The sequence below is a fragment of the Suncus etruscus genome, chromosome 19, assembly GCF_024139225.1.
Source record: "Suncus etruscus isolate mSunEtr1 chromosome 19, mSunEtr1.pri.cur, whole genome shotgun sequence".
NCBI lineage: Eukaryota > Metazoa > Chordata > Mammalia > Eulipotyphla > Soricidae > Suncus > Suncus etruscus.
The window spans coordinates 1,391,672-1,535,850 of NC_064866.1; the positions used below are offsets into that span (position 1 = coordinate 1,391,672).

At 44.8% G+C, this 144,179-nt stretch overlaps 3 protein-coding genes across 3 annotated transcripts; 2 read left to right on the forward strand and 1 right to left on the reverse strand.

The window, feature by feature from the left end:
• The first annotated feature begins 18,092 nt into the window (after positions 1–18,092).
• On the forward strand, positions 18,093–30,718 carry PSMB4 (proteasome 20S subunit beta 4). Its single transcript, XM_049765996.1, has 9 exons — positions 18,093–18,155; positions 28,346–28,425; positions 28,482–28,646; positions 28,786–28,985; positions 29,033–29,534; positions 29,683–29,829; positions 30,023–30,104; positions 30,343–30,459; positions 30,626–30,718. Exons 1-9 carry the CDS (start codon positions 18,093–18,095, stop codon positions 30,716–30,718), a joined length of 1,449 nt encoding a protein of 482 aa, XP_049621953.1.
• Positions 30,719–33,907: 3,189 nt separating this feature from the next.
• POGZ (pogo transposable element derived with ZNF domain) lies at positions 33,908–98,655 on the reverse strand. Its single transcript, XM_049765897.1, has 18 exons — positions 98,455–98,655; positions 81,625–81,749; positions 67,976–68,151; positions 66,738–66,846; positions 56,943–57,233; positions 56,646–56,864; positions 53,514–53,620; positions 52,024–52,361; positions 51,512–51,666; positions 40,689–40,789; positions 39,875–40,021; positions 38,250–38,384; positions 37,798–37,970; positions 37,538–37,678; positions 37,062–37,118; positions 36,197–36,309; positions 35,963–35,987; positions 33,908–35,640 (listed from the first exon to the last, which is right to left on the reverse strand). Exons 2-18 carry the CDS (start codon positions 81,746–81,748, stop codon positions 33,960–33,962), a joined length of 4,092 nt encoding a protein of 1,363 aa, XP_049621854.1. The 5' UTR covers position 81,749; positions 98,455–98,655; the 3' UTR covers positions 33,908–33,959.
• A 4,753-nt stretch (positions 98,656–103,408) lies between these two features.
• Positions 103,409–103,851, forward strand: LOC125997519 (60S ribosomal protein L34). Its single transcript, XM_049765959.1, has one exon. The coding sequence runs from the start codon at positions 103,444–103,446 to the stop codon at positions 103,795–103,797; it is 354 nt and encodes a 117-aa protein (XP_049621916.1). The 5' UTR covers positions 103,409–103,443; the 3' UTR covers positions 103,798–103,851.
• The last annotated feature ends 40,328 nt before the right edge of the window (positions 103,852–144,179 follow it).

Genomic DNA, 144,179 nt, shown 5'->3' on the forward strand with positions numbered 1-144,179 from the left:
CATCTGGGTTGTTTTCATATTCTGGCTATTGTAAATAATGCTGCGATGAACATAGGGGTGCAGAGGGTTTTTTTTTGTATTGTGTTTTTGTGACCCTAGTGTATATTCCTAGTAGTGGTATTAAATGGGAGCTCAATTTCCAGTCTTTTGAGGAATCTCCATATTGTTTTCCATAAAGGCTGGACTAGACAGCATTCCCACCAGCAGTGATTGAGAGCCCCTTTCTCCCCACATCTGTGCCAGCACTAGTTGTTCTTGTTCTTTGTGATGTGTGCCTGTCTCTGTGATGTGAGATGGTTCCTCATTGTTGTTTTGATCTGCATCTCCCTGATGATTAGTGATGTGGAGGATTTTTCCTGAGTTCAAAGCCAAAGGTAATTCCTAAGCATTGCTGGGAATGCCCCCCAAAATGGGTTAAAAGACATCAAGATTGGGGCCGGTGAGGTGGCACTAGAGGTGTCTTCCTTGCAAGCACTAGCCAAGGAAGGACCACGGTTCGATCCCCTGGCGTCCCATATGGTCCCCTCAAGCCAGGGGCAATTTCTGAGCGCTTAGCCAGGAGTAACCCCGGAGCATCAAATGGGTGTGGCCCGAAAAACCAAAAACCAAAACCAAAACCAAAACAAAACATCAGGATTATGGGGCTGGAGAGATAGCATGGAAGTAAGGTGTTTGCCTTGCATGCAGGACTGTGGTTTGAATCCCAGCATCCCATATGGTCCCCTGTGCCTGCCAGGAGCAATTTCTGAGCCTGGAGCCAGGAATAACCCCTGAGCACTGCCAGGTGTGACCCAAAAACCACACACACACACACAAAAAAAAGATCAGACCAGCATTTATCAAATACATGAATTTATGCTTTCCTTATATATATATTTGCTGCAAGGCGTTTTGTGCTAAGTGATATAAAGTCAGAGAGAGAAGGACAAATACTAAACAATGAAATGAAACAAGGGAAGAGACAAGAAATGATGACAAGCCTTTGGCCTTGAATGTCAAAACTAAGATTATCAAGCAGTGGTGGGGGTGGGAGAAAATGCCAAGCAGAAGGGACACAGGACAGAGGCGGCGGGGCTTGAGCACTTTGGAAGGAAGGTGCAGTAACTTTGTACATCAAAGTCAGGAACCCTGACAATATTATAGCCATATGACAATCACCTAAACTCTGTTTTAAAAATGTACTAGAGGGGCCAGAGCCATAGGACAGCACTTTAGAAATTCACCTTACCTTGCCATATTTAATCCCTGGCACCACATATGGTTCCCTGAGCCCCGCCAGGAGTGATTCCTGAATGCAGAGCTATGCCCTACATGCAGCTAACCTAGGTTGATCCCCAGCACTATATATGGTACCCCCAGCCCCATCCAGGAATAAGCCCTTCACACGGCTGGGTGTGGCCCCCAAACAAACACAATTTTAACTTGAAGGGATGTATAATGAAATATTAAATTAATATGATATATAGGCATTGCATTGAAAGGCTTAGAATGGGACCAGAGCAATAGTACAGAGGGAAGGCTTTTGCCTTGCATATGTGACCTGGGTTCAATCTCTGGTACCACATATGTCCTCTGATCCACTCAGGAGTAATTCCTGAGTGCAGAGACAGGAGTAAGCCCTGAGCACTGCTTGGTGTGGCCCAAAAACTGAAAAACTAAATTTTAAATAAATTAATAAAAAAAAAGCTTAGAATGGGACTGGAGATTTAATACAGAGGTTAAAACACTTGTCCCTGGTCCCTCAAACTCTGACAGGAGAGATCTTGAGATCAGAACTGGGAGGAAGTCTTGAGCATGTCCAGGGGTGCTGCTCTACAAAAAAGAAAAAAGAAGGCTGAAGGGGCCGGAGAGAGGGCATGGAGGTAAGGCGTTTGCTTTGCATGCAGAAGGACGGTGGCTCAAAACCCGGCATCCCATATAGTCCCCCGAGCCTGCAAGGAGTTATTTCTGAGCGTAGAGCCAGGAGGAACCCCTGAGTGCTGCTGGGTGTGACCCCCAAAACAAACAAAAACAAAACAAAAGACAGGTATTGTGTTTTTTAGTTGTTTAATATGACAAAGTCTTTGTGCTCCATTTGTTTTGCTTTGCAGACATACTTGGCAGTGCTCAGGGCCCCTACCTACTACGCTATCTCTCTGGCCCCCAGATCACAGCACCATCATGCATACACAATGAAGTCTTTACTTCATTAACTAGTAAGTGTTCAAATTTCCCCTATGCTTACACATTTTTGTTAGATGATTTATTTAAATCAAGATGTACAGTATCTTAATGTAACCAATACCTTTCTATGGTATTTCGCAATATCCCTGCAATCTCTAGGTGAGAGAGTAAAGTGCTTTGAAAACTGATTTTGTGGGGCTGGAGCAATAGCAGAGTGGTAGGGTGTTTGCCTTGCACAGGGCCAACCTGGGTTTGATCCCCAGTATCTCATATGGTCCCCCTAAGCCAGGAGCGATTCCTGAGCACAGAGTCAGGAGTAACCCCTGAGTGTCACCAGGTGTGGCCCCAAAACCAAAAAAATAAAATAAAAAGAAAGTTGATTTTGTGTGTTAGTGCAGAAATAACAGCAACAGCGTGTTTGGCAACCACTGATGGGGAAGATTTGCCTCAATTCCTCCCACCCTCAGCACAGACCTGCCCCTGGGCCAAGCCTGGGCCAAGCCTGTCTCCACTAGAGCTGAGTCAAACGCCATAAAACAGCCTTTATGTGATCCCCTTGTCTATGCAGAGGCCCACTTGGCCTGCACCTGCAGTGAAGAGCCCTGGGAAGAAAGAATTGCATCAGGCTTGGTTAAAGGCCCAAATGAAGCCATCAAAACCCTTCAAGCTTAGCTTCCATATTGGACGTGTCACAATACCATGAATTAAATATCCAAAGGGAAATGAAAGTTATTCTAGGAAGTTTCAAGGACCATTTGGCTCCTGTGATCATGGATCTGGGTCAATCTCTGCTGGGCTTGTGTGGTTATGAATTCCCTGCTTCCCTAGGGAGTCCCCAGTTCACCATTTTCTCACCTTGGCATGAAGATTCTGTCTGGGAAGAGGAGAACTTTCTTTTTCTCATTGCTCCAGAAAGATAGAAACCTCGGGGCTTGGAGACACTTGTCATAATAGTCTTATTACAAGGGAAGCCTGGGATAGAGCCCTGGCCTAGCTATAATTCTGTCTCTCTGCCCAGTCACAACACAGGTCTGAGTGCTAAGGGCTACCTGAAAAATGATTTTTATGGGGTGTCTGAATTGGAAGAGTGCTCAGAAATTCAAGTTTCAAAAGGCTTAAGTGGGAGGGGGTGGGCATAGAGATAGTTGGGGAAAGGTGCTTGCCTTGCTGACTCATTCGATCCTTGGCACCATGTAAGGGTCCCTGATTTCTCAAGGAGTGATCCCAGACCATCCACCGGGCATGGCAATCCTCTCTGCTTCCATAATTTCTTTTGTTTGTTTTTGGGCCACACCCGGTGGTGTTCAGGGGTTACTCCTGGCTCTGTGCTCAGAAATCGCTCCTGGCAGGCACAGGGGGACCATATGGGATGCTGGAAATCGAACCCAGGTCATCCCCAGTTGGCTGCGTGCAAGGCAAATGCCCTACTGCTGTGCTATCACTCCAGCCCTTCTACTATGTTTCTATATATGCTATATATAAGATTATTTTTGTCTCTCCTTCTCCTTCTGATCATTTCACTCAGTATGAAACTCTTCAGATCCATTGACAAGCATTGAATCGCATAATTTCATTTTCCTCCGATTGATTATATATATATTGGTTTTTGGGTCACACCCAGCAGTGCGCAGGGGTTACTTCTGGCTCTACGCTCAGAAATCTCTCCTGGCAAGCTCAGGGGACCCGATGGGATGCCGGGATTCGAACCACCATCTTTCTGCATGCGAGGCAAACACCTTACCTCCATGCTATCTCTCTGGCCCCCTCTTTTTTACTTTTACACCCTGTGGTTGCAATAGTGTTACTGGAGGGTTATAAGGCATATCACTTTATCTCCTCCCAGCACCCAGTTCCTGTCCTGGGTGATTATTTCCAGCTATTATTGTCATAGTGCTCCCTTCTCTGTCCTAACTGCACTGCCTCTCCTTGTAGTAAGCTTCTTGCCATGGACCAGTCCTCCTGGACCTCATTTCTATTGTCTTAGGGTATTATTCTCAAACTATCATTTAAATCCTGAAAATCACTTAATCATGCTATGTCTGTCCCTTTCCCTTTGAGTCATTTCACTCAGCATTATACTACTCATGTCCATCCATGCATAATTAAATTTCATGACTTTGTTTTCCCTAATAGCTACATGTAGTATTCCATTGTGTTGTTGTACCTATTTCTTTATCCACTCGCATGTTCTCAACAGTTGTGTTGTTTCCAGATCCTGGGCTTCGATAAATAATACTGCAATGAACAAAGGGGTGCAGGTACCTTTTTCTGCATTGTATTTTGGGCTCTTAGGAAATATTCCCAGGAGTGATATTGCTGGAAGAGAGTTGAATAAAAGTTCAATTTCTAGTGTTTTTGAGAAATGTCCAAAAAAATCTGGACTAGTTGACCTTCATACCAGCAGTAATTTGAGCCCTTTCTTTCAGCATCCATGCCAGCACTAGTTGTTCCTTTTTGTTGTTTGTTTGTGGGCCAAAATGGCAATGCTCAGGGATTACTTCTGGCAGTGCTTGGGGCATAATAATAAGATGTTGGAGATTGAACCTGTGTGGGCGACATATAAAGCAAGTGTCTTAATTCCTGTATTATTGCCCAAGCTCCAGCTCTAAGTTGTTGTTTTTTGAAAGGATATTCTCTTTTTTAGTTGGGGGAAGTTGAACCACAATCAGCTGTGCTCAGGGGTTATTCTTTCTTTAGGATTTTTTTTGGGTCACACCTGGCGGCTCTCAGGGGTTACTCCTGGCTTTGCACTCAGAAGTCACTCCTGGCAGGCTTGGGGGACCATATGGGATGGTGGAATTCGAACCGGGGTCTGTCCTGTCTTGGCCGAGTGCAAGGCGATTACCTTACCACTGTGCTATCGCTCCAGTCCCTCAGGGGTTATTCTTGGCTCTACACTCAGGGAGCACCACTGTACATGCTCAGTGAACATTCTGTGGTGCTGGTGATGGAACCAAAGTCAGCCACACACAAGGCAAATGACTTACCCTATTCCTGTCTCTCTAGTCCTCAATACCTTTTTATTAAAACAAAAAACAAAAAATAACTTCCTGTTGTCCTGGAAGTGAGTGAAGAAAGGAAGTTCTCCAATGAGCAAAACTTCAAATAGAACTTGCACTGATGGGCCAGAGAGATAACAGCGGTAGGGCATTTGCCTTGCACACAGCAGATCCAGGGCAGACAGTGGTTCCAATCCAGGCATCCCATATGGTCCCCTAGTCTTCCAGGAGAGATTTCTGAGCGCAGAGCCAGGAGTAAACCCAAGCACTGCCAGATGTGACCCCCCAAAAACAAAACAAAACAAAACAAAGAACCTGCACTGTACTGTGGTGGGGGGCAGAGATGGGGCCTTAATTGACTCATAGACAAGGCTGTGTTCTGAGGGAGGGGTGCATAGATTTGAACAGCAGGAAATTTGGCAGGAGAAGGAGGAGAAGAAGGAGGAGAGGGTGGAGAAGGAGGAGAAAAAGAAGAGGAGGAGGAGAAAAAGAAGAGGAGGAGGAGGAAGAGGAAGAGAAGGAGAGGGAGAAGAAAGAAGAAGAGGAAGAGAAGGAGAAGGTGGAGAAGGAGGAGAAGGAGGAGGAGGAGGACGAGGACGAGGAGGAGGGGAGGAGGAGGGGAAGGAGGAGGAGGTGGAGAAGGAGAAGGTGAAGAAGGAGGAGGAGGAGGAGGAGGAAGAAGAAGAAGAAGAAGAAGAAGAAGAAGAAGAAGAAGAAGAAGAAGAAGAAGATGTTTCTCTAATAATGCAGAAAAAACTAGGTTTGTAGGAGACGGAGAGATAGCATGGAAGTAAGGCCTTTCATGCAGAAGGTTGGTGGTTCGAATCCCGGCATCCCATATGGTCCCCTGAGCCTGCCAGGAGCGATTTCTGAGCGTAGAGCCAAGAGTAACCCCTGAGCGATTTCTGAGTGTAGAGCCAAGAGTAACCCCTGAGCGCTGCCGGGTGTGACCCCAAAACCCAACCCAACCAATCAACCAACCAAACAAAGAAAACAAACAAAAAAACCCAGGTTTGTTGTTAACATAAATGTCTTTGGGCCAGGTCCTAGAAGCGGTACCACCCAGGGGTACCCCCAGGTTGGCCTCTGGTTTTCACTGTCATGGAATCCACACCAGGTCATCAGGGCTGCTCCAGGGAGGTGGTGGAGGGGCCAATCCAGGGCCTCATGTGGGCAGGATATGTTTTCCACGCAAGCCACATTGTGGATCTGATTTCACTGTGTCCGATGGTCAGTCAGCCGAGACCCGAAGGAACAAAAGCCCAAAAGCCAAATATTTAAATTCTCAGAAGCAGACGTTCTATCTGCTTGACAGGGCAAGAATTTGGGCCACCTAAAGTTCTGGCTGGATAACGTGGTCTTAGAGGCCGAACTTCGGAGTAGCCTCTCCGGGGGATCAAGTAAGGTCCCCCCCATCTGCTACCATCTCCCCCCCCCCACCCCCCTTGCAGGGTGTGTTTCTCTCTCTGCCACAATTTCCACATCTTTTAATGTGGGTAATAAAATCCCAGGCTTCACATGCTTATTAAGAACATGAAGAGAATAATACTTGTAAAGTACCAGAACAAGGTCTGGCATGTAGAAAGGACTATAAACATTAACTATCATTAAGGCAAAGAAATGAGAAGAAATGGTGATGGCAAAGAAAGAACCGCACATATATAAATGATGTAAGATTCTTTTTTGTTTTGTTTTGTTTTGGTTTTGGTTTTTGGGCCACACCCGGCGGTGCTCAGGGGTTACTCCTGGCTGTCTGCTCAGAAATAGCTCCTGGCAGGCACTGGGGATCATATGGGACACCGGGATTCGAACCAACCACCTTGGGTCCTGGATCGGCTGCTTGCAAGGCAAACGCCACTGTGCTATCTCTCCAGGCCCTATTTGTTTTATTTATATATTTACTTTTGTTTTTGAGCCACGCCTGCTGATGCTCAGTGCTTACTCCTGGCTCTGCGACTGAAAATTGCTCCAAGTAAGTGGACTTACTTGGGGGACCACATAGGATGCTGGAAATCAAAGCTGAGTCAGCCATGGGCAAAAATAAGTTGCCCTCTATACTATCTCTCCTGAGTCTTTTTTTTTTTTTTAATTTTGGTTTTGGGGGCCATATCTGGCAGTGTTCAGGGTCGTGCTTAAAGGACTAGATGGGATCCCAGGGAATAGAACCCAGGTTAGCTATGTGCAAAGCAAATGCTCTATTTGCTGTACCATTGCTCCAGCCACCCAGCCTGGGTTTGATCCCGAGCACCACAGCCTGAGCACAGAGCTGGAGTGATGACTGAGCACTACTAGGAGGGATTTAACTCACCCTATCAAAAAACAAATAAATAGGGGGCCGGAGAGATAGCATGGAGGTAAGGTGTTTGCGTTTCATGCAGGAGGTCATCGGTTCGAATCCCGGTGTCTTATTTGGTCCCCCTGTGCCTGCCAGGAGCAATTTCTGAGCCTAGAGCCAGGAATAACCCCTGAGCACTGCCGGGTGTGACCCAAAAGCCACAATAAATAAATAAGTAAATAAATAAATAAATAAAAGAAAAACAAGATCTTGTTGGAGAAACAGTACATGTGAGTAGGGTGTTTGCCAAACTTGTTGTTTTTTTTTTTTTTTTTTGGACAACCCCAGCGGCGCTCAGGAATTATTACGGGCTCTGCGCTCAGAAATCGCTCCTGGCAGGCTCAGGGAACCATATAGGATGCCAGGATTCAAACCACCATCCATCCTGAATCAGCTGCGTGCAAGGCAAACACCCCACCTCTATGCTATTCTCCGGCCCCCAAACCTGGGTTTTGATGCCCAGGTTTGGGAGGCATACCAGTAATGTTCAGGGGTTACTGGCTTTGCACTCAAGAATCAATCCCATATGGTCCCCCAAGCTCAACTGGAGTGATTCCTAGGTGCAGAACCAGGAAAGCCCTGAGCACTGCTGGGTGTAGCCCGCCCACCACAGGATTGATTCCTTAGTGCAGAGCTAGGAGTAACCCCTGAACATTACTGGGTGTGCCCCTCAAAAAAGATATCTGGAACTCAAGAGATGCTTCAAGGGTTAAGGCACTTGCTTTGCACACAGCCAACCCTGGTTAGGTCCCGGCATCTCATGGTCTCCAGAGCCCTGCTGGCATGACCTGGATGTCTCTTGTCCTACAGGGTCCAAGCAACAAGACATCCTTGAGGGGTTGGAGAGATAACATGGAGTCAGGGCGTTTGCCTTGCTTGCAAAAGGACAGTGGTTCTAATCCCATATGGCATCCCATAAAGTCCCCCGAGCCTGTCAGGAGCGATTTCTGAGCTTATGTAGAGCCAGGAGGAACCCTTGAGTGCTGCCGGGTGTGACCCAAAAACAAAAACAAAAACAAAATGCCAGGGCTGGAGTGATAACACAGCAGTAGGGCATTTGCCTTGCATGAGGCTGACCTGAAATAGACTCGGGTTCGATCCTCAGCATCCCATATGGACCCCCAAGCCTGCTAGGAGTGATTTCTGAGCACAGAGACAGGAGTAATCCCTGAGTGCTGCTGGGTGTGGCCCCCAAACAAAAACAAAACAAAACAAAAAAGATGAAAATGCCATCCCAGCTGAGCTAGTTTTTGGCTGACATGACTGGGCTACTCTAGAACAGAAAGCAGAAACCCTTCTGGTTTGGTCCCAGCAGCCACCATATTAATGGGCTCACACCACAGCTACTGAAACAAATTATAAACTACTCCCAGTTCTACTTCCTATCATCCAGTGAGAGATAGGCAGAGAAGAGAAACAGCAACTCCCAAACTGCTTCCTCAGCATCTTCTAGGGTAAGTTTAACTACAAAGATTCATCCAATACAGAAAGACCACTAGAAATCCAATGGGGGAAAACATGGAGAAGTCCTCTAAGTTCAATGAGCAAAAAACAATATCACTGGTTGAGGCCAGATCAATAGTTGAGACACTTGTCTTGCATGCCAGCTCTGGTGGGGGGGGGGCCCACACCAGGCTGATACAAGGGTGGATAAGGGTGTCTTCCAGTCCATAGCCTCAGAGGTTGGACTCGGGAAAAGGAGGGAAGACTGCGAGCCACAGACCACTCACAGGGAAGCATTGTCAGAGCAATGGACTTCGTTTATTGAAGGGAGGGACAAGGCTTTTAGGGTGAACAGAATGTAGGTAATAAGAGTTTAGACATTACCGCAGCAAGTTGGTATGCAGAGACAGCGGTCACAAGGTACATGGTATCATTGATTTGGATGGTATGCAAAGATAGCGGTTACAATGCCATGGCATCACTAAATTGGGAAGCATGAAAAGATAGCATAGCAATGCTCATGGCATCATTAAATCAGGAAGTATGTAAAGCTAGCGGTTGCAAGGCTGTGGCACTATCAGCCTAGACAGGTTGTTTGACCTGGAGACTTTCTCCAGTACTCAAAACAGGCCAGCTTGCAAAAATCTCATTTCCTGGCCTCTCTCCCCACATGATTTTACTTTATAAGAACCGAGTGAGTTATGCAGGAAGGGTTGGGGACCTACGGGGTTTATGTCTGTCTTAGGTTGTCCTGGTGACACCTAAAAGATGTCCCAGAAGGGGCCGGCAAGGTGGCGCTAGAAGTAAGGTGTCTGCCTTGCAAGCACTAGCCAAGGAAGGACCGAGGTTCAATTCCCCGGTGTCCCATGTGGTCCCCCCAAGCCAGGGGCGATTTCTAAGCGCTTAGCCAGGAGTAACCCCTGAGCATCAAACAGGTGTGGTCAAAAAACAAACAAAAAATAAGATGTCCCAGAAACTTACCCATCATTGACTACCAAACCAGCCTATATGTATTTATGGGTTTCTGCTAACATAACATACGCGGCAGCCTCTCTGTTTCCAGTCTGCACTGTTAATTCATTTACTACAATAGCAAGCATTGCAACAGTGTGAAAACAGCTCTTAATCATGGCCACCAGATGTTTTAAAATACAAGGTCCAAAAGTAATGATGATCAAAAAAATAATTAACAGTCCTGCCAATGCAGATAAAAGGGGAGTAAGCCAAGGGGACCAATTAACCAACTTGGATACCAAGATGATCTCGCCTCCCACTTTTTTTTTCTTTGTTCAATTCCAGCCTGCAATTTATTAATAGAGTCCCCAGCCAGACCAGTATGCAGCACTCTTCACGAAGGGCAGCACCAAGGCCACCTTCCTTCAGGAACAGTCTGTCCAGGGTTGTTGAGTTTGCAACACTATCTTGGCCAGGGAACGTAGGGAAGTCTGCAGTTATGTGACAGAGTTGTTGATTTGAGCCAAATCTTCATCAATTTGTTGTCTCATTGCTGCAATACTTTGTGCTGGTTTCCAAGGGCTGCTGCGCCAGTGGCTGCTCCTGCAAGGCTTCAAAGGGGAACCACAGTGACAGCGGCCACAGTGGCTACATCCCACTTAATAGCGAGTCATGGTGGCAAAGGCGTACATAGCTGAAACTGAACACCAGGTAACTTTGGGAATTAACTGGACAATGGCACATACATCGGGTCATTGCTTAAAAATGCTGATCAACACATTGATCACAATAAAAAATTATTAAGAGAATGCTGATCCATATAGGCACTTGGTAAGGCTTATATTTTTCACAGCCATTGCCTGGTGGTTGGAACCGCCCAATCAGAAAAAGGAGAAGTCCAACTGGTAATATTGAGGCAATAAGGGGCACAATTGTACTGGCTTTCTTGTCCACTATATAGGCAAGAGCCTTGACCCTGGACCTGTCCAAATGTCAGACTCAGGGTGTCAGAGGTGGAGCACCATTGAGTTTTAGTTGTATTTAATATAAAAGAATGATTGATTAAGGGCAATGGCTTCATAAAAAAAGGGGGGACCGGGGCCGGAGAGATAGCATGGAGAAGGCATTTGCCTTTCATGCAGAAGGTCATCAGTTCGAATCCGGCTTCCCATCTGGTCCCCCGTGCCTGCCAGGAGCAATTTCTGAGCATGGAGCCAGGAATAATCCCTGAGCACTACCGGGTGTGACCCAAAAACCAAAAAAAAAAAAAAAAAAAAAGTAAAAGTGGGGGGCTGCATCAAAACAAAGCCAGCAAGCCTTAGTTAAATTAGTTTGGTATAGTTAAGCATAGCATGGGTGGAGTTCATAAGCTGCTAATGGGCTTATTTTAAATGCCCCAAAACAATGAGTATTTTTTTTAATTTATTTAAATCATATTTGAAAAGAAGATTTCAGTTAAAACATTAAACCAAATTAAATAAATTTAAAAGCTATGTCTCTGTGCTTATAAGTATTCCATGTTAAAATTCTATATGCCAAAAAAAAAAGTTCTATATGCCTTGGGGCTGGAGAGATAGCACAGTGGTAGGGCGTTTGTCTTGCAAGCAGCTGATCCAGGACAGATGGTGGTTCGAATCCCAGCATCCCATATGGTCCCCCAGGCCTGCCAGGAGCGATTTCTGAGTGCAGAGTCAGGAAATCCTGAGCATCACCTGACCAAAATAAATAAATAAATAAATAAATAAATAAAATAAAAATAGAATTCTATATCCAGATTAACAAAATACTTAGACCATTACAAAATATCAATTCTGTTAAAATATATTTCATAATGTCTTGCTGCTTCAATGTTTTAACTGATAACTGAACTGCTAAATTTTGTAAATGCAAATAGTTTAACATGTTATACTTATATAACATTATAAACCTTATATAAAAAGGTTGCTTCTGGCCCAAACAATATAAGAGGCTTTTATCTGCAATTACGTCTAACCAAGTAACCTGGCTTCAATCCCCAGCATTCCATATTGTTCCCTGAATGCTACCAAGAGTGATTCCTGAGTGCAGAGTCAAGAGTAACCCTGGAGAGGGCCCGGAAAGATAGCACAGCGGCGTTTGCCTTGCAAGCAGTCGATCCAGGACCAAAGGTGGTTGGTTCGAATCCCGGTGTCCCATATGGTCCCCTGTGCCTGCCAGGAGCTATTTCTGAGCAGACAGTCAGGAGTAACCCCTGAGCACCGCCGGGTGTGGCCCAAAAACCAAAAAAAAAAAAAAAAAAAAAAGAGTAACCCTGGAGAAAGGCTGGTGGGACATCCCCCACCAAAAAAAAAAAAAGTAAAAACAAAACAAAACAATATAACTAGAAAAACAAACACCAATAACTCAGTAAATGATCTGAAATAATTTTAGTGACACTAGGATGAGAATATTCAAGGAACTCAAAGAAACAATGGCACAGGCAGTCAGCGAAGCACAAGAAGTTATAAGCGTCAAAATGAGACTATTATTACAGAAGTGACAGAAATGAGGTTGAAGCAATAGCACAGCAATAGGGTGTTAGCCTTGCACCAGCTAGTCCATGGTGGACCTCAGTTTGATCCCAGAGCCAGGAGCGATTCTGAGCGAACAGCCAGGAATAACCCCTGAGCGTAACTGGGTGAGACCACAAAGCAAAACAAAACAAAACAAAACAAAAAATAAGTGACAGAAATGAAGAGCGTAGTAGAAGTTCTAAACAGTAACAGCTGAGTAAAAGACCCTAAAGCTCCAAGATGAGAAGGAAAACATTTCTAGAAAACAGCAGAAGGTGGAAATAGTATAATAACAAATGAACAGCACATCATAGAAGTTAAGGATGAGTTCAAGAGAAACAATATAAGAAACATCAGAGGTTTGGAGTGATAGGACAGTGTGTAGGGCACTTGCCTTCAACCCTGCCCACTCAGGTTTGATTCCTAGCACCATAGATGTATGGTACTCCAAGTCTGCCAGGAGTGATCCCTGAGTGCAGAGTCAGGAGTAAGACCTGAGCACCACCAGGGTGCTCCCCCTCAAAGATACAAATGATAAAAAATGGTACAAAACAATTAAAATTATACAAAGCATTATAAAAGCTCTAAAAAGCAGGATATATTTTCCGACATGTTGCATTGAGTATGACATTCTTGTTGCTTCTGGTTGCCCACTACTAGATTACGAAAGGTGGGCCAGAGTAGTGGCACAAGGGGTAAGGTGCCTGCCTTACCGGCGCTAGCCTAGGATGGACCTCAGTTTCATTCCCCCCGGTGTCCCAATATGGTCCCCCAAGCCAGGAGCGATTTCTGAGCACATAACCAGAAAAACCTGAGTACCACCGGGTGTGGCCAAAAAGGAAGGAAGGAAGGAAGGAAGGAAGGAAGGAAGGAAGGAAGGAAGGAAGGAAGGAAGGAAGGAAGAAGAAAGAAAGAAAGAATGAATGAAAGAAAGAAAGAAAGAAAGAGAGAGAAAAAAGAAGAAAGAAAGAAAAAGAAAGAGAAAAAAAGAAAGAAGAAAGAAAGATAGAAAGAAGAAAGAAAGAAAGAAAGAAGAAAGAAAGGAAAGAAAGAAAGAAAGAAAGAAGAAAGAAAGAAAGAAAGAAAGAAAGAAAGAAAGAAAGAAAGAAAGAAAGAAAGAAAGAAAGAAAGAAAGAAAGAAAGGAAGGAAGGTCTGTTCACTCCTAGCCTCCTAAGGGATTTTATACACTTTTTGGCTTTTTTAAATGTCTTTTTATTAAAACACCGTGATTACAAGCATGACTGTAGTTGGGTTTCAGCCATACAAAGAACACTCCTCCCCTTTACCAGTGTGACATTCCCATCACCAATGCCCCCCTCTCCCTCCTCCCCACCCCCTGCCTATATAGAGACAGGCATTCTACTTCTCTCACTCATTAACATTGTCATGGTAGTTGTTAGTGTAGTTATTTCTCTAACTGCACTCACCACTCTTTTTGGTGAGCTTCATATCATGAGCCAGTCCTTTCAGCCCTCATCTCTATTGTCTCTGGGCATTATTACAATATTGTCTTTTTTTCCCTTGAAACCCATAGATGACTGATACTATTCTGTGTCTATCTCTCTCCATCTGACTTATTTCACTCAGCATAATAGCTTCCATGAACATCCATGTATAGGAAAATTTCATGACTTCATCTCTTCTGACGACTGCATAATATTCCATTTTATATATGTACCACGATTTCTTTAGCCATTCATCTATTGAGGGGCATCTAGGCTGTTTTCAAAGTCTGGCTATTGTAAATAGCACGGCAATGAATATAGGTATGAGGAAGGGATTCTTGTATTGCGTTTTTGTGTTCCTAGGATATATTCCTAGAAGTGGTATAGCTGGATCATATGGGAGCACAATTTCCATTTTTTTGGAGAAATCTCCATATTGTTTTTCATACCTGCTGGACTAAATAGCACTTCCACCAGCAGTAAATAAGAGTTCCTTTCTCTCCACATCCCTGCCAACATTGCTTGTTCTCATTCTTTGTGATGTGTGCCAATCTCTGGGGTGTGAGGTGGTACCTCATTGTTGTTTTGATTTGCATCTCCCTGATGATTAGTGATGTGGAGCATTTTTTCATGTGTCTTTTGGCCATTTGTATTTCTTCTTTGACGAAGTGTCTGTTCATTTCTTCTCCTGATTTTTTGATGGGGAATTTTACAGTTTCAATAGTGAATGAATGTCTTACTGACTTTCATGCTCTATCTCCATCAGTCTTCTTTATATCTTGAGATTTTTCAGTCTTCTTAATGCATTTGTCTTCTGAGCAGCAAACCCAGGTTCAATTTCCAGGAATACATATGGTACCATGAGCCTGCCATGAGTGATTTCTTAGTACAGAGCCAGCAATAACCTCTGAACACTGCTTAGTGTGTAAAACAAAACAAAGTAAAAAAAAAAAAAAAGAATAGAAAATGCTGGTGTGGGGCCAAGCCCACCATGCTGATAAATGGAAAGATATAATCTTTCTTTTTCCTGGTAATCTATACCCCTAAGAGGATTAGGTTGTATGAGAGATATGAGAGACAGGGGACTGCCATCAAAGTAGGGCTTTAGCTTAGGTTAGGACTTGCACAATCTCCTTTCAAAGCATGCACAGATTACAGGTGGAAGCTAGATCGATCAGCAGGTAGGGCACTTGCCTTGCATGCATTTGACTCAAGCTTGATTCCTGGCATCCCACATGGTCACCTAAGCACTGTCAGGAGTGTCATATATCCATATGATTATTTTGCTGATTAAACCAAGGATAGAGGAAGTTTCATTTCCTCCTATCAACTCCCACAGAGTCCTTGGCAGAGAATTGTGGTTTATCCTCTTGAATTAAGAGGGAGTGGTGTGAGGCTTGATGTACTTTGCTATCTCAGAAAAATATTTAACAAAAATTAAGGGCTGGAGGCCAGAGCGATGGCACAAGCGGTAGGGCATCTGCCTCGTATGTGCTAACCTAGGATGGACCGCCCTTCGATCCCCCAGCATCCCATAGGGTTTCCCAACTCAGGAGCGATTTCTGAGCACATAACCAGAAGTAACTGCTGAGCATCTCTGGGTGTGTCCCAAAAAGCAAAAAAAAAAAAAAAAAAAAAAAAATGAGGGGCTGGAACAATAGCATAGCTGGTAGGGCGTTTGCCTTGCACTGGCCAACCTGGGTTTGCTCCTCAGCATTCCATATGGTCCCCCAGTCTGCCAGGAGCTATTTTTGAACATAGAGCCATAGAATAACTCCTGAGCACTGCCAGGTGTGACATCTCTCCCAAAATAAAGATTAAAAAAGAAAGAAAAATGGGGCCGGGCGGTGGCGCTGGAGGTAAGGTGCCTGCCTTGCCTGCGCTAACCTAGGACGGACCTCGGTTCGATCCCCTGGCGTCCCATATGGTCCCCCAAGCCAGGAGTGACTTCTGAGCGCATAGCCAGGAGTAACCCCTGAGCGTCACCGGGTGTGGCCCAAAAACCAAAAAAAAAAAAAAAAAAAAAAAAAAAAAAAAAAAAAAGAAAGAAAAATATCCAAATTCAAACCAGAGCTTAATCTGAATTTGTATTATTTCACATCACCACAAATGCAGGAAATTTTGTGGAGCCATTCTAACGTGGGGATTGACTGTAGAAATATGAAATATTAAGGATGACTTGGTTTAATGTTTTTTTGGGGGGCCACACTGGGAAGTGCTCAGGGGTTACTTCCCGGCTCAGCTCTCAGGAATCACTCTGACTTGGGGACCATATAGGAATCCAGGATCGAATCCAGTTCGGCCTTGTGCAAGACAGATGCCTTAACCACTGTGCTAACACTCCAGCCCCATTCCTTGGCTTTTAACTCTCTTACATCAGTAGTAGGTGTGAGGGAAACTATTTTCTTACAGACAATTCTTTCATCATATTTTTAGATAGCACCTTTAAATGATACATATACACTGATCTTAGAAATTATGTTAAGTTTTAAAAATGATAAGGATGATGCACATACATTCACTTTTTGAAATTTTAGCTTTTATTATTATGTTTTATTTTTAGTTTAGGCTCACACCGGGCAGCGCTCAGGGGTTCCTCCTGGTTCTGCAGCCAGAAGTCACTCCTGGCAGGCTCGGGGAACCATAGGGGACTTTGGGATTCGAACTGCAGTCTGTCCCGGGTCAGCCGCGTGCAAGGCCTTACCCATTAACCCAGCAGCAGTCTGATGAACTCTTAGCTTTTATTAACAAAACAGACCAGTCATTTATTTGTTTGTTTTAACTTGGGATCATACCTGGCTCCTCTCAGGGTTACTCCTGGTTCTGCACTTAGAAATCACTCCTGCCAGGCACAGGACCATATGGGCTGTTGGGGATTGAACCAGGCCAGTTTCATGCAGGCCAAACACCCTACCCACTATACTAACTCTTCAATCTCCGGAAAATTAATTAATCATTTTTTTATTTTGGGTCATGCCTAGCAATTGTCCTGGCTATGCATTCAGGAATCCCTTCTATTGGGTTTGGGGGACCATATGGAACTCTGGGATCTAAGCAGGCTGAGCTATATGCAAGGCAAGCACCTGACCCACTGTACTATCTTTCCAGCCATCCAGAAACAAAATTAAAAATAATACTTTTACTTTTGGACCACATCCAGTGGTATCCAGTGCTTACTCCTGGTTCTATATTTAGGAATTACTCCTGGTAGGCTCTGGCGACTAGTGGGATGTTAGGGATTGAATCCAGGTTAGCTACATGCAAGGCAGACGCTCTATCCACTGTGTTATCTCCAGCTCCCAGAAATAATAAAGTTAAAGACACAAGACTCATTTGCTTCTAAGTCATTATTAAACCACAGAAGCAAGCTGTCTTACCAGGAGCAAATCAGAGCTGAATAGTCTCCAAGTAGAAGGTCTAGAGGGAAGAGAGCCAATTTGCACTTTGCCAGTCTTATCTGTCATCTACAACCGTCTATACGCACATTACATTAGGTAAAAACAGTTCAACATAATTAGTCCTCAGTAATTACGTTGATATAATTATATTATATAATTAGGTCATCATAATTTTCCAAGATGTTAAAAGAAGAAAAGGAACTGGAAAGAGACTGCCTAGGGGCAGAGCGATAGCACAGCAGTAGGGCGTTTGCCTCGCAAGCTGCCAACACAGGACAGATCCCGGTTCCATCCCCTGGAGTTCCATATGGTTTCCCCTGCCTGCCAGGATTGATTTCTTTTTTTTTTTTTTTTTTTTTTCCCCACCCCCCCTTTTTTTTTTTTTTTGTTTTTTTTTGTTTTTTTTTTCAGGATTGATTTCTGAGTGCAGAGCCAGGGGTAACTCTTGAGCAACGCTGGGTGTGACCCAAAAAGGAGGAGGAGGAGGAGGAAGAGAAGGAGGAAAATAGCATTTTAAGGTTCACACTCAGCCTCCTTGTAACTGATTTCTTATAGCCCATTATAATATTTAACATTAAGGGGCCGGGAAGGTGGCGCTAGAGGTAAGGTGTCTGCCTTGCAAGCGCTAGCGTAGGACGGACCGCGGTTCGATCCCCTGGTGTCCCATATGGTCCCCCCAAGCCAGGGGCGATTTCTGAGCGCATAAGCGGGAGTAACTCCTGAGAGTCAAATGGGTGTGACCGAAAAACAAACAAAAAAAAATTTAACATTAATATGTAACTATGGATGTGTATACAGATGTTGGCTCTAAGGCCCCAGTAACATGACCTGTGTCCCTTCTATCAAGGAAAGTGATGTGGAGGCTGGAGGTCGTGCCGTGAATAAGGTGCTTATTATCTTGCGTCTGGCTCACTCCAGTTCAATCCCCAGCACCGCATTATTCCCTGAGGACCCCTGCGAGAGATACCCAGAGCTGGGAGCAACCCGTGAGCATTGCTTGGTTTGACCCAAGTCCTCCTTTCACCCAGAGGTTAATGCTTGCATTTGTGAATTTATTAATATGGTGTTGGCAATAATTATAATACATGCTGACTTTATTACTGGAATAGGATTCCATTGGTCAGATATGATTATTTTCTTTTAACCTTCCTTCCTTCCTCCCTTCCTTCCTTCCTTCCTTCCTTCCTTCCTTCCTTCCTTCCTTCCTTCCTTCCTTCCTTCCTTCCTCCCTCCTTCCCTTTCTTCCTTCCCCTCCCTCCCTCCCTTCTATCCTTCCTTCCTTTCCTCCTTCCTTCCTTCCTTCCTTCCTTCCTTCCTTCCTTCCTTCCTTCCTTCCTTCCTTCCTTCCTTCCTTCCCCTTCCTACCTTCCTTCCCCTTTCCTTCCTTCCCCTTTCTTCTTCCCTTCATTCCTTCTATCCTTCCTTCCTTCCTCCCCCTTCCTTCTTCCCTTCCTTCCTTTCCTCCATCCTTCCTCCTATCCCTCCTTCCTTCCTTTCCTCCATCCTTCCTTCCTTTCTTCCTTTCCCTTTCCTACCTTCCTTCCCCCTCCTTCCTTCCTTCCTTCCTTCCTCCCTTCATTCTATCCTTCCTTCCTTTCTTCCTTCCCTCCCCCTTAGTACCTTCCTTCCTCCTTTCCTTCCTTCTGTCCCCTTCCTCCCTCCCTCCCTTTTATCCTTCCTTCCCCCTTCCTACCTTCCTTCCCCCTTCCTCCCTTCCCCTTCCTTCTTCCATTTCTTCCTTCTATCCTTCCTTCCTTTCTTTCCTCCATCCTTCCTTCCCCTTTCCTACCTTCCTTCCCCTTTCTTCGTTCTATCCTTCCTTCCCCCTTCTTTCCTTCCTTCTTTCCTTCCCCTTCCTTCCTTCTCCTCCCTCCCTCCTTTCCTCCCTCCCTCCTTCCTTCCTTCCTTCTCCCTCCCTCTTTCTTTCTTTCTTTCTTTCTTTCTTTCTTTCTTTCTTTCTTTCTTTCTTTCTTTCTTTCTTTCTTTCTTTCTTTCTTTCTTTCTTTCTTTCTTTCTTTCTTTCTTTCTTCCTTCCTTTCTCTCTCTCTCTCTCTCTTTCTCTTTCTCTCTTTCTCTTTCTTCTTTCTTTCTTTCTTTCTTTCTTTCTTTCTTTCTTTCTTTCTTTCTTTCTTTCTTTCTTTCTTTCTTTCTTTCTTTCTTTCTCTCTTTCTCTCTTTCTCTCTTTCTCTCTTTCTCTCTCTCTCTCTCTCTCTCTCTCTCTTTCTCTCTTTCTCTCTTTCTTTCTTTCTTTCTTTCTTTCTTTCTTTCTTTCTTTCTTTCTTTCTTTCTTTCTTTCTTTCTTTCTTTCTTTCTTTCTTTCTTTCTTTCTTTCTTTCTTTCTTTCTTTCTTTCTTTCTTTCTTTCTTTCTCTTTCTCACACCCAGCAGTGTTCAGGGGATACTTCTGGCTCTGCACTCAGAAATAACTCCTGGCAGGCTTGGAGAATCATATGGGATCCTAGTATTCGAACCACCATCAGTTCTGGATTAGCTGCTTGCAAGGCAAAAGTCCTACTGCTGTGCTATCTCTCCGGCCCCAGGATTAACTCCTGAATGTAGAGCCAAGAGTAACCCTTAAGCATTGCTAGGTATGGGCCCAAAAACACACAAGAATTTTATGTTTAACATAACACGGTTAGGGAAATAGAGAACGTGATGAAAATGTAGAACATAAAGGTAGTTATTTAGCATTTAATCAGAGAACTAGAATCTATAGAAAGTCCAAATGGGGGAGTTAACTGGAACAATAGTGCACCTGACAGAGCATTTGCTTTACAAGTAACCCCAACCTGGCTTTGATCCCTGGCACCCCATTTGGTACCCTGAGCACTGCTAGGAGTGACTCCTGAGTACAGAGCCAGGAGTAACCCCTAAGCCTCTCTGGGTGTGGTCTAAAAACAAAAAAGGGAAGGCAGAGAGATAGTACAATGGGCAAGACATTTGCCTTCGGGGCTGGAGCGATAGCATGGCGGTAGGGCCTTTGCCTTGCACGTGGTTGCCCAGGATGGACCTGGATTCAATCCCAGCATCCCATATGGTCCCCCGACCTGGAGTGATTTCTGAGTGCATAGCCAAGAGTAACCCCTGAGTATCACGGGGTGTACCCAGGAGAGAGACAGACAGACAGACAGAGAGAGAGAGAGAGAGAGAGACAGAGACAGAGAGACAGAGAGAGACAGAAACATTTGCCTTGCACAAGGACAACCCAAATTCAATCCCAGTACTATATATGGTCCCCTAAGGCCCACAAGGAATGGTCCCTGAGCACAGCTGGGTGTGCTCTCCTTGGCCCCCCAAACAAACAAACAGTGTATTGTAAATACAAACAGAGAGGGCAGAGAGATGGTAAAATGAATAACGTATCTGCCTTGCATGTGGCCAACCACATAAGGTCCCCAGGAATGACCCCTGAACATGGCCAGGAGTAAGCCTCGAGCAGAGGCAGGTTTGGTTTCAAAACAAAACACAGACCTAGATCACTGGACTAAAACAGAGCTCCCAGAAATAAATGGTCACCCTCAGAGCAAGGATTGTAACAAGGTTCCAGGATGATTCAAAGAGGAAAATACAATTATTTCCACAGACATGCCTGGAAAACTCGGACGTCCGTCCAGATGGCCGGGAATCAAGTCACACCTTCATTGTATATCCTAGACAGAAATGAACTCAAAATGGACCAAAGATCTAAACATAAGAGTGAAAGCTATAAAACTCTCAGAAACCAGGCATTGGCGGTGACATAAAAATATTGGCAACAAATAAAGCATTCATCATACGTTCACATGGAAATTTAAAATTGCCTGTACATCAAAGGACACACTCCAAGGAAGATTTCAGGGTCCACCTTGGTGGAGTTTTCAGGTTAGTTCAGACAAGTGCAATCCATGTTGTGGGGAGCCTGTGGGAGAATTGAAATCTGGAGGCTGCAAAGATGCCAAACTCCTTAGGGGCAAACCACAGGGAGATGCAGCTACAGACTTGTTGGCCATGTTGTCTTTCATCTTTCTGTTATAGCCACTCGGTGCAGAAATGAGCCTTTTCACAGGCCAGGAAATAAATTGTAGGTCCTTTGGAGTTAAGATTTGAATTCCACTTTTCCTCAAAAGTAGAGGAATGTGGGGCCAGAGAGATTGCACAACGATAGAGCATTTGCCTTGCATGTGGCCAAACTGGGAGGGACCCAGTTCAATTCCCGGCATCCCATATCGTTCCCCCAGTCTGCCAGGAGATATTTCTGAGCGCAAAAACCAGGAGTGATCCCTGAACACCGCTGGATATGGCCCAAAAAACAACCAACCAACCATCCAACCAACCAACCAATCAATCAATAAACTTAAAAAAAAAAATAGTAGAGGAATGAGAGTGTTGGTGCAGTGATGGTGAGTGAGGATGGCTATTAATTCTAATTTTTTCCGCTAAGAAGTTTGGGACAGCCCCTATGAACAAGAATACAAATAAATTTATAAAATCAATGTGGGAATGATTAACTTAAAATCTTGAATTTTTTTTAAATCTTGAATTATGTTATGAGTTCTATGCTAACGTGGGATAACCACGTGTAAGAAATGAAAGCTGAATCCATATCTCACACCTTTTTTTTAATTTTTAATTTTTAATTATGGAAACAAAGATGCAAAGGAAGAGGACAAGGTAAAGTTACAGTGGAAGGACAATCACCCATAACATAATTCTCAGAAGAAGTCCCCTTGCTGATATCTTAACTTTGAACTTTCAGCCAAAGAACATTAAGATAAATAAAACAGAATTCATGTACAATTACTTTTTCCCTCAAGTCCCCAGATTGTAGCACATTATAACATTTCTTAACAGCACACAAGGCAATCTAAAGCCATAAAACTTATGTAACTCCTGAAACATTAGAGGCATAGTATTTTTTACATTTCCATGTACTTGCAGATTAGCTTAAGTTAACCTCAAATTTTAAGTGTTTTTTTTTTTTTTAAGGATTAGAGTCAAAGGAACACAGTAAAAACGGTGTTAGAGTGGCAATTGTTGTTTGCATAGGCCCACCAAAATACGAGGGGCATGGAAAGAAATAACCTTGGCCTAAATACAAAGAGACCCTACCTCTGAAGTTTCCTGGCCCAAGACCATCTCTAGGCTCCAGGCAAGCTAGATTGTCCAATCCAAGACATTGTCTGTAGTGCCAACACACTTTTATTTTTCACACAAGTCTCTGTTGTTGGTATCATGCATATCTCACACCTTACACAAAAGTCCGTTCAAAGTGGATTAAGGACATTGAGAGCAGAGCTGAATCCACAAAGTTCACTGAGGAAAACTTAGGCAGAACACTCCAAGACGTAGACCTCAAAGAAGTCTTCCATGATAGGATGCCAATGGCAAGGACGATAGGATCAAATCTGAATAAATGGAACTACATCAGACTAAAAAGTTTTGCATGGCAAAAGAAACATGGGTGAAAACTAGACGATAGCTAACTGAATAGGAGAAAATTTTGCACTCAACATCAGATAAAGGGTTGATATCTAGGATATACAAAGTACTCACAAAGGGTAACTCCACAAAACCTAAAATAAAAAAATCAAAAAGTGGGGAGAGGAAATGAACAAACACTTCTCTGAGGAAGACCAACAGAGGGATGGCCAACAGACACATGAAAAAAATGCTCATCTTCACTTATCATTAGAAAAATCCAAATCGGACAGGAGAGATAGCCTGGAGGTAAGGTGTTTGCCTTGCATGCAGAAGGATGATGGTTCCTGGCATCCCATATGGCCTCCCCGAGGCTGCCAGGAGCGATTTCTGGGCGTGAAGCCAGGAGGAACCCCTGAGCACTGCCGGGTGTGACCCAAAAACCAAAACAAAAAAATCAAGACAATTTTTGTAATACACCTGTAAAATCACTTTATTTATTCCTTTCATCTTTTCTGCATTAATTAGCACAAGTAACCTTAATGACATCAATCCTGACCCTCAGGTGATTTATGTAAACTTTGGCTAATAAACGTCGCAGGGGAAAACAGAAGAAACAAGAAACTTGACGCGGGGGCTGGATTGGTAACACAGCTGTAGGGTGCTTGCCTTGTACATGACAGATCTGGGTTCTATCTCCGGCATCCCCTATGGTCCCCCTAGCTTCGCAGGGGGTTGTTTCTGAGTGTAGAGCCAAGAGTAATCCCTGAGCACTTCAGGATGTGGTCCAGAAACCAAAAATTAAAAAAAAAGAAGTTTGGCTAGTTCAGTAAGATCCAAAAAGCTGCACAACAGCCTCTGGCCGGAATGCACCTTTTCCTGTTGCTCTGTCTGATTTCTTGTGGGAAACTTCAAGCGGAGACTCCACAATGAGATCTCATTTTACACCAGTGAGGATGGCACACGACAGAGGAGAGAGGGAGAGAGACAGAGAGAGAGAGTTTAACTCATAAATAAAATTTAAAGTTGGTGCCCTCCAGGAATGAGGAATGAAGAACTAAGGGTTGAGCTTGGGGTCCTCTATCTAACGGGGCTCCCTTGGCAACTGAAGTTTTGGTTCAGAGTGTCCCTGGATGACCAAAGTTGAGCCAGAAAAATCAGTGATGAGTTAAGACAACTATGTAATGAAATGATTGTTCTGTTAATGCTTGTGATTTCTATTTAAACTGCTTGAAGATTTGACTTGGGGTCCTTGTCAAGACTCCCCCCCCTGGTTGGATGAGACTTGAACCTCGGCTAGCCGAATAAGCTCTCCTTTGATGTGGTACATATATAATGGAATACTTCATAGCTGTAAGGCATGCAATCATGCAATTTGCTGCAAGGTGGATAAAACTGGAATATATTATGTTAGATGAAGTAAGCCAGAAGAAGAATGGGGAGCCAGAGAGATAGCATGGAGGTAGGGTGTTGGCCTTGCATGCAGGACAGTGGTTCAAATCCCAGCATCCCATATGGTCCCCCAAGCCTACCAAGGGCGATTTTTGAGTGTAGAGGCAGAAATAACCGCTGAGCATTGCTGGGTGTGACCCCAAAACCAAAACCAATAAATAAATAAATAAATAAATAAATAAATAAATAAAAGAAGGAGGATGCGAGCTTAGGAGTCGGCTATGGGTGGGTACTCAGAAACCAAACCCACTCAAGGGCGGTTGGAATTGAGTCCGTCCATTCAAAAATTTCAGCCACATTTTAGCAGAAAATTATCAATAGCAGGTACTTATGGTATGTTAAGCATTCCAGAGATTATAGCCACAGGGTTAAACATTATGAATCAACACTGGTCCAGAATTACCACCTGCACATTCTGAACATTTCAGTACTTTTTATAAACTCTTTGTTCTATAGTCATTAGTTTCACAACCCTACACAGAAATCACAGAAATCACTCTTTAATATATTCGCTAATACCCCGTTAAGACTTACTAATACTCAAAAAAATCATCTACTGAAATTTAACTAAGCATTGCCACAAAAGCACCTAAAAAACCAAAACATTCCCATGGTGCTACCTCCATGGATTAGTGGCTGTTATTACGTGAATACTTTCCGCATGAATACTTTCCGCATATTACAAGCAGGGTGTGATTCAATGTTCTTTAACTATAGGAGGCAAGGACAGTAAATTTTCCATAAAAACATCTTGGTGAGATAAAGAATAATTCACTTTGTCGCAACCTTAGTCCATGACATTGGAAATAAGTATTTCTAGATATCAATTATCTTTTTTCAGAGTTGGACAATTTCCTTTGTGAAATTAAGTGCTATCGTATTTGTCAACTCTACGTCTTTATATACTAGATATGTCAACTCTATGACTTTTGCAAATGAAGAAATATAGTTGTTTTATTAAATATATAAAAAAACATCTTGGGGACTGGAGCGATGGTGCAAGTGGTAAGGTGTTTGCCTTGCATGCGGTAAGCTAGGATGGACTGCTGTTTGATCCCCTGGCGTCCTATAAGGTCCCCCAAGCCAGGAGTGATTTTTGAGTGTGTAGCCAGGAGTAAGCCCTGAGTGTCACCAGGTGTGGCCCAAAAAGAGAGATAGAGAGAAAAAAAAACATCTTGAACAACCAAATGTCCTTGTCCATACACGTAATTAAGTGGTGGGCCAAATAATATATTATAAATTCTTCCAATCTTGGGAAAGGCAGCTTAGCAGCTTGGGGTATGGAAGGTGTGTTGTAACAATACTTGTCTAACTGGAAGGGACATAGGCACACCGTTTTTCATCTACTGTCCTCAGCATTTTTAAAAGTTATTAGACATTAATTTAGTTTTAGTAAGCTCATTGTTGCTTTCCTGCCAAGTGCTAACCTAGGGCACAACTGGCTTTTTCTCAGTAGTGTCTGCCAGGATCGCACCCACTTTTAATGGGGGAGGCAAGACATGCATCACAGCAGTGCTACTGGTATTCAGCCATCATGCCATAGGCTGAGGGCTATGACAACTTATATATGATATTTAGAATAGCTCCATGAATAAACGCAATGGTCTAAATGGGAATTTGTCTCAAACACCCTTGGCCCCAGAGAAGGAAAGAAAGTGGGTGGAGGAGGAGGAACACAAATATGGAAGGATGAGGGCTAGGTGCAAAGATGTCTCAGGTACATGGGTGGAGATTAAAAAAAAAAAAAAAAAAAAAGGACAGAACTAAATATCCAAGAAAGAGCAATGTAATCAAGAGATCCAAAAATCTAACAACCTAAACTTTAGATGTCAGAAGTCTAACATAAAGGATTTTATAAATCACAATGGTTTCAATAAAACATTTAAAAAAAGAAAAAGGAAAGAAAATTTCTAAATTTCCCTTCCTTGAGTTCCACCTACACTTTGGTTTTACCTTAGAACAAAACCTTGAAGGGAGGGAGGGAGCATAGTACAGTGAGTAGGAATGTATCTAGCATGTGAATGATTTATGTTTGATCCCTAGCACTTCATATGGTCCCCGGACATTGCAGGACTGCTCTCTGAGCGCAAAAAACTAGGGGTAAACCTTGAACACGGCTGATTGTGGCCCATAAAACAAGACCAAAACCAAAATCCTTAAATGTTGTTGGTTGTCCTTTTTTTCTATTGACCGTTGAATCACTAAAATGTTAGTGATTTGCCTTTCCTGTCATCTAAGCACTGAATGGCTGTACCTTTGCTTCATGCATGGCCTGTGGAACTGCTGCCCTAGCTGAGTTTTGAGCCAGGAATTTAACAAAGCAAAAACAAAACAATGATATAATAATCACTGTCAGCAAGGGTATGGTCCATTTATTGCTGATTGATTTAAAGTCTATCTGATCATGACTCTGGGGTCCATCCTAAGGCTTTGGAAGAATTCCAAGTAGGTCATCTTCATCACATCTGAAGGTGTAGAATTTGCCCCCCAAAAGCTCTGAATGGCTCCAGAATGATCTAGAACAGGGGAATGAGGAAGAGGTGGCTATTAACTCCAAGGGTGAAGTGAAACCTTTTCAAGATCACAAAGTAATACAAAGAATGTTAATTGAGTGCCTCTTATAAACCAAAATCTTGACCCTCTCCCTCTTCCCGGGATTTAGGTTGTAAAAAAATGCTGTTATTTAATCAGCTAGAAATTTCTGGCATTGCTTGGGCTAGATTAACATATGGATATTTTTATTTTTAATCTTGGGGGGGCCACCTCTGGCGACGCCTAGGACTTACTCCTGACTCTGTGCTCAGGGATTGCTCCTAACAGTGTTGCGGAAGGACCATATGGGGTATGCCAGCCACTGAGTAAAATATTTAAGTTAAGGACATCCAGCGAAGCTCAGGAGTTACTCCTGGCTCTGTACTCAGAAATTGTTCCTGGCAGGCTCAGGGGACCATATGGGGTGGCAGGGATTGAACCTGACTCCATCCTGGGTCATCTGTGTGCAAGGCAAATGCCCCCCCCCTCTCTGTCTCTTTCTCTGTCTCTCTCTGTCTCTCTTTCTCTCTCTGTCTCTTTCTCTCACTCTCCCTCTCTCTCTCATATCAAGGGATTTTTTTTTTTTGCTTGTTAGAGGCAGGCAAAGAAATGTAGTTTTCATACTTGTTCTACCTGATATTCACTACAACTCAGAGTATGCACAATTATTATCTTATCTTTAAATGACAGATTTTTAGGGTGAAAGCGATAGGATAAGTGGGTAGGCCATTTGCCTTGCACACAGTGAACTAACTCAGCTTCCACTGTTGGCATCCCATATGGTTCCCCCCAAGCTCTCCAGCAGTGCTCCTTGAGCACCGGGCCAGGAGTACTGTCCAGGGTGCCCCTTCAAGACAAAACCAAACAAAGGGCGATGACAACAACTACACATACAGGTTGGAAGACTCAGCCATGACAGGCCCAACATGACTCGGTGGCTGTGAACAGTCCTGGTGTTGCCAGTTTCGTGTCAGTCTTTTTGATAAAGGTCCCAAAAGCTTGCATGATTTTATTCTTAAGTTTAATTTTAATCAAAGTTATTTTTAATTTTTTAATTTTACTATTTTGAGGGAGTGGAGAGGGAGGGTGTCGGTCTTTTGGATAAGGCTCCAAAAAGCACTCCAGACAATTTTTACTTTAATTAAAATCATTTAAAATTTTTTAATTTTAACTTTAAACTTTTTAAGGGAGTGGAGAGGGAGGGTGCCAGTCTTTTTTGAAAATCTCCATGAAGCATCCAAGATTTTTTTTTTAATGTTTTGAGGGAGTGGGGAGAGTGTCAGTTTTTTGGACAAGGCTCCAAAAGAACTAAATATATTAAAATATTTATATATAAATACAGATTTCTATATAATTTATAAATTCATATAAAATCATAATATATAAAATTATAAATCATATATAGTATTTTATTAATTAAATAAACATATATTAAAAATCTAATGAATACATAGATACACAAAATAAATTTAATTAAAACATATTAAACAAATTCACATTAAATAAATATATATAAATATATATTCATTTTTAGATATTTGTATTTATAGGTATTTCTTTAATTTTGGGGGTGCAAGGGGAATGCTCCTGGGTCACTCCTGGCAGATGTGGGGCTTCATACAAAATGCCACAAGAATTTATAAATCAAAACACTTCGGAATAAATCCGCAGTCATGCCCCAATTGTGCACTTGCAGTACTGGATTGACCTCACCAACATGGCACCGGATGCTGCCGACCGGAAGTCAGAAGCGTGCCAGGGGCATTTCCGCTTTCGGTAGATGTACGTCACGTCACGTCACGTCACGCCCTACTCTAGGGCCACGCACGCAGGAGGAGCGAGCGCCGCGGGGCAGAACAGGTCCGGGAGATGACCTCATCAAGATGGCCGCCCGGAAGCCAGAAGTGTGGCACGTTGCACGAATGGGCGGGACTTAGGACACCACCCTCTCGGGCTCCGCAGTTCCTGGACGATGACCTCCTCAAAATGGCCGCGTGGTGGGGTAGGCGGGACTTAGGTCCACTTCCGGCAGCGCTAGCTGAACACCACCCGCTCCAATGACCTTCTCAACATGGCCGTCGAACGCGGCCGACCGGAAGCCGGAAGTGTGTCTTGTTGGGGGTGGGCGGGACTCAGGACACCACCCTCTCGGGCCACGCGGTTCCTGGGCGATGACCTCCTCAAAATGGCCGCCGGGCGGATCCGACCGGAAACCGGAAGCGTGTCTTGGCGGGCGGGGCTTAGGTCCACTTCCGGCATCGGTAGTCGAACACCACCCGCTCCAAACAATGACCTTCTCAACATGGCCGCCGAACGCGGCCGACCGGAAACCGAAAGTGTGTCTTGGTTGGGGGTAGGCGGGACTTAGGTCCACTTCCGGCAGCGCTAGCCCGACCCTCTCAACATGGCCGCCGAGCGCGGCCGCCCGGAAGCCGGAAGAGCGGCGCGCACGGAGAGGGCGGGACTTCCGCCGCGGCCCCGTCCCCCGCCGTCCGCGCAGGCGCGCCGGGCACTTCCGGCGTGACTGCGATGGAGGCGATGGAGGCGATGGATGCGGTGGCTGCGGTGGCTGCGGTGGCGGAGGCTCGCCGCGCCGGGCCGTGGCCGGGGCTGCCGGCGCCGGGCCAGTTCTACCGCGTGCCGTGGGCCTCGGCCTCGGGCCCGGCGCGGCGCACGCTGAGCCCGATGGTGACGGGCACGTCGGTGCTGGGCGTGCGGTTCGAGGGCGGCGCGGTGCTGGCGGCCGACACGCTGGGCTCGTACGGCTCGCTGGCGCGCTTCCGCCACGTCCCGCGCCTGGTGCGCGTCAACGGCAGCACCGCGCTCGGCGCCTCCGGGGACTTCGCCGACTTCCAGCACCTGCAGCAGGTGCTCGGCCAGATGGTGTAGGTTCTTGGTGGCGGCTGCAGCGGGGCGCGAGAGGGCGGCCTTTGCTCGGGGGCCACGCAAGGGCCCGGGGAAGCCCAGTTGCACGCACCGAGCCCCCCGAGCTTCGTCTCCTCCCCCCGACCCCCATCCGCGCTCCTCTTCCAGCATCGACGAGGAGCTGCTGGGCGACGGCCACAGCTACAGCCCCAGGGCCATCCACTCGTGGCTCACGCGCGCCATGTACAGCCGCCGCTCCAAGATGAACCCCCTGTGGAACACCATGGTCATCGGGGGCTACGCCGGCGGCGAGAGGTGGGTGGGTCGGCGGGGCGGAGGCACGCCCGGCCTCGCGTCTACGCCCCCGCGTCTCTCCCTCTCCTCGCACCCCGGGAGCTGGCTCGCCCTGCCCCGCGTCCCACTCCCGGCACCCCGCGACTGTCCTACGTCTCGCACCCCGGGAGCCCACGGTGCCGTGTTTCTGACCCAGCTTGTTGCGCCCCCTTAGCTTCCTAGGCTACGTGGACATGCTCGGCGTCGCCTACGAAGCCCCTTCCTTGGCCACTGGCTACGGGGCGTACTTGGCTCAGGTAAGCGGGCGTGTGAGGTCCAGGGAGGAGTGGGCTGGCCACCAGAGAGCTTCCTTCACGATGCAGCTCTAAGCGGGGGCTACAGCCTGAGGGGGCGTCCAGGAACTGGCTAGTGGGCCCCGGACCCGAGGAAGCGGATCCTGCGGATCTCTACTCACGTGTGCTTTAGTTTCTCTTCGGGATCTGGGACCGAGAGCTTGTGCGGTGCCACGTCCCCCTTCTGCTCCCATCTCCTCAGCCCCTGATGCGAGAGGCTCTGGAGAAGAAGCCGGTGCTGAGCCAGGCTGAGGCCCGAGAGCTGGTGGAACGCTGCATGCGGGTGCTGTACTACAGAGACGCCCGTGCCTTCAACCGGGTGAGGAGGGCCGGGGGGGAACTGGGTGCCTGACTTGGGGTACCTACCGACCGCCTTTAGTGTGGAAGGAAAGACCAGGAAACCCGCCGAACCTTGTGTTGAGCGGGAGCGGTCCGCGGACCCCAAGTCACGCTCAGATCCCCCCTGGAATTGTGCTTCCTTTCAGTACCAAATCGCCACCATCACCGAAAAAGGTGTGGAGATCGAGGGGCCGCTGTCCGCCAAGACCAACTGGGATATCGCGCACATGATTAGGTGAGTGCGAGGAGGCGGCAGGGCAAACCGGTTGTAGAACTGAATTCGCCCACCCCACAACTTGCACCAAGTTGGGTCCTTGTCAGGGTCTTCCTGTTTGGGGGGACCAAACCTTACATGGCTTGATTGACTGTTCTGTGACCAAGGCTGATTCCTGGTGGTGCTCCTAACGTGCAGTGCCAGGACTTGAGCTAGGCTTGGCCAAGGCAAGTGCCTCGATCCACACTTGTACTCCCTCTGGCTCCTCTCACCACACTGATTTACAACCAAAAGCATTTTCTTCCTTTTCAGTGGCTTCGAATGAGATGCAGGTGTGCTATCCAGAACCAACTTAGAAAGCCGCCTTCTAAAACTTGGACCCCAACTCATCTAAGGAACACTTTTGTAAAATAAATCCTTTGAAACAGTTACCTACTGAGTGCTTGTTTCTGTTGCATGATTGCCATGTGCTGGTTTGGCAGAGGACCATTTTAGTGGTCCTCAAACTTTTTAAGCGGGGCCAGTTCACTGTCCCTCGGACTGCTGGAGGGCCGGACTACAGTGGAAACAAAAACTGAACAAATGCTGTATGTGGCCCACGAGCCAGAGTTTACGGACCACTGATTCAGTTCTTGGTTCAGCTAGCAGATACAGAGTTCTCTGCATGACACTAAATAAAAGTCCCACTGCTGGTTTTCACTCGTTCAAGTAGAAACCTTGAATAACTGAATATATTCTAGTAGAAAACTGAAATAAGAATGATGTGCAAACAATGGTTTCCAACTATGTGGCAGGCTCTAAAGATTTCGGGGTGATACAGGCTCTGAATACGGTCATCTAGTGTAGGTAAGGCTCCTAAATGATCACAATCTACCATCAAACCTCACCATGAAAGGGGCACCGATTTTAATTTTCGCCTACATGTTTTCCCAAACCACTTAATTTCTGAAGTTTTGTTCATTCCATCTTATTACTGTACAGTAACCAGTCTTCAGCGTAGTAGCTAACGCATTAGCCAAACTTCACGGGTTGGTTCTTAAAGCCCACCACAGACACAGTATCCCTCCAACTGATATTCATGATTACAACAGATGAAGCAACAAGAAACCATGAGTTGTCAATGCGATCTTCCACATACTCAAATGTCAACACAGGAAAGTCAATAAATACTTGTTTATTGATTAAACGGAATTATATATATTAAAAAAACAAAAACAACAAAAAAGAGACCTTTCTACTACTAAGCCATGCAGGCAGAATCCACAAAGGTCATTTTCTGGCCAAAACCCAGCTAGCTGGTCCACTGTTGGGACTTAGGATCTTCAAAAAATTAAAAAACCGCCCATCAAAGAAGTCCTCCACGATGCAGAAGCTTGGAGAGAGCCCAGCTCTGCCAAGGCTGAGACTGCTACAGAGACCAGCAAGGAGGACTAGACTAGATTGCTGTCAAGTTGACCGCCGGTGCTTGAACGTTCTCCGAGACAAGGGGTCTGACTTGAAAAGTTCATATTCTGTCAGAACGGCATAGGACAAAAAAGCAAAACAAAACCGAAACCTGGGGCAGAGATGCCCGAAGCAGAATCAAATTTCCTTTCATTTCCTGATGCCGTGGTTTGAGTTTGAAACTTGGCCAGGCTAGTTCAGAGAGGGGCCATTCCAGCTCACTATATTATAGTGTGCTGGGGTGGGAGCCTTAAAGAAAAAAAAAAAAAAAAAAGGGGGGAGAGGGGATGATGACGACGACAAAAATTGGGTGAAAAGAAACAGGTGGTGACAAACTTCACACCTGTACGAGGCCCGTCACAACGTGAGCTTCTCCCAGACTGGAAGCAAGCCTATTAAAATCCGGTCACCTAGAAAATAACCACATTGTTTATAAATCCGTTTTCCCCTCATTTTATTAAATGTTCCACGTATGTACATTTTCAAAGACGAACCATTTACAAGCCTGTGCGGGTGGCCTCCTTGGTTCACAGGAGGGGGAACGTTGCTGAAAGCGTCAGGATGGACGGACGGACGGACGGATGGGAGAGGTGAAGCTGTGGGCAAGGCGGGCTGGGGCTTTCGCTCCTTGCTCTGTAAGAACACGTTTTCAGTTTAGAACCGGGAGTACGTACATAGTACAATCTTAAAAAAAGGTCATGCAAACTGTAGAAAAAATCGTCTTCCCTTGAAGCTGGCAGTGAAAAATAAAGATTCATGTCTTGCTCTTTGCTTTTGTGCACACCCCGTGCTTCTTCCTCAGGTGAGTCTCTTCTCTGGGCAGGAAAAAGGATTGGGTGGGGAACAGGAAGCAGGATTTGAACAAGTGGTCTCTTCTCGACGTGGCTGCGGGACACGTGGTCTGTCGTGAACAGGCACCACCGGGGCCTTCCACAAAGCGAGAACAACGCTAGGGCGCTGGCACGAAGACCCACGCACGGAGGGCTTCCCCTGGAACCACTCGCTCGCTAGTGGCACAAGGACGATCCTTTGTCCGGAGATGGTGTGAGAATGGGGAACGAACGGGCCAACGTTTGCAAGTGCAAATAATACCGGTTTTGTGTTTTTTGCTGGAGGGAGAAGTGTGAAGAACGCGTATATTCATCTTTCTGAATGACTAAAGGTGGTTCCATGCATTTTTAAAGCCACAAATTTATATCAGAGTTGCTGTGGAAGCCAACATCTCTGGAGAGGGAGGGAAAGAAAGGAGGAGGAGTTCGTGGGATATTTTTTTTCATTTTCATTTTTATATAAAAGACTTAAGACCACAATGAAAAAAAGTTTCTTTTGATCCATATATATAATAAACCAGTTTGTGAGCGACATAATTGTTGTCTTTCCCGTCTTCAGAAATGTTCTCACACTGACAATGATTGGAATAGTATCATGCCAAAGACATTGGCCACACAGTCAAACAAACAACCCAGATGCACTATGATACAAGTGAGGTAAGAAAGGGGAAAAAAACCTAACGTTCGCCCACAAATAATTTTTTTCTTTTTTTGGATTTTGTCAGAAAAATACCAAACACAACGATTTAAAAAAAAAGTCACAAAAACCTGCTTTTCGCAGAAGTGAAGGACCAACAGGGCTCTTGGGCTCAGATGCGATCGCGACTGGTTCTCCTAATAACCACCCCATCCGCAGGGTGGAAGGGTGGCATCAAAGTAAAACGTAGAAACCAAATAACCCCACCTGGCGACCCTTCCCTTCCCCTGGCGCCCTCTACCCACCCTCCTCTTGTACTTCCCCACCCCCATTCCGACCCTTCCGAGCTGGGCCGCTCAAATCTCCATCGGCGCCAGGTCGGCCTCGTCGAAGCCATAGAACGACTCGGTCTCGCTTTCCCCCTCGAAGAGCTGGTGCAGGCTCTCGGGCTCGAGCGCCTCTTCGGGAGAGGACCTGCGGCGAGGTGTGGACGCGGAGGCTTCCTCGGACTGTTCCCCGCTGAGCTTCAGTTGCTCTTCCAGGGAGGAAATGAGCTCCTCCTGCATGTCGGCATTTCTGGAAGGCGAGCTGACGTTGCCGTCGGGACCGGGCAGCACGCTGGCCACGAGGAAAGACCGCTGGACCAGCTCCGGACAGTCCCGGATGACGCCCAGGACCTCGGCCAGCCAGGTCAGCACTAGCTGCAGCAGGAGGCTGGCATCGCAGGTCGTGTCTGCCATGGCCCGAGCCTGTTCTTTCCACTTTTTGTGCAGGAAGTTCTTGACAGTCCGTTTGATACAGACGTCCAGGGGCTGGATCTTGGAGCTACAGCCCGCCGGCACCACCGCGGGCAAAGTGCTCGAGGCGCTGAGAAGGGCCAGCACCTCCTCCGACATGTGGGCACGGTGACAGTCCATCACGAGCATGCCTTTGCTCCGCCTGCACGCGGTGTGCTTCCGCCACACTCGGCTGGACCACAGCTCCATGATCTCGTCGTCGCTGTAGCCAGTCTCCTTGGCCTCCAGCAAGATGGACTCCGGCATGTCGGTGGGCCTCTCCATTTGTCCGCGGCAGAGAACCAGCGTGGGCAGCACGGCGCCATCTGCCAGAATGGCCAGCACCACGTCACACCAGGGCTCCCCTGTGCCGACTGTCTGTAGGGCGTTCTCTTTACGGTCGTCGCTGCTCAGCACTTCCGTGTCCAGGAACAAGGAGATCTCGTCCACGGCCACGATCATGGACAGGGCCAAGTCCTGGTTGTGAATCTGCCGCTGGACAAACTCAATGAAGAGTTCCGCGTTGTCGGCCACGTCCTTGGGGAGGGTGTGGGCCACAGCGCGCCGGGCGTGGGGCGCGAGGTGGTGCCGCAGCATGAAGCGCACCGCCCACTCGTAGGAGATCTTAAAGCCCCCTTCCAGGGACCGACCTATTTTGGTGGCCTTCTGGAACAAGGTCTCCTCGTTGACGGGCAGCTGCTGCTCCCGCTGGGTCAGCACCCACTCGGCCAGCTTCTCTTCCGCCTCCAGGCTCAGGTACTTGCCCTCGAGGCTCTCGCCCTGGGAGGCCTGGAAGCGCCGCAGCCAGCGCCGGATTCGCCGCTGGGGGTTTCGGAAGTGTTCGGCGGCCTGCTCGGTGTTGCAGCACAGGGCGAAGAGCACCACGCGGAGCTTCTTCACGGACAGCTGCTCCTTCTTGCCGACGCCGACGCCGCTCCCACCGCCCGAGGCTGGCTCAGCTTCCTGGGCAATGGGGCTCTCCTCCTCCACGTTCAGACAGGGCACCTCCTCTGCGGCCGAGGGCGGGAGGGCTGAAGGGGGCGCAGAGGCAGGCGTTGGAGTCAGGGGAGGGGTTGTCGTCGAGGCTGGTGACGGGAGTGTCTGAGCCGTGCGAGCGGGGAGCTCTTCGGGCTCAGGCTCGGCTGGGGGGGTGGTCCCCGCAGATTTCACAGTGGCAGCATTGTTAGAGGGCAAGGGAGGAGGGGGGGACATATTCTTCAAGTTCCGGTCGTGTACTCGGTGGTCTTGAGTCTGGCCGTGCCTACAGGAACAGCGAAAGGGGAATGAATAGTGGGGCCAGAGCAGTAATAGGACAGTGGGTTAGGCACTTGCCTGGTACTCAGCCAACCCGAATTTGATCCCCATATGGTCCCCTGATCCTGCCAGGAATAATTTCCTGGGTGCAGAACCATGAGTAACACCCGAGCACTTTGTGACCCCCAATCCAAGTAAATAATAATTTAAAAAAGAGGAATAGAGAGCTCAACTTGAAAATACAGTGAAGCGAAGTGGTGCTACTACTATTCAGGAAACACAAACATGTTGCAAAATAGAAACTCAAACCATGACAGGAAATGTGTTACCTTGAGTGAGACATCCAAGTCAGTCCTAAGGAAAAGGAGACAATACCAAAGTGTTAGTGTGACTCAGCAAAGACACGAGTCCTCCAAAGACTACTTTGGGTTTCAGCCAAAAACACAAACCTACTCTTTCTCAATCTTATATCATCTTCAGGTTAGAATGCATTTCTAGACAGCGAATGTGCTGGGCTGCTAGACTCATTCCTTCTGCATGGATCCTCCTCCCTTTCTACTTACCACGTTGCAGGATGCTGCTGGAGCGGTGAGAGGGGTTGAATACCAAATGTTTGGCCATGGCATCTCCCATGAAAGTAATGAAGGGACAGGACGTGCATGCCAGCTTGACTCCACTGAGAGAGAGGGCAGAGGGTCAAGATAACACAAGATAAAAAATAAAACAGTAGTGAGTTTGAGACTTACTCTAGAAAACCAACACTACCCCCCCCTTCTTTTCCTTTCTCTGATAGCTTCCAATCCCCTCCCCCCAACCAAAAGTATTTATGTTTCTGGGTCACACCCGGCAGTGCTCAGGAGTTACTCCTGGCTCTATGCTCAGAAATTGCTCCTGGAAAGCTTGGGGGACCACTTGGATTGGCTGCATGCCAATCAAACACCCTACAGCTATGCTATCTCTCCGGCCCCCCAAAATCAAAAGTATTTAATATAAAAATCTTTAAAAGATATGGAGATATTCTATAGCCTATGACTTGCATGCAGTCATGTAATTCAACCATTATCATCACATAATCCCGAAGAATCACCAGATGAAGCCCTAGAGTCCCTAGCACTGCTCGCACTGCTGCTGTTGTGGTCCAGGTAAGGCCCAATACCACAGGGACTGAGCACTGAACTGTTGGCCCTGTTGGCTAAGAAATGCCAGAAGGGGGTCCTGGGTCTCTTGAGCACTGCTTGGGAGACCAAAAGATAAACAAAAAGCAAAGAACACCTTGAAATATTTGGGCTGAGGAAATAGTTCAAAAGCTGGAGCACATCCCTTGCAGCTGGAGCTCCCGGGTCAATCCCGAGTCTCACTGGGACTAACCTGAAGCATCAAGTCCCTTTCCTAGGCAAAACCTGAGATCATAAATATGTTTTTCCTTACCTTACAGCATTCCTAAACAAAGCCAAATACTTGGGGCTCTTCCGTGGGACATGATTGCTGAGAAAGACAAAATGGAATGAGTTCCAAGGCTCTGCTGGTCCAACTAGACAGCACTGGCCATTTCACAATGGCCCAGCAAAGAGCTGCCTCTTTAAATCCAGCCCCCCTTCAACCCAACCCACCCCCCCATCCTATTAGAATGCACGCATCACCGCAGATCATTTAAAACGAACACCAGACCAAAGTCCTTTCCTAAAGCTCCCACTATGGCGGCTGACTTTTAGATCCCACTGTAAGCAGCAGATTAGAGAGGGCAAAGGCCATCGGCTGAAAGAGGCCCGGCCTCCTCTTCCTCGGCTAGGAGATGGACACACGGCACTGAGAGAGGAAAGCAGCGTGGCGGGGCTCTGAGTTGCAGAGGCAGGAAGCTGTCAAGGTGGGCAAGCACCATCTCCGCCATTGCCGCCAGGACTTACTTGATCATGTGGTTGGCGTAGGCGCGAGAGCAGCAGGTGCTGTAGCGGCACAGAGAGCAGTGCACATAGGTAGGGAAATGGTTGGGGAAATCGGGGATCTCGAAGCTGCACTCCAGGCAGGTTTGGCGGCCCATGACGCTCCTGGTCAACACAAGGAAAGTTCCAATCACTGCCTTCGGGCCGAGCACCGGGGGATTCATTTAATACATAGGTTTCGGTAGCTGAGAATCAGGGATGAGCAGGAGAGGGAAGCTACTGACATTTTCCGGACGGCTCTCTTCTGGACAGTGCGCTGCACGGGAGGGTAGAGGAAGACGGGCAGAGGGTCTGTGCAGGAGGCCAAGGGTGTCGTCTCCTGCAGGGCGCTGGGAGGTACATCGTTGGAAGAGACGGGGACATTCCGTGGCTGCCCTCGGGATGCCCGGATCGTCACCTGTGAATCACAGAAGCATCGTGAGACAGGTGTTGGTGTACGTAGCTGAGACTACTGATGGGACCCCTCGGAACACTAAGAAGAGCTACTCCTTTTGCTTGTTTTTGGGCCAGAACCAGCAGTGATCATTGCTTATTCCCGGCTCTGCCCTCTGGGATCACTCTGGGAGTAGATGGGCACATCACATGCAAGGCAAGTGCCCTGTCCATTCTAGCACAGCTCCAGCCTCGAGAGTAACGACTTTTCTAGCGGAGCTGGACAGGACGAGCAGTTCTTTACCTTAGTGCCTGGCTTCAAGCCTTCTAGCTGCTTCGGTTTGCGGAAGGTTTTATGGTGCTGAAGCTTGTGCTCGATCTTGTCCTTGGCAAAGAGAAACTGCAGCCGGCATTTGTTGCAGTGATAAACATTCCTCTTCTGAAAAGGAAGCGAAACTGTTCAGAGGGCTCCACAGAAAACTCTCTCTCGAAAGGGAAGACCAGTGCCAGCACCAACACCATCACTCTGCTGGTATTAATTGCCAGCCTTTACGCTCGCCTGAGGAACTCAAAGCTAGCTGGAAGTCCTGGCCCCATCTGGAGGGAAGCTCCGCTTTACCTACTTCATCTTCAGACTGCAGTCAGTGATGCCACTTTGGACATACTCCTCCCACCAGATTTTGGGTCTTTGGTCCCGGCGGTGCTCAGGGGTCATTCCAAGCAGTGCTCAATGGAGACTTTATGAGATGTCAGGGATTGAACCCAAGTTGGTCGCATGCAAGGCAACCAAACGCTCTATCTGCTGTGCTATCACTCCGACCCCTCCTTCCCAATTCTTATTTAGTACAATAATCCTTTTTTTTTTGTTTTTTTGTTTTTTGGGCCACACCCAGCGGTGCTCAGGGGTTACTCCTAGCTGTCTGCTCAGAAATAGCTCCTGGCAGGCACGGGGGACCATATGGGACACCGGGATTCGAACCAACCACCTTTGGTCCTGAATCGGCTGTTTGCAAGGCAAACACCGCTGTGCTATCTCTCCGGGCCCTAGTACAATAATTCTATGGTACAGGGTAAAAACAGAAACCAGATTTTCATTTTGCACTCCTTGATCTCTTTCCATGAAAAGTCTATTTACCTCATTTCATTTCTTAATTTTTGTTTTGAGGCCACACCCAACAGTGCTCAGGGCTTATTCCTGGCTCTCAGCTTCGTCATCATTCCTGGAGATCCTTGGGGGACGACATGGGTGCCAGGCATTGAACCCAAATCAGCTATGTGCAAGGCAAGCGCCCTACTCGCTGTTCTGTCCCTCCAACCCCAGTTTTTCCCATTTTCTTAGGCCTTCTTTCATAGATAGTTTTGCAGTTTTTTCTTAAGCACAGATGGTAGTAACTTCTACAACTTGGGGTTTTTTTCTTTCTTATATACAATGACATACTTGACTTCAGAACCCTTGAGGCTAAGGCAACATACAGCAGGTAAGGAGTTTCCCTTGTCCATGGTCGACTGGGTTCATCCCTGGCACCAGACTGCCCCGATTCCAGACAAGAGTGACTCCTGAGCATTGAGCTAGAAGTAAGTTCTGAGCATGGCCAAGGGGTCCATCTGACATTCTTCCCTTGGGAAGGCAGGGCTCTATTATAACCTGAGTATTAAACAAATGAAATTCTTGTGCTACTGGGACAGACACTGACTCGAGTTCTTAGCAGCCCTGTTTTGACCCACACTGCTTGCCTGTCTGCCTGCTGTTGGTGGAGGTTCCTAAACCTGTTTTATCTCCCTAGCCTGTGTGTGGAACATTTCCTGTACTGGCATTGCTTCCAGACCCACATTCACCTGGGAATGAGGCTTGCACTACACAGAATCCATAGACCTTAAAAAAACAAACAAACAAACAGAAGAATATTGGAACTGCCTGGTCTCTGGTACCTGGTGCCGCATGTAGTGCTGCTGGAATGCATTTCCGTTCTTGAAGACCTTCAAACAGTAAGGGCAGAGGAGATGCCGGGTATCTTCATGAATCATCCGGAAATGGACGTCGACCTCAGAGTAGAGCGAGGAGCGGTACTGACAGACCTGAAGGACACGAAGGGGGGTAAGCTCGACACAGAGTGAACCACTGTTGCCACAGAGAATAGGAAGCAACAGAAATGTGAAAGAGGGAAAGAATTTTCCTAGATGTACAGAAATTCAGGTATTTTTCTCATCTTGTAACTCAGTCTATGATAAATTCAGCAATAAATCAAGAACACTGGGGATAGACAGGCAATCTAAGAATAGTCTATGTTCCTTATGGTATGTTCAGGACATCGATTCTCCTGTAGAACTTGTGTGGGGTGGGCTGGGGGCTGGGTGCATGCCTATGTTTATGTTCCCTTCTGTTCTTCTCCTGCTAAAAAAAATACTCCTGAATACAGAAACTGTTACTATTTCTTTTTTTTGTTTTTGGGCCACACCCAGCGATGCTCAGGGGTTGGTTACTCCTGGCTGGCAAGGGGGACCATATGGGACACCGGGATTCGAACCAACCACCTTTGGTCCTGGATCGGCTGCTTGCAAGGCAAACGCCGCTGTGCTATCTCTCCGGGCCCACTGTTACTATTTCTTCTGCATCTCTTCAATGTTTCTAAAACTGAAACTGAGCATGTGTGGTATGTATTCAGCAGTGCTCAAGAATGGATTTTTGTATTCATCATAGGAACAAAATGGCTGAAGATCCCTAGAGGAGAAGGCAGAAACATACCTGGCAGACATAAGGCATCTCTCCAGGTTTATGAGTGTCCTTCATATGTTGGAGAAACAGTGGCTCACTTTCAAATGCCCACTCGCAGATCTTGCACTTGGCTGTAAGAAACAAGAGAAACAAATTCATTGAAGAAACTAAGACCAAAGATTATGCTGACTAACCTTATTTTTTCTCTGACTCCTCAATATTCATTTTCAAGTCAACACGTTCAAGTCTCATATAAAAACAAAAAACAGAGGGGCTGGCGAGGTGGTGCTAGAGGTAAGGTGTCTGCCTTGCAAGTGCTAGCCAAGGAAAGATCGCGACCGCGGTTTGATCCCCAGCGTCCCATATGGTCCCCCCAAGCCAGGGGCAATTTCTGAGCGCTTAGCCAGGAGTAACCCCTGAGTATCTAACGGGTATGGCCCGAAAAACAAAAAACAAAAACAAAAAAGAAACCAAAAAAAAAAACCCAGAAATGATTGTTCCACCTAATGGTCTTGTTGACAACAACCAACCATCAGTCTCCTACTCCTATGTCTCAGACAAAGGCCCATTCTAGATTTCAAGCCATTTATAAGCACTGTAAAGTGTATTCTAAAACCAACTCATGACTTTCTCAGATCTTTCTGCTTTCCACTGTTTTTTTTTCCCTCTCACTTTCCCACTTTATCCTAGGCACTTTGTCTAACTCCGAATGCCCGCTTTCTCCTATCTATGCATCTAAGAATTGCCATGTTTCCATGTTCATAGGCAAAAACCTAGGCAGAATTCCATGTTTTTCTATTGCTTGTTAGCTGCCTTTCAATATCCATTTTTCCAATAAAGGATCTATTCATTTTTTGGGGGGTGGCATACCCAGCTCAGGGTTTATTCTTGGCTCTGTGCTCAGGACTCACTCCTGGTCATCTTTGGGGGCCATATGGAATGCCAGGGATTGAATCTAAGCCAGCCATGTATATGGCAAAGGTCCTACCTGTTGTGCTATTGCTTCAGCCCCAATTCTTTATAACATCTGCTTATAAAAAGCTACCGACTGCAATTAATCCAACATTTACCACAAATCTACTAAATGAGTACAATTATGAATTTGTCCTAGGCCAGAGAGAAAGGCTGAGTGCATAATTTCTGGAACAGCAAGGTCCTGACCCTGCAGGGTTGGCCCAAACACGGAAGAACAAAATAAGAAAAAAAGGAAGAAAAAAAAAAAAAAGGAAAGAAAAGCTGTTTTTAAAGAAGTGAGAATCACAAAGAGAAATTTTTACTGTACAAGTTTTTGTTAGCTCAGTATTAATAAATTTGAGATAATTCAATCCGAAATAGTGATCTATCATGTTTATAGGCTGCAACACTGAATTTCCAGCAAAACTCTAGATTTGCTATGTATTTTAAATTATTCAGGCAAAATGAATAAGTTATATTTATTTGCTTTTTACTTCAAAATGAATTTTCAAGGTTTTATCAACATAAAATTACAAATTTGAGGTTTTAAGCATTTATTGGGCAAATCTGACCCCCGAAACCTTCCTCACCCATGATGTGTGAGGCTTAGTACTTAAAAGTCGGTTCTTAGGGGCCAGAGTGGTGGCGTAAATGGTAAAGCATTTGCCTTGCCGGCGTTAGCCTAGGATGGATGGACCACGGTTCGATCCCCCGGTGACCATATGGTCCCCCGAGCCAGGAGCGATTTCTGAGCACATAGCCAGGAGTAACCCGAGTGGCACCAGATGTGGCCCCCAAAAAACAAACAAAAAGAAAGCCGGTGATTAGCCTGGGATCAGGGGAAAGGTCTCAGGCATCCTGCTCCCTTCCTAAAATTATTTCTAAGAGAGTAAACTGTCTACTTTTTGGAGAAAAGAGTTTATAGCTTTGGTGTTTATTTTAAGGGGGCCACACACAGCGGTGCTCAGGGGTTACTCTTAGCTCTGCACTCAGGAATCACTCCTGGCAGTGCCTGGGCACCATATGGAATGTTGGGGATCAAACCCAAACTTCTCTGCTGTGTCCAAAGCAAGCATTTTACCTGCCATCTCTCTCTAGCCCCATTCCCTTCTTTTATAGAACATCTTTAAATACTGATGTTTCCCAATTCTGCCCAAGCTTTTCTTACTAACTTACTATACAATCTCATTCATCCCTAAATGCTTCTACATGTTACCAATAAGCTGTACTGATTGTATAATCACAAAACATTAATATCAACATTTACTAAATGAATACTTATATATAAACATCAAGTTAAGATTTACATTAGTGTCTCATATCAAGAAAATCCATGAAACAGGATCTCAAAACATTAGTGGATGTAAGAGATCAACAGTACTCCTCTTTCCTGCATCTGTCTGTAGCAGGGGTCTCAAACTCGTGGCCCTCGGGCCGTTTGTGGCCCTCCGTACAACATTTTGGGGCCCTGCCGTAAAGGAATCTTTTTTTGTTTTGTTTTAGTTGTTTGGGTCACACCCCCCAGTGTTCAAGGCTTACTTACTACTGACTTTGCACTCAAGGATCACCCCGACTTTGCCTCCTGCGGCCCCCAGGTAAATTGAGTTTGAGACCCCTGGTCTGTAGGGAAAAGAGCTAGTGTGGAGAAAGACTCCGAAGGGAGAATAGGGGCCGGAGTGATACAGCACAGAGGAAGGATGTTTGCCTTGCAGGCTGCTGATCTGGGACAGACCCTGTTTCAATCCCCATTAACCCCTATGGTCTCGAGCCTGCCAGGAGTAACCCCTAGGTTAACCGCCAGGTGTGGCCCAAAAACCAAAAGAACAAACAAACAAACTACAACAACAACAACAAAAAGGAAGAATAATTGCTTTCCCAAGTTGGCTATCTTAACTGCAGTCCCTTCTAGTACGTACCATGACCCTTAACTTCAATAAGTCTCACAGTCTCTTACTGTGAGGAAACATATGTGAACTACAAGTGTCTGCTTCTTGATTTCTGGATCATAGGAGCTTGGGCCTTTATCTTTTCTAAGACTCATTCAATTTCATCATCATTTCTCTGGCAAGCACTTACTTTTCTTTATATATTTTCCCCTAACAAGATATTCCCCAATATCTAAACATGGATCAATTCCCTAAAGCATCCCTCTCCTTTAATTCTACCTCTTGCCTCTACATAAATCTGAAGAAAAATATTAAAGCAATTAAAATCAAACTATTCCCATAATGAAATCTAAGTATGTATCCCTCTTTATATATCCATGCAAATCAAATACCAATTATTGTTTGAGGAATATTTCAGAGAATATGAAAGTCGACTAGCTATTAGATGTTAAGAAGTCATGATTGATTTTGTTATGTCTTTACAGAGGTACTCTGGTTTTACAAAAAACATTTAGGGGTGAAATTTCACTCTCCAATTTAATTTAAGACATTTTGCATACTCAACAATACTGAAAATATGAGATCTAAATTGCAACCACAGAATTCTGTATTGTTCCTGTTAAAGTGGCAGGTGGGGAGGGGAAGCGGAGCATGGAAACACTGGAGAAAGAAAGTTGACACTGTTGGTGGGACTAGTGTCAAAATACATGCCTAAAACTCAACTATCAATCAAGTTAACTTGGTAAACCATGGTTCTTTAGTTAATTAAAAATAGTTAAAAACGGGGCTGGAGAGATAGCATGGAGGTAAGGCGTTTGCCTTTCATGCAGGAGGTCATCGGTTCGAATCCCAGCGCCCCATATGGTCCCCTGTGCCTGCCAGGAGCAATTTCTGAGCCTGGAGCCAGGAATAACCCCTGAGCACTGCCAGGTGTGACCCAAAAACCAAAAAAAAAAAAAAAAATAGTTAAAAACAAAACAAAACAAAACAAAAAAACTAGTAGTGGTAACTTAGACCTGAATTGTTATCTCATAATTTTATCAATCTTACAAAACAAAACAAAACAAAAAAACAAAAAAACTTCAGGGCTACATAGTATAAGTTTTAATACGAATAATTACTAAGTACCATAGGTAACATGTACTTAAAGCACTATATATTATCATATTTTATCATATTGTTACATGTAAAATATACTGGACAGGGTCCTTGCCATGCAGTGCCCAACCTGGGTTCAATCCTCAGCATCCTGTATGATCCTCTCAGCACAGCCATGAGTGATTCCTGAGTGCAAAGGCAGGAAAAGACCCCGAGCATTGCCAAGTGGGGCCTCAAAACAAAACTTGAGCAACGAGGGGTTGGGGGGGGACGGACACGGGACAGGTTTGGAATACACAGATAGGGCGTTTGCTTTGAACAGGACTATTCTGAATGCGATTTCTGGTACCCTCTCTATCCAAGCCCTACAAGGACACGGGGCAAGGTCCAAAAACCAAAAAAGAAACCACAAAAGGATGAATGGATCCCCAGTGTTAACATTAGACAATAAACTACTGGAGCTGAGACATGGCTCTCTTGGTCCACACGTGTCTTGATGGGCAAGGCTCGAGGTTTAATTCCCAACATCGCGTGGCCTCTGAGCACCCACCCATAGCAGCACTATGGGGGCATGGGTGGACCCTAACCAACGATTTCAACATTATCATAAACTTTGATAGTATGATTTCACTGTTTGGGATCCCCAGTGACGTAGGGGCGGGAGAAGGGTTACTCAAGTTGGCTAAGTTACAAAAAAAGGATCCAAAGATAAAAATCGGTTTTTGTAAAAGACTTTTCTTAGGGGTAGAGAGGTGCATTGAAGACACACATCCAACTTTGCTCAGGGGCTTGCTTGGTGCTAGAGGTCACTTCCTGGCATGGTGCTCGGAGGACCCCTGATTGTCAGAGGTGAAACTGAAGCAGGGCTTCTGGCACAGTGTCCTCCAGCACTTACAGCCATCTTCAAAGTCCCTTAGAGGGGAGTTTTTAAATTGTAAATGATTAATAGGGGCTGGAGATGCCTTTAGGTTCAATCTCTGGTAACACCACCAGCAAACAGTCACTGAAAATAGTGGTAAAAACAAAGATTCTATAATGTGATATATGTTGTTTTTATTTTTCCAAAGGAGAAACTTATTTCCTATGTACACTCTATATAAAAAAGAAATGATTCATCCCAAGAAACTGAGGTAGACAAAGAATTCTCTGGGTGATTCAGAAAAGCCAGTTTCACTGGGGTCAGTGAGCCCCAGACAAGTGCAGCCTCAGAGTGAAGTGGTCACACATTTCTTCCAGTCAGCGAACACATGGCAACACATAAAAATACCACCCACACTTGCTAATAAGCAAGAAAAAAAAATCAAGGGCATCCAGACAGGAAAGGAAGTCAAGCTGTCCATGTGTGGATGATGTCATACATTCAGAAAATCCTATGGAGCCAAAGCAATAGCAGAGCGGGCAGGGTGTTTGTCTTGCCCGTGGCTGACCCACGTCCAATCCTGTCATCCCATATGGATCCCCAAGCTTGTTAGGAATAATTTCTGGGGGCGGATAGCATGGAGGTATGGCGTTTGCCTTTCATGCAGAAGGTCGGTGGTTCGACCGGCATCCCATATGGTCCCCCGAGCCTACCAGGAGTGATTTCTGAGCACAGAGCCAGGAGTAACCCCTGAGCGTTGCTGGGTGTGACCCAAAAACAAAACAAACAAACAAAAAGGAATAATTTCTGAGCACAGAGCCAGGTTGCAACCCGAGTACCGCCAAGTGTGGCCCAAATACAAACAAACAAAAAAAACCTTACACACACACACACACACACACACACACACAAAACATTAGACTACAAAAAACTTCTAGAAAAATTTTAAAAAAAACTCCCATTCACAATTGTGCCTCAAAAAATCAAGCACCTTGTAATCAACTTAATGAAAGAAGCGAAGGACCTAAACAAAGAAAACTGCAAAACACTGCTTTAAGAACTAAGAGGATTAACATTAAAATGGCAACACTTTCCAAAGTACTGTACAGAGTCGATGCAGCCCCTAGAAGGACACCATGTCATTTTTTCAAAGAAATCGATCAAACATTCCTGAAATTCACATGCAACCTTAACACCCCACAATGGCCAAATGGGAAAATGAATATTGGAGGCATCCCTTTCCTCACCTTCAAACCGTAGTACAATGTGTAATAAGTAAAACAGCCAGAGAGATAGCACAGCGGTAGGGCATTTGCCTTGCACGTACCGTATTGGACCTGGGATGGGCCTGGGATCAATTCCTGGCATCCCATATGGTCTCTCGAGCCTGCCAGGAGTAACCTGAATGCTGGCAGATATGGCCCAAAGCCCTCCACCAATAAATAAATAAAACAGCATGGTATTGTAATAAAGACAGACCTCAAAAGGGACAAAAATATAAAGTGGAGCAAGGAAAATCTCTTCAACACGTGGTGTTGGTAAAAAGGGTCAGCTATGGGGCTGGAGAGATAGCATGGAGGTAAGGCATTTGCCTTGCATGCAGAAGAACAGTGGTTTGAGTCTGGCATCCCATATGGTCCCCCGAGCCTGCCAGGAGCGATTTCTGAGTATAGAGCCAGGAGGAACCCCTGAGCACTGCCGGGTGTGACCCAAAAACCAAAAAAAAAAAAAAAAAAAAAAAGAAAGGTCAGCTACATGCAAATAAAAAAAATTAACTCAGGGGGTGGAGAGATAGCATGGAGGTAAGGCGTTTGCCTTTCATGCAGGAGGTCATCGGTTCGAATCCCGGCGTCCCATATGGTCCCCCGTGCCTGCCAGGAACAATTTCTGAGCCTGGAGCCAGGAATAATCCCTGAGCACTGCCGGGTGTGACCCAAAAACCACAAAAAAAAAAAAAAAAAATTAACTCAGACTTCTTTCTAATGTCATGCACAAAAGTCAAATCAAAATGGATCAAAGATCTCAACATTCGATTGGAATCCTAAAGATACAGAGAGGGAAATGTAGGCAGGACTCTTGAGTCTAAAGGCATCTTTTTCCAGGCTGAACACCACTGACCATGCAAGTGGAAGCAAATATGAACAGATGGGACCCATTAAAGTGAGAAGCTTCTGCACCTCAAAGGAAATGATAACCCAGGATATAAAGACTGTCCAGGAACGAGAGATTGCTTACCCATTACCTACTCTGATAAGGGGTACTATTAAAGATCTACAAGGCACTGGTAGAATTTAACAAGACAAAAACATCTAAGAACATCAAAAAATGGGGAGAAGAGATAAACAGAAACCTCCTCCAACAAGAAATAAACAGCCAACAGGCACTTGAAGGACACTATAGTCATTAATTGTCAGGGAGATGCAAATCAAAACAACAACGAGGTATCATCTCACATCAGAGACTGGCACACATCAAAAGAACAGGAACAGGGACGGATAACAAGTAGTAGGGCATTTGCCTTGCATGCGGCCAACCTCCGGCCTCAAGCTGGTCACTCTCCCAGTAAACCAATGTTTTAAGTGACTGTCCATTTCACTCTCAAACAACTAATCCAAAACTGTACCATTTGATGTGGGAATCACTTAAAATAGGGTGAGCTAAAATTGAAGTTTGCTGTCAGTGTAGCATACGTATCAAATATCAACAGAATTATGTATTAATGGAGAATTGCTAGATATCTCACTATTTAAATATTTCTACTAATCCAAAAGTATTGAGTATACAGAATGAAAATATACTATTAATTTCACCTTTATCAAAAAGTTACTAAACAATTAAACTATATATGTAGTTAGCCTTATATTTATTTAAACAAATCTAGTCTTAAGATACCTATGGCAGGGGCTGGGCGGTGGCGCTAAAGGTAAGGTGCCTGCCTTGCCTGCGCTAGCCTTGGACGGAAGGCGGTTCGACCCCCCGGTGTCCCATATGGTCCCCCAAGCCAGGAGCAACTTCTGAGCACATAGCCAGGAGTAACCCCTGAGCGTTACCGGGTGTGGCCCAAAACAAAACAAAACAAAACAAAACCAAAAAAAAAAAAAAAAAGATACTTATGGCAATCCGAAACCCTTTTCTCTATGACCAATGACTAGGAGACATAAAATAAAACAATTCTGGGGTAGAACAATAGTAGGTAAGGCATTTGCCTTGCATATGGCTCACATGGATTTGATCCCTAATACCCAATATGGTGGCCCACCTTACTAAGAATGACTTCTGAGTGCAGAGGCAGGAATAATCCCTGCGTGTTGCCCGATGTGATCCCCAAGCAAACAAAAACAAGTAAAGCAATTATTCTTCGTACAGTACAACTTAAAAAAAATAGAAGTTCTCGGGGCTGGAGAGATAGCACAGTCGTAGGGTGTATGCCTTGTTCGAGGTTGACCCAGGACAGAGCTGGGTTCGATTTCCCACATCCCATATGGTCCCTGGAGGCTGCTAGGAGCAATTTCTGAGCACAGAGCCAGGAGGAACCCCTGAGCGCTGCCGGTGTGGGTCAAAAATAAAACCAGAAAAAGTTCTCTTACATCTGCACAATTCTGTAACCTGAATAAAATATCCAAGACAGTCACCAAACCGTTGTGAACTACAGACAAGAGAACTTTTTAGGGCCGGGCGGTGGCGCTGGAGGTAAGGTGCCTGCCTTACCTGCGCTAGCCTAGGACGGACCGCGGTTCGATCCCCCGGCGTCCCATATGGTCCCCCAAGCCAGGAGCGACTTCTGAGCGCATAGCCAGGAGTAACCCCTGAGCGTCACCGGGTGTGGCCCAAAAACCAAAAAAAAAAAAAAAAAAAAAAAAAAAGAGAACTTTTTAGAAATAACTTGAATTCTGGGGCTGGAGAGATAGCATGGTGGTAAGGTGTTTGCCTTTCATGCAGAAGGTCATTGGTTCGAATCCCTGCATCTCATATGGTCCCCTGTGCCTGCCAGGAACAATTTCTGAGCATGGAGCCAGGAGTATCCCCTGAGCACTGCCGGGTGTGACCCAAAAACCACCCCCACACCCACCCACCCACACCCACACACCCCCCCCCCACACACAGAACAACAACAAAAACTTGAATTCACACACACATACACACACACACACAGAACAACAACAAAAACTTGAATTCACACACACACACACACACACACACACACACACACACACACACACACACAGAACAACAACAAAAACTTGAATTCTGAGCTGGAACCTTGCTCTCCTGTAAGTCCTCTTTGTTTAATTCTTTGCCAGTCAAGGACCTTTTTTGTTTGTTTTGGGGCCACACCCGGCACACTCAGGGGTTATTCTTGGTGGTGCTTGGGGGAATCCTATGGGATGCCAGGGATTAAATCTGGGTTGGCAGAGTGCATGCCCTATCTGCTCTACAATCGCTCTGGCCCCCAGAGTCAAGAATTCTTTTTTTGGGGGGTGGTTTTGGGCCACACCTGGCGGTGCTCCTGGCTGTCTGCTCAGAAATAGCTCCTGGCAGGCACGGGGGACCCTATGGGACACCGGGATCCGAACCAACCACCTTTGGTCCTGGATCGGCTGCTTGCAAGGCAAACGCCACTGTGCTATCTCTCCGGGCCCTCAGAGTCAAGAATTCTTAACTGTAGCACAAGCATTCAGACAATATTCACATTTCTATCTAGATGTGTTTACCCAGACTGTTTCCTACAACATGTTTTACACACAACATCAAAAAATTTTTTTTCTTCAGTTCTTGCGCCCATCAGAGCTTCCTGATGCTTCCTGAGTGATGCTCAGAGTTCACTCCTGGCACGGTTTGGGGGAACAGATGCAGTGTCAGGGATCCAACCGCAGTCAGCTACATGCAAGGAAAGCGCCCTGCCCACTGTACTCCAGCCCCATTAAATTCTTCTTTTATTTATTTTATTTTTTAATTTTAATTTTGGCTATTGAGTCATACCCGGTGACGCTCAGGGGTTACTCTTGGCTATGCACTCAGAAATTGGCTTGGGGGACCATATGGGACTCCAGGGGATTGAACCGTGGTCTATCCTAGGTTAGCGGGTGGGTGCAAGGAAAAACTCTACCTCTGGAGCCACCGCTGCGCCCCTAAATTATTCTTTGATTTAAAGACTAAAAATTTCACTTTCTGTGAAATACGGCCCAAAGGATCTTTTCCCTTCTTAGAAGATTTTTGCCTATTACTGGTATCACACAATGCCTGTGTTTATAATATACTTACTCATCATTCTCATATTATTTCCTTCTATTTGCATAGTTCCTATCTGTTTACCAAAACAGAAACTTTTTTTTTTTTTTTTTTGGTTTTTGGGCCACACCCGGTGACGCTCAGGGGTTACTCCTGGCTATGCGCTCAGAAGTCGCTCCTGGCTTGGGGGACCATATGGGACGCCGGGGGATCGAACCGCGGTCCGTCCTGGGCTAGCGCAGGCAAGGCAGGCACCTTACCTCCAGCGCCACCGCCCGGCCCCTAAAACAGAAACTTTTTTAAAGGACACATGAAATCATCTGAAAACTGGGCTCAAATTCTCACAATGTTACCTGTCTTAGATCGATCACCTTTCTCTTAAGCAAAATGGCTAAACTTTTCTGAGCTCATGTTTAGACTTTCTTCATCTTTAAATGTACAGCGAATAGCCCGATTTATATTTTTGAGAGCATTTTAATGGCAAAGTACTTATAATATCATTTTTAATTCTACCTAAAAGCTAACAGGATGCCACTTAAAGCAGAGATTTGACTATAAAAGACTGTGCCTTCTATAAAAGGACTCAGGTAATAAATTCATCATATTAATCTCTTTCAGTGGTGCTAAACCAAAGGCCCACACAACTCGGGCTCTAGGACTGAACTCAATCCATATTTGAACAGGAGTTCGGTTTGAAAGAAAACAAGCCAGGAAATGACCACTCATATATCAACCCCTTTATGAATGAGTCTAATGGGCTCCCTGTAGTGCCGTTCAGTGAATGAAGAGCAAAGTATACCTCTAGAGTTAAGATTTTCCAAACTTACTAGTTGATTCATAGGGACTATGAACATTTTCCAAGTGGCACTGGAGCTGGAAGGGAGTGGAAAACTGGCGGTAACAGTGTTGGCAGATAGTATGACCATCCACCTCACCGTTCTGCTGATCGAGCTCTACGTGGTGTTTCATGTGATTCATGAATCTGTAAGCACAGCACAAAGGGAAAGTACGGAGAACATAAACAATCAGTAGCCTTGGAGAAATAAAACAGCAGAATCACAGAACAGACATTACCTGCTCTTCCACCTTCCTAGTTCAGGACAGTTTCTCTGAGCCCAGAAAAGGGTCTTGGAAACTAAGAGGGTTCTGAGATCCACTTATCTTCCAAGCATTATCCAGTCACTTTTTATTGACTACATATGGTCTTACCTCTATCCATACTCCTCGTTACTGATTCAATGTTAATCCTAACAAGACTGGAAAACAGGCCCGTTTTCAAAGAGCAGGACTTAACTGCTAAGACACGCTTTCTCTCGTCCTCGACAGCCTATCAACTTACCGAATGTTGTTTTTCAGTCTCTTGGTACAGTGTGGGCATCGGAACGACGTCGCGACCTTAGGGAAGCTCGTGAGCTGCGCCACCTTGCCACCATCCCGTCCATAGTAGAAGTCATCGACTAGCATGATGAGCTTGGTCTGGACAGTGTCACCCACGTTCTCATTTGGCTCTGGTACTTTGGTCGGTGGGGAGAGAGCGGGAATAGGAGTAGACGAAGGTGTGGAAGCCACAGGAGCAGATTTCTCAGGCGATGGGGGCTTCGCTGTGGATGGAACGCTAGATTCGGAATCCAGAGGCTTTCCTTTCTTCTGGTACTCAACCATTTCTGGGCAACAATACTATGAAGAGATAATGGAGTTGATTATGCTGCTTTTAATAGCACACAACAATTTCTCATTCTACTAGTGTTCTAATTTGGCTCTAAGTGTTTCCACTGAGGATTTACCCTTAAGTTTTCACAACTTTCTGGGCTTTGTTTTTCCTATTGCCATATGCTGCTCCATACCTTATCATACTTCATCATGCCTCAGAATCCTTTTTGTTTGTTTTTTTGGGCCACACCCATTTGATGCTCAGGGGTTACTCCTGGCTAAGCGCTCAGAAATCGCCCCTGGCTTGGGGGGACCACATGGGACGACGGGGGATCGAACCGTGGTCCTCCCTTGGCTAGCGCTTGCAAGGCAGGCACCTTACCTCTAGCGGCACCTCTCCGGCCCCAGTGCCTCAGATTCTTTAACCACTCATTAACATCAACTTGCTCTCTGAAATGCTTAAGAGAAATGCCAAAACTTCCATTTAAATAAAAGACTAGGGCCTGGAGAGATAGCACAGCGGCGTTTGCCTTGCAAGCAGCCGATCCAGGACCAAAGGTAGTTGGTTTGAATCCCGGTGTCCCATATGGTCCCCCGTGCCTGCCAGGAGCTATTTCTGAGCAGACAGACAGCCAGGAGTAACCCCTGAGCAATGCTGAGTGTGGCCCCAAAAAATAAATAAATAAATAAATAAAGACTAAAAAATAAAAAGGTTAGAAGTGGGTAAACCGAGGGGCCGAAGAGACAGCATGGATGTAGGGCGTTTGCCTTGCATGTAGAAGGGCGGTGGTTCGAATCCCGGCATCTCATATGGTCCCCCAAGCCTGCCATGAGCGATTTCTGTGTGTAGAGTTAGAACTAACCCCTGAGCACTGCTGGTTGTGACCCAAACACCAAAAAACAAAAACAAAAACAAAAGTAAACTGAGGTCAGCTTGGTCTGCATTCCGATTACTAACAAACCTATCCTCCTGTGCAGTCTCTAGATCTACCACAATTAGCGAATATTAGTTGATGTATTCCAATCTATCTGAAGAGCTCTGAATCTGATTATTTCTACTGCTAAAACAAGCCCATCTTCCAAAGTCATTTTAGAGGCCCCATTTCATAAACTCCTGCTGCTACAAGAAGCATGTAATGGTCTTTTATCTGGATCCCCATTACAGGTATTATTACTTACACACATGTGACCTCTCAAAGCTTCAGTGACACGGAATTGAGCATTACACCGAGGACATATTTTCCGTCCACCATCTTGAAGGTCAAACACTGGGACAGAAGAGGTCACTAGAAAAAGTGAGATAAGATTGACAAAATGAGGGGCTGGAAAGACAGCTTGCAGAACTGGTGTGCATAGTTTGCATACAGCAAACCTGGAGTAGTTTCCTGGTATCACATGGTTCCCTGATCATGACTGGGTGTAGCCCAGGAAAAGAAAAAACCCTGGAAATATATGACTAGTCTTTGGGGGAGAGGGGGAAAGTTAAGCAATGCCTAAGGGTTAGTAAGCAAACATGAGAGATCATTATGAAGTATATTCCTTTTACTATTCTTTTAACTTTAGGCTAGAGGTAAATAAATCATAGCTCATAAGACAAATCCTGCCAGGCGCCAGTTTCTGTTTGATCCAAATGCTAATGGCTTTTTTGGGGGAGATATGTCTTTATATCGTGATAACATGTGCATCATTAATAATGTGCCTCTGAACTATTATTTCTTTATTGGAGGAGGCTACTATAAGAAGTTATGTTTGTGGGGGCAGGAGAGATAGCACAGCGGTAGAGCATTTGCCTTGCAAGCCAACTCAGGACCTATCGTGGTTCGAATCCTGGCATCCCATATGGTCCCCCGTGTGCCTGCCAGGAGCGATTTCTGAGAGTAATTGCTGAGCGCTGCCGGGTGTGGGGCCCCCCCCCCCCAAAAAAAAAAGTGATGTTTGTGGCCATTCATGCAGTTTCTGGCTCAAGTCAGGGCCTCTTAACTATTTTTTTTTTTTTGTGTGTGTGTGTGTTTGTGTTTGGGCCACACCCGGCGGTGCTCAGGGGTTACTCCTGACTTTCTACTCAGAAATAGGTCCTGGCAGGCATGGGGGACCATATGGGACACCAGGATTCGAACCAACCACCTTTGGTCCTGGATCAGCCGCTTGCAAGGCAAATGCCGCTGTGCTATCTCCCCGGGCCCATAAGACGACTTTTGAAACAAAAAAAAAAAAAGTCAGCCGAAAATCGGGGGTCGTCTTATACACCGAGTGTATCCCGAAAAATGTTTCAATGTGCCACTAAACGAAAACTGTCTGAATATTGCCACAAAACGAATTTTCCAACCTGATCCTGCATCAATCACTGTCAGGCTGCTCGGACCAGCTCTGACTCAGCCAATCCAAGCAGGCTTTTTACGCATGCAAATTAGACAGGGTTCTGGACCCGAATCTACACTGTCAAAAGCCTGCTCAGCTTGGCCAGAGTCAGAGAGGAAGTCTATGACAGGATAAGCTTTGGACCTTTGCTTATTGTGATGGGCTCACTGTGGGACATACAGTTGCAGCACAGGAAGGTTCTGTCTGATACAGCGAATATAGGCCTAAACCTATGTTTTAATTGCAAAATGGGGGGGTCGTCTTATACGCCGGCAAATACGGTATATCTATATACACACACAATATACATATACATATACAACTTCTTCCCATTTCCTCCATCCTTCTAGTACCTGGCAACAGCCACCCTACTTTCTGTCCTTATGAACCTGATTGCTCTTGATACTCATACAAGTAAGATCATAAAGGACTTATCCTTTTGTGGCTATTTTACATATAAAACATAACTTCCTTAGATAATTGAAAATTACAGCATAAACTGTATTTTGTCTTCATTTTGCTATAATCATATCATTTCTTTATTTTGTTTTTGAGCCACACCAAATAGTGTTCAGGGGCTACTACCAGATCTGTGCCATAGGCTACACTGTGGTGATGCTAGTGATCTAACCCAAGCCTACGTCTTCTCATACAAAGCACATCACATGTTGGTGATGAACCATCTTTCCATTTAGTTCTTTCCTTTTATCCTTTCGGGCCACACTCAGAGGTGCTCAGGGTTTATGCCTGGCTATGCTCAGGGGCCCAAATGTGATACTGCAGGTAGAAATTGGATCTACAATGGGCAAGGCAAGTGCCTTTCTTACTGTACTAACTCTGCGAACCTCAAGTTTTATAGATTTAGTTATTATAAGTCTGATTCATTAATTTTTGTATGTGGTAAAAAAACATTTTTTGGTATGCTGACATCCAATTATTCCAATAGGATTTGATAAATGGTTGTACATTTTTTAAATAAACAAAGGAAAGTAAAAAGATGACATTCTGATACACAAAAATGGAATAAAATTGTAAATTCAGTCTCAGTAATTTTAATAGTGGAGTCAAACTCTGATATATATACTGTGTGTGGCTACGTTTTTACCACCATGTCTGCAGAATTCAATAGCTGTGATAGTGATTACTGGCAGAGTAATCGTTTACTTTCTGGTCCATTACCAAAAATTTGCAGATTTCTGCTCTAGATAGCTGAAAACCCTCTTGCATAACTGTATACAGGAAATCAATGCTAAACCTCAACTTTAAAAATGTTATTAAAAAAAACCCCAAAAAACCTTATTCAGAAATCCTCCATAAAACTACTTGGCTTTGTGTTTTTGGGTTACACCTGGTGCTCCTGGCTCTGCACTCAGAAATTGCTCTTAGCAGGCTCAGGGGACCATATGGGATGCTAGGTACTGTACATGGGTCCATCCCTGGTCGGCCGCATGCAAAGCAAACGCCCTACCCGCTGTGCTATCACTGTAGCCCCATAAAACTACTTTATAAATCATCCCTCCTACCCCCTAGCCCATCTGTCATCAATCAATCCATTTCACTAAGCTTCCAAAACACAATTATGCACAGAATGCCTTAGAATGGAATTGGTGACTTTCTCCACTATTAAAGTACATTTGCCAGGAGAACAAGTTGTACAGTTTTTTTCTCCATCTCAGAATATTCAGTCCTGGGGCCAAAGCAATAGTTTAGCAGGTAGGGAGATTGCCTTGCATACAGCTAACCTGGGTTTGATCCCTGGAAACCCATATGGTACCCTAGCCCCGGCTAGAGTGATCCCTAAGAACAGAGAAAGGTTTAAGCCTGAGCCTGCCAGGTATGGCCCCCAAACCAAAACCAAAATAAACCACAACAAAATCAGCATAGAGAATCCTGATACACAAATACTTCCTGAGGGTGAGTGACTGGGTGCTGCAATCTTTCAGGTTACTGTACCTTTCAAGGGAGGTTCGGGTCCACTGGTTCTTTGAGAGCCATGGGCAGAGTTGTTGTTGGATACCACCATCGGCCCAGGACTCTGGCCCAAGGAAGGAATGGTGTTAAGGGTATTCACCAGCTTGGCCACTTCGTTGCTGTTTTCCCCTGTAACACCAGGTCGCTTCACGGTGACAAAGCTGGCGATGCTCACTGCAGGCGGAGAGGGGAAGGAGGGAGCTATGTCGGCCAATGACAATCATCTGTTCTCCACCCACCCCCGTCCCGATCCTGTCATTTCCTCTTTCCCAGCCTCACCGAGTTTGGGATTTGGGGTCTGGTTGGACTGGCCCGGAGGCGGGACAGCCAGCTGCCCCAAGGAAGTCGGCTGTGTGGCCGTGGGGGTAGTGGAGGTGCTGGGGGTGGACTTGGTCTGCTGGGACTGGGACTGGGGGACGGTGCTTCGGATGGTGAGCGTGGCCGGGATGACGGTGGTGAAGGTGTTGGTGGTGGGGCGCACAGGCATGGTGGAGCCCGGCCTCACCGGGGTCATCTGAGAGAACACTTGTGGGACTCCGACTGTCGGCTTAACAAACTGAGTACCTGGGGCTTCAGGAGAGAGACAAAGAAAAGTGCCAAACTTTGGTCAGTGAGCTCACCTAGAATACTGTCCCTGTCTTTACAGAACATGCTAGAAAAGGAAAAGATCATTTCCCCAAGCTGATTGATAAGCAACCAGAGGCTATCAAAAGTAGCGAAGATTCTAATGTTTAAGAAAGAAGCTGGTAGCCATGATGATTAAAAAAAAAATGTGTTTTTTTTTTTTTAACCTAGGCAACCAGTCCTAAAACCATTTCATTCAAGAAAGTCAAGTCCCACCAACTCTCTCCAAACCCCTCTCACTATACTATCTTTTCAAGAATCAAATCAGTGTAGGGTGACCCTGCTGTTACAAAGAAAAAAAATGGGTGCAGAGTGGGAAGCGGTTATGTGTTTACAGAGGCCAAAGAGGAGACCTGGGCCTGCAAAGGCAACCTTTCCTCAACGATAAAGGTGACTGCCATTGTTATCTAAATTCCAACAGAAGACCAACTACGCCCTTCTAGCAGGATGTCCCAAAGATCAGCTACAGATGACCCAATGACAAATAAGTTCGTATCAGAACTAGATGGGAAAAGCACATTAAGACTGATAGCCAAAAAGACTGTGGGCTCTGAGAACAACAAAAAGGAACACAAATCATAACCTTACAACTAATTTGACCTTACAGTTCAAGTCTCCCTTGTTGCCTGATTTGTATTACTGATATTAAATAAAGAAGTGGGGGAGGGGGGAGTTACAAGATTTTCAAAAATTATCTTAATTCAGTTTAAAAAACCAAACAACTAATTAGTCATTATCAATATTTACCCTCAAATGGTATGCCATTCACTCAATGAATACCCAAAATCTATGCTTTAATAGTAAGGCTTTTAAAATAAAGCCTATAATTCCATCCTGTAATAAGTAGATTCCTAAGGACTATAGAACTGAGAGAATGCATTAGTGGAATCCTTTAAGGAAACCAAACTCAACAGTTGACTTAAATACCAGGAACAGAAAAATGACAACATAAACCCATTTAATACCTCATGAAAGGTGGTAAAGTTAAAAAGTAAAAATGAAACTACCACCCTGGCCAAAGGTTAGAAGCAGCTTTTAAAAAATCGGGCTTACAGCAATGATTACCGCATATACTCGAATATAAGCCGAGCCTCCTATTTTTACCCTAAAAAACTGGGAAAAGTTAGTGACTCGAGTATAAGCTGAGGTGGAAAATGCAGCAGCCAAAGATAATTTTCAAAATTTTCAAAAATAAAAATATATATCCAAAACAATTACAATAATTGAGGAATCAGTAGGTTAAATGTTTTTCAGCATTTATTCCTAACGAAAAACTGTAAACTAGCAACAATCACTTTAAAACTTCAAATAAAGTGCAGAAAACTAACTGAAGCTTAACAGCTTCAAGCTAAGTCACAAAGGTTAAAATCCTTCAAAAATGGATTCCTCCTCCTCCACATCTGTATGTCCAAAAAGAGCTTTAGCTGTATCTGATGTGAGGGGATCAGCATAGACATTGTCATCATCACTGATTCGCAGATACCATCATCACTGCTGTTGGTCTCGTACAGAGCGCAGTCTTCACTGCCATCCATCGCATTACTAATGCCGCACTTCTTGAAGGCGCCTTGTACCATTTCCTCTGGAATCTCCTCCCATGCATCACGAACCCACTCTGCTATCAGTTCTACGTCGGGCTTCTTTAGATTTTCGCCTTCTGTCAGTTGGGCTTGACCAGATGACAGCCATTCATGCCACGTATGTTGCACACGGTCTTTAAAGGGTTTATTCAGACACACATCTAGGGGCTGCAATACAGATGTAAGCCCACCAGGAATAAGGGCCAAAGTAACCTGAGATGACTTTGCCAGTTTTTTTATGTCATCAGATGTGTGAGCTCTGAACATTCTGGTATCCCAAACCAGCAATGATGGCTTTTTCTTCAAGGCTGCTCCTGGTCGTGTGTTCCAAATTTCTTTCAGCCATTTTTTGGTACCGACCTCATCCATCCAGCCTTTTTCATGTGCGCGCACTGTAATTCCTGGTGGGAATTTGACCTTTTTAGGCAAGGTCTTCCTTTTAAAAATAATGACAGGCCTCAGCTTAGTTCCATTAGCCAAACATGAAAGAACGACAGTGAAATGGTCTATTTCGGTTCCTGTGGTTCTCCGTAAAATACCGGTAGTTTTCTCTCCCAAACTTGCCACAGTTCTGTTGTTTGGAAGATCAAAGGTCAGAGGTGTTTCACCCATATTCCCAATATCTCCCAGGTCATAGTTATGGATCCTTCTTTGTTTTATGATAAATGAATGGAATGACATCACTTTTTCAGTCTGGTCTTTGGGCAACTTCTGTGAAATCTCTGTTCTTTGCCGTAAACAGAGGCCGTACCTATTCATGAAGCGGGTACACCATCCTGCTGACGCAACAAAATTTTCAATGCCCGGCGCTTTTAATTTTTCATCTTTGGCCATCTGAAGTGCGCGTGAGCGAATTCCCATCCGTGTGACACAGTGACCGCTCCGACGACACTCCAGAACCCATTTGTGCAGTTCAGTCTCTAGAGCCCCATATGAAGTTGTCAAACCACGTTGCGCTTTTTTGGCCTTTGGAATCTTTTCCAAGTCGGCTTTCCTTTTCCGCCATTCCCTCACTTGTTTTTCGTCAACACAAAATTCTCTACTTGCAATAGTGTTACTGCTTTCTTCTGCTCTTAACACAACCTTGAGTTTAAAACCAGCTTCATATGACTTGCGTTTTTGTTTTGACCCAGGATTAAAAGTAGAGGGATTCTTTTCTAACATGATAAAAAAAAAAGCCTTTAAAAAGAATGCCATAGCGATTGAATTCTCAAAATATATTGTAAAGCCTTACTCCAAAAATAAGCCCTAGTCATAGTTATCATATTAAAAGCATATACCGTAGTTTGTACCGTAACGCATAGTATACACACTGCATTGCGTTTGCACTATTACTACATATGTAGCCTTAGGTAGTCATCGGTAGGTGTGGACTGATGAGGATAATCGGCCACCTAGCAAGCCAATGACTGATACCAAATGGCCAATATTCCTGTATATTTAAAATGGGCATTTTTATTTTTTGTATATTTAAAAAGATTTCTGTATGTAAAAGACTTTATTTTTAATGACAGGACCTCTTTAGATCAGATTTGGGGTCTAAAGACCACAAGTGTGTCTAGGGACCTAAAATGGGTGGTGGCTGTGTAAGAGGAAGTGTTTGTGTAACTACGATAACTGCGATAACTGTTTATTACGGTAAACTTCCTTTTTTTTTTTTTTTTTTTTTTTTGTGGTTTTTGGGTCACACCCGGCAGTGCTCAGGGGTTATTCCTGGCTCCAGGCTCAGAAATTGCTCCTGGCAGGCACAGGGGACCATATGGGGCTCCGGGATTCGAACCGATGACCTCCTGCATGAAAGGCAAATGCCTTACCTCCATGCTATCTTTCCCGCCCCTAAACTTCATATTTTTATACATTTAGATACATGATTACATTAACAATATATGATTGCTTGATACACTGTATACCATTAACATGCCACATTAACCCATAGTATTCAATGCAACTTTAATCAAGTGAATGAACCATTTAAGAATAAACCATTTGGGGCCGGGCGGTGGTGCTGGAGGTAAGGTGCCTGCCTTGCCTGCGCTAGCCTAGGACGGACCGCGGTTCGATCCCCCGGCATCCCATATGGTCCCCCAAGAAGCCAGGAGCAACTTCTGAGCGCATAGCCAGGAGTAACCCCTGAGCCTCACAGGGTGTGGCCCCCCCCCCCAAAAAAAAAGAGAATAAACCATTTAAGCATTGTAAATAAATGGTCAAAAATCATGAATCCTTATACCCCAAAACCCCTAATTATAAGGATTCAGGATTTATAAACATTTATTTACAGGACTTTACTGCCTTTAATGGATTTTTCACTTAATTAAATGTGCCATTGAATATTGTGGGTTAAATAGTTCAGTGGCATCCCCTTCAGTTTAGCTGCCTCCTATCTCTTCAGCTCAGCTGCGGACTGAGCTGAAGCACGGGGGTGAGTTGGGGGGGGTGGGCATGTCTTCCACCAGACTGGAGGAAGACGACGACTGGAGAAGACTGCACTGGATTTGGTGCATGTGCACTGGATCAAATAACCTGTATGGTCCAAGTATAAGCCGAGTTCGGGTTTTTCGGCATGATTTTTGTGCCGAATTTTTTTTTAAACAGAGTAATGGTGAAATCAAAGTCTGCCTTTCCAAGTTGAACAACTAGGGTTGCCAACCAGGGTTGACTGGCAAATATGTCCTCAGCCATGTGAAGGGATCTTCACGATGGGAGAAATTAACATGCCAACAGATGTAGGTTTTGGATAGAACTGCCAATGCTCAGGGCTTCCTCTTCCTGGCTTGGCACTTAGGAATCACTCTTGGCTATGCTCAGGTGACCATCAGGATTGCGAGAATTGATCCTGACCAAGCATGTGCAAAATAAGTGCTTTACACTGTTGAAAGCAGCTAATTGTCCCAACTAATTGCCAAGCCAACTCAGTCTCTATCAAGATTGTAAAGAATTTCTAGTGTTGATTTTTTTCTTTTTCTCAGCAACAGTGTAGGTATGCACTTTTGGTATACAACCATGGCTCACAAATCGCCTAATCAATGAATCCTACCACAACATGTAGAAAACACCACACTACAGCATTACAACGGGGAAACAATACAGGCCTCCACCATGCATAGAGAATGAAGTGGCAGATCTGATGACTTGCAAAGTGCCGTCCACATATTTAGCCTCTTAGGTAACGAACAAGGAGGATCCTCAGAACTCAAAGAAACCATGGAATGAGAACTGAACGAACCACAAATAAGAATCAATAGGACATGAAAATAGTAATGAGAAAAATCAAAACAAAAATAACAGGACTTAAGAACTTGGTAGGCTAAAATGAAAACCTCACTAAATGAGGCTAAATGAAAGCCTCCCCAGAGTAATAGCAGCTGAAGACAGAATCAATGAACTCGAAGATAAGATGCATAACAACTCCATACAACAGAAGAGAATGGAAAAGAGCCTTTAAACAAGTGACCGGACAATGGGGAAAAAAAATCCTCAAAGAATGTGAACAGACAAAATAGAAGTCAGTGATAAACTCAAAAAAAAAAAAAAAAAAAAAGTAGAATCGTTGAAGTCTCTGAAACTCAGGAAGAAAATCCCCATGCAGTATCAACAGTCAAGGACATCATTGTAGGGGCCGGCGAGGTGGCGCTAGAGATAAGGTGTCTGCCTTGCAAGCGCTAGCCAAGGAAAGGACCACGGTTCGATCCCCCGGCGTCCCATATGGTCCCCCCAAGCCAGGGGCAATTTCTGAGCGCGTAGCCAGGAGTAACCCCTGAGCATCTAACGGGTGTGGCCCGAAAAACCAAAAAAAAAAAAAAAAAAAAAAAAAAAGGACATCATTGTAGAGAAACTCCCAGTGCTAAAGAGTATATGCAACCAAATTCCTGCATGCTCAAAGAGTACCAGCAAAAAGAGTCTCAAAGAAAAGCACCCCAAGATACATCCTAATCACAAAGACATACCCCATAAGATAGGGATAGAATACTGAAAAAAAAATAACTTAATAGAAAGTGATCAACAAAATGAACCAAAGTTAGGTAGGCAGAAGGAAATAACAAAGCTTAGAGTAGAAATTAATGAAGTAGAAATCCAAAATATAATCAGAAGTATCCATGAAAGCAAAAGTGGGTTTTTTTTTTTTTTGAAAAATTAAACAAGATCGACAAAACATTAGCAAAACTCACAAAGGGAGAGAAACTTAATAAACTGAAGTAGAAATGGAAAGGAGCTAACTACAGATACTACAGAAATTCAAAGGGAAATCAGAGACTACTTTGAGAAACTACATGCCACAAAACAAGAGAAGCTGGAAATAAGGCTATATTCTTGGACTTGGCTGTTGGGAGGGCAGATTACAGTAAAAACAAAAATTATGAACAAATTTCTATGCACACTGCATATATCTTATTTAGAAGTGAAGAAACAAAATGGGAATAAATACAATATGTGGCCCGCAGGCCGTAGTTTGAGGACCATTGAAGCATATTAAACAGACCATTAAGGAAATTAAAATAGTAATCAACAGTATTCCAAAAACAGAGTTTAGGACCAGATGGATTCACTAATAAATTCTTTCTAACCTTTCAAGAGAACCTAATACCAATCATCCTTTTCAGGCTTTTCCAAGAAATTGAAGAAACAGAAATACTTCCAAATAGTTTTTACAAAGCTAACATTACGCTGATATTATAAGTAGATGCTGCAAAACAAATAATATAGTCCAATATCCCTGATGAACATAGATGCAAAGACCCTCCAAAAATCCTAGCAAATAGGATCCAACACCTCATCTAGAAGGTCATGCACATGACCAAGTAGGATTCAGTCCAGAGATGCAAGGATGGTTTAACATACAGTCAATCAACATAACATACCATATTAATAAAATAAAAATATGATTATATCAATAGATACAAGAAAGCATATGATAAGGTCCAATGTCCATTTATGATAAAAAAAAAACCTCTAAAGATGGAAATGTAAGGGACTTTTTTCAACATAGACAAGGCCCTTTACCAGAAGCCTGTTGCAAATACTGTACTCAAAGGAGATAAACTAAAAAAGGCTTTCCTCTAAAATCTGGTACAAGATAAAGCTGCTACCTCTCAACACTATTTACCATAGTACCAGAAGTACTTGCCATAGCAGTAAGGCAAGAAAAAGATATAAAGGGTATCAAGATAGGAAAGGAAGAAGTCAAGCTCTCACTGCCTTGCAGATGACAAGGTACCAACCATATTTAGAAAACCCGAAAGACTCTATCAAAAACCTTCTGGAAGCAATAGATTTGCATAGCAAAGTGGCTGGCTATAAAATTAACACACAAGTCAATGACCTTCTTATACACAAATAATGATAAAGAAGAAATGGCACAATTGTGCCACAAGAAGTTAAATAGCTTGGAGTTAACTAAAGAGGCAAAGGACCTATACAAAGAAAACTACAAAACACTGCTTCAAGAAATAAAAGAGGACCGAAGGAAATGGAGACACATATCCTGTTCATGAACTGGGAAGATTAAATAATTAAAATGGCAATATTCCTGGGGCTGGAGAGATAGCATGGAGGTAAGGCGTTTGCCTTTCATGCAGAAGGTCATTGGTTTGAATCTCAGCATCCCATATGGTCCCCCGAGCCTGCCAGGAGCGATTTCTGAGCATGGAGCCAGGAGTGACTGGCTATAAAATTAACACACAAAAGTCAATGACCTTCTTATACACAAATAATGATAAAGAAATGGCACCTGAGCGCTGCCAGGTGTGACTCCAAAACCAAAAACCAAAAAAAAAAAAAAAGAGGCAATATTCCCTAAAGCATTACACAGATATAATGCATACCCATGACATTCTTTAAAGAAGTGGATCAAACACTCCTGAAATTCATATGGAACAATGAACGCTTACAAATAGTTAAATCAATCCTTAGGAAAAAAGAAAATGTGAAGCATTACTTTCCCTAAATTTAAATTGTATTACAAAGCAATAGTCATGAAAACAGTATGGTATTGGAGTAAAGACAGACCCTCAGCTCAATGAAATAGACTTGAGTATTCAGAGAATGTTCCCTAGACATACAATCAATTTTTGATAAAGGGGCAAGAAAAGCAACATGGAGCAAGGAAAGCCTTTTCAAGACATGGTGTTGGGACAACCCGTCAGCTACATGCAAAAAAGTGATCTTGGATCCCCATCTAACACTGTGCACAAAGTTTAAATCAAAATGGCTCACAGACCTTGATATCAAAACCAAAACCATAGGTATAGAGAAGATGATGTAGGTAAAATGCTCCATGACAATGCGACTAAAAGCATGTTCAAGGAGGAAACATCACTGTCCGAACAAGTGGAAACAGCAATTAACAATTGGGACTACATGAGCACTCTTCTGCACCTCAAAGGAAATAGTGACAAGGATACAAAGACAACTCACAGAATGGGAGAAACTATTTACCTAATACCCATCAGATAGGGGCTAACATCTAAGATATACAAGGTACTGGACAGAACAAGAAAAAAACATCTAACCCCATAAAAAAAATGAACAGACATTTCCTCAAAAAAGAAATACAAATGGCCAAAAAGCACATGAAAAAATGTTCCACATCACTAATCATCAGGGAGATGCAAATCAAAACAATAATGAGGTACCATGTTATGCCACAGAGACTGGCACACATCACAAAAAACAAGAACAATCAGTGCTGGTGGGGATGTGGAGAGAAAGGAATTCTCATTCACTGCTGGTGGGAATGCCATCTATTACAGTCTTTCTGGAAAACAATATGGAAATTCCTCAAAAAACTAGAAATTGAGTTGCCATTTGACCCAGCAATACTACTCCTAGAGATATACCCTAGGAATACAAAAACACAAAATAAAAATGCCTTCTGCACACCTATATTTATTGCAGTGCTATATAGCCCGAATCTGGAAACAACCCAGATGCCGGACAATAGATGAGTGGCTAAAGAAATTGTGTACATGGGGCCAGAGAGATAGCACAGCGGTAAGGCGTTTGCCTTGCATGGAAAAGGATGGTGGTTCGAATCCTGGCATCCCATATGGTCCCCCGAGCCTGCCAGGGGTGATTTCTGAGCATGGAGCCAGGAGTAACCCCTGAGTGCTGCTGGGTGTGACCCAAAAACAAAAACAAAAAAAGAAATTGTGTAGCACATGGAATACTATGGAGTCGTCAGGAAAAAAAGAAGTCATGAAATTTTCCTATACCTAGATGGACATGGAAACTATATGCTGATTGAAATAAGTCAGAGGGGGAGAGATAGACACAGAATAGTCTCACTCATTTGTGTGATATAATAATACCCAGAGAGAACAGAGATGAGGGCTGGAAGGACCAGCTCACGATATGAAGTTTACCACAGAGTGGTGAGTACAATTAGAGAAATAACTCCACTAACAGCGGCAGTGAATGAGTGAAATAGAATTCCTTTCCAATACTGTCAGGGGCCCGGGGAGGAGGGAGATGGGAGGCATTGGTGGTGGGAAGGTTGCACTGGTGATGTGGGATGTACTTTATATGATTGAGACTGAACTACAAACGTGTTTGTAACCCTGATGCTTAAATAAAGTTATTAGGAAAAACTTTTTAAAAAATGTATTTTTGTGCCGGAAAAACTCGGCTTATACTCAACTATATACGGTATATAAATCCCATTTATTACCTCATGAAGGGTGGTCAAGTTAAAAAGTAAAAATGAAACTACCACCCTGGCCAAAGGTTAGAAGCCGTTTTATTTAAAAAAATTGGGCTTACAGCAATGATCAAGTCTTTTTATCCTTCAGCACATTTTTAATGGCCACGGGTACTTTGAGACCATCAGAGCAATCTTTGGGTGCCGTTATTCCAAGCGGGTCGACATTTTCCTTACCTGGGACTAGTGTAATTGGTCTAACCGTTTGGCCTTGCTGTACGTTCAGCACAATCCCAACCTGATTCACGGCATTTTGTACAGGCCGCACATTTCTCACAGGAAATCCCTGCATTAAAAAGCAAAACGATCTTTAACACGGAGTAACTGGCACTGGCAGAGACCGCAGTAAGACCTACATTCAAAAAATCTCCCCTACTTGACCGGAGAGGGTCACAGTGCTCTCGAACTAGTGACCTTAAATACTGGAGATGGAAAGATTTAGACATCTTGGCAGATCTCTGAGACAAAACTATCAGAACTGAAAAGTAAGTATATATCTGCATAAAGGGGAAACCTGCTTCCCCTCTCACGAAAACCACGGTTGGGGGACGTGGCCCGTGGTACAGTGAATGCCACCCTCACCTTGCATCAATGCCCTGGGCTTGATCCTTGACACTGAGGTGGTCGGGAAGAGGAAGCGAACCTAAACCTAAAAGGTCGTCCATTGACTGGCCCTGGAACTGCTAAAGGAGTGGGGCAGGAGGGGGAAAAAGTAGCATTCACTGGAGTGATTCAACACAGGATAAGAAATTGTTCCCAAGTCCACTTTAAAGGCCATAAACCTCTGGCAAATTTAGGACAAGAACTTGTAACTTAGGAAGCTGCAGGCAAAGAAACATTTGACTTTTTAATCCACATTATCAATTCACATAATAAAGCGAATACGTTATCTTTCCTCTCTTCCAAAGATCTCCCTGCATTTTGTTAATGTAACACACAGATTTCTAAAACTCAACTTACCCATTTTAAGAAAAATGACCCAAACAAAGGGGGAGAAGCACTGAGAACCAAGTGCTTAGACTTTCTAATTCTGGGGCCAGAGCGATAGCATGACAGGCAGGTAGGGTGCTTGTCTTGAACAGAGCTGACCCAGGTTTGATGCCCAGCCTCCCAGGTCCCCTGAGCCCACCAGGAGTGATTCCTGAGCAGAGCTAGGAGTAACCCCTGAGAGCTGCCAAGTGTGGCCCAAAAACAAAAATGACTTCTTAATTCTAGTTTTCTAAATTGTTTAATAACCCTCTAAGGGGTACAAAGAGAAAATTATCCAATGAGTGACACTATAGGATTTCTATTACAAAAATAATCAAATTACCAAACAGCAAAGGGGGAAAGCCAAGTCAAAAGAACCTGGAATCATTTCTTGACTGTCTTACTCTCCTTCCCTACCAAATCCCAGAATTCAAAGTCATACTCACCTGCGTGGTGATGAATATTGGTTGTGAGGCCACAGGGGAACTAGTGACGTGGTTGGCATTTTGCATGACCTGGACAGGCCTCAATACTGGCTGAGTAACCATTGTGCCCAGACCTGGGGCTGGATTCTGGGTTAAGATGAGAGGCTGTCCACCTTGTTGGACCAAAGAATTGCCAGCTAGAGGGTAAGAGAATAAAAGAAAACGTAAGTGAAAAACTATTACCTTATATGAAGTACTAAGTAGCATCCCAGATATTAAAAGCTGTTACTCACCTCAGGCTCGGTAACCAAACTCGCCAAAAATTTAAGGGACACTTGAAATTCTACAACAGAAAAAAATAGTCCATAGGGGAGGTCCACTAATCCCTCTCCACACTTTAACTATGAATGCCTGAACACATTCAGACCTCCAGGAGAGGGAAAGTTCAAAAAGCTGAATCCATGAGAAGTGACCCCCCAAAAAAAGTAAATACATAAAATTCAACAAATTCTCAAACCAAGGTCTTCAACTCTCAACCCATCGGAGCCAGAGATATAGTACAATGGGTAAGGTACTTGCCTTGCATGCAGCTGACCCAGGTTTTAATCCCAAGCATTGTTATGGGGTCCCTCAAGCACTTCCAGGAGTAATTCTTGAACACAAAACTGGGAGTCACTCCTGGTGTGGTCCAAAAACAAAAATAAAGCCTAAAAAGACCTCAATCCCCTATTTGATTTATTCTGCGATTTTTTTTTGGGGGGGGGAGTGGAGGGGGCAAATCAAATAGTGCTCAGAACTTACTCCTGGCTCTGTGCTCCTAGCTCTAGCACTCCTGAAGGTGCTGGGGGACATGAGATACCAGAGTTCAAAACACGGTTGTCGTGTGCAAGGCTTATCTCTGGCCCTCTTGAGCCCATTTTGCTCAAGTAAAGTTTTACACATGTAAAATTTTTTACTTGGGTATATTAAAACCGACTATATACATCAAACATTCACTGATAATAAAACAAGGATTTATATTTAAAAAAGTAAACAAAACAATTTTTTTAAATTCATCAAGGAGGGTCATCACAACCCTCAGTTTAAGAAACAAAAGTAGGCTTTGAATCACTTTTGGAGATGGGAAGCCAGAAACTGACTGGCTATCTCTCTCTTTATGCCATTCAACCTATACAGGACATAACCATCAACCTAAAAACTGGCCAACACTAAAGAAAACTATTATGACTTCAGAAGATAATTTCTTTCTTTTTTTTTTTTTTGGTTTTTGGGCCACACCCAGCAGTGCTCAGGGGTTACTCCTGGCTGTCTGCTTAGAAATAGCTCCTGGCAGGCACCGGGGACCATATGGGACACCGGGATTCGAACCAACCACCTTTGGTCCTGGATCAGCTGCTTGCAAGGCAAACACCTCTGTGCTATCTCTCCGGGCCCGGCATTTGCTCTCTTGATTGGCTTTACCACTTTTTTCCATCTAGACACTTTCTAAAACTGAGTGGTCCAACATGTACAGTATTTAATAAATAGGCCCCACTCACTTCTCAGGCAACAAAAAATATATATACCTTTGTCTTCTTGTTTACTATTCATAGGTGCCTCTCTCTCTGGCAATCTGAGTACAATTCACAATGATGATTTATTATACTAAAGGTTACAAAAGGCATTTTATTAAAAATTATATTTAACGGATTGGGCTATTGCTGGGATATTTTGATTTCTTCATCTGTGAGAAAAAATAATTTTGTACGTTAAAGACCTCTACTGTATTTGGTCAACAAACATTAAACAAAGTTTCTCTTTGTTTACAAAGAATACTCCAAAACTGAATCGAAAACTTCAAAGAACCAAGAACCTAAACACCAGATTCAAACAAAATACTACCCCAACTTTTTTTTTTTGGGGGGGGGGGGGTCCAAACCCGGCAGTACTCAGGGGTTACTCCTGGCTCTGCTCAGAAATCGCTCCTGGCAGGCTCAGGGGACCATATGGGATGCCGGGAATTGAACCACCATCAGTCCTAAATTGGCCGCGTGCAAGGCAAACGCCTACCACTGTGCTCTCTCTGGTCCACTACCTCAACTTTTTGCCTCAAATCAACCAGAATGCGAGTTTTCACTGAATTGGTCTAGACCCGCAGTATGGCCAGAAGATGTTGACTGATAAAAACTTCCAAGAAGTAGGACTGGAGAGAAAAGTATTGCTGATAAGGCACTCGCCTTGCATGCAACTGCCCTGGGTTCGATCCTCTGCATTCCATATGGTCCACTGAACCCTAGCAGCTGTGATTTCTGAGTGTAGAATCAAGAGTAATAGTCTAAACATTGCCAGGTGTGGCCCCAAAACAAAACAAACCAAAAAAATTCCAACAAGTACTAACCATGCTGCAATTCAAAAATTTCATATGAATATTTAAATATGTAAAATATTCAAATATGTAAAAATAGATACTATAAAGAATCCCAACATGTATTCATCAACCATTTATCAATATCAATTTATGGCCAGGTCTACTTCACCTACAACTCTCACTGTCTCTTCATTAAACAATTTTGGATCACAAATTTCATATATCAATAGTTTAATATGTATCTAAGCAGTAAGAACTTTTTCTGGGGCCCGGAGAGATAGCATAGCGGCGTATGACTTGCAAGTAGCTGATCCAGGACCAAAGGTGGTTGGTTCAAATCCCGGTGTCCCATATGGTCCCCGGTGCCTGCCAGGAGCTATTTCTGAGCAGACAGCCAGGAGTAACCCCTGAGCACCGCCGGGTGTGACCCAAAAACAAAAACAAAAAAAAAACAACTTTTTCTGGATTGTCTTTGTTTTGGGGGGTCACAACTGGCATGTTCCAGGTTCTGATCTCAGGTTACTTCTGGTGAAAATTGGTGGAACCAAATATGGTGTCGGAGATACACGCTGGGGACAGCATGTGCAAGGTAAGTCCCCAATGCCCTGTACTCTCTCTCCAACTCCAAAGAACAAACTTAAAAAAAGACAGTACCAGGGGCTGGAGAAATAAAATGTATGCAAGGCGTACAACTGACCTGGGTTGGATCCCCGGCTTGGGTCTAGTCCCTTTCAAGAGTGATCCCTGAGTAAGAGCTGAAAGTAAGCCCTGAACACGACTGTGTGCTCTCCCTGCCCCCGAAACAACCATAACAAGAGAACAATATATAACATCATCATCATTCCTAAAAGTATAATTCAAAATATGTGCTAGAACATAGCACAGGTATGTGCTAGCGGAGTGGAACTTAATGTTCCCGTGAAACAAGCTCCCATCAACTTATGAATTGATACATATGCTAATTACTACTTAGATCATGGGAATTCTTTCACAAGACAATTTCAAGTTTCTTCAACTTATAATGGGCTGGTTGGTATGTCCTCTAAGTCAAAGGAGATCTCTACCTGATAAGGGACATGTTCCTAGAATATATAAAATAATTACTGTATGGGGCCCAAGAGAGCACAGTGGTAGGGCATTTGCCTTGCATGCAGCCAATCCAGGACCAGATGGTGGTTTGAATCCCGACATCCAATATGGTCCCCCATGCCTGTCAGGAGTGATTCTGAGCACAGAGCCAAGAGTAACCCTTGAGTGTAGCTGGGTGTGACCCCAAAACAAAACAAAACAAAAATCTTACTGTACACTAATAATAAAAGATAATTAGCTGATTAGGCTGATCTTATTATTATTATTATACTTTGCATGGGGAAGGATTGAACTGAATTGAATCCCCAGCACCTGAATGGTCATGCACAGAGCCCAATATCCCCCACCCCCCACAAAATGAAAATTTTGTGTACCCAGAATTACTGGATGTGGCCCCAAAGCCATGTTGACTTTTTTTTTTTCTGGCTCTGAACTCAGAAATTGCTCCCAGCAGGCTCAGGGGACCACATGAGATGCTGGGATTCGAACCGCCATCCATCCTGGGTTGGCTGCGTGCAAGGCAAACGCCCTACCACTGTGCTCTCTCTCGGGCCTCAAAGTTGACATATTTTTTTTGTTTGTTTTGTTTTTTTGTTTTGTTTTTGGGTCACACCCGGCAGTGCTCAGGGGTTACTCCTGGCTGTCTGCTCAGAAATAGCTCCTGGCAGGCACGGGGGACCATATGGGACACCAGGATTCGAACCCACCACCTTTGGTCTGGGATCGGCTGCTTGCAAGGCAAACGCCGCTGTGCTATCTCTCCGGGCCCAAAGTTGACATATTTTTTAATAGCTCATGGATATGAAGAGATATTTCTACAGAGAAGCATATAAAGTCAATAAAAAAATGATTTTAAGATAATGTAAAAAAAGGAGTCCAGCATCACTAGTTGTTACGGAAATGAACATTCAAACCACAGTAAGATTCCATTCCACGTTCATGAGCATGACTAATAATAATTGGTTTTTGTTGTTGTTGTTGTTGTTTGGCCACATTCAGCATTCTCAGGGCTTACTCTTGACGAGATAAAAACGCATGATTTTTTTTTTGCCACACCCAGCAATCCCCAGGGGTTAGTACTGGCTCTACACTTAGTAGCGATGCTGGGGGATCATTTGAGATGCTGATAAATTAAAACCCCCAGCTTATTTAGGTATTTATTTATTTTTGGATTTTGGTACATACCCGGCAGTGCTCAGAGGTTATTCTTGGCTCTGCGCTCAGGATCACTCCTGGTGGGCTTGAGGGACCACATGGGATGCTGGGGATCAAACCTGGGCTGGCCGCATGCAAGGCAAGCACCATACCTGCTGTGCTATCGGCCTGAGCCCATGAAGCCCCAATTTTGTTTTTGTTTTTTGGGGGGGCCACACCCAGTGACGCTCAGGGGTTACTCCTAGCTATGAGCTCAGAAATCGTTCCTGGCTTGGGGGACTCTATGGGACGCCAGGGGATCGAACCTAAGTCCGTCCTAGGCTAGCGCAGGCAAGGGAGGCACCTTACCTCTAGCACCATAACGCAGGCCCCGAAGCCCCAATTTTTTAACCCCTGTTCTAAATCTCTCCTGAGAACCACCATGGTATATGTGATCACTCTGACCAGAACCAGGAGTAGCCCTGTGCAGCCTCAATTCCTCAAAACCCCCCAAAAATTTGGTGTAGAAAATAATAATTTGTTTTTCTTTTGGGGTCACACCTGATGAAGCTCAGGGCTAACTCCTAGGTCTGCACTCATAAACTGCTTCTAGTGGTGCATAGGGGACCATTTGGGGTAACATGTTTAAGCTAGGTCAGGCAATGACCCTCAACTTTTAAAACTTTCTAAAAAACCTAGTAAGCAGAACAATCCTGGAGTATGTTCCTAACTAGAAGTAATTCTCACTGCTGTGCTCTTAATGATTACGTGGACAGACAATACATCAGGACAGCTGCTGGATCTGAAGGCATATGAGAGTTTCTTGGATTAAGAGGGGATATATTTTATTTTATTCACTCTTCTGAAGTTCTGCCTTACAATTAACTAGGCTAGCATTTCAAGAATGAAAAATTATGCTTAAGACAAATGTTACAGAATTACATGTATTAAAGGGAAAAAATAAAAGCTACATACATTAGATCTACTGGGATGTATACCTACTTACGCATGAATATATTTTGGATTATATAAGAAATATGTAATGGGGGGCCGGGAAGGTGGCGCTAGAGGTAAGGTGTCTGCCTTGCCAGCACTAGCGTAGGACGGACCGCGGTTCGATCCCCCGGTGTCCCATATGGTCCCCCCCAAGCCAGGGCCAATTTCTGAGCGCATAGCCAGGAGTAAACCCTGAGCGTCAAATGGGTGTGGCCCAAAAAACAAAACGACAACAACAAAAAGAAATATGTAATGGGTACCAGTGGCTATAAATTTTTAGTGTGACTAGGGATTAATATAAATATACAAAATAAACTTATTTTAAAATAATATCATAGAACCAGGAGGATAAGTCCAAGGGGCTGAAGCACCTCTGAAAGCAGGAGGCCTAGATTCGACACCTGCCACCTGACATCCCGAGCAACAAGCAACAAGCAGTCACACCTGGCCGCCAAACTAGGATTTGCACAAAGGTCTAGATCGGGTTTTCGAATCAAGGAGCCCATGATTCAAGAAGACCAAGTATTATCAGTAAGTCAGGAGCCAGAGAACTCTGGGACCCCAAAAACATTTAGCTAGTGATAGGACGGTGACAGATCATTTGAAGAAAAGTAAGAGAAGCAGGGTATAGTGGAAAGACTGGAAAACTTGAAATCTGGATCATTCAAATCCAGTTTAGTCACTTACCAACTATGTGACCTTAAGACAATTAAGTCTAAGTCTTGGTTTCCTCATCTGTAAAATGAGAGAATTCTCTGATTAAGCGGCTCCTCGTCTTTGTATATACCCCTATTTAAGTTCTTAAAGATTCTAAACCCCCAGCACCCCATGTGGTTCCCTGACAGCTGCATGCAGAGACCTGAGCGTCACCAGGTAGAGTCCCAAGACCAAAACAAAATAGGCTGATTAAAAATTTAAAAAAGTTCAAAGGTTTCCTATATTTTCAATATTGGGGCAGAAAAACCAGAAGGCATAAAGATTTAAGTCTGATAATACTTGGGGCTGGCAATAATAAAGTGGAAGCTACTGGTAAACCCCGTTTAGTGCACCCTTTGAAGGTGATCTGACACTATCCATGAGACTGGGAATGCCTGCCACAGCAACCTCACTTTCTACCGCAGGTGCTTACACAGTGGCCTCATATCAATAGCTGAGAGCATGCACATCTTAGACACAGATTAATGCATTTTCTACATGGGATAATGAGAAAATGTCTTTATTACAATCCTTAACAATGAGGATGACAGACAGCAGATTCCCATCAGCCAGCACCAAAAACTCATCCAACTCCCGAGAGAGGCGACAATTAGCAGTAAAAGCAGATACAGGATCTTCCCAACTGTACTGGGGGCCCTGGGGAAGGGAAAGGGGCCAGTCTGGCACACCGCTGAAACTTGGCAGCTGCGAACACACCAATGGCCTGGCTCCACCGCTTTTCCGCTAATCTCTGCAGGCGCCTAACTGCCCAAAACTACAAGGCATGATCAAGTCGGAGCTGACATCTCCAGCGACTTTTTGGATCCAGGGCAGGATACTTCCCCCACCCCTGCCCCCCACTTCCAGAAGCCCCGACAAACAGGCCCACGAACCACTGCACTTGTCATCTGAGCTCACTGGCCCAGCTTCACAGACCCTTGGAGGCCAGGACTTGGTGGTGGGTCATCTGCTTATCATCTCTTATGCATAAGTTTGTTTTATTTGATCTTTATGGTTTTTTGGGCCACACCAGCAGTGCTCAGGGGTTACTCCTGGCTCTGCGCTCAGAAATCGCCCCTGGCAGGCTTGGGGAACCATATGGGATGCCGGGGATCGAACCTAGGTTTGCCAAGTGCAAGGCAAACACTCTACCCACTGTGCTATCGCTCTGGCCCCACTCCTGCAAGATTTTAATACTGACTTCCCGGTAAAAATACACCGAAGTAGGTATAAGAGGCACTAGCTTCACAGGCAGCCAACTGGACTGGATCCCCGCATCTTAATATGGTCCCTGGAGCCTGCCAGGAGTATTCTTTGAGTGCAGAGCCAGGAATAACACAAGCACTGCCAAGTGTGGCCCAAAAACAAACAAAAAATATACCAAATTAGATGTGAAATTATCGTAGAAGCCACAGAAGCCAAGAAACAAAACCAGCAAGGAATGCTCGATGAGCAATCAACGGCTTATTAAATCTTCAGACAATGACATAATAACCCCATTGCAAGGTCTGACAATTTTGCAGAATCTTTTAATGAAATCCTAATGGATCATTCCATTACCATTTAGTTGTACTAAGCAATATTAAGCCAAAGATAGGCTTCAGGGAGGTTGGAAACTGGAGGGATGCTGAAGGGAATGTTACACTGGAGGTGGGAATGGTGTTGGAACATGGAATACTAGGAATGACTATATTATGAGCAACTGTGTAAACCACGGTGTTTAAAGAAATTAATTTTAAGAATTATGATCTCTGGGGCTAGACAGACAGAGAGGTAGCACAGTGGCAGGGTATTTGCCTTGCATGCGGTCGACCCGGGAGGGACTGGGTTTGATTCCTGGCATCCCATATGGTCCCCCAGCCTGCAGGAGCGATTTCTGAGTAGAGCCAGAGTAACCCCTGAGCAGCGCTGGGTGTGGCTCAGAGACCAATCAATCAATCAATCAATCACTCATGTTTAAAAAATCATTATTTCAGGGGTAGACATAGCACAGTGGGTATGATGCTTGCCTTGCACATGGCCAACCCTGGTTCTATCACTGGCATTCCACATGGTCCCACTAGCACTGCCTGAGTAGTAACTCAGGAGTGACTCCTGAACATCACTGGATCTGGCCCCCCAAAATAGAACAAAATCTATGCTGACTTCTTAGGATAGGAGCAATAGTGCTGCAAGTAGGCCCTTGCCTTGCACATGGCCAACCCAGGTGAGACCCTGAGAGCAGAAACAGAATCAAGTCCTGAGCACTACAGGGTCTGACCCCAAAACAAAACAACACAAAAACCCTAATGACCTTTTTTGGTTTCAGACCAAAATCTGGCACTTAGAAAAGAAATGCAGCTGGGCCAAAGAGAAAAGACAGTTTAAGGTGTTTGCCTTACATGCAGATGACCTCTCACAGGGTCCCCAGAGCACCACCAGGAATGGTCCCCGTGTGCAGAGCCAGGAGTGACTCCTGGACACAGCTGGGTACTCAGCACCACCGCTCTGGTGTGGCCCAGAACCAAAGAAAAGAATCACATAAAGAGAGAGTCTAGGCGCTAGGCACTGCGCCTGCACGTAGCTGGGCTGGGCTAGAACTTCAGCAGTGCGTAGCATGCCCCTAGCACTGCCAGAGTGATTACAGGAGCAAGCCCTGAGTACTGCTGGATGTGGCCCCTCCACACACACACAAATTGATAAATAAATAAATGCGCAAGTTGATCCCTGGCTTCCTGCAAGGTCCCCCCAAACCGCCAGGGGAAATTCCTGAATGCTGAGCTACGATACAAGTAATCCCTGATGATAGCCAGATGCGGCTCCACAGCAAAACAAAACAAAATAAAAACAAACAAAAGGACCCACCACACACACTGGAGTGAAAGCACAGTGGATAAAATGCTTGCCTTGCAGGAGGGCAACCCATTAGATCCCTGGCAGCCCATATGGTCCCCTGAGCACCACCAGGAGTGATTTCAGAGTGCAGAGCCAAGAGTCACTCCTGAGCGCCGCTATCTATAGCCTAAAAACAAAAATTAAAAACAAAACAGAGACAAAAAGAAATAAAATATACTCTCAGAACTAAATGTGAGGAAAAGGGAGAGGCCATATTTATAGTTCTTGAAATAAGAGCAAAATAGGTAAGAGAAACAACACAGGGGGCCAGAGTGATAGCACAGAGGAGTAGGGGATTTGCCTGGCACATGCTGACTCAGGTTGGATCCCCAGCATTCTATATGCTCCCCTCCAGCCTACCAGGAGTAATTTCTGGGTGCAGAGCAGGAAGTACCCCAAGAACACAGGATTTGCCCCCCGCCCAAAGTACAGGGATTGAGACACTTACTTGCCTTCCAGGCAACCAAGCCCAGTTTGACCCCTGGCACCAGCGATACTCCCCCAAAGCAACTTCAGGAGTGATTTCCAAGGCAGTCAGGAGGAAGCCTTGAGTACTACTGGTTGTGACTGAACCCATCCCCTCCCTAAATAAACAATATAGGGGCTTTCAAAGAGTAAAATATATCCTCTGTGGGCCCGGAGAGATAGCACAGCTTGCAAGGCAAACGCCGATCCAGGACCAAAGGTGGTTGGTTCGAATCCCGGTGTCCCATATGGTCCCCCGTGCCTGCCAGGAGCTATTTCTGAGCAGACAGCCAGGAGTCACCCTTGAGCACTGCCGGGTGTGGCCCCCCCAAAAAAAAATAAATAAAAAAAATAAAATAAAATAAAAAAATATATATATACCCTCTGCATACAAGATATGGGTTTAATTCCTGACACCTCAAAAGCAAAAAACAAACAAACAAAAAACCCACACCAAAAAGCCCAGTAATATATCTCATAATTAGGACCAGTTGATCAGTGGCTGGAGAGAGAGTACAGTGGGAAGGGCGCTTGTATTACATGTGACCAACCGGGGTTCAATCTCTTTCATCCTACACTGTCCTAAGCACCATTAGGAGTAATTCCCTAGTGCAGAGCCAAGAGCCAAAAAGAAGTGTTACCCAAATATTGTGGTCATCAAAATTGCTACAAGTATAAAATCCAGGGGCCAGAGTGATAGCACAGTGTATAGCAGGGGTCCTCAAACTTTTTAAACAGGGGGCCAGTTCACTGTCCTTCAGACTGTTGGAGGGCCAGATTATAGTAAAAACAAAAATTATGAACAAATTTCTATGCACACTGCATAGATCTTATTTAGAAGTGAAGAAACAAAATGGGAATAAATACAATATGTGGCCCTCGGGCCATAGTTTGAAGACCCCTGGTGTATAGGGTATTTGCCTTGCACATGGCTGACCTGGGTTCAATACCTGGCATCCTATACGATCCTGAGACTGCCAGGAGTAATTTCTGAGCTCAGAAAAAGAACCACCACCACCACAAAAAATAAACACCTTTTTGGGCTGGAGTGATGATAGCACAGTGGTAGGGCATTTGCCTTGAGTGCCACTGACCCAGGATGAACCTAGGTTCAATCCTCAGGATCCCATATGGTCCCCTGAGTCTGGCAAGAGTGGCCTCTGAGAACAGAGCCAGAAATAACTCCTGAGTGCTGGGAGGGGGGGGGACAGGGAGGGGATGGAAGGAGACAGAAGGAAAGGGGGGAAGGAGGATAAAGAAAAGGAAGGAAGGAAGGAAGGAAGGGAGGGAAGGAGAAAGAAGAGAAAGACAAGACAAAAAAAAAAGAAAGAAAGAAAAGAAAAGCAGGGCCCAGAGAGATAGCACAGCGGCATTTGTCTTGCAAGCGGCCGATCCAGGACCAAAGGTGGTTGGTTCAAATCCCGGTGTCCCATATGGTCCCCTGTGCCTGCCAGGAGCTATTTCTGAGCAGACAGCCAGGAGTAACCCCTGAGCACCGCAGGGGGTGGCCCAAAAACCAAAAAAAAAAAAAAAAAAAAAGAGAGAGAGCTGGGTTCAATTCCTTAAAAGAGGGTTTTGGGGCTGAGAAGGGAAAAGAGGAAGAGAGGGAAAGGGAAAGGAAGAAGAGAGGAGAAAGGAAAGAGCCAGCAAGGAAGAAAGGTACAGAAAGGAGAGGAATGGGAGAAAATAGTCACTGGACATTAAGGAAGAAAAGAAGGCAAAGAGACTTTGTAAGATTCCTTTTTGTAAACAATAAACCAATTCATGAGTTGGGGAAATAGCGAAGAATTGAGTGCACTTTTACATGTGGGAGGTCAATTTTGGTCCCCGGCCCCACAACACCCTTCTTAGGGTTCCCTAAGCACTGTTAGAAGCAACTCTGAAGTACAGAGACAGAAAGAAGTATACCCCAAGCACTGCTGCATAAGGTCCAAAAAAAACACAACACAATGATTACATACAGCATATGAAAAGTCTATGGAAGTACTGACACGTACAGGGTAAGAGTTGGAAATGGTAGCTTTATTTTTCTGTATACTTTCTCTACAATGCACATGTTTTTAATTATATTAAAAACTATTATAGTAAGATCCTCTGAAGCAAGGCAATGTTTCTATGAAGGTGTTTATTACTCTATAAAATTTGATAAACAAAATTGCCAATAACTTCTCTCAGGGAACAGTCGTCAGACAAGAAATAGAAACCATGACCACAAAACCCCTCTAGCCAATAAATACACTAAAACCAGTACTTTCACCATTTCCTTCAGAAACAACCTCTCTTTCCAATTTTCCATACTCAAGAACCAAAAACCAAACATAGACACATGGGAAATACAAAACAAAGTTGCCTTAGGAGAAGTGTTAGCCAAACAAGCGGAACTCTTCATTAAAAAAAAAAACAGTGGGGCCGGCGAGGTGGCGCTAGAGGTAAGGTGTCTGCCTTGCAAGCGCTAGCCAAGGAACGGACCACGGTTCGATCCCCCGGCGTCCCATATGGTCCCCCCAAGCCAGGGGCAATTTCTGAGCGCATAGCCAGGAGTAACCCCTGAGCATCACCGGGTGTGGCCCAAAAACCAAAAATAAAAAAAATAAAATAAAAAAAAAAAAAAAAAAAAAAAAAAAAAAAAAAAAAAAAAAACAGGGGCCGGAGAGATAGCATGGAGGTAAGGCGTTTGCCTCTCATGCAAAAGGTTATCAGTTCGAATCCCGGCGTCCCATATGGTCCCCTGTGCTTGCCAGGAGCGATTTCTGAGTATGGAGCCAGGAGTAACTCCTGAGCACTGCTGGGTGAGACCCCAAAACAAAAACAAAAAAAAACAAAAAACAAAACAAAAACAAACAAACAAACAAGCATCACTAGCAAAAACTCTCTACTAGGAATCTTTATCAGCAGCAAGAAGAAAGAGCTGCTCCATGACTCCAAACGGCATAAACTAGGCGCTAATTCAGAACAGCAGCACTTCAGCACCTAAACAACTGTATTTGTTCTAAGACCCAGCTTTATGCTTTCACCCCTCTAGTCCATGAACGACTGAGTCCCAATAATCCCACTTACCATTGTTGGCAACTAGTGTGACCAGAGTCTTCTTTGAACTGTGGCTGCTACTAACGGTGGCAGATGTAGCGAGGTGCCCAGCAAGAGAAGCATGGGCAGTGAAGGGCTCTGGAGCCGACACTGGCTGCTGGCTCACAGAAACTGTGGGGAAGGGGAGGCACAGTCACTCGGAGCAGGGACAAATGGCATTACTGGACACTGCTCTCAATCCTCCCGTTTTAGATGGCGGTGGGTCCCAAAAGCCAACGAGCTGTCCACTTCATTCAATAACACAACTGAGGATCTTCTCTTGCATGTCCCTCAGCCCACTAGTTCAACAGACACAATGCTGTTCTCATTTTCTTGACCTTCTGGTTCATAAAGGAGACCAGCACTCACTACTAATACTCAGAACCACACACTTCCTCGAGCCCGTGAACCAAATCCGGCTTCAGTTCAGACCGATGTCAATGCTAAATTCCAGTCTCCAAGCAAGAAGTTAAGTGCAAGAGCAGAGCATGCACTGGGTACAATTCAGAGGGGAAAGGAACTACCACCCACTTGGTGCATTCAGGGCAATCTCACCTTTTTGAAAGAGAAACGAACAATTCCAAGTCTGTAAACTGTCTGTGAAAGCAACCACCAAGCCAGGACTGCTCAAAAACAGGAGAAATCAAGTCCAAGAAAAAAAAACAAACAAGACCCTGGGAACCTGCATTTGACTAAGCACATAAATAAGCACTGACAGGTACTATCAACCTGCACTCTTATTCTCATTCATGTATTATCTGGTCAAATGACTGCTGGAAGTCCGCTAAGCACTGCTCAATTCAACTCTCAACGTTTTTACGAGTTTAATACAATACTTCTAGCTTCATGTCTCCTTAGACATTTCTAGACTAGAGCATGTGGGAAAAAAAGGTAGCACCCATGCCACAAAGAATCCTACAAATCTGAAAGTCTGTCTCCACCTCACTTTTTTTTAAAAATGCCAATTTTATCAATACACTCTAAAATAGTAAATTTTTCTTACCTGTAGTTGTTTTATCCACTGAATTATAATCTTCAACTACAGAATCCTCGATGACATCACTAATCTTCTGCCACGGCTCCAGCTCCTCCTCCTCACATTCCATAAACAGGTCGGTGTCCGCCATGCTACAAGAGATGAAAATACTGACCTCAGAATGTGAGTTTCACACAAAATACAGAGCTAGTACAAAGTGATAATGCAATAGGTAAGGCACTTGCCTACCACAAGACCAACCCAGGTTTGATCCCCAGCATCACAGATTCCCCGAGAGATCCTTGAGTGACTGAACTCAAGGTGTAGCAAAACGAAATAGAGAATTCTAATTTTTTAGCAAGAAGGGACTCCTCAGCTCTCCTTCCACATCTGGGAGCCATTCCCAGCAATGCTAACCCAGATCCAGGATAGCTGGTTAGGAGCTCAGCTAGGCACTGCGGTCCAGCCATGAAGTGTGTTGGTCCAGCTGGTATTTAGGGGCCACCAGAGCTATGTCAAGTGGTGCTAAGGGGTCACAGTGTCAGTGTGTGTTCGAACAATCTCTTGCCCAGATTCAGAGACTTGAATCCACTAGTTTGCTTAGCACAGAGGCACTCCCTCAACCATTTCCCTAAACGATTCCCGCCATTTCTAAGGGTTCAGAATTACAATGTTTATACTTGAAATCCATTTTATTTAGTCAGGAAGAACCATGATTTTGAGAATAACTATCATAGCATCTGGTACTGTTGACTAAAATACAAATGCATTGCCCTCTAGCTAAACATATGCAATTCCAGCTTCTGGGAGTGAGGCAGGCAGCCAGGCAGGGAGCAAATTTCAGGGACAGTCAAAAAGCTACAAAACAGCTGAGAGACATGATATAACCTGAAAAAGCATTTCCTGCTAGGAACTTTGTACTGTGTCCAAAGACCACTGATTATAGGGATGATAGACTGAGGGAAACAAATAAACCCCCAGACTAGAAGTTCTTGACAATTCCCTGGAAAACATATCATCAGCTTTCCTGAGGTGTCCAGGGCACCGTCCTATGGAGCTCCATAGACCTTCATGAACAGGATGACTCTCCTTCCCATTGGGACCCTCACTCTCTTTTTCTGGAAAAGCTCCCCTCTCCTGAGAATAAGCACCTGCCTCCAGGAAAATTACCTCACTTCCATCTGCCTTCTCTAGACAGTCTCCCTGGAGATGCTAAGACAGGACTCCAAACCCAGGCAGAAGCTGGGACTCTTGTCAAGAACATAACCTCGTCTCTTCCTGAGCCTGAAGGACCAGGCCCGACCAGGCCCTAAACTGAAGTTTAGAGGGTCTCTGGTACAACTAGTAGGACCTCTGTGCCCTGCTCCTAGAGACTTTACCAGTACTCATCCTTCTAGGCGTACTCCCCTCAAATAGCAAAGTATTCATTATACTCCTGAAGCCCAGAACTTTCTTTTTGTTGTTGTTGTTTTTTTGTTTTGTTTTGTTTTTGTTTTTTTGGTCCACAACAGGCGACGCTCAGGCGTTACTCCTGACTCTGTGCTCAGTAATCGCTCCTGGCAGGCTCAGGGGACCATGTGGGATGCTGGGTATCGAACCCGGGTCTGTCCTGGATCAGCAGGATACAAGGCAAACACCCTATGCTGTGCTATCTTCCGGCACTGACCACAGCTCTTTCTGAACCAAAATAGAAAGGATATGGCGCATGAAAGACAGTACAGCAGGAAAGGTGCTTTACCTTGAATGCATCCAGTCAACGTGATATGCTCCTCAGTATGCCATTTGGTCCCCAAAAACAAACAGAATAAAACCCCGAAGAATTTAAAATAGAAGGGATATGCAAGCACAGAAGTGATATAAAACTTTATGATATAGATCTCATTGATAGATAGTACAGTAGGAGGGCCACAGCCTTGCACGTGGCTGACCCGGGTTCAGTCTCCATCGTCCCATATGGTCCTCCGAGAACTATTGGGCGTGACTGCTCAGTAGATTGGTTTGCTTTGGTTTTTGGGTCATTCTATCTCCGACCTCTTGGTTTTTCTCATTGCATCACTGTAAATTGCAAAGTTATTTATGATTTTCAGGTGGTATAAAAAAGTGTATAAACTTCACCGGGGTCCCCTTCCCTCCCCAGCCTGCCTCAATCAAAGGCACTTTTCTCCTCCATCACTGCTGTTCTGGTCCCTTCCCTGACCTATGATTGAGGCAGCCTCCTGTTGAAGACCAGACCAGTTCTCAGGCTATTCATGTTGACCACATTTGGGCTTGTTATTCCCCTACTATGTCTCTTTATATCCAAATTATCTTCTGCAGTACCTTGAAATCTGCAGCCAAGATGAGACTCTCACTTGCCATAATACTATAATCTCAGTACTATTACAAGTTTATACGATTTGAATCAGTCTTTAATTTGAATGAAGTGTAAATTACAACCTTTAAAAAAATTAAGCCTCTATCCCTGCAATGTGAACAAAGACTTAATTTAATATTCAGCCCTCCAGTCTTAGTTGGCTAAAGGTCCATTTCTGGGAATGTGGAGCATTACTGCTCGTTGTTCAAAGCCTTTGGTTTCTCAGGGTTCTCAAGTCAACAACAAATCAACCGTTTTCTAACACAGTGACTCCAGAGTACCACCACTGGTGGCTCACATTTGATGGCAGCTTGGCTTAATTAACACAAATTGAAGGGCTGTCCTACAATTTTGGTCTATACAATCTGACAGCACTTAGGAGAGGCCCAACACATACCCTTTCCTGATGAAAATTTAAAGTATTTAGGAAATGACCCTAGTGAGTTAACTATAAATCTACTCGTTCCCAATATTTTGTTTTAATTAGTTCTGTCTTCTCAAACCAAAACAGCAAAGGAGAGAATAGGTGAAGAAAAAAAAAAAGAAAAAGAAAAAAAAACAAACAATTTTCTTCATATCCAATAATATGCAATGTTAGCAAGAAACAATTAAAATGAAGTAAGGCTAGAGCGACAGCAAAGCAGGCAGGGTAGATGCCTTGTGGGTGGCTGACACACTTCAATCCCCAACACCACAGGAAGTAATCCCTGAGTAAGCCAGAAGTAAGCCCTACGAGGAAAGAGGCTGGGGCCAGAGGACTAGGACCTAAGGTTGGACATCTGATAGGATAGCACTTGCTTTGCATACCGCTGACCCAGGTTCAATCCCCAGCATCTCATGTGGGATTCCAGAAGGCTGAGCTAGGAGTAATCTCTGAGCACGGCCAGGTGTGGCCCCTGAACAAGAATTAAGAGCTGAGACAGATAAAGCACTGCTTCAAGAAATAAAAGGGGAAAAGGAAATGAAAACATACCCTGCTCATGAACTGGAAGGATTAACATCATTGAAATGGCAAACTCCCAAAGTACGGTAGAGATTTAATGCAATCCCTCTGAAGTACACCCATGACATTTTCCAAAGAAGTGGATCAAACACTCCTGAAATTCATTTGGAACAATAAACGCCCACAAACAGCTAAAGCAATCCTTGGGGAAAAAAATTAGATAGGAGACATCACTCTCCAGAACTTAAAATTTTACTATAAAGCAATAGTCATTAAAATAGCATGGTATAGAATTAAAGAAAAAAAAAAAAAAGAAATAAAAACTTCAAATTAATGGAATAGACTTGCGTATTTCGAGACTGGCCCACGGTACACAGCCAATTAATCTTTAATAAAGGGGCACCAAAGTGGAGTAAGAAAAGCCTCTTCAATAAGTGGTACTAGTAAAACTGGTCAACTACATGCAAAAAAAGTGAACTTACACCTCTCTTTTTTTGGGGGGAGGGAGGGTCACTCCTGGCTCTACGCTCAGAAATCGATCCTGTATATGGGATGCTGGAATTTGAACCACCATCCTTCTGCATGCAAGGCAAACGCCTTGCCTCCGTGCTATCTCTCAGCCCTACAGCTGTCCTTAACACCATGCACAAAGGTCAAATCAAAATGGATTAAAGACCTTGATACCAGACCTGAAACCATGAGGTACACAGAGGAAAACATAGGCTAAACACCCCATGACATTGAGGCTAAAGGCATCTTCAAGGAGGAAACACCACTGTCCGAGTGAAAACAGAGATAAACAAAAGGAACTACATTAAACTGAGAAGCTTCAGCACTTCATAGGAGACAGTGACTAGGATACAAAGGAGACTCACGGAAGGGGAAACTATTCACCCTATATCCCACTGACAGGGCTCTGATATATAAGGTACTGGGCAGAACTGAACAAGAAGAGAATGGCACACATCACAAAGAACAAGAACAACCAGTGATAGGTGTGGGGAGAAAGGGACTCTCATTCACGCTGGTGGAAGGGTCGTCTAGTCCAGCCTTTCTGGAAAACAATATGGAGATTCCTTTAAAAACTGGAAACTGAGGGACTGGAGTGACAGCACAGTGGTAGGGCATTCACCTTGCACACAGCCGACCCTAGATGGGTCCGGGTTCAATTCCTGGCATTCCAGAGCCCCCCAGCCTTCCAGGAGCGATTTCTGAGTGCAGAGCCAAGGGAAATGGGAGCACTACTGGGTTCGAACCAAAAACCAAAATAAACAAACAAACAAACAAACAGACCGGCCAGGTTAGCACCCTACTGCTGTCCCATCTCTCTGGACACTAAGTTTGTAGTTTTTACCTTGAGTTTGCAATCATTTGACTTAGGTTGCTATTTTTCTTGTGATGTGCATTGACCTGTTTTTCCAAGATCACTCTATTTTTACTTTTTTTGGTTTTTGTCAGTACTCAGGGGTTACTCCTGGCTCTGAGCTCAGGGGTCATTCCTGGCGGTGCTGGGGGACCATGAGGGATGCCGGGATCAGATGCAGGTTGGCTGGTTGCAAGGCAAACACCCTACCCACTGTACCATCGCTCCAGCCCCCAAACTATAATATTTTAAAACATCAGCTTTTTTTCTCAAGTATTAATGTATATAAAACTGCAAATAAAAAGATTGCCAGTTTATTCCATCTGTCAAAGTCATGCCATTCTTCTGTAAAAAGGATATCTAAAACAGGGAAAAGAGGACATCTGAAAAGATGGCAGAATTGCCTGTATCCTTATTATCACTTACAAGGAGAAAGACTCCTTGGACAGTCAGATAATACAAATAGTAAAAATTAAGGAAAGACTCAAATGGAAAGAAAATACAACTAAGAAATCATTTTCACATTTCACACACAGTCTGATCAACTGCTCGAGCATTATTTGACAAACACTAAAACAACTCAACAAAATACTGTTTTTCGGAGTTGCCATGGAGAGATGCAAAGGCCTCAAGCAAACCCTCAGCATGTGCATTGTTGAGGTCCGAAGAGCCCTGCAGTATAGTATGCCTCTCTCCTCGAAAGTGGCCCTCAACCACCAGTTCTGAAATACTTTATTTCAGAATGTGATGATTCTTTTCACTTCAGTACCTATAGTTCAGTGTGAAAAATTACCCTGTGGGACAAACTGAAACATACTCAGGCATGTGACACAGTGCCAGAGCTGAAATTGTGGCCTCGTGCTTGCAGGTCTGGGTGCCCTGCATCGACTTATCCCCCAGCCCCACTGCTGTCATCTTCTTCAGTGGAACCTAGGTGAGTTTTGAAAAAATTCTTCTGACACAGCATTTAGTAATATAGAATAAAATCCCTGTTGTCTGATAGTACTGGACATTATGGACACTTCTGTCTTGCTCAACACATAGGATCTGCCAGTTCACATTCCAGATGCTGGGGCTGTTCTGTTTTTTTATTTTTGATTAGGGCCAGTCCTAGTGGTGCTCAGGGCTTATTCCTGGCTCTTATGCTTAAGGATCTTTCATGGGGAAACTCAAAGGATCCTAACTCAGCTAAACAGATTTAACTTGGAAGTTTTGAGACAGGAAAGAGAAAGGAAGAGAAACACATTCAAGAGAGAATGTGGGCTTCTCCAGAGTGGAAAGAGAGAGAGAGAGAGAGAGAGACCCCCTTCGTGCCAGAGTCAAAGTATGAAAGTCCACAACTTGCTCAAGAGGGGAGCTATAGGTGACAAGTGCTTGGACACCATCTGCTGTAGCACCTCCGCTATCTTTATTTTACCTTGAATTTTATGCCTAGGCCATTTGATAGAAAACATCTGTATCCACAAATAACTTGTCTTGAAACCTTAAGAATAAAGAAAAGGGGCCGGGCGGTGGCGTTAGAGGTAAGGTGCCTGCCTTGCCTGTGTAGCCTAGGACGGACCACGGTTCGATCCCCCGGCGTCCCATATGGTCCCCCAAGCCAGGAGCGACTTCTGAGCGCATAGCCAGGAGTAACCCCTGAGCGTCACCGGGTGTGGCCCAAAAAACAAAAAACAAAAAACAAAAACAAAAAAAAAGAATAAAGAAAAGAGAGAAAACCTTCTGAGGTCAGAGAGTAATACAGCAGGTAGGGTGCTTGCCTTGCACATGCAGATGACCCAGGTTAGAATCCTGGCACCCCGTATAGTCCCCCAATCCCAACAGATCTAGTCAGACCCACTACCCCCAAGAACGAGCGAGCTAACGAACGAACAAATGAACACACACACAAAACCTTCAAACCCAGCAATGCTCAGGTTATACTCCTGGACCTGCACTCAGGACTTAATCCTGGCAGGGCTCAGGGATGCTGGGTGACACTCAGGGGTTATTCCAGGCTCTGTGCTCAGAAATCGCTCCTGGCTTAGGGGACCATATGGGACGCCAGGAATTGAACAAGGTCCATCCTGGATCTGCTGCGTGCAAGGCAAACGCCCTATCTCTGCACCACTGCTCCGGCCCCGTCTTCTGAAATTCTTTTTTTTTTTTTGGTTTTTTGGGCCACACCCGGCGGTGCTCAGGGGTTACTCCTGGCTGTCTGCTCAGAAATAGCTCCTGGCAGGCACGGGGGACCCTATGGGACACCGGGATTCGAACCAACCACCTTTGGTCCTGGATCGGCTGCTTGTAGGGCAAACACCTCTGTGCTATCTCTCCGGACCCCTTCTGAAATTCTTAAGCCATTTTTTAGTCTTGTAGCTTTTAGTTATAAAAATCTTATCAGTATTTCCACTCTTACCCTCCAAATCTGTGAACTTGCCTTTCTTTCCCATACCCCTTATCAAGATTCTTTGGTGAATCATTGTGAAGATTGGCATTTATTTATATACAGCTAAAATTTTTTAAATCAAGAGGCCAGAGCAAAGCACAGCAGATAGGTCGTTTGCCTTGGGCAAACCTGGGTTCAATCCCATATGGTCCCTGGAGGCCGAAAGGAGTGACTTCTGAGCTCAGGGCCAGGAAATCTGAGTACTTTTGTTTTTTGGGGGTGCATACCCAGCAGTGCTCAGGGCTCCCTCAGAGCTTGAGGTACCATATGGAATGCAGGGGACTGAACCTGGGTTGGCCATGTACATGCAAGGCTAATGCCCTACAGCTATACTATGGCTTTGGCTCCAATATTCTTTCTTGAATACTAAGGTATTCTTTGGTATTAATTAAACTTATCAATCAAAATTCTCAACTATTTGTAATAAAAATTTGACCCAGGGGCCGGAGCAATAGCACACTACTGGAAATATTTCTAACACATACACGCACTAAAAAAGAAATCCAAGGGGCCGGTGAGATATAGTGGGTTGCCTTGCACATGGCTGACCTGGATTGATCTTGGGAGTCCTATACAGGCCTCAAGCATGTCAAGAGTGACCCCTTAATCTTGAGCACCACCAGGTGTAGCCCAAAAACCAAGACAAACTTATCCAAGCACAACCAGAAACAACCTGAGCATCTCAAGCTGTGGTCTAACTGCCACACACCACAAAACACACACAAGAAAATAAAATTTAGAAAAAGAAAAAAAAAATTAACAAAATGTTGTTAATTTTGGGATGGGGGGAGAATCAGACTTGGCAGTGCTCAGGGTCTACTCCTGCTCTACACTCAGAAATCGCCCCCAGCAGGCTCGGGGGACCATATGGGATGCCGGGATTCGAACCACCAACCTTCTGCATGCAAGGCAAATGCCTTACCACTGTGCTATCTCTCCGGCCCTTGTTAATTTTTTTAAAACAAAAACGAATTTAGCTTTTCTGCCAAACAAAATGGATATAAGGGAAGAGGGAAGAAATCAAGGCAAAAAAACAAAACAAAACAAAAAAAAACCTTACATATTTGTACACTTTTTTCAAGGTACAAAAAGACCTTTACAACATGAAAGTCCTCATTTGTATATTAAATAAAATTTAATAGAGCTAAAAAAAAAAAAAACTCTATCCTATCCCATGTCCTCAAATACACCAGACGTCCAAATGTACTGAAAATTTGCATATAAAGTGGACATCTGCATGTATGCTGCTTCTATAAAGGAAAACTTAGTTTGTAAAGGACAGTTTTCACATATTCAATGAATTTTTGTTGTTTTCCAGCCACACCTGGTTGCTCAGTGGCTACTGATGAGGGCGGTACTTGGAGACTACACGGTGCCAGGGAAGTGACTCAAGCAACATAGGCCCTTTAGCTATTTCCCTAGTCCTTGCCAAAAGATGTTATCCAGCTATTAATATTAAAACAAGGTAACCTGAACCCCAAAGAATAGGAGCAAGATCCAAACTTTTCTAGTAATCCTAACAGGGATGGGAGACACTCACGTCTTCCTAGTCGGAAGTGACCAGGGGTCACTACTAAACATCCTACAGAGCAAACGAATACTCAACTGGCTCCAAATGCCAAAACTTAAAGCCCTGATCAAATGAATGAGAAAAGTTTGAAAAAATGATCCTACTTTCTAGGCATAAAGAATGACTTGGGTTTTGTTATGGGGGCTAGTGGCATACCTGCAACTGCTCAGGGTTGTCCCCAGGGCAGGGCTGTAGGGTTGCTCCAGGCGAGGCTCAGGCATCAGAGGTGGGAAGAGTAGACTCCAGACTTCCCACAGGTTAACATTTTTTTAGATTTTAACATTTATATATTTTGGTTTTTGGATCACACCTGGTGGTACTCAGTGGTTACTCCTGGCTATGTGCTCAGAAATCACTCCTGGCATGGGGCCGGAGAGATAGCATCGAAGTAGGGCATTTGCCTTGCCTTGCATGCAGAGGGACAGTGGTTCGAATCCTGGCATCCCATATGGTCCTCCGAGCCTGCCAGGAGTGATTTCTGAGCAGAGCCAGGAGTAATCTCCGAGGACTGCCGGGTGTGGCTCAAAAACAATAATAATATGTTAACTTAAGGTTGGAGCAGTATAGAGCGTGTAGGGCGCTTAACTTGCAAATGGCTGACCCATGTCAATTCTAGCATCATATATGGTCCCCAAACCTATCAGTAGTGATTCTTGATTGCAAAGCCAGGAAAACCCCCTAAGCACTGCCAGGTAAGGTCCAAAAACCAAACAAATGAAAAAAGGCCAGAAAAGTTACCGACATTAATGTAAAACCTTCTCAAGGGGGCCCGGAGAGATAGCACAGCGGTGTTTGCCTTGCATGTGATCAATCAGGGGCAGACCTGGGTTCAATTCCCAGCATTCTATATGGTCCCCCCAAGCCTGCCAGAAGCAATTAATTTCTGAGCGCAGAGCCAGGAGTAACCCGTGCCTGAGTGCCGCTGGATGTGGCCCAAACCCCCCCCCCAAAAAAAAGAGAGAAAAAATGAATTCTGGTTCATAACAAGTTGATATTTGTGGGACTACATTAGAATATAGACTAGATATTAAGTATTAGGGGATTGTTTTCAGTTTTCTCAAAAGGAAAAATGCAGGAACAGTGTGAAAAAAATAGCACATATGGCCCTTGCCTCACACAAGGCTAATTCAAATTTGATCCCTAGCTTCCCAGATGGCCCCTGGACACTGCCAGGATGGATTCCAGGGTATAGAGCCAACTAGGAGTAACTCCAGAGCACTGTCAGCTGTGAACCAAACCCAAAAAATAGAAGGAAAAGAAAGAAAAAGGGATAAATGTGTAACAACACCCAGGAGAATCTATTCATAACAGATAGGAATGGGACTTAGATGTGTAGCACAACTCCCATGTGGGAGACACGGTTTTTTCCCTCAGAAAACAAATGAACAAAAAATAAAAAATTTTAAACAAAGAAATGTTTCCAAAGAAAAAAGATTTAACAATACCATGCTCTCTTGTTCCAGGTGAGAAAACAAAGTATCCTGATCATCAAAATATACATTTATGGACTGGAACAGTAGCACAGAGGACAGGGCATTTGCCTTGCCGGGGGCCCATCCGAATTCAATCCCCAACTTCTCATCGAATTCAATCCCCAACTTCTCATCCGGCCCCTGGGAGCTTGCCAGGAGTAACCCGAGTACCGGCAGCTGTGACCCCAAAACTAAACAAAACAAAAACAAACAAAATATACATTTTTTTAAGTTATTTTTGGCTGCAAAATGAATTTAATTCCGGAAAACTTAGAGGCTTATATTTTACTATGGTTAAAGAATAAATTCTTGTTAAACCTACCCAGTCTTTTGGATAGTCCCCCTTTTGTCACAGAATCTATTGTAGAAACTCCTATAGTAGTCACAATGCTGTTGCTGTTGTGTTCCATTGCCGCACAAACGAGGTGTTTTACCATTTATTTTTTAAATGTATATATCTTAACCTATTATCCTGTAAAACAAACTATCAAGAAGTATTCAAATATTAGTTATGTGCTACTTACTTAAAAATATAAAGCAATAAATTAAATTCTGGTTTTAAAAAGTTTCTAAAAAGTGATTCGAATGGGGGGGGGTTGGAGCGGTGGCGCCAACAGTAAGGCATCTGCCTTGCAAGTGCTAACCTAGGACAGACCGAGGTTTGATTCCTTGGCGTCCCATATGGTCCCCCAAGCCAGGAGTGATTTCTGAGCACATAGCCAGGAGTAACCCCTGATCATCACCAGGTGTGACCCAAAAACCAAAAAATAGTGACTCGAATCATCAAAGAAAAGCTTTTTTACTGACAAAAGTATATTGTCTGAATTCCATTCCTACTTTTTTGTCTCATTTAACTGCCAAATATTACTCTACATACAGTGGTCCTCAAACTATGGCCCATGGGCCACATATTGTATTTGTATCTGTTTTGTTTCTTCATTGCAAAATAAGATATATGCAGTGTGCATAAGAATTCGTTCCTAAGTTTTGTTTTTATTATAGTCAGACCCTCCAATGGTCTGAGGGACAGTGAACTGGCCCACTGTTTAAAAAGTTTGAGGACCCCTGACACACAACATCAATATTTAGTCTATTCGCCTTCTTTATCAATTACCCTTCCACGTGAAAGTAAGTTTTTGTGGCTATGCTTATATATCACAAAGACTACCAGAGGGTTCAAAACCGGTATTATGAAGAAGACCTTGGCCGGTACTTTTGTTTGCCCACCCATTGGTACTTGGGGGTGATACTCTCAGCTTGGTGCTGAGGAAGACCACATGATGCCAGTACTCAAACTGGGGTCCCCTGTGCTTTGGCTTGTGATTTAAGTTGGAAAGTTCCACAGTTAATAAAAAGAACATATATATAGAAACAAGTACGGGCCCGGAGAGATAGCACGGCGGTGTTTGCCTTGCAAGCAGCCAATCCAGGACCAAAGGTGGTTGGTTCGAATCCCGGTGTCCCATAGGGTCCCCCGTGCCTGCCAGGAGCTATTTCTGAGCAGACAGCCAGGAGTAACCCCTGAGCACCGCTGGGTGTGGCCCAAAAACCAAAAAAAAAAAAAAAAAAAAGAAACAAGTACCATATTTTCCGGCATATAAGATAACTGGGCGTATAAGACGACCCCCTAATTTTGCAATTAAAACATAGGTTTAGGCCTTATCAGACAGAACGTTCCTGTGCTGCAGCTGTACGTACCACAGTGAACCAATCACAACAAGCAAAGGTGCCAAGGTTGTACTGCAATAGACTTCCTCTCTGACTCTGGCCCATCTGAGCAGGCTTTGAACAGTGTAGATTCGGGTCCAGAACATTGTCTCATTTGCATGCATCAAAAGCCTGCTTGGATTGGCTGAGTCAGAGAGGCGGTCCGAGCAGCCTTGCAGTGATTGGTGCAGGATCGAGTTGGAAAATTCATTTTGTGGCAATATTCAGACAATGTTCGTTTAGCGGCATAGTGAAACATTTTTCGGGATATACTCGGCGTATAAGACGACCCCCGATTTTCGGTTGACTTTTTTTTTTTGTTTCAAAAGTCGTCTTATGGGGCCGGGCGGTGGCGCTAAAGGTAAGGTGCCTGCCTTGCCTGCGCTAGCCTTGGATGGACCGCGGTTCGATCCCCCGGTGTCCCATATGGTCCCCCAAGCCAGGAGCAACTTCTGAGCGCATAGCCAGGAATAACCCCTGAGCATTACCGGTGTGGCCCAAAAACCAAAAAAAAAAAAAAAAAAAAAAAAAAAAAAGTCGTCTTATACGCCGGAAAATACAGTAAGATATTTCCTAATAAAGTTTATTTTGTCTTACTGTTATATGGCCAACCACTATTATGTGCTATATCCTTATCTCAATAAATTCTAGATTATAGCTTCTAAACACATTTTACGTGAGATCAAACTGTTAGTTGAACCCAGTGCTACATTTCCCTGCATAACGGGCAGATCTTATGCCAAACATTTTGCAAAAACCAGGGATGTGACCACAATGTAAAGCGGAATGATCTTTGTTTGGGGGCTATATTCAGGGATGCTCAGGGATTACTCCTGGCTCTGCACTCAGGAACTACTCCTTCAGTGCCAGGGTGATAGTAAAGCAATTAGGGCATTTGCCTTGCACGCAGTCAACCTGGATGTGATCCCTGGCATCCCATATGGTCCCCTGAGCCCTGAAAATTGCTGAGTGTGTCCCAAAAGTCAAAAGCAAAACTAAATGGAATTACTTCTGGAGGATCATATGGAACGATGAGGATCTACTCTGGGTTGGCAGTGTGCTAGGCGAGCACCCTCTCCTCCATTGCGCGATGGCCCCCTAAAGCCTTCCGTGTGCAGGAGTTCCTTAGAAACAAGGGACTGTAACAGGTCGTAAAATAAGGGAACAAGCCTGAGGTCAGTTAGTAAATACCCAGACAGAAATTCAAAGCAGCTTTTCTGCTAAGGAACTCTTCCTCGAATCCACTGCAGTTTCCATTAACTTCAACTAATAAATCTGAATCTCTAAAGACAACTGGAGATTCTAAAGTGGACTTGACTACGGAGTTTCTCCATAGCTATCAGCTGAAACTTTTGGTCTCAGGCCCCCTTCCTAGTAAAACTCCAGAAATGACTGAGGATCACGGGCTACATTTTTACCGTACAATATAAAAACAAATAGAACATATGAAACTGGGAAGCTATCAAGCTTAAAAACAAATTTCCCTGGCCAGAGAAACAATACAGCAATAATACAATTTGCATTGCAGCAGCTGACCTAGTTCAAGCCCTAGTATCCCATAAGGTCCCAGGCACCACCAGGAGTAAGCCCTAAACATTGGCAGGTGTCGCCGAAAGCAAACTTATTTCCCTCAAATTTTTACTACTGGTAATGGTTTTTTTAAAGTGATAAGCTAACATACAAGTGTGAAAAAGTATAGGCTTTTGCTAGTTCACGTATGAATGCTGTCCTGGGAAAACAAGCAGCTCAGACAATTTCGCCGCACTTTTCTTGACATGGGTAAGTAAATACCTTAATAGACAGGTAAGAACTTAATGGTTAGTTCCAGGTGGCCACAAGTTCTTTAGACTACAATGGAATGTTTTCAAAGAGCTGAAGTTTTGGTTTGGTTTGGATTTCAGTCACACCTAGCGATGCTCAGGGATCTCTCCTGGCAGGGAGTGGGGGGCCATATGGAGTGCCCGACAGAACTAAGGTTAACCACAGAAGGCATGCTCTTTACCAGATCAGGCCCCAGCTGAGAACTTCCTTTTTCTTTTTGGTTTCTGGGCCACACCTGGCAGTGGTCAGGGATTACTATGGGCTCTAACACTCAGAAATCACTTAGAGAGGCCAGAGCGATAGCACAGTGGTGGGCATTTGCCTTGCACGTGGCCAACCCTGGGCCCAAGACGGTTTGATTCCGGGCAATAGGTCCCCGAGCCTGCCAGGTGCGACTTCTGATTATAGAGCCAGATGTGGCCCAAAAACCAGAAAAAAGGAAAAAAATCACTCAGAAATCATTCCGGGCAAACTTGGGATATCTTGGGATGCTGGGGACAGAACCTGGGTCAGCCATGTGCAAGGCAAACACCCTACCTACCATGCTATTGCTCACCTCCCAGAGATTTTTGTGTGTGTGTGTGTGTGTGTGGTTTTTGGGTCACACCCAGCAGTGCTCAGGGGTTATTCCTGGCTCCAGGCTCAGAAATTGCTCCTGGCAGGCATGGGGGACCATATGGGATGCTGGGATTCAAACCACAGTCCTTCTGCATGCAAGGCAAACACCTTACCTCCATGCTATCTTTCCGGCCCCAGAGATTTCTTTTTTGTTCTTAGCTAATTTTATTGCTTCATCAAGTACTTTTAAAAAATGGGGGTGGAATGGAGACTGCTTGAGAAGCTCCATGCGAAACTGAGGGCTCTGGACCCAAGGGGATCAGCACTCTGAGTCTTTCAATCAGTGGTCAGGGACCGAACTCAGGACCTGTACTAAGACCACACGCTCAATCACTTGTGCCAGCTGCACAAGTGTGTCCTGCAAGTAGTCTTAACTGCATTCATTTGTGCAACTGCCTCGCTCAGCATTAGGACGCACAGATTTTTGTTCTTCGGTTTTTGGCCCATACCCAGCGGTGCTCAGGGGTCATTCCTGGCGGTGTCTGGGGGACCTACATGGGATGCTGGGATCAAATCCTAGTGGGCCACGTGCAACGCAAAAGCCCTGCCTCACGCGCCATCATTCAGGCTCCAGCCAAAGCATCTTTATCCAGCATAGCTCTTGGACTCAGAGGAAACCTCAGTGAAAAGGAATCAGTACCTTGGGATGACTGGAGAAGCCGATCTCCCAGCTTCCCAGGAGGGACCCGAAGGGACGGATTCGAGTGGTCAGTACACAGCCTGAAAACTCCTTTCCTCAATGATCTGGTTCAAGGTGAGGATGGAAATCACCAACAAAACCTTGAACATCCCCAAAGTCTTAAATCTTTCAATTCCCATAGTTTGCAACATACCACCAACACAGGTCAAGAGCAAATAATCAAATCACAGCCTGCCCTTATTTTTGCTTGCTTGTTTTGTTTTTTTGACCACACCTGGCAACAGGGTGCTGGGCCTCAAACAAGGGTCATCGGCGTGCAAGGCCAGTGCCCTCCCCGCTGTACTATGTCGCTTGGCTTTCATTCTTTTTAAAACTGGAAACACACTGGTGCTGGGGGGCGGTGGGCACTCCCAGAGCCGGCCAAGCGGCCTGGTGGTGGAGCTGAGGGGGTGTTGCCCAGGGGAGCCACATACATTCCCAGCCCTCGATTCCTTAAGTCAGGGATTCCTCGAGATGGGTCATCTTACTGGATTTCGGAAAGGGGACTGGCTCAAGGATGACGGCAAGAGGGCATTCCCTGCGTGCGCCCCAGAGAAAACACTGAAGACGAGCCCCCACAAACAACACTTAACAGCAACCTCCAAAATGCTTTTCTTGCCTTGCCATGGGAGCCACACCCAGACGTGCAAAAGCTTTTTGCCTGACTCTACGACGTTCAGCAACTACTCGGGCCAGGCTCGCGGGGAGGGACCCCCGTATGGGATGCCAGAGTTGGAACCCGGGGTCTGCAGCTTGCAAGGAAAGCGCCCGGGGCTACCCGGGGCCCTCGGAGGTGCCAATTTTCATGGACGCCAATGCAAGTTTTACTGAAGGCCAGTTCCAGAAGCATCTGTTCTCGGTTTGGGGGGCTGTGTCTTGTGTCCCAAACGTCTCTCCCGAGAATGGGAACCAACTCCTAGAAAGGAGAGAAGAACAGAACCACCCACGGATGGGGTGGGTCGATTCTGAGGTGCCAAGAGTGGAGAAAAACAGAACCCCAAACCCCGCCAAGGGTCAAAAGCAGGCGATGAGGAGGAGTGGAGGGAACTGAGTGGCCCAGGCGACCAACAGTTCTTTCCAAGCTTGGAAGTCAAAGTCAGTGAGGGTGAAGCAAGGGGGTCCAAGATGACTTCTCCTGCTGGGTGGCACAATGGGTGATGTGAGAGGAGCCCCTCAGCCTGAGGTGGGCATGGTGGAGTGAGAGACGAGAGAGAGAGATGGAGAAACCCGGGTGGGCTCTCCCCTCAGCAGCTTCTCTCCTTCCTTCCTTGCCCTCTGGGGGGCGAACAATCTAAGACCACACAAAGTAGTCCTGAGAGGAACATGGCGCCCAGCTAGAGGCTGGGAGGTGGAGGAGTCCTGAGGTGGGCGGGGAGAGCCTGAAGCAACGTCGTCTGCATCTTGCTTTTCGTCTTGGGGTTCGCCTTCATGCTCCTCTTCAGCCTTCTTGCTTCTCTTCCTCTTCCTCTGGCTCCTCACAGCCGCCCTGGCGCGCCCAGCCTCTCCTCAGAGAAACGCCTCACTGCGCGTGCGCGCTCTGCGCGCGAGAACGTCGAAGGCGCGAGGCCGCGCCTGCGCCTGCGCAGTAGCGCCAGACGCCGGCGAGAAGTCCTAGCGGGCTCGCGCCGACGCCGGCGCGCATGCGCGTCCGCGTTCTTGAGCCATCCGCGCTTGCGCGCTGCGGCTCCCGCGCGCGCCCGGCTCCCGCCCCCCACTCCCACCCATCCGCCCCCGCGCGCGCGCGCGAGCGAGCGAACGCGCATGCGCGCTGCCGCCACGCCGCCCGGCGGAACCCCATCCCCCTCCATCCCCCTCCATCCTCCTCCATCCTCTCCGCTCGCTCATTGTTTGCGCCCCGCGAGGCGCTCGGGGAGCGAGCGGCGCTCCGAGGAACGCAGCTCACCTGTTATGGTCGTCGCCGTCGCCGCCGCCGCCGCCTCGTCTCGTCTCGTCGGACCCGCGCGGAAGGAGACGTCGCCTTAAAGGGACCTTGCACCGAGGCTCCGAGGGGGAGAGCGGGAGAGAGCGCCGCTTCCCCTCAGGGCGACCGGAAGTGCCCTCCCTCCGCTTCCGGGTGCGTCTTTTTTTCGCTCTTCCCCGAGACGCCGACCGGCTCCCCCCCACCACCCACCCACCCGCCGACCCACTCGCCCCGGCGCGCGCACGCGCGCTCGGTCCGCGCGGAGGGATACGACGCCACGGCGCACAGCGCGGAGCGCGACGTCGCTTCCGGTCCCACCCTCCCCGCCGCCTCCTGGGCTTCCCATTGGCTGAGGCGCTCGCGACGTCACGCGCCGCCGCCGGGCCACGCCCCCTTTGTCTTTTTTTATTATTATTATTTCCCGCCTCCTCCTCGTCCTCCTCCCCCCCACCTTCTTGGCCGGCCTTCTTTTTTACAGTCAAGTTTGTGAGGGGCTGGCCAAGGAAGGAGGGAAGGGAGGAAGACATGAATAAATAATAAATAAATAAATAAATAGCAAAGAATATGTAAATTAATTAATTTGCAAAGGAAGAAAGATGTAAATAAATTAAATTTGCAAAGGAAGATGCAAATAAATAAATAAATAAACAAACACATGAATAAATTTGCAAAGGAAGGAAGATATAAATTTACAAAAGAAGGAAGATATAAGTAAATAAAATAAATAAATTTCCAAAAGAAGGAAGAGGTAAATCAATAAACAAATTTGCAAAGGAAGGAATGAAAATGTAAATAAATAAGTAAATTTGCAAAGGAAGGAAGGAAGATGTAAATAAATAAATTTGCAAAGGAAGAAAGATGTAAATAAATCTGGAAGGATGGAAGATGTAAATAAATAAATTTGCAAAGGAATAAAGATGTAAATAAATAAATTTGCAAAGGAGGGAAGGAAGATGTAAATAAATTTGCAAAGGAAGGAAGGAATGAAGATATAAATAAATTTGCAAAGGAAGGAAGATATAAATAAGACTTAATAAAAATGATCAGACTTAAACATCTAACCCAAAGCCAATGACAACAGAATCGATACCCAATCTACAACAAGCTGGACACAGAGGGGACTCCCCACTTATACTAGCAGCCTGGGGGGTAAGGGAGGGGGATATGGGATGCATACTGGGAATGGGGGTGGTGGGAGGACAACTCTGGTGGTCGGAATTCCCCTGATTCAATATCAATATGTACCTAAAATATTACTGTGAAAGATATGTAATCCACTTTGGTCAAAATAAAAATTATTATTATAAAATATAAAAAAGACTTTTTAATGAAAATTATGAGCTTTTTTTTTTAAACTCCCTCTCTAGGTTTTTTAGTGAGGAGAATGGGGTTTCCAAAGTTCACTTGCCTGGACTTTTCTCTATTTAAGGGGAATTTGGGGGGATTTGTCCATTTTCCATTTCAAGGTTGTTGGGTTTTATTTTCCTTTGGTACCTTCTGAGGGGACCTCATCCACAGGCCAACAACTGGCTTTGGATCCTCCATGTTCACTTGCCTGAACTTTTCTCTAAGGGAAATTTTTGGGGATTTGGCTACTTTCCATTTCAAGGTTTTTTGATACCTTCAGAGGGGACCTCATACACAAGCCAGATGGTGAGACCCAGTGGCATCAACAAGTCATTGGAGCCTGCATTTGCACTTGCCTGGACTTTTTTCTAAGGGAAATTTGGGGATTTGGCCGCTTTCCAATAAAGGTTTGTTTTGTACCTTCAGAGGGAAACTCATCCACAGGCCAGATGGTGAGGCACAGTGGCACCAACAAAGACAAGCAAGATGGCACTCAGTTTTCCCTCAAGAAGCATTCAACCTTCTAGCTAATGACAGTACTCTTAAGTGCAGAACTTTAAGAAGCCTTTTTTTTTTTTTCCTTTGACCCTGAATTCCCCTGGATTCTGGAAAGGAGCCACACATAATTGCTTATCAAGTTACTTTCACTGCATGGATTGTTCAATTCTAAGAAACCATAGCTCCACAACCATCCATTGGGCTCCAAGGTTGAGATGGATTGACCCAAAGAAATTGATTAAGCTTCTCAAGCTGTTATTTTTGTTTGTTCGTTTTTTGGTTTTGTTTTGTTTTTTTTTCCCACCCCTGTTTTTGTTTCTTTTTAATTTTTAACTGAAACCCAACTACAAACATTCTTATAATCAATGTTTAAACAAAGACACTTATAAGAAAAGAAATTAAAAATAAATCTTCAGTCCCCTTTTTCTTTTTCTTCTTCCTTTTTTCCTCTTCTTTCTCTTATTCTTCCTTTTCTTCCTCTTCTACTTCCTCTTTCTTCCTCCTCTCTTCATTTTATTCTTCCTCCTTCTTCCCCTTCTTCCTCTTTTCTTGTCTTCTTTTTCTTCTTCCTCTTTTTCTTCCTCCTTTTCTTCCTCTTTTTTGTCCTCTACTTTCTTTTTTCTTCCCTTCTTTCTCTTCTTCCTCTTCCTCTTTTTTGTCCTCTACTTCCTTTTTTCTTCCCCTTCTTCCTCTTCTTCTTACTCCTCTTTCTCTTCTCATATTTTCTCCAACTCTTCTTAATATTCATCCTGAGTCTCTGGGACTCTGTGGTTTCTGTTGAGTTTATCAAAGACTTCTATTTTCTTTTCTTTTTCTTTTTTTTTTCGTTTTTGGGCCACACCCTGTGACGCTCAGGGGTTACTCCTGGCTATGCGCTCAGAAGTTGCTCCTGGCTTCTTGGGGGACCATATGGGACGCCGGGGGATCGAACCGCGGTCCGTCCAAGGCTAGCGCAGGCAAGCAGGCACCTTACCTCCAGCGCCACCGCCCGGCCCCAAAGACTTCTATTTTCATCTGTTCACATTTTTTGAGTAATTTATTCATTGTATGATCATTTGCTTTAATGTTCTTTTCCAATCTCTTCTGCTGTATGGAGTTGTTCTGCATCTCATCCTCTGGCTCACTGACCCCGCCTTCAGCTGCTGTTACTCCCTTGGAAAGGCTTTCCATTGAGGTTTTTCATTTCATCTACTGAGTTTTTCAGATCTGTTGGTTCAGTTTGGAGTTTTCTGAGTTCTATCATTGTGGTCTGTTCAGCTCTATCTATACTTGCTTTGAGTTCTTTGAGCATCCTCCATATTAATACCCTAAACTCCTTATCTGAGAGGCTTATCGGTCATCTTCATTATCTATGCGTGATATTGTCCTGCATTGTTTCCCCAGTGCAACACTTGTATAGTGGTTTTTACTATGTGCTGTGCTGGAGTTCATGGGTTAGAAGATGTGCACAGCCTGCAGAGTGAAGTGCCCCTCTGGCTCCACCTTATTGGGTGGGGGGCCCTTACTGGGTTTGGGCCCTGGAGATTGTTCAATGGCATCTTCTTGGCTGTCTTGTGCTGAAAAGCCTACCTGTTATTTTTTAATCCAACAAAAAATAGTATCTTTTCCAGGTAACTAAGAGATATTGTCCTTGATGATCTAGTAAGATGACATTTTCCTGTCTTATATAGTGAAGGTATTTTTGCTCTTTAGCAATACACAAATATTTGCTCCAGATCAAAGACTGAATCAAAATAAGATTTCAAGATGGGGGAAATGTGGGCCTTATTTATTCCTTCCCTTTACACCTATTCCGTGCAAACTACAGACTCTGAAAATAACCCACGGAAGACAGCGTTTCAAATTGTGTATCATGCAGATGGACATGTGTGCTAGGCAACACACACATAGCACATACGTACACACACACACACACACACACACACACACACACACACACACACACACCTTGTTCCACTGTTCCAAAAACTGGAGAATTGTGTCAATTGGTCTTTCTTAGGAGAACTACAGTATTTGAAGTGAAACAATCACTAATGCTTCAGAAAATATTTCTGAAGCCTTTCCAGGCCAATCTGTAAACGTTTTTGGTGTGATTATGCAATTTATCACCAAGAGACAAATTCTACAAGAAGTTTTAATCTTATTTTATACTTTCTTCTAGCTATTATTCTAACTCATCATGTTATTTACCTCTGAAATACATTTGTTGAAACAAAGTCTTCCATGAGCCAAGTGCCAGCTTCAGCTCTCCGCCAATGAAGGCTAATCCAGCAAACTTCATGCACTTTTGGCCAATAACAAAGCATATTAAAAATGCATGGGGTTTGTATACATCCAATCTATTTATTGTTTCATTTAGGCCAGGAATTGTTCTTCATGTTGGAAGTACATGTTTCTCATGAAGCTGGAAGGTAGCAAGATTAAATAAGCAAGGTAGCTCTCTCAGAATCTCCTATGTGATCACTGGCACTAAAATAATCTCAAGAGCTCCCTCCAGATTTGGGAGCAGTTGATGTCTCTTGATTTCGATTGCAGCTGATACTGACTCTCAGCCTCTCCCATGTGAGGAAGCCGAGGATTCCTCAGAGCACAGTGGCTGAGTTCCAGAAGAAATGCTTCTGTCAGACTTTAATGACCTAGCTTCTACAGTCCCATCATATTCCCATTACAGTTCCACCATCTTGATTCAGGAGGGTGGAGACCATCTCCCAAGTACAGCAGCACAAATATCACAATAATCAAGTCAATCACAAACATCACAATCAATCAAGGTGCTAAAAACTGTGGTATTCTCGGAATGGGGTTTGAACAAGTCCTCATTGCGCACACACATGACCGTCACCAGAAAACTCAATAGTCCCCATCCGCACCTGCCATCTTTCTGGCAGAAAAACAGCCTAGCTCTACAACCCATTTCCTTCTCTGAAAATACTATCTACCACATCTACCACACATTATACATATAAATATATAACATATGATCTGGTACATTCCAGCTAGGAGACATTGAGAATATAAACCAGGAGTGGAGTGGGGAAATTATTTTATGTAGGATGATTAGATAAGCTTTTCTATTAAGGTGACAAAATACTGCTCTTCCGGGACGGTGTCTTAGAGGCCTTCAGAATGGTCCAGCGTTTGACATACCGTCGTAGGCTCTCCTACAATACAGCCTCCAACAAAACTAGGCTGTCCCGAACCCCGGGGAATAGGATTGTTTACCTTTATACCAAAAAGGTTGGGAAGGCGCCCAAGTCCGCATGTGGTGTGTGCCCTGGCCGACTTCGAGGAGTTCGCGCTGTGAGACCTAAAGTTCTGAAAAGACTATCGAAAACAAAGAAACATGTCAGCCGGGCCTATGGTGGCTCCATGTGCGCTAAGTGCGTCCGAGACAGGATTAAGCGTGCTTTCCTTATTGAGGAACAGAAAATCGTTGTGAAAGTGTTGAAGGCACAAGCACAGAGTCAGAAAGCAAAATAAAAAAATGGACCATTTTTGAAGAATAAAATTAAAGGCTTTAAAAAAAAAAAAAAAGGTGACAAAATACTAAGAAAGAGAAGCTAAATTAAAGTTTTATTTGTTTAGGGGCCAGAGAGATGCACAGTGGTAGGGCCTTTGCCTTGCATGCAGAAGGACAGTGGTTCAAATCCCGGCATCCCATATGGTTCACTGAGCCTGCTGGAGGCATTTTCTGAGCATAGAGCCCCTGAGTGCTGCCGGGTATGAACCAAAAATCAAAAATAAATAAATAAATAAATAAATAAAGTTTCCAGCTATAAAGTTTTATTTGTTTGGGGCCCACATCTGGTTGGCAGTGCATGTGATTCCAGGGATAGAACTTGGGTCAGCTGCATGCAAGGCAAAAACCTTACTGCTGTACTATCACTCCAGCCCCAGGATTTACTTTTGGAGAGTAAAGATATTGAAAGATTTTCAGGTAAGGAATGGCATGATATAATGTCTTTCAGCATTTCTTTTTGTTCATTTTGAGTCCGGCATTGCTCAGGGCTTACTCCTGGCTCTGTGTTCAGGAATCACCTCTTGCAGACTTGGGGTATCATATGAATTGCCATAGATTGAACCCTGGTCAGCTCTGTGCAAGGCAGTATCTCTCTGGTCCCTTGACTAATGTTTTTAAAAGATCACTCTAGAGGCTGGAGAGAGAGCACAGCAGTACAGCATTTGCCTTGCACGCAGAGATCCAGGATGGATGGTGGTTCGAATTCAGCATCCCACATGGTCCCCCCAGCCTGCCAGGAGCAATTTCTGAGCGCAGAGCCAGGAGTAGCCCTGAGTGCTGCCAGGTGTGACCCTCCCCCCCCCAAAAAAAAAAGATCCCTCTAAATGCTCATGGAGAATAACTGGAGAGCAAAGGCAGAGGCAGAGTAGGGAGTCAGGAAGCTGTTGCAATAATTCTAGATATAGATGCTGGTGGACCAGGCCAGGGTGGGTGTTATGAAGTTGGTACTTCCCCTAAGTGAGTTCTACTGGGTGTTGTTTTCTTCTTTGTGACCTATTTTTCTGTCATTTAATTCATTCCTTATGAGATTGACTTGGCCCATAATGGCTAACAATGTATGTGAGCATACCCCCAAAATATAAAGACTACCAGGATGACTTAAATGGGAGTTGTTCAGGGGCAGGAGACACCTTTGAGGAAAGAATTCAGGAAACAAGAATAAAGACCAACAGGCAAGCCATGAATGGAGTAAGCTCTTTGATATTATAAAGATGACCTATTCATGCTTCGGTGGGAGGACCAGTTAACAGCTGAATGACAGTAGATGGAAGAAGTTAATATAAGACCTGTAACTTTGTAACTTTGGTGAATTTGAAGAAATAAGGTACACCTTTTGACACTGGAGCAGCATCTCCTTTTCTGAGGTGGGAATGTCTTAGTGATAGAGACCTCACATGCATGAATTGTACATGATCCCAGGTACTAAATGGTACCAGAATGGTCTTCCACTCTTCCTGAACACACATTCATTTGACCAGTGTTGACACATTTCGTTGTCATCAGTTAGCACACCAATTTATAAAGTGAGGCATTAGAACTGTTAGCCTTGGGCCCGGAGAGATAGCACAACGGCGTTTGCCTTGCAAGCAGCCGATCCAGGACCAAAGGTTGTTGGTTCGAATCCCGGTGTCCCATAGGGTCCCCCGTGCCTGCCAGGAGCTATTTCTGAGCAGACAGCCAGGAGTAATCCCTGAGCACCGCCGGGTGTGGCTCAAAAACCAAAAAAAAAAAAAAAAAAGAACTGTTAGCCTTGGGTTCGCTCATATTTGAATCATCTTAAAAGCAATGGAAAACCAAAGCGGCAGAATTAATAACCTGGATTGAGTCTTTAAAGGTTATTTTAAGTGCACCTGTCTATGGAACAGTAGAAGCATGTACCACTTTCCTTCTACCTCTGTGATGACACTGAAAGGCCATCGGGTTTGTTATAGTGAAGAAACTGGATCCTAAGAGTGTTGCTAAAGAGTAGTCTTCAGTAGCTAAAGATGGAAAGGAAGGAAAGGGGAGGGGAGGAAGAAAGAGGGAACAGAAGGGAAGAAATGAAAGAGAAAAGGAAGGAAGGGAAAGAAAAGGAAAGAGGAAATTAAAGGAAATAAGAAAAGGAAAGGGGAAAGGAAAGCGGAAGGGAAGGGAAAGGAAAGAGAAAAGGAAGGGGAGGGAAAGAAAAGGAAAAGAGGAAAAGAAAGGGAAAAAGAGGAAAAGGGAAATTCAAGGAAATAAGGACAGGAAAGAGGAAGGGAAGTGGAAGGAAAGAAAAAAGGAAAGGGGAAAAGAAAGAAAAGGGAAGGAAAGAAAAAAGAAAAGGGGGGGAAGGAAAGGAAAGGAAAGAGGAAAGGGAAGGGAAGGGAAGAAAGGAACGAAGGAAATAAGGAAAGGAAAAAGGAAAGGAAAGGTGGGGCTGGAGTGATAGCACAGCAGTAGGGCATTTGCTTGGCATCCTATATGGTCCCCTGAGCCTGCCAGGAGTAATTTCTAAGCCCAGAGCCAGGAGGAACCCCTGAGCGCCGCCCAGTGTGATTCAAAAAGAAACAGACAAAAAAAACTCAAGGAAAGGAAAGCAACCTTTCTAGATAAGTTTCTAGGAAGAAAGGTCAGATGTTCATAGATAGTTGGACATTTCACATGTAGCAGCAGTGTTTCTTTTCTGCATATTACTACAGATGTATATACTTCCTTGGTGCTTGGTTTCTGGCACAAATTGAAAACTGGACATGCCTATGTCTTAAACAGAGAGACAAATGATCCCATCATGCCTTCAAAAGTTGACACTGGCGTGCCTTTGGCACAGTCACCGATTGCTCAAGTTCACTGTGTGGCTGGCCAGAACACACTGACTTGGATATGAAGAGGCTTTGAGGTCAGTCCTGGGCAGAAAGTAGCTTTGTAGGGGCTGGAGCGATAGTACAGTAGTCGACCCAGGACAGACCCGGGTTCAATCTCCGGCATCTCATATGGTCCCCAGCCAGCCAGGAGTAATTTCTGATTGCAGAACCAGGAGTCACCCCAGAGCACTGCTGTGTGTGATCAGAAAAAAATAAAAATAAAAATCTTAGGGCAGGAGCTATCATAGACGACGGGTAAAGAGCATTTGCCTTGCATGCAGCTGATGTGGGTCTGATCCTCAAAACTCCATATAGTTCCCCCAAGGCTAGCCAGGAGTGGTTCTTGAGTGCAGGATTTGGAAGTAGCCCCAAAGCATCTCTTGGTGTGTGGCCCAAAACACAAATACTAATTAATTAATCAAAATATAAATTTTTATCCACTCCTCATGACACATACTTCAAGGGTGTGAAGAAAGCTACTCATTTTGGGAAAACAAGTGACAGCAAAATTATGGGAAAATCTTCCTCCCCAGAGCAGTTTCTTGCTTGAATGATTGGCAGTTTGATTAGATTGAGATTAGAGTCCACCGTGAATGAATGGAAAGGAAGACAGCGAATGTCTCACCTGATGGGCATTGCCAGAACTCGTGCCAAGTGAAATATGACAAACTTGTAGATGGCTGGTAGATGTGTTTAGGAATATCGCTGTTGCCTTGCGTTGAGGGGAGCTGGCAACTTGCCTAAGGACTCAGAAATAGCCAGAGGAAGTTTTCTAACTAGTTTCTAAAAGAAGATTTATGCTTTAGCTTTCAGTAAGAAGCAATCAGAGGTCTCTGTTTCAAACGATGTCTTTTCGTTTTGTTTTGTTTTTGTTTGAGGGCCACACCTGGCAGCACTCAGTGCTCAGAAATCACTCCTAGTAGGCTAGGGACCATATGGGGTACCTGGGATCTAACCCAGGTACATTTGGGGCAAATGCCCTATTTGCTGTGCTGTTGCTCCAGCCTTCTCAAACTAAATCTTGCAAAAATGTTGTAACTCCACTAGTTTTGTTAAGATTTTTACCTATGATTATGTGGAAGATAATGACTCGGTTAAACTTTTAGTTAAATTGATTTCCTTGAAGAGTATCCCAAAGCAAAGCTATATTTGTTATTTACAGGTTGTTGCTGAAAGTTGAACAAGAACAATTATAAAATAACTAAACTGATTTCAGAAAACATCACGGAAAAATTAATTGGATTTCTTCAGACACTCTGTGGTACATACATCATAATACATTACAAAATAAAACTTAATTAAATTTTTTCTCTAGGATATGTTCTTTATTCATTTACTGGTGTTTATAGTTTATTAATTATAGCACGACTAATTTCCAGAACACAATTGCAGACATTAAATAATTGACGAATTCATTCTTTTGAAAGATATCAAGATGAGGGGCCGGGCGGTGGCGCTAAAGGTAAGGTGCCTGCCTTGCCTGCGCTAGCCTTGGACGGACCTCAGTTCGATCCCCCAGTGTCCCATATGGTCCCCCAAGCCAGGAGCATCTTCTGAGCACATAGCCAGGAGTAACCCCTGAGCGTTACCGGGTGTGGCCCAAAAACCAAAAAAAAAAAAAAAAAAAAAAAAAAGATATCAAGATGAATGCATTTTGGGAATAATGGCATACGAGGGTATAAGCTCTCCAGTTAAATGCATGTTTTGCATGCATGAGATCCATATTCAATCACCAGTACTGCAAAGAAACAAAAGAAGAAAAGGTATTATTTTTGTTATGTTTTTCTTCCTTTTTCCCTTTCTTCTCTCTTCTCTTAAATTGACATTTATAACCTCTAGATGGACTCCTCTCAGTTTTTTGTTTGATTTTTGCCCCCCCCCACTTTTTTATTTTCCTTCAAACAGAACCACATAACTTGAATCATCTTGTTCTGCCCCATAAATTGAGGGGGAAATAATGGATGGTACCATGACCAAACAGTCATATGAATATTGAGTAGAAATAAAAAATGATCATACTTAAACACCAAACCCAAAGCCAACGACAACAGAATTGATACCCAATCTACAACAAGCTAGACACAGAGGGGACTACTTATACTAGCAGCCAGGGGGGGAGGGGATGGGGGGGAGCAGCAAAGGAGAGGGATATAGGAAGCATGCTGGGAACAGGGGTGGTGGGGGGACAACATTGGTGGTGGGAATGCCCCAATTCAATGTCATTATGTGACTAAAATATTACTGTGAAAGATTTGTAATCCACTTTGGTCAAAATAAAAATTATTTTTAAAAAAAGATCCAGCATTCATTTTTAATAACAACTCAATAAAATGTAATTGAAGAAAAATAACTTAATACATTTTGTTCTTTACATTTTAAAGAAAGAAGAAGAAAAGGTATTTTATTGTAACATTGAGGGAAAAGGAAAGGAGAAAAGAAAGAAAAAGAAAGAGAAAAGGTGGAAGGCAGAAAGAAAAAAAATCATGGCCAACTTTTGCTTCTAGTTCCATTTTCCAAGAATCTACCAACTCTGGTTTAGTCAGAACTTCCAGCATTAAAGTTTTGCAGACAAGTCTGAAGAGTCCTCAGGAGTAAGGCTGAAAGGGGTTTGGTGTGTGGGGCCGATGGGTAGGGCATTCATTTGCCTGGCATGCTGCTGACCTGATTTAATCAATGGCATCCCAAATGAAGTGACCCCGGAGCACAGAGCCAAGAATAAGCCCGGAGCACCATTGAATAAGCCCCCCAAATTAAGAAATCAAGTTTTTTTTTTTTGTTTTTGTTTTTGTTTTTGGGCCACACCCGGCGGTGCTCAGGGGTTACTCCTGGCTGTCTGCTCAGAAATAGCTCCTGGCAGGCACGGGGGACCCTATGGGACACCGGAATTCGAACCAACCACCTTTGGTCCTGGATCGGCTGCTTGCAAGGCAAATGCCGCTGTGCTATCTCTCTGGGCCCAGAAATAAATAATTTTGATGTAGATAAGTGGTCAGATATTTTCTCATTGTTGGGTGGATATAGGAGGAGTGAGAGAAGTAGTAAGGAGATGGATGTGTCTGAAGTTCCTGCAACTCTGAGGGTCAATGATGCATATTCAGTGCCGTTTCTGTTGCCTGAAACATAAAGGTAATAAAACATGAAAATTTGAGTACCAATATTTATTCATTTAAAATAGTCTCAGGAGAAAAAGTATTTAAGCTTCATCCACCCAGGAAAGGATCCTTCTTTCTTGATTTACACGCCAGTGTATCCATGCATGAGTGTTGAGTTGGTCTAAATATGAGTTTCTTCTTCCTTGTACACCCTGTTCCTGGCAGTCTTTGATTTCTCCTGGTAGAGATGTTGTTTCTACCCTTAAAAAATAAATCTTAGGGGGCCGGGCGGTGGCGCTAAAGGTAAGGTGCCTGCCTTGCCTGCGCTAGCCTTGGACGGACCGCAGTTCGATCCCCCGGTGTCCCATATGGTCCCCCAAGCCAGGAGCAACTTCTGAGCACATAGCCAGGAGTAACCCTTGAGCGTTACCGGGTGTGGCCCAAAAACCAAAAAAATAAATAAATAAATAAATAAATAAATAAATAAATAAATAAATAAATAAATAAATCTTAACCTTTTCGGAATTCCTAACCCCTTGAAAATCTCTGTAAAAGGTTTGGATTCTCTCCCTCACAATTCACGTTTGTATATAAACACAAGATATAGCAAGTATTGCTATTGTTATTTTTCTCTTTTTCTTCCTTACTTCTCCTTCCTTCTTTCCCTCTTCCTTCCTTCCTTCCTTCCTTCCTTCCTTCCTTCCTTCCTTCCTTCCTTCCTTCCTTCCTTCCTTCCTTCCTTCCTTCCTTCCTTCCTTCCTTCCTTCCTTCCTTCCTTCCTTCCTTCCTTCATTTATTTTTGTTTCAGGGCTTAATCCTGACTGTGCTAAAGGTCCACTCCTCACAGTCCTTTGGTAAGCACCTTAACCCTTACACTATTTCTGTGGGCCTATTTTCATTATTTCTTTAACAGAAAGAGAGAAAGGAAGAAGAGAAAAGAAAGAAAGAAAAGAAGGAAGGAACAAAAAGTTGAAGTAAATAAAAAAAATTTGGTTTGTGATTTTTTTAAATTTATTTAAACAATATGACTTACATATTTGTTCGTAATACAGTTCACCACCAGTATAGCCTTCCTTCCACCAATGTCTCCAGTTTCCCACCTACGCTCCACAAGCCTGTCCCCTTTGCAAGCACAAAATAATTTGTTTTATACTGCTTGTTACAAAAAGATGACTAACCAAAAAATAATTTCATTAGAAAACATTTGGGAAAATTGTCTCACAATGGGGTTCATCAAGTTATTGTTTGACATTGTCTGCTCCTATTTTTTTTTTTACTTTATTTTCTGGTAAATATTAAGTTCACTTTATTTGACTGTTATCCAAGGAACTTTTCCTTTTTTTTTTTTTTTTTTTTTGGTTTTTGGGCCACACCCGGTGACGCTCAGGGGTTACTCCTGGCTATGTGCTCAGAAGTCGCTCCTGGCTTGGGGGACCATCTGGGACACCAGGGGATCGAACCACGGTTTGTCCTAGGCTAGCGCAGGCAAGGCAGGCACCTTACCTCTAGCGCCACCGCCCGGCCCCGGAACTTTTCCTTTGTGTGATTTAAAAGTCTCACTTGTCAGGGTGGGAGCGATAGTACAGCACATAGGGTGTTTCCTTTCATGCAGCTGACCCAGGTTCTATCTCCAGCATTCCATATAGTCCCCAAGCCTGGCAGGAGTAACTGATGAGCAGCACAGAAACAGGAGTAATCCTTGAGCTCCACCAGGTGTGGCCCCCAAACAAAAACAACAACAAAAACATCTCATCCGTCAATGAGCATCTCCTTTACTCATCGGAGGTAGGACTTATTATATTCAACATGTTATTAAGTCAGGACACTGCTGCTTGTTTTTGCTTATTAAACTTAGCTTCTGTGCTACTTTTCCATCCTATTGGATAGTCAAGATCGTGGGATTTAGAGGTGTGCTGCCGCCTATGTGGAAGTGAGCTGCAGGAACTCAACACCTGTAAATCTGGGCCAATGAGTTTCAGTGGCTTGGCTTGCATTGCTTCTGAAATTAGTCATGAAGCTGCCAACCTGGGCATGGCAACAGCTGCAGGATGTATGTATGTGTCAGGACCTCTCATAGCATAGGGCTTGGGGGGTGCCCGTCCCCCCCCCAATCCCAAGAAAACCCAGAATTCTCAGACCCCAAACTGTTGTACCTAGGATTTTTTGTTGACTTAGCATCTCTAAAGAGTTAGTAGTGAAACAGTGGAGTTGGGTTATATCCATGGCAGCTAAGGACTGTGAGTGCAGCTGCTGGGGGCTTTAGCAAGACAGAAACACTGCCTGGCCCCCTACCAATAGCACCTCAGAATTTTCCACCCAAAGGTCAGTGCACCTATGAGTTTTAGGGGCTCGATTTGCATCTCTTCCAAGTTTGATCATGAAGCTATGAAGCTGGGAAGTTGTTTGCATAGGTTGGATACAGCTCCATAAATGTTGCTGCCCTTGCTCTCAATTATCTCTAAGTCCTCCTCCAGGTTCGACTGAGACAGGTTAAAGCAGGGGCTCTTGGGGGCTCAGGTGCCTCCATCCCAGGCTGGGGCTGGGGGCGACCAGGGGGCCACTTGCACAGGCGGTGTCGTCACTGCTATCCCCATGTCCCTGCCAGTTACAATCTCCCAGCTCCAGGGTCATTCCCACAGGGCCCTAGCCCTACATGCAGCCTGTTGCTTGAGGTGAGAGGCCAACATGGTTCAAAATTAAAATATTTAAGTTCTTTTTAATTTAATTTATGTATAGAAGAATGCTAACTTTTTTATAAAGTTGAAAATTTTGGAAAAGATAGGGGCTTGAGCAATAGCACAACTGTAGGGCATTTGCCTTGCATACGGCCCACCCAGTATGGACCTGGGTTCAATCCCTGGCATCTCTTATGGTCCCCCAAGCCAGGAGCAATTTCTGAGCACATAACCAGGAGTAACCCCTAAGCGTCACTAGGTATGACCCAAAAATAAAGAAAAAGATCTCTGAGCACAGAGTCAGGAATAAGCTCTGAACATTGCCAGATGAGGCCCAAAAATAAACGAAGTTATTGCAGAACTTCTGGAATAAGCTAGTTACTTCATATATGGCAGTTTGATTCTTGATTCGTGTATCCTATTTTATATCCTATATCCTAAGCATTTATGGGACATAATAGAACTTGGCCATTAGAGTCTTCCCCAGTTCTTTCCTTACAGTACCTCTTCTAAATAATTTAAATATTAAACTTAAGTATATTTTTATTTTATTTGTTGTTTGTTTCAGGGGCACACCCAATGGTGATCAGTGTTTTGCTTCCTGTGGTGTTCAGAAGACCAAGGGGTGCTGACGATCAAACCCAGGCCGCCTTCATGCAAATATATGCTCAGTCTGTGGTGCTATTTCTTCTCTAACATCTTTAATGAAATTGCTGGAAGTAAATAACTATCAAGAAATAACTTGATAGGGCCGAGAGATAGCATGGAGGTAAAGTGTTTGCCTTTCATGCAGAAGGACGGTGGTTCGAATTCCAGCATCCCATATGGTCTCCTGTGCCTGCCAGGGGCGATTTCTGAGCATAGAGCTAGGAGTAACCCCTGAGCGCTGCCGGGTGTGACCCAAAAACAAAACAAAACAAACAAAAAAAAAGAAATAACTTGCTTGTAAAATTCTATTATTTCTTTTTCTTTTCTCTTTTCTTCTCTCTTTCTCACTCTCTCTCTCTCTCTCTTTTTTTTTTTTTTTTTGGTTTTGGGTCACACCTGGCAGCGCTTAGGGGTTACTCCTGGCTGTACACTCAGAAATCACCCCTGGCAGGCTCGGGGGACCATATGGGATGCAGGGGTTCGAACCACTGTCCTTCTGCAAGCAAGGCAAACATCCTACCTCCATGCTATCTCTCCAGTCCCCTATTATTTCTTAAACGTGGTAGTTAATAAAACAGCATAACAGACAATAAAAACATTTCTAAGAGCTTATATGTATGGTCCAGGTAATTAAAAAGCAGGACATATGGAATGTTGTGATCTGAAGTCCTAAGTGATATAAGATAGGAGGGTATGGCCTGAGCATCACCTGGAATAATTCCTGAGTGTAGAACCAGGAGTAACCCCTGAGTATTGCCAGATGAGACACACACACACACACACAGACACACAGACACACAGACACAGACACACACACACACACACTAAAATAAAACAAACACTAGCAGGTAGGGGCTGGAGAGATAGCATGGAGGTAAGGCATTTGCCTTGCATGCAGAAGGTCAGTGGTTCGAATTCCAGCATTTTATATGGCCCCCTGAGCCTGCCAGGAGCGATTTCTGAGCGTAGAGCCAGGAGGAACCCCCGAGCGCTGCTGGGTGTGACCCAAAACCAAAACCAAAAACCAAAAAACTAGCAGGTAGAGTGCTATCTTGCAGACACCCAACCTAGCCCCACTGGACCCACATATGATCCCCCAAGTCCATTAGAAGTGAATACTGCTCTCAGAGCAGGGAAGAATTCATTCAGTGTGTAGCCCCCAAACACCCCACAAATAAGCCAACAATAGGAATAGGGCTCAAATCTGATCACAAGAAAGTATAGAACACGGATGAAAGAGAAAACGGAAGAAAGAAATTTATATGAATGACAGAACTGATCAAACTTATAAAGAGAAAATAAAATGTTATATTGAGTTCAATAATATTGCTAGGGTGTTTTAGTCAAAAAAAAATTTTTTTGGTTACACTGGCGGTGCTAAGGGGTTCCTCCTGGCTCTGTGCTCAGAAATCGATCCTGGCAGGCTCAGGGGCTCATATGGGATGTCGGGAATCAAACCAGGGTCTGTCCAGCAAGGCAAATGCCTTACTGTCATGTCTCTAGCCCCTAAGGGAAAAAAATTTGAATAGGGCCAAAATGATAGTACAGTGGATAGGACTCTTGCTTTGCACACAGCAGACCCAGGTTAGATCCAGCAATCCATGTGTTTCCCTAGCCCGGCCAGAGTAATCCCTGAGAGCAGAGCCAGGAGTAACATATGAGCACCACCAGCTGTGGTCCAAAAAGGAAAAGAAAAAAAAAATGGCTTGGCAGCAGAGTGTATTGTCTCCTGAAGTGAGATTCTAGGTTTTATTCCCAGCACCACAAACCCCCTCAAATCTAATGTTGTTCACTTCACAGTGATTGACCTACAAAGGTGGCTTTACATGGGGGGAAGGCTGCCCAACTGATGTTTAGGGGGTAATACTTGTCCATTAGGGCTAGGCAGTTCTATGCTAGGGCTTGGCAATGTGGCACTGCTCAGACCCAGTGGCAATGGAGGACAGCAGGACCACCTTTGGCAATTCTGGGGTGGGTGGGTGGGTTTCAGTTTTGAGGATCAAACCTGATCCTTACACAACGCACAAGGCTTACACCCCTGGCCCCTGAACTATCTTCCTGACCATAAAGTTAGACTAGTGAAATAATTGAGACATCAAGAAATTTCGGGGCGGAGAGATAGCATGGAGGTAAGGCGTTTGCCTTTCATGCAGGAGGACATTGGTTCAAATCCCGGCTTCCCATATGGTTCCCCCCCCCCCCCCCCCCCCGTACCTGCCAGGAGCAATTTCTGAGCCTGGAGCCAGGAATAACCCCTAAGCACTGCCGGGTATGACCCAAAAACCAAAAAAATAAATAATTAAATAAATAAATTTCAATAATGTTTGTCATGTTTTGTTTTATTTTGGGGAGTGGGGTATTTTCCAGTGAAACTCGGAACTTATTCCTAGCTGTACACTGGGGAATCACTCCTGGTTATGCTCAGTGGATTAAGTGGGATGCTGGGAATCGAACCAGGTTGGCCACAAGCATGGGAAGTACCCAACCACTGTGCTATAGATACATACATCCCATGTCCTATTTTATTTGCCATCAATATTTATCCAATGGATCGTGTTGGACAAAGGCATAACACTTTAGTTTTACAGGTATAGACCCGTCATCAAAGTATCCACATCCCTGTGGTTTCAGATCATTCTTCCAACTTCTTAGCTGACTCAGTTTCATCATTGGACATTTCCTATTCCTCTCCTTTGTTTTCTTGCATTCCACAGGTGAGGCAATTTTGCATTTTGTATTTGATATTTTCCTCTGGACGAACATCACTTTATAGGCTAGATGGAATTCTCCCATTCCATCTAAGTTGCAACTAACTGCAGGATTTCATTTCTCCTAATAGCCAAATACTATTTCATCGTGTCTTTTTTTTTTGGGGGGGGGCACACACGGTGATGCTCAGGGGTTACTCCTGGCTATGCACTCAGAAATTGCTCCTGGCAGACCTGGAGAGATAGCACAGCGGCGTTTGCCTTGCAAGCAGCCGATCCAGGACCAAAGGTGGTTGGTTCGAATCCCAGTGTCCCATATGTTCCCCCGTGCCTGCCAGGAGCTATTTCTGAGCAGACAGCCAGGAGTCACCCCTGAGCACTGCCGGGTGTGGCCCCCCCCAAAAAAAATGAAAAGAAAAGAAATTGCTCCTGGCTTGGGGGACCATAAGAGATGCCAGGGATTGAACTGTGGTCTGTCCTGGGATAGCGGCATGCAAGGCAAACGCCCTACCACTGTGCTATTGCTCCAGCCCATATTTTTTTTTTTGTGGCCATACCCAGTTCTGCCTAGGGAACCATGTGACATTAGGGAGCAAATGCAGAATTACTGAAGAAATTATTCCTAATTATTTATTCCTAAAGGAAAAATGTAGTCAAGTGTGCTCCAACTCTTTGCTACCTCCCCGCACTCCACTTTTTAATTTATTTTTATTTATTTTCATTTTTTGCACTTTTGGGGTCATATCCAGTGACACTCAGGGGTTACTCCTGGCAGGCACGGGGGACCATATGGGATACTAGGATTCAAACCAGTGTTAGTCCTGGGTCAGCTGCTTGCAAGGCAAACACCCTACCGCTGTGCTTTCTCTCCGGCCACGCACTACACTGTTTTGTTTGTTTTGTTTTATTTTTGGGGCCACACACCACTCAGAAATCTCTCCTTGCAGCCTTGGGGGGACCATCTGGGATGCCTGGGGCCAAACTTGGATTGGCCGCAGGCAAGTCAAATGCCCTCCAAGCTGTGCTGTCACTCCGGCCCTGTCCCAAACTTTTTTTGTTTTTGTTTTTGTTTTTGGGTCACACCTGGCAGCACTCAGGTATTACTCCTGGCTCTGCACTCAGAAATTGCCCCTGGCAGGCACGGGGGACCATATGGGATTCGGGAATTTGAACCACCATTTATCCTGGATGAACTGTGTGCAAGACAAATGTCCTACCACTGTGCTATCTCTCCGACCCTGTCCCAAGCTTTCTAACCTCAGGGACTACCACCACATTTTGCCTCGCCTGGAATCCCCTGCCACACTCAATATCTAACAATTTCTGGTGCCTAAACAAGCAGAATTGTCCTATTAGCCAAAGGTTTTATATGAAAACTGGTGGTAAAATCAGGTACAACTCCACGAAGAGACATAAGGAAAGAACAATTGGACTGAGCCTCTTTCACACTGGAGGCCACACAAATTCCCTTCTGCCAGGGCCATAAACAGCACCAGGGCTCAGAAAGCAGGAGGCTTTGCACGGGGGAATCCTGGGTTCAATCCCTGGTACCAGCTGGTCTTCCAAGCACCACCAAGAAGTAACTCTCAGGTGTCAGATCTGATATGGCTCCAAAATAAAAATTGGAGGGAAAAGAAGTCCATATTTCACACTAGAGGCCACGCAAATTCCCTTCTATCAGGGCCATAAACAGTATCAGGGCTTTCAACAGGTTGAAAGCATCATTAGTTTAATACCCATCCCAGAGGCAGGCAGGAGAGAGTGGGTGGGTGGGAAGAAGGGCATCAGAGAGGGTGAAAGGGAAATGTTGACGCTGGTGGCGGGAAAAGCACACAAGTGAAGGTTCTTATACATTGAATGACTGCAACTTAATCATAAACAACTTATCTGTGGGGGGAAAAACTTTTTTATGAACAATCTTGTAAACATGGTGTTTAAATAAAAAAAAAAGATATTTTGGGATTACTCAAAAAAATAAAAAAAAAAATAAAAACAGGGGCCAGAGCAGTGGTGCAGGGCGTAAGGTCTCTGCCTTGCGTGTGCTAGCTTAGGACAGACCTCGGTTGGATTCCCTGGCATCCCATACGGTCCCCCAAGCCAGGAGCAATTTCTGAGCACAGAGCCAGGAATAATTCCTGGTGTCATGGGGTGTGGCCCCAAAATCATTATTCTTTAGACCTATTTTATTGGGGAATCATTTTTTTCTCTTTGTAGGCTTCTGTCCTAGCAGTTTGATTCAGCAAGAAAATACGTGAGATATTCTGAAAAAAAAAAAATTAAAGAAGATGGGCACCACATGGTCTCAGGGGCACTGCTTGGAGTAATCCCCAAGCACTGAGCTGGGAGGTGCCCCGAGCATTGTCAGGTATGCCCCCAACCCAAAAATAATAAAAATAAAATAAAAAGAGGGCCAGAGGTATAGAACAGAGATTAAAGCACTTGTCTTACCTGCAGTTGATCTCAGTTGGAATTCCTGGCACTGCAGTTGGTCACCAGATCACCATTAGGGATCACTCTTGAACATAGAGCCAGAAGTAAACCTTGAGTCATGCTGAATGTAGCCTCTAACCCAAATACCTAAATACAATAAAACGAATAAAAATAAAGCAGATTTGGGGGCCGGAGAGATAGCATGGAGGTAGGTGTTTGCCTTACATGCAAAAGGATGATGGTTTGAATCCTAACATCCCATATAGTTCCCTGAGCCTGCCAGGAGCGATTTCTGAGTGTAGAGCCAGGAGGAACCCCTGAGTGCCACCGGCTGTGACCCAAAAACAAAAATAAAAAACAAACAAACAAAATAAAGCACACTTACCAGTCTGCTACATGATACTGCAGTAACCTAGGCTTCCTGAGTCTTCTCTGCATATAGCACTTTTGGAAATATTTAAAATGTACACATGGGGCCGGAGAGATAGCCTGGAGGTAAGGCGTCTGCCTTCCATGCAGAAGGACAGTGGTTCGAATCCCGGCATCCCATATGGTCCCCCGTGCCTGCCAGGGGCGATTTCTGAGTGTAGAATCAGGAGGAACCCCTGAGTGGTTCTGGGTGTGACCCAAAAACCAAAAAAAAAAAAAAAAAAAAAAAGAAATGTACACATAGGGGCTAGAATGGTAGGACAGAAGGTTTGATCCCCAGCATCCCATACGGTTCCCTGAGCCTGCCAGGAATAATTTCTGCACAGTCAGGAGCACTGCTGGAAAAAACAAATAAACTATAATACAATCTAATATTACATAATATATAATAGAATATATAATAAATATAATAATAAAATGTGCACATAGCTCTCTGGTGATGGGTGTGGTGTTGGGATGTGTATACACAAAAAATATAATTGCTAGTATTGGGACCTTGAAGAAATTGGTATAAATTGTTGTTGTTGTTGTTGTTGTTTTTGCTTGTTTTGGGGCCAAGAGCCCAGTTCTATCACAGGTCAGATACACTCAAGGCAAACACTCTACCACCGTGCTATCACTCTGGTCCCTGGTAAAAATTTTTGGACCAAAAAGCCATAGTACAGAAGGTAGGGCGCTTGCCTTGCACACAACTGACTTTGGTTCAATCCAGGTACCCCAGATTGTCCCTCTGTCTCTGCCAGGAGTAATTCCTGAGTGCAGAACCAGGAACGGCCAGGTGAGACCCCCAAACAAACAAAAAGTATAATAAAAAGTGATAACTTAATTTTGGGGGCCGGAGAGATAGCACAGAGGCGTTTGCCTTGCAAGCAGCCGACCCAGGACCTAAGGTAATTGGCTCAAATCCTGGTGTCCCAAATGGTCCCCATGTCTGCCAGGAGCTATTTCTGAGCAGATAGCCAAGAGTAAACCCTGAGCACCGCCAGGAGTGGCCAAAAAAACAAACAAACAAACAAACAAAAAAGTGATAAAAGAAAAAAAAAAGACAAAAAGTGATAAAAGTAAAATATGCCATAGTCAGGGGTAGAGGGAGGCATGGAAAGAGAGATTCTTGCAGTTGAAAGTTGGAGCTTTCTTCCCTGGAACAAGAGCATTAAGAAAGAAATTACGGGCCCGGAGAGATAGCACAGCGGCGATTGCCTTGCAAGCAACCGATCCAGAACCAAAGGTGGTTGGTTCGAATCCCGGTGTCCCATATGGTCCCCCATGCCTGCCAGGAGCTGTTTCTGAGCAGACAGCCAGGAGTAACACCTGAGCACCACCGGGTGTGGCCCAAAAACCAAAAAAAAAAAAAAAAAAAAAAAATCTTTGGGCCCGGAGAGATAGCACAGCGGTGTTTGCTTTGCAAGTAGCCGATCCAGGACCAAAGGTGATTGGTTCGAATCCCGGTGTCCCATATGGCCCCCCGTGCCTGCCAGGAGCTATTTCTGAGCAGAGAGCCAGGAGTAACCCCTGAGCACTGCCGGGTGTGGCCCAAAAACCAAAAAAAAAAAAAAAAAGAAAGAAATTACTCTGCAATCATTAATATCATAGCAAATGTTGAGATGGGAAGGGAGCCAAGCAAAATCATCTGCTGTTCTCTAAATGAAATTCCATCTAAGTGGGCCAGAGAGCTAGCACAGTAGAGCGTTTGCCTTGCACACAGCCGATCCAGGACGGATGGTGGTTGGAATCCCAGCATCCCTTATGGTCCCTCTGAGCCTGCCAGAAGCAATTTCTGAACACAGAGCCAGGGGTAACCCCTGAGCATCACTGGGTGTGACCCAACCCTTCCCCAAAAGAGAAATTCCATCTAAATACAAAGGGGTCAGCATGGGACTTTTAAGCCTTTCTAATTTAAGCACCACAACACAATTCTAGGACAGTGATCCTCAAATTCTTCCTTCCTTCCTTCCTTCCTTCCTTCCTTCCTTCCTTCCTTCCTTCCTTCCTTCCTTCCTTCCTTCCTTCCTTCCTTCCTTCCTTCCTTCCTTCCTTCCTTCCTCCCTTCCTCCCTTCCTCCCTTCCTCCCTTCCTTCCTCCCTTCCTCCCTTCCTCCCTTCCTTCCTTTTACATCCCTTCCTTCCTCCCTCCCTCCCCCTTCCTTCCTTTTCCCTCCCTCCCTCCCTCCCTCCCTTCCTACCTACCTTCCTCCCTTCCTTCCTTTTATGTCCCTCCCTCCCTCCCTCCCTCCCTCCCTCCCTCCCTTCCTTCCTTCCTTCCTTCCTTCCTTCCTTCCTTCCTTCCTTCCTTCCTTCCTTCCTTCCTTCCTTTTTTTCCCACTTCCAGTGACTCTCAAAGGTTACTACTGGCTCTTCACTCAGAAATTGCTCCTGGCAGGCTTGGGGAACCATATAGGATGCCCAGAATCGAACCTGGGCTCTGGGTTGACTGTGTGCAAGGCAAATACCCTACCACTGTGCTATCTCTCCAGCCCCATCCAGGAATGATTTCTGAGCACATAGCCAGGAGTAACTCCTGAGCAACTCTAGGTGTAGCCCAAATAAACCAAACCAAACCAAAACAAAAAAAGATAGCTCTTAGTTATCTTGATATGATCAGACTGTTTTGCACAAGACACACAACAAAGATTTGTTGAGTGAATGAATATACCTTTCTCTGTACTCTGCACATTGGGAAAACACCAGAATTAATCAGGAACCGTGGGAACTCTCTAGGGCTCTGGCTGCCTTACCTCAGTGAGCGTAAGATGGCCATGTCTGTTCTACATCCCTTTTAGCACATGCAGGCTTTTTTTTTTTTTCATCTTGGAATATAACCCCTTAAAATTTTCAGGAGTGAAAACTAGCAGGGCGTCATCTTTGGTTAAGCATGAAACTTGAGAAGTGCTTTTCAATATGGAAAAACTAAACTCACTTGGCATACAGACTGAGAGAAGAAAAAAAAAAAGGTTTCTACTTGCTATTCATGTCAAAAACGATTAGTGGGGCCTCAGCCTCCGTGACATCATTCATTAGGAGAGAGCCGGCTGGGAGCGCCCCAGTCACATGATCCGATAGAGGAATTAAGAACCAATTTTCTTTGTCTTTCTCCCCATATACAATTTTTTAGAAGGTTTGGAAAAATGTTGAAGCCAAACGTGAAAATCTGGCTTGTTTTAAGACTGCAACATGGGGGAAACTTGTTGAAGGGATTTACTAAGCTGTTTGCTAAGATGAAAGACTTGGGTGAATTAAAAGGGATTTGAGAGAAAGAACAGCCCCAGACCCCCGACTGGCTCGTAAAATTGTTCTTTTTGATTGATGTGGGGTGACAGCTAGCTGGACTCTGTGTGTGGAAGCTTCCAGGGAAAAGAATCAAAAACAGGGCTGATCTATGTAAAGACTGAATGTTCAGTCAGTCTTTGACAATGGAGTCAGCTAGCCTCATTTTATTTTATTTATTTGTTTGTTTTTTGGATCATGTACCTGGACTCAGTAAAAGTACTCCTTTCTGTGCAGTGCTGAGCACTGTGGTGAGAATAATCGGAGCTTTGCAGATGTTTTAGGACACGTATGTTTTGTGTTTTAGCTGATGCTTTTAGAACATGTGCCTTCAGATGGTGATCAGATATGTCATGGAAATAACTCAGTACCCTGTGCAACTGTTCAAGCCAAAAGTAACCTGTCCTCATAATAAATAAGTGAATAAATAAATAAATAATAACCTGGGAATTTCAGATACAAACAGGCGGACCAAATTTTGGGGGATTCTTGGAGGTAGCTAGCTTAGAAAATCTATTCTTGAACTAGAGAGATAGCACAGCGGTAGGGCGTTTGCCTTGCACGCAGCCAATCCACCACAGAATGTGGCTCGAATCCTGGTATCCATATGGTCCTTGAGCCTGCCAGAAGCGATTTCTGAGCTCAGAGCCAGGTGTAACCCCTGAGCACCAAGAAGTGTGCCCCCCACAAAAAAAATTGAATTTAACAAGACTTCACCAAATATATGTAAATATGATTCTTTGAATATATACTCAATCTAGAAACCACTAATGGATATTTTGCGTTGTTTTCAGTTTTATTTTTTTATTTTTTTTTTTTTGGTTTTTGGGCCACACCCAGTAACACTCAGGGGTTACTCCTGGCTATGTGCTCAGAAGTTGCTCCTGGCTTGGGGGACCATATGGGACACCGGGGGATCAAACCGCGGTCCGTCCAAGGTTAGCGCAGGCAAGGCAGGCACCTTACCTTTAGCGCCACCGCCCGGCCCCCAGTTTTATTTTTAATTTGTGGTGCATTTGTTCTTTTTTTTTTTTGGTTTTTGGGTCACACCCAGCAGCGCTCAGGGGTTACTCCTGGCTCTACGCTCAGAAATCGCTCCTGGCAGGTTCAGGGGACCATATGGGATACCAGGATTTGAACCAATGACTTTCTGCATGAAAGGCAGATGCCCTACCTCCATGCTATCTCTCCGGCCCCTCATTTGTACTTTTTAAAAAATTTTTATTGATTGATTGGTCTTTGGGCCACACCCAGCGACGCAGCGTTGTTCAGAAGTTACTCCTGGCTCTGCACTCAGAAATCGCCCCTGGCAGGCTTGGGGGATCATTTGGGATGCTGGGAATCAAACCAGGTCCCTCCTGGGTCAGCAGCATGCAAGGCAAATGCCCTACTACTGTGCTATCTCTCCAGGTCCTGTGCATTTGTCCTTAAAGAATAGCTTCCCATTGCACTAGCCAGATTTAGGAACTAGAAGCCACAAAATGACTATTGGTAAGCACAGTGAGCTGCCTGGGCTTGGGAAAATAGAGATGAGGCAACAGGTTAATTTTCAGAGAATGTAAAGACTGTAATGAAAGAAGTAGAAAGAGCAATGGGGAAGGAGCAGCGGCAGTGTTAGCACAGCAGATAGGATCTTGCATGCTGCTAACCCAGGAGGGCACGTCGCTGGCCTTCGAGTGGCCTGAGTTCAATCCCCAGCACCCCAGATGGTCCCCTGAGCTGCCTCAAAATTGATGCCTGAGTGCAGAGCCAGTAGTCTGGTGCAAAAAAGCAAAAACAAAAAGAGAAAGATTCCTTCAGTTCTTCCTTCAAAGGTCTCATAATTTTCTTTGCTTTTCTGCATCATTTCTGCTGAGTCTCAGATCCATTTTTCATCTCTTCCCTAGATTTCCAACAGCCAACAAAATCACCTGCCAGTACCACCAATATCCCCAGATAGTGATCTTTATTATTATTATTATTATTATTATTATTATTATTATTATTAGGGGCCACACCTGGTGATGTTCAGGGGTTACTCCTGGCTCTGTGCTCAGAAATCGCTCCTGGCTTGGGGGACCATAAGGAACGCTGGGGATCAAACCAAGGTCCATCCTAGGTAGGCCGCGTGCAAGGCAAATGCCCTACTGCTGCGCCACCACTCCGGACCCAAAACATGCAAGAGTTGGGACCAGAGGATAGTACAGTGGGTAGGCTGCCTGCCTTGAATGAAGCAGACTTGGGTTCAGTCCCCCCTAGCACCCCACATAGATTCTTAAGCACCGCCAGGAGTGAGTAAATCCTGAACCCCACTGAGAATGGCTTAAAATAAACAAATAACACAAATCAAATAAATAAAATAAGATATGCAAGAGAGCCAGAGAGTACAGTGGGTAGAGCAGTTGCTTTGCCCACAGCTGACATGGGTTCATCAGTATCAGGGGATACTGGGTCTGGTCTCCCCGAAAACTGCCAGGAGTGATCCCTAAGTATAGAGCTGAGCATAAACCCCAGCAGTTTCAGGTGTGACCCAAAACCTACTCCCCAAAATGTTTAAATTGGGGCCGGAGAGAGAGAGCACAGCGGTGAGGCATTTGCCTTGCAAGAGGCTGATCCAGGACAGATGGAGGTTTGAATCTCAGCATCCCATATGGTCCCCCCATGCCTGCCTCAGTGATTTCTGCGCACAGAGCAGGAGTAACCCCTGAGCGCCACTGCGAGTGACAGCCCCAAAAGTTTAAATTAACCGGCAAAATAATACATGAATCAAGGGGCTGGAGGGATAGTATAGCTAGTAGGGTGTTTACTGTGCACACAACTGACCCGGGTTCGATCCCAGCATCATCAGATAATTTCAGAGCCAGAGCACTGCCAGGTGTTCCCCCCTTAAAGAAAAAACAAGCAAACCTGGAATTGAGGCACTTAGCTTGCATGGAATTGACGCGGGTCCTGATCCTTGGGACCCCATTAAGTCCCCTAAGCACCACCAGGACTGATCCCTGAGCACAGTCAGGAATAAGCCCTGAGCACCTCTGTGGTAGCCCCTCCCAAATAAGAGCCCTATGTATTGAATTATGCTACTTCCTAAAACCACAACAAATGCATGTGGAACAAAAGTGAAATAAAGGAAAGTTCCAGGCTCAACGTACTAAATTCTGTTCTCACTTCTCCCTTTCTTTTTTTTTTTTTTTTTTTTTTTTTTGGTTTTTGGTTTTTGGGCCACACCCGTTTGACGCTCAGGGGTTACTCTCCTGGCTATGCGCTCAGAAGTCGCTCCTGGCTTGGGGGACCATATGGGACACCGGGGGATCGAACCGCGGTCCGTCCTAGGCTAGCGCTGGCAAGGCAGACACCTTACCTTTAGCGCCACCGCCCGGCCCCTCACTTCTCCCTTTCACACTTTTTTTCTGTCTTTTATTCCCCTCTCTGCCTCCTTATTTTGGATAATGCACAAATAGTGGCATCAGGGGTTACTCCTGTCTCTGTGTCCAGCCATCCCCCCTACTATGCTTGGCAGATTCTTTAGGGTGTCAGGGATTGAACTCAGTATGGCTGCATAAGAGGCAAATGTCCTTTCAGCTTACTATCTCTCTGGCCCCTGTATAAAATTTTGTATTATAGTTTAGATGGCATCATTATAATAGTGTTAACATTTATGGATGTTTTGTTTGGTTTTGAGGTCATACCTACCAAGCACTTCTTGGGGCCTATTCTTTTTTTAAAAAACTTTATTCAGGGGGCCGGCGAGGTGGCGCTAGAGGTAAGGTGTCTGCCTTGCAAGCGCTAGCCAAGGAAGGACCGTGGTTCGATCCCCCTGTGTCCCATATGGTCTCCCCAAGCCAGGGGCAATTTCTGAGCGCTTAGCCAGGAGTAACCAGGAGTAACCCCTGAGCATCAAACGGGTGTGGCCTGAGAAAACAAAACAAAACAAAACAAAAAATAAAACAACAAAAGAAAACTTTATTCAGGGGGCTGGAGAGATAGCATGGAGGTAAGGCATTTGCCTTTCATGCAGAAGGTCACTGGTTCGAATCCTGGCATCCCATAGGATCCCCCCACTTGAGCCTGCCAGGAGCTATTTCTGAGCCTAAGTAGAGCCAGGAGGAACCCCTGAGCGCTGCCAGGTGTGACCCAAAACCAAAAGAAAAAAATTAAAATAAAAACAAAACTTTATTCATTGATTGATTGGTTTCTGGGCCACACCCAGTGACACACAGGGGTGATTTCTTGCTCTGTGCTCAGAAATTGCCCCTTGAAAGAAGAGAAGAAAGAGGAAGAAGAAAAAAAAACAAGAAAAAAGAAGACAAGAAAAGAGGAGGAGGCTAGGGCCCGGAGAGATAGCACAGCGGTGTTTGCCTTGCAAGCAGCCGATCCAGGACCAAAGGTGTTTGGTTCGAATCCCGGTGTCCCATATGGTCCCCCGTGCCTGCCAGGAGCTATTTCTGAGCAGACAGCCAGGAGTAACCCCTGAGCACTGCCGGGTGTGGCCCAAAAACCAAAAAAAAAAAAAAAAAAAAAAAAAAAAAAAAAAAAAAAAAAAAAAAAGAGGAGGAGGCTACAGATGTGGTTCGATTTGTAGAGCAGATGACCTATAGGTGTCAATACGTAGATTTGATCCCAGATGATCTCATGTTCTTGCTCTAATATTCTCACAACTTGTATGAATTGGTGTATATCTGTATGTATAAAAATATGTGATTGGGGCCGGGAAGGTGGCGCTACAGGTTAGGTGTCTGCCTTGCAAGTGGATGGACCGAGGTTCGATCCCCCAGTGTCCCATATGGTCCCCCCAAGCCAGGGGTGATTTCTGAGCGCATAGCCAGGAGTAACCCCTGAGCGTCAAACGGGTGTGGCCCAAAAACAAAAACAAAAAAAAACAAAAAAATGTGATAAAAAATAAAAGTAGGAGCTGGAGACATAGAATGGAGGTAGGACATTTGCCTTGCATGCAGAAGGATGGTGGTTCGAATCCCAGCATCCCATAGGGTCCCCCGAGCCTGCCAGGTGCGATTTCTGAGCGCAGAGCCAGGAGGAACCCCTGAGCGCTGCTGGCTGTGGCCTCACCAAAATAAATAAAAGTAAAAAAAAAAAAAAAAGTAAGTTAAAAAAAAGAAAGAAATCGCCCCTTGACAGATTGGCTGTAATCCTGCCTCTTGGCACGAGGCCATCAAAGAAAGTTGATTATTCAGCGACTATGAAGGTCAATAAATAAATGAGATAACTAGTTAGCAAGTTTCAGGGTGTTGAGAGTTTACAGTTCCCTAAATTCTCCCTAAATTTTGTAGTTCCCAAAATACCTTGCTTCCTTGGAGAACCCATTCCTTCACTTGAAATAACTGAGGCAAATGGGTAATTGTGGTAATTGTGGTCCATCTCTATTGGGTAATGAATTAAATATCTGGTTTTTTTTTTTTTTTTTTTTTTGCCTATGGTGGTCTCACTCTGATTCATTGAGTGAATTCTATTATAATAACTGCACCACCATGAAATTCTTTTTTGTTTTTGGGTCACACTTGGCAGTGCTCAGGGGTTCCTCCTGGCTCTACACTCAGAAATCGCTCCTGGCAGGCTCGGGGGACCAAATGGGATGCCAGGATTCAAACCACCGACCTCCTGCATGTGAGGCAAACACCCTACCTCCATGCTATCTCTCCGGCCCCAGAGCCAAAATTTTTGAGTGCAGGAGTAATCCCTGAGTAACATCGGATGTAATCCGAAAACAAAACAAAACAAAAAAACCAACCCCCCCCCAAAAAAAAGGAACTGTCAGCTGAGTCCCACGGACCAGGAATCGCTCATTTGCCTTCTCCTGCCTTTGCACTCAGAACTACTCCTATCAGGCCAGGAGACCTATATGGGATGCGAGTGATCGAATCCCCAGTCGACTACATGTCTAGGTGAGTGCCCTACGTGCTGTGCTATGGTTCTGGTCTCAGTTTGTTTCTGATTTTGTTTTGCAGTGCCAAGGTTCGACTTTGAGCCTTTGAAAAAGTAAAGAAGTCTTTCTACTTTGCACTGAGGGCTCACTCCCAGCTGGCGTGGCCCCCATATGGGATGCTAGGGATCGAACCCAGGTCAGCTCATGCAAGACAAAGGTCCCACCTGCTGTGCTATCTCTTGCCCCAGAAGTTTTTTTTTTTTTTCATCCTTAGGTTTTATGGAAGGAAGCCAAATACTAAATTATAAAGAGATCTATTTGTAGATGCCTTCACAGCCTCTCGCTTAGCTGATAATGACAATTGACCAGATGGCTCCTCTTGATCTGAGTGTCACAGCAAAATCACTTCACCAGTGTCCCACTTAAGAACACTGATGGCGTGGCCTCCTGCCCCCTGGTGGCTACTGCTGGAGTGGCCATCACGCCCTCTCTCCCGGACAAGCTAGCTCGCAAAACCTCAACTTCCATCATGCTTGTAATCAAGGTGTTTAAATAAAGATATTAAAAAATGGCAAAAAAAAAAAAAAGAAAGAAAGAAAGAGAAAGAGAAAAAAGAAATAGAAAGCAAGAGATAAAGAAAGAGAAAGTAAGAGAGAAAGAAAGGAAACAGAAAGCAAGAGAAAGAAAGCAAGATAGAAATAAGAGCGAAAGCAAGAGAAAGTAAGAGAGAAAGAGAAAGAAAGAAAGAAAAAGAAATAGAAAGCAAGAGATAAAGCAAGAGATAAAGAAAGCAAGAAAGTAAGAAAGCAAGAGAAAGTAAGAGAGAAAGAAAGAAAAAGAAAGAAAAAGAAAAAAGAAATAGCAAGAGATGAAGAAAGCAAGAGAAAGAGAGAAAGAAGAAAGAAAAGAAAAAGTAAGAGAAAGAAAGAGAAAAAAGAAAGAGGAGCCAGAGAGATAGCATGGAGGTAAGGTGTTTGCCTTTCATGCAGAAGGACAGTGGTTTGAATCCCAGCATCCCATATGGTCCCCTGAGCCTGCCAGGAGTGATTTCTGAGTGTAGAGCCAGGGGTAACCCCTGAGCCCTGCTGGGTGTGACGAAAGAAAGAAAGAAAGAAAGAAAGAAAGAAAGAAAGAAAGAAAGAAAGAAAGAAAGAAAGAAAGAAAGAAAGAAAGAAAGAAAGAAAGAAAGAAAGAAAGAAAGAAAGAAAGAAAGAAAGAAAGAGAGAGAGAGAGAGAGAGAGAGAGAGAGAAAGAAAGAAAGAAAGAAAGAAAGAAAGAAAGAAAGAAAGAAAGAAAGAAAGAAAGAAAGAAAGAAAGAAAAAGAAAGAAAGAAAGGGAGAAAGAAAGAAAGAAAAAGAAAGAAAGAGAGAAAGAAAGAAAAAGAAAGAAAGAGAGAAAGAAAGAAAAAGAAAGAAAGAGAGAAAGAGGGGCCGGAGAGATAGCATGGAGGTAAGGCGTTTGCCTTTCATGCAGGAGGTCATCAGTTCAAATCCCGGCGCCCCATATGGTCCCCTGTGCCTGCCAGGAGCAATTTCTGAGCCTGGAGCCAGAAATAACCCCTGAGCACTGCCGGGTGTGACCCAAAAACCACAAAAAAAAAAAAAAAGAAAGAGAGAAAGAAACAGAAAGAGAGAGAAAGAAAGAAAAAGAGAGAAAGAAAGAAAGAAAGAAAGAAAAAGAGAGAGAGAAAGAGAAAGAGAGAGAAAGGAAGGAAGAAAGAAAAAAAGAAAAAAAAAGAAAAAAGAGGGCCCGGAGAGATAGCACAGCGGTGTTTGCCTTGCAAGCGGCCGATCCAGGACCTAAGGTGGTTGGTTCGAATCCCGGTGTCCCATATGGTCCCCGTGCCTATCAGGGGCTATTTCTGAGCAGACAGCCAGGAGTAACCCCTGAGCACCGCCGGGTGTGGCCCAAAAACCAAAAAACAAACAAACAAAAAGAAAACAAAAAACAAAAAAGAAAAAGAAAAAAGAGAGAAAGAAAGAAAGAAAGAAAGAAAGAAAGAAAGAGAGAGAGAAAGAAAGAGAGAGAAAGAAAGAAAGAAAGAAAAAAAGAAAGAAAGAAAGAAAGAAAGAAAGAAAGAAAGAAAGAAAGAAAGAAAGAAAGAAAGAAAGAAAGAAAGAAAGAAAGAAAGAAAGAAATAGATGAAACATGCAATTTTCTGCTACATGGATGGATCTGGAGATTATTTTGCTGAGTGAAGTTAGTCAGAAAGAGAGGGACAAAAAAAAAAAGAAAGAAAGAAAGAAAGAAACCTCCACTAGAAACCCAACTACAATAATGTTTGTAATCATGGTGCTTATCTAAAGATATTATTAAAAACACAAAAACAAAGAGCCTCAACCAACTAACTAGGGCTAGAACCAGAATTCTAGCCCAATACCATTGGAACATTCAACCCATGCATGGCACCCCAGAAAAAAAGCTAATATGGATGGGGTTCCCAGTGGATGAAATCCTGTCCCCACTTCTCTGAGGCTGGTGCAAATCCCTAATGAAGAGCATTCCCCTGAGGCAGCGCCAACACCCAGTGCCAGCTGGTGCCCACATGCTTGGTAGGTATGGCATGGGAAGCAATCAATAGGGAAGACTAGAGATATTCCATCTCCTGGATGAAGAGGGTCAAATTCTAGACTTAAAAACCTGGCTTGGTGGGGCCGGAGCGGTGGCCCAGGGAGTAGGGCGTTTGTCATGCATGTACTAACCTAGGACTAACCGTGGTTCGATCCCCTGGGGCCCCATATGGTTCCCCCAAGCCAGGAGTGATTTCTGAGTGGATAGCCAGGAGTAACCCCTGAGCATCACTGGGTGTGGCCCAAAAAGCAAAATAATAATAATAATAATAATAATAATAACAACAATAATAATAATAATAATAATAATAATAAATTCTGGACTTAGCAGGCAAAGAGTTAGAAAGTTCAGGGAACCATACTTGGCTCAAGGCCTAGGTTCCAGCCTGCCATGAAATCTAGACCCACAAGAGCATGTTTCGATCCTGGCACTGTGCTCCCCGGGCACAGGGCAGGGGGGAAGCAACCTCTCAGAAGAGATGGAGGTGACTCAATATCAGGAAAAATAGATTCAGAAAAGTCCTGGTGGTTGATAAGATTTCCTTAAGCAAGCTGAGGGATTCACAAGTGAAGAAATCGGAAGTACAGGGCCTTGAGTAGTGATTGCAGTGGGTACAGAGAGTAGGGTGTTTGCCTTGCATGTGGCCAACCCAGGTTTGATTCCTGGCATCCCATAGGGTCCCCAATCACTTCCAAGAGTGATTCCTGAACTCAGAGCCAGGGGTAACCCCTGAGCATCACTGGGTATGATCCCCCCAAAAATTGGAAGTATATTTTCATCCCTTCAGAGATTTCATCTTATTTGACCATCAGTGGGCTGAGTTATGCCAGGTAAGAGCTTGATTCTGTGTCCGACTATCTGGGTATGGTTTCTGGCTTTGTCCTGCTATGTGACCCTGGGCAAGTTAGTCAGATTCTCTGGGCCTTAATGTGGTCATTTAAAATGGTGGGTGACGGCTCCTTAGGGAGGGTTTGGGTGGGGGCTTTGAACTTCCAGCCTCCCAGCTCTTGAAGGTCTCTTTTCTTCCTGGGAGCAGGGAGTCTCTGCCAGCATGGGGTTTGGCAGGCCTCTACCATGCCAGAGGCCTTCTTTTTTTTTTTTTTTTTTTTTTTGGGTTTTTGGGCCACACCCGGCGGTGCTCAGGGGTTACTCTTGGCTGTCTGCTCAGAAATAGCTCCTGGCAGGCACAGGGGACCATATGGGACACCGGGATTCTAACCAACCACCTTTGGTCCTGGATTGGCTGCTTGCAAGGCAAACGCCACTGTGCTATCTCTCCGGGCCCTGTTTTATTTTTCTTAATGTTCTTTGAGTGTAAATTCAAAATTTAGGCATCAGCAAGGGGATTTCTTCTGAGAATTCTGTTTATGGGTGATTGTTGTTCTACTGTAACTTTACCTTGTCCTCTTTCTTTGCATCATTGTTCTCATAATTAAAAATTAAAAATTAAAAAAAATAAAATGGTGCATGATTACCCTGTCTACTATATAAAATAATGATTATAATAATTAAATATTGGTGATATTTCATACTATATGAATACTATATGGCAATAGTGTTTAAAATTTTTTTGGTTTTGATTTGGGACACACCTGTGACCATATGGATTCTGGGGATCAAATTTGGGTCAGGTACATGCATGCCAAGTACAAGGACCTGCTGTTTTATTGCTCCAATTCCTGAGATTAAGGTTTTTATTTTGTTTTTGATTTGTGTGTGTGTGTATGTGTGTGTGTGTGTGTGTGTGTGTGTGATTTTTGGGTCACACCCGGCAGTGCTCAGGGGAAACTCCTGGCTCCATGCTCAGAAATTGCTCCTGGCAGACACAGGGGACCATATGGGACGCTGGATTCGAACTGATGACCTTCTGCATGAAAGGCAAACGCCTTGGGGCCGGAGAGATAGCATGGAGGTAAGGCATTTGCCTTTCATGCAGGAGGTCATCGGTTCGAATCCCGGCGCCCCATATGGTCCCCCGTGCCTGCCAGGAGCAATTTCTGAGCCTGGAGCCAGGAATAACCCCTGAGCACTGCCGGGTGTGACCCAAAAACCACTAAAAAAAAAAAAAAAAGAAAGGCAAACGCCTTACCTCCATGCTATCTCTCCGGCCCCAGCTTAAGGTTTTTAAAAGAAATAAATTACACAAGGTGATTTATTTTTTTTTTTTTATTTTTTTTTTTTGGTTTTTGGGGCCACACCCGTTTGACACTCAGGGGTTACTCCTGGCTATGTGCTCAGAAATCGCCCCTGGCTTGGGGGGACCATATGGGACGCCGGGGGATCGAACCACGGTCCGTTCCTTGGCTAGCGCTTGTAAGGCAGACACCTTACGGCTAGCACTTGTAAGGCAGACACCTTACCTCTAGCGCCACCTTCCCGGCCCCACAAGGTGATTTATTTTAAAATATTCAATTGGGGGGCCGGGAAGGTGGCGCTAGAGGTAAGGTGTCTGCCTTACAAGCGCTAGCCAAGGAACGGACCGCGGTTCGATCCCCCGGCATCCCATATGGTCCCCCCAAGCCAGGGGCGATTTCTGAGCACATAGCCAGGAGTAACCCCTGAGCGTCAAACGGGTGTGGCCCAAAAACCAAAAAAAAAAAAAAAAAAAATATTCAATTGGGGGCTAAAGAGATAGCATGGAGGTAAGGCATTTACCTTTCATGCAGAAGGTCATTGGTTCAAATCCCGACATCCCATTTCTTGTGTGTGTGTGTGTGTGTGTGTGTGTGTGTGTGTGTGTGTGTGTGGTTTTGGGTCCCACCCGGCAGCGCTCAGGGGTTCCTCCTGGCTTTATGCTCAGAAATCGCTCTTGGCAGGCTCAGGGGACCATATGGGATGCCGGGATTCAAACCACCGTCCTTCTGCATCCAAGGCAAACGTCTTACCACTGTGCTATCTCTCCGGCCCCACCAGGAGTGATTTCTGAGCATGGAGCCAGGAATAACCCCTGAGTACTGCCGGGTGTGACCCCAAAAAACAAAATGAAACAAAATATCCAGATGGAGGGCCCAAGAGATAGCATGGAGGTAGGGTGTTTGCCTTGCATGTAGAAGGACAAGACGTGGTTTGAATCCCACATCCCAAATGGTGCCCCAAGCCTGCCAGGAGCGATTTCTTTTTTTTTTTTTTTTTTTTTTTTGGTTTTTGGTTTTTGGTTTTTGGGCCATACCCAGCAGTGCTCAGGGGTTACTCCTGGCTGTCTGCTCAGAAATAGCTCCTGGCAGGCACAGGGGACCATATGGGACACCGGGATTCGAACCAACCACCTTTGGTCCTGGATCGGCTACTTGCAAGGCAAACGCCACTGTGCTATCTCTCCGGGCCCACCAGGAGCGATTTCTAAGCGTAGAGTCAGGAGGAACCCCTGAGCATTGCTGGAGCAGTGGTGCAAGCGGTAGGGCATTTGCCTTGCACACACTGACCTAGAACAGACAGCGGTTTGATTCCCTGGCGTTCCATATGGTCCCTCATGCCAGGAGTGATTTCTGAGTGAAGAGCCAGGAGTAGCCCCTGAGTGTCACTGGGTGTGGCCCAAAAACCAAAAAAACTAAAAACAAAAAAACAAACCAAAAAAAAAACTCAGTGGAGCATGGTTGAGCTTAGCAAGAATTCTGCCACAGGGGGACAGGGGTAAGCATCAGGGGTACAGAACTCCACCTTGGGGCAGCATGAAATGAGTGTTTTGCATCAGCGTTGTTCCATCTGCCAAGAGCAATCCTAGTGATACTGCCAGGATCCCATGTACCACAGCAATGAGGTGTCACCTCATGTGTCCAACTTATCACAGTAAGTTGTGTGTGCGAGCACAGTACATCTGAGCACAAGCTCTGTCAACCAGGGGTTTGAGCCCCGCCATCACCACAACAAAGGGGAGGAGAGAAACGATATGAATGAGCTGATTTTTTTTTTTTTTTTTTTTTTTTTTTGGTTTTAGGGTCACACCGGAGGCTCTCAGGAGGGATCACTCCTGGCTCTGCACTCAGAAATTGCACCTGGCTGGCTCTGAGGACCATGTGGGATGCTGGGAATTGAGCCCTGGTCCGCCCTGGGTTGGCCACATGCAAGGCAAATGCCCTACCGCTGTGCTATTTCTCCAGCTCCATAAATGGGTGTTTATTTATTTAAATACATAGGAAGAAGGATACTGAGCAAGATTTGACTGAAGCTGCAAATCTACACAATGAGCAGGATTCCGGCTGAGACAGAGGCCTGACTCAAATCCAGAGAGCAAAGGGCAAAGGGCAAAGGACCAAAAATCTGTAAAGGGGCTGAGGAAGTAGGTGGGGAGTGAGAAGAAATGCCAATGTGGGCCAGAGTGATATGAGTCATAGTACTGTGGGGAGGGTATTTGCCTTACAAGCCACTGGGGGGTTCAATCCTGGCATCCCAGATGGTCCCTTGAACCCCACCGAGAGTGATCCCTGAATACAGAGTCAGGAGTAAGCTCTGAGTCCCACCAGGTGTGGACTCCCCCCAAAAATCAGACAAAACAAAAACATGCCAAAAAAGTAAAACTTGGGGGGGGGGGTCCAGAGCAATAGCACAGCGGTAGGGAGTTTGCCTTGCAAGCGGCCAACCTTGAACAGACCTGGGTTCAATCCCCAGCAGCCCATATGGTTCCCTGAGCCTACCAGGAGCAATTTCTGAGTTCAGAGCCAGGAGTAACCCCTGAGCACCACCAGGTGTGCTACAAACCAAACAAAAAAAGTACAACTGGAATTAGGAAAGCATGAAAGACAAAGCCTAGACCTGATTTAGTGAGATTTTGTAAACTAAGTGGACACAACAGCACAGGGACAGGGTACTTGCCTCGTGTGACTCAGCCTGTTTGATCCCCGGTTTCATATGATTGAGCAAGCTAGATAGCAAGCCAGATAGGCAACAAAGAATTGTCGGGGCTGTTTTTATTGACGGTAAAGATCTGATGAAAGCTGTATTTTAGAAAAACTCACCTGGCAGCATGTTTCTAGAAAGATTGGGAAGAAGAAAATGCTGGAGGGATGAGAGTGGCAGTTAAGAGAAAGTTAAAATAAATCTGGCTTGGGGCAGGAGAGATAGCACAGTGTAGATTTGCCTCGCAAGCAGCCAATCCAGGACGGAGGGTGGTTCGAATCCCGGCATCCCATGTGGTCTCCTGAGCCTGACAGGAGCGATTTCTGAGCACAGAGCCAGGCGTGATCCCTGAGCGCTGCCAGGTGTGACCCCCTGAAAAATAAATCTGACTCAAGGGGCTAGAGTGATAGTACAGCTATGAGGTTGATCTAGGGTTCAATATACAGCCCCCTCTAAGGTCCCCCAAAGCCCTCTAAGAGTGATTCCTGCGTGCAGATCTGGAAATAAACCCTGTATGGCCCCCAAACAAATGGAAAAAAAAATAGAGCAATAACAAAATACGAAAGAATTAAGATAAGGTTCTCCTATGTGTCTCTGAAGAAAAGTGACTGACTGGTGAAGGAGTAAAGAAACCCAGGAGGAGGCCCGGAGAGATAGCACAGCGGCGTTTGCCTTGCAAGCAGCCGATCCAGAACCTAAGGTGGTTGGTTTGAATCCCGGTGTCCCATATGGTCCCCCGTGCCTGCCAGGAGCTATTTCTGAGCAGACGGCCAGGAGTAACCCCTGAGCACCACTGGGTGTGGCCCCAAAACCAAAAAAAAAAAAAAAAAAAAAAAGAAACCCAGGAGGAGAGACAAAGTCAGTCTCTTGCTTCCACAGAGGCAGAGATCTCTGGCTTGTTGACTTCTGCTTACTCCAGGAGCCTGGAATGACATTTTTTTTTTAACCAGGTAGATGTCCCAGTAAATATAACTGAAGAGAGGAGAGGAGTAGGAATCCTTATTCTCATTTCTAGATGCTAGAAATTTCAATTCATTTCTAGGTACTAGAAGGAAAGGCTGATTCCAGAATAAAGGGGAAAAGGCATCTCTCTTCCCTTACTCTTCAGGTATAAGGAGGAGTTACAGATCCAGAGGAACTTGGGACCCAGTCACCCAGAGGACCAGTCTTTTGGGGACCCCACATGAAAACATCCTTCTTCTGTCCACACAGGCCAGTCAAGAGCCCACCCGGGAGTCCAGCTGGCTCCTCCGCACTGACGTACAGCTGAGACTGCAAAGATAGGGAAGTTGTGGGAAGTTTATTTCTCTCCCCACAGCTGTCGGAAAATATTTCTCATGAATGATTCATCTTGACGCATTATTAAGAGGATGAATTTATGAGCTGATAACAAGAGGGCGAAACCCAGGGAGAACAAAGCCACCTGGCCCTGATCGGAGAGTGGCTGCAGATGGTCAGTCTCTTGATGTGCTGAGAATTGCACGGATGTCACATCACACGTCTGGGGAGCCGGAGACATAGTACAGTGGGTAGGGTGCTTGCCTGAGTGCAAAGATCATGAGGACCACTAGGTGTGGCCCTAAACGAAAAGACACATTCATTCCTATTTTCAAAACCCTCCTTGGGGCTGGAGCAATAGCACAGCGGTAGAGCGTTGGCCTTGCACGCAGTCAACCCAGGGCAGGTGCAATAGCACAGCGGTGGAGAGTTTGCCTTGCAAGCGACCAACCTTGAACAGACCTGGGTTTGTTCCCCGGCATCCCATATGGTCCCTGAGCCTGCCAGGAGTAACTTTTGAGTGTGGAACCAGGAGGAACCCCTGAGTGCTGCTGGGTGTGACCCAAAAACCAAAAGAAAGGAAGAAAGAAAGAAAGAAAGAAAGAAAGAAAGAAAGAAAGAAAGAAAGAAAGAAAGAAAGAGAGAGAGAGAGAGAGAAAGAAAGAGAGAGAGAGAGAAAGAAAGAAAGAAAGAAAGAAAGAAAGAAAGAAAGAAAGAAAGAAAGAAAGAAAGAAAGAAAGAAAGAAAGAAAGAAAGAAAGAAAGAAAGAAAGAAAACAAAAACCCTCCAGTTGAACTTTACTTTTGTATTGTGCCAACTATATCTCAGTCAAGTTGTTTAGAAAAAAGTCAAGTGTGGGTGGCCAAAGAGATAGCACAGCTGTAGGGCATTGGCCTTGCAAGCAGCCAACCCAGGATAAACCCCGGTTTGATTCCCAGCATCCCATATGGTCCCTGAGCCTGCCAGGAGCAACTTCTGAGCACAGAGCCAGGAGGAACACCTCTGAGTGCTTCAGGGTGTGATTCTCCCCAAAAAATCAAGTGTAAGGGCCCGGAGAGATAGCACAGCGGCGTTTGCCTTGCAAGCAGCCGATCCAGGACCCAAGGTGGTTGGTTCGAATCCCGGTGTCCCATAGGGTCCCCCGTGCCTGCCAGGAGCTATTTCTGAGCAGACAGCCAGGAGGAACCCCTGAGCATTGCCGGGTGTGACCCAAAAACCAAAAAAAAAAAAAGAATCAAGTGTAAATTTTTGTTTGTGGGCTGCACCCAGTAGTTCTCTTGGCTCTGCACTCGGAAATAACTTTTGGTAGGTCGAGGGACCAAATGGACTGCAAGGGATTGAACCTGAGTCAGCCATGTGCAAACGACCTACCCAATATTTGAATTTTCAATCAAATGTAGATTTTTTTATTTTTGGGGTCACACCTGGCAGCACTCAGGGGTTCCTCCTGACTCTCCACTCAGAAATCACTCCTGGCAGGCTCGGGGGACCCTATGGGATGCCGGGATTCGAACCACCGTCCTTCTGCATGCAAGGCACATGCCCTACCTCCATGCTATCTCTCCGGCCCCAGATGATGTATTTAGTATATAAATATATCCAAGTTATCCTGATAAGCAATGAAAAAGTCATTGTGGAATAAAATTCACAAAGTAGAATTCTCAGCCATAATCAGGATAAAAAGGTGGAGGAGGAGAAAGTCTTTGGAGAGCTGGAGTGATAATGTGTTCTTTTTATGAGCATTTTTTGGGAGGCCACACACAGCAGCCCTCAGGGTTAATCCTGCTTCAGGACTCAGAAATCACTCCTGGAAGGTTTGGGAATCACATGGGATGCTGGGGATCAAAGTTGGGCTGGTCTCGTGCAAGGCAAACACCCTACCCGCTGTGCTGTCGCTTCAGCCCCACTTTTTATGAATTTTTTGTAATTTCTAATTCAATTGACTGATTCTCTTGATCCCGTTAATTTTGTTGTTCTGGTTTGTTTCTTTTTCTTTTCTTTTCTTTTCTTTTCTTTTCTTTTCTTTTCTTTTCTTTTCTTTCTTTCTTTCTTTCTTTCTTTCTTTCTTTCTTTCTTTCTTTCTTCCTTCCTTCCTTCCTTCCTTCCTTCCTTCCTTCCTTCCTTCCTTCCTTCCTTCCTTCCTTCCTTCCTTCCTTCCTTCCTTCTTTCTTTCTTTCTTTCTTTCTTTCTTTCTTTCTTTCTTTCTTTCTTTCTGATTTTGGGCCACATCTGGTAATACTCAGGAGTTACTCCTGGCTATGTGCTCAGAAATCTCTCCTGGCTTGGGGGATCATATGGGACACTGGGGGATCGAACCACAGTCCATCCTAGGTCAGCACGTGCAAGGCAATTGCCCTACCATTGGAACCATCACTCTGGCCCTTGGTCTGGTTCTTGGCATACCACACCTGCTAGTCCTCTAGGTCCCTGTGGAGCAGGGATCAAATATGGGATTCCTCCACATAAAGATGTGCTCCAACTCTTTGAACTATTTCCTTGGCCTTAAACAATTAACTAATTTAATTTTGGGCCACACCTGGCAGTGCTCAGTGGTTACTCCTGGCTTTGCACTCAGAAATTATTCCTGGCAATGCTCAGAGAACCATGTAGGATGCCAGGGATCAAACCCGGGTTGGCTGCGTGCAAGACAAACACCCCACCATCTCTCCAGCAACCCCCTTAGTTAAATTATTATTATTTGCAGTGTTGAAACTCAACCTGGGGCCTCACAAATGTAAGAAGGCATTCATTTTACTATTGGGTCACGCCCCAGCCTTTCCCTTTGTTTCTTTTATCTTTATCGTAACCAACAGCCCTTTTTTGGAGGGTTTGAGCCAAATTCAGCAGATGTTCAAAGGTTACTCCTGACAGACTCGAGGGACTACATGGGATGCTGGGGATCAAACCTGAATCAATCTTGTGCACGCCCTACCTGCTGTGCTATCTCTCTGGCTCCAACCCGACACCCCCTTTATAGCTTGGAATTAATGATGAATTGCTCCTTGAGAAAATCAGTTGCCTCTCCATGAAGTTTATTAAAAAGGGCACCATGTGCTTTTTTGGAGTAAGTTTGGGTATCCCCCACCCTTGCTTTCTCATACTTCCGGAAACCCTGGGAGCCAAAACCATACCCACAAATGCAGTTGCCATGTCTAGACCTGGCCAACTCCGTAGACTCCCTCTGTTCTTGAAAGAGAAGTAAACCAAGCTGTGATAAAGTATGGGTACATACTTGAGATGAAAACTGGCAATCTTGGGAGGAGAAGAGGGGCCTAGTTCTAGACTGAAGTCGCATCTGTTGTCCCCATCACCAGCAATAGTTGCTTCATCAATGGCACTGCCTCACCATTCCTCTACGGCTTCCTGCAGAGACACCAATTTGGCTAAAACTTCAGGTATGTCGATATTTGGGCTGACATCACAAGGAGTTTTTTAGAGTAAGTGTGAATACTATCTCCTGCTCTGCTTTCTCATGCTTCTGGAATCTCTGGCAGCTGAAAACACACCCCACAAAAAGCTGCAGTCTCAGCAATAGTGCTTGGAATTTCTGGCCCATGCAGCCACATTTGCAGCATTTATAGCTATGCAATAACTCCATTTTTATTTAATAATGTCATACCCAGGAACTGAAGCCACCCAGTGTTCAGAAATAAATGAAGCAACAAAATGGTCAATAACTAACAAGAGCCTATCAAACCTCTGACAATGACTCAATAACCTCATTGTTTTTTTACAATATTTTTGTTACAATTTTTTTTTCAAATTTGCTTGTTGTTGTACTCTTTTTTTCCCTCTCTTTCTTCTTCTTCTCTCTCTTTCTTTTCTTTTTTTAATAATTTCTTTCCACTTACCTGGAAGCAAATGTATTATGACCAGCTCTGTTCTATGTGATACATAATTTTTAAATAAAGTACATTAAAAAAAAAAAAGGCATCATAGGGGCCAGAGCGATAGCACTGAGGTAGGACATTTCCTTGCATCCAGAAGGACAGTGGTTTGAATCCTGGCATTCCATATGGTCCCCCGAGCCTGCCAGGAGCGATTTCTGAATGCAGAGCCAGGAGTAACCCCTGAGTGCTGCCGGGTGTGACCCCCCACCTTCCAAAAATAAAGAAAGAAAAAGAAATAGCTCTGAGCAGCACCAGAAATGGTACCAAAACCCAAAGTGAATAAATAAATAAAATTATCCTCATGGGACTTGAGAGATAGTAAAAGAGTGGAAGGCACTTGTCTGGCACTGGCCAAACCTGGTTGGAATCCTCTATACCACCAGATGGTCCCCAAAACCCCCCAGGGGTCACTCCTGAGCAGAATCAGGACTAGCCCCAGAGCATATTGGGTATGGCCCAACCCAAAAAGTGGCTTCATGGTGCTGAAAGATAACATCATGGGTCAGAGCACAGGTTTTACATGTGTGCCCCAGATTAGATCCCTGGCACTGCATGGTCTTTTGATACCACTGGAGCAACCCTAGACTCAGAGCACCATAATGTGCTTCAAATCACTCAGCAGTTACATTCTCTACTGCCCACATTGCAGTCAGCATTGTGTCTACACAACCCCTCTCCCTACATTTCCAGGGCCCAGAGCAATAGTATAGCAGGTAGGGCGCTTGGCTGACCCGGGGTTCAATTCCTGGCATCCCATATGGCCACCCATGCACTGCCAGGAGTAATTCCTGAGTGAAGAACAAGGAGTAACCCTGAGAATTGCCAGGTGTGACCCCCAAAAAGCAAAAAACAAAACAAAACAAAACCCCCCACTCAACAAACCAAAACCTAAATTCCATGGGGCAAGAATGATAGTATAAAAAAAAAAACAAAAAACAAAAAAACAAAAAAAAAAGAATTATAGTATAGAGAGAAGGGCTCTTGTCTTGCACACAGCCGACCTAGATTCAATCTTGGGCATCCCATATGGTTCCCCCAAACCTGCCAGGAGTAATTCTTTAGTGCAGACCAGGAGAAAATCCTGAGTATCACTGGGTATGGCCCTAAAAAAAAAAAAAAAAGCAGGATTTAAAGATGAGGATAGGATCCTGGGTTATCCTGGGATCCAGGGCCCCCCAATGTGAACAAGGCACTTCAGAAAGGACTGAAGGAGAATGGACTCAAAAGTAAACACACACACACACACACACACACACACACACACACACACACACACACACACACAAAACAAACAGGTTTGAAAGCAGGAATGTTAGGGGCCAGAGAGATAGCCCAGGAGTTTGCCTTGCATGCAGCCAATCCAGGAGGGACCTGGTTCGATTCCCAGCATCCCATATGGTCCCCCAGCCTGCCTGCCAAAAGGAGATTTCTGACTGCAGAACCAGGAGTAGCCCCTGAGTGACGCTGAGTGTGGCCCAGAAACAAATCAATTAATCAATCGATAAATAAAATAAAAAAAATAAAAGAAAGCAGGAGTGAGATTTTTAGAGGCTGAGCAGATGGCTTAGATTAGAAGATGGAGCAAGGGGGATGAGTGAAGGCATGCAGCCTTTGTCTAGCGTCCAGTGTCCAGTCTCTGGAAAAGGCCAGGAAATAGAGACTTGAATTTCCAGAAGGAACGAGATCCTGCCAACAAGTTGGTGTGAGGACTTGTAGCTTCCTACTCCAGGAAGTAATCACATAATTGCTTGTTGTTTTAAGCCGCAGAATGTGTGGCACTTAGCTGCAAAAGCCACAGAGAATTATTTTTTAAGGGGGAGGAGGTGCTAGGACCACACCCAGCGGTGTCCAGGGACTCTCCTGGCTCTGTGCTCTGGAGTCCATTTTCTGGGCCGGGGGCTGTACCAGGGTCAGCTCTTGGCTGGCAAGGCAAGGCAATGTCATAACCTGGTACTAGCTCTCCACCCCCCAGCAAATAAATTTAAATGGTACCTGGATCATAATACTCAATATTTGTTCACACTGGGGGCCCCTGGATAACCCAGGGTCCCTTCCGTTGAATTAATTCTTAAATTAAAGAGTCCTAGTAGTGCTGGGTGGATGAATGGGACCCCCAACCTTCCATTCTTTTTTGTTTGTTTCTTTTGTTTTTGGACCACAACCTGCAGTGCCCAGGGGTCACTCCTGGCTCTGCTCTCAGAAATTGCTCCTGGCAGGCTCAGGGGACCATAGGGGATGCCAGGGATCTGAACCTGGTCGAACGTTACAAAGCGAACACCCTACCCACTGTACTATCTTCCAGCCCAATCCTTCCATTCTTTGTTGGGTTCAAAACAAACAAACAAACAAAATATGAGAAGTGACATCATCTTGTGTTTGTCCTGCCTCTCCAACCTCACATTTTTTGGGGCGGAGAAGGACCAAATCCAGTGATGCTCAGGGATTACTTCTGGCTCTGTGCTTAGAAATTACCCATGGGGGGGGGTAAGAAATTACTCATGGAGGGTTTGGGGTCCACATGGGATGCTAGAGATAGACCTGGATCAACTACATCGGAGACAAGCAACTGTGCTGAGCTTTCTCTCCACAATTTTATAGATAAGGAATCTAAAAGTTGTCCACGTATGCCTTTTAATGGTAAGAAAGTATATTCAGAACCAATATCCTTGCTTTCTCCTTATTTATATATTTATTTTTGGTGTAAATATAAATAGCAGAGTCTGACAGTACAGCAGGTAGAGCATGTGTTTTCAACATGTGAAGATTTAATCTCGAACACCCCATATGATTCCTTGAATCTCACCAGGTATAAGCTCTGAATGTGGCTCAACACACACACACACACACACACACACACACACACACACACACACACACACACACACACACACTCTCTCTCTCTCTCTCTCTCTCTCTTAAAAAAAACAGCAGCCGGGGGCCGGGCGGTGGCGCTGGAGGTAAGGTGCCTGCCTTACCTGTGCTAGCCTAGGAGACGGACCGCGGTTCGATCCCCCGGCATCCCATATGGTCCCCCAAGCCAGGAGCGACTTCTGAGCACATAGCCAGGAGTAACCCCTGAGCGTTACCGGGTGTGGCCCAAAAACCAAAAAAAAAAAAAAAAAAAAAAAAAAAATCAGCTTCATTATGGGGCCGGAGAGATAGCATGGAGGTAGGGCGTTTGCCTTTCATGCAGAAGGTCATCGGTTCGAATCCCGGCGTCCCAAATGGTCCCCCATGCCTGCCAGGAGCAATTTCTGAGCCTGGAGCCAGGAATAACCCCTGAGTACTGGCCGGGTGTGACCCAAAAAAAAAAAAAAAAAAAAAAAAAAACAGCAGCCGGAGAGATAGCATGGCGGTAAGGTGTTTGCCTTGCATGCAGAAGGATGGTGGTTCGAATCCCAGCATCCCATATGGTTCCCTTGAGCCTCACCAAGAGTGATCCCAGAGTGCTGAGCCAGGAGTAAGACCTAAGAACCATAAGGAGTGGCCCAAAACAAAACAAAACAAAACAAAAAAAAGCCTAATTCCTTTACTCGACAGATCAACCAAGCTTCATTTTTCTGTCTTCACATTTTTCTGCGTCTACATAAAGACAGATTTAAGTAATGGTGTCTAGGGGCTGGAATGATAGCATAGCAGTAGGGCATTTGCTTTGCATGTGGCTGACCCAGGATGAACCCGGGTTTGATGCCTGGCATTTCATATGGTCCCTCCGAGCCTGCCAGGAGTGATTTCTGAGCCCAGAGCCAGAAGGAACCTCTGAGTGCTGCCGGGTATGGCCCCCAAAACAAAACAAACAAACAAACAAATAAATAAAATAAAAGTGTCTGTATTTTCATGCATTCA

Excerpts from the sequence above, each read along its gene's own strand:
- PSMB4 (XM_049765996.1), top strand. The coding sequence starts at position 18,093 with ATGACCTGTGTCCCTTCTATCAAGGAAAGTGATGTGGAGGCTGGAGGT. Across the intron at positions 28,647-28,785 it reads CTCCTCAAAATGGCCGCGTG|GACACCACCCTCTCGGGCCA; the intron begins GTGGGGTAGGCG and ends GGCGGGACTCAG. Across the intron at positions 30,105-30,342 it reads ACGGGGCGTACTTGGCTCAG|CCCCTGATGCGAGAGGCTCT; the intron begins GTAAGCGGGCGT and ends CCATCTCCTCAG.
- POGZ (XM_049765897.1), bottom strand. The coding sequence starts at position 81,748 with ATGGCGGACACCGACCTGTTTATGGAATGTGAGGAGGAGGAGCTGGAG. Across the intron at positions 38,385-39,874 it reads AGCACTACATGCGGCACCAG|AAGAGGAATGTTTATCACTG; the intron begins GTACCAGAGACC and ends CTTCCTTTTCAG. Across the intron at positions 36,310-37,061 it reads TTGTTTAGGAATGCTGTAAG|TGGAGTCAAGCTGGCATGCA; the intron begins GTAAGGAAAAAC and ends CCTCTCTCTCAG.
- LOC125997519 (XM_049765959.1), top strand. The coding sequence starts at position 103,444 with ATGGTCCAGCGTTTGACATACCGTCGTAGGCTCTCCTACAATACAGCC.